Source organism: Pleurodeles waltl, chromosome 9 (assembly GCF_031143425.1).
Source record: "Pleurodeles waltl isolate 20211129_DDA chromosome 9, aPleWal1.hap1.20221129, whole genome shotgun sequence".
Taxonomy (NCBI): domain Eukaryota; kingdom Metazoa; phylum Chordata; class Amphibia; order Caudata; family Salamandridae; genus Pleurodeles; species Pleurodeles waltl.
Genome location: NC_090448.1, coordinates 282,221,182 through 282,365,360, shown reverse-complemented (window position 1 = coordinate 282,365,360; position 144,179 = coordinate 282,221,182).

The following is a 144,179-nucleotide window of genomic DNA, read 5'->3' as shown; positions in this document are numbered from 1 at the left end:
AAATTCAACACAGCATGCACCATCATCAAAGGTCTGCAAGAAAACCAGCCTCAAATGTGCTAAACATATCTGGTTTCAAAAGGTCTGAGGGCTAAAGGCATTTTCCCATTGTAATGAAAAAAATTCCAACATCACTGGACCACCAATCAGGCCTTCTCGGTTGCTGCTCCTACTCTCTGCAACTCTTTACCAGAATACTTGAGATGCAACCTTGAACCGCATTTCTTTAGAATTAAGCTTAAGACTTCCTTGTTTCACCTACACCTGAACTGATCTATAAGAATGAGAAAAGTCTACTGATTATTCAATATTTAACTTCGTACACCTTTCCTCTTTTTGCTACTCCTGTTCTCGCAGTTTTGTTGATCATACCATATTTTCATGTTACCTCCCACCTTCCTCTCTCCTAGTAAGATTACCCTATGTCATTTGCTAACTTTCAACTCACACTTCCTCTTATGCTCCTTTGTTTCTTCAGTCTCTGACCATCTAACAAGTGATATATCTATTAATCTTGATACACTTCTGTGAGAAATTTGGTTGTTGGTAGACTGGGGAGTGAGACTGGTCAAGCAGCAACCCCAATCCTTGTCAGAGTAAGGGACAAGCAAACCCTGAATTAATCTTTGCTCAGCTCTCTGGTAGCAGCACAAAACAGCTAGGCTTAACTTGGAGGCAATGTGTAAAGTATTTTGCAACACTTTAAACAATAATAAAGTGAAAACATCACACAAAAAGGATCCCACAACAAAATAGAAAAATGTAAATTAAAAACAAAGACCAAAAATGACTAAAATAAAATCAGTAGAACAGGAGATATTCAATTTAAAAGATTTTAGTGACCATAGCACCAAAAAGCACAAAGAGCAAACTGCGTATTACTGGTTTCGCTGGACAAAGTCACAAGACCAGACCAACCACACTGGAGTCTGGGACAGCTACAGGGACCCACTTAGGCCTGCTGAACAAAGTACTTAAGTCCTGGTTTGTGGAGTGTTGCAAGTATCCACTTCAAATGTGATGTAGGGGTTGAGATGTGGCGATGATGCAATATGAGGGACTGCATCATCATCATCATCATCAAGGATCTTGTTGATGGAGTAGTCCAGAATCAGGGATGCAGCGTGCAGTAAGGGCAATACTTTAGTTTGGAAGAGCTGCGAAGCTGCAAGGTGAAGTCTGGCATCGAGGCTGGTGTTGACGAAGGATGCCAGGGCCTGCACCAAGGATTTGTTGCAAAAGGGTGGATCAGAAAGCATTGCAACTGTGGAGACAGTGTTGGTATTAGCGATGGGTCCAATCCACAAAGCAGCAGAGATGCGCCATTTCTGCTCAGGGTTGAGCTGCGTAGCAGACGAAATGTGCCCACACAGGCTGGCAAGACCTTAAGTCCACTTTTAAGAGGCCAGACTGGGGTGGCCCCACTTGACAGGATAAACTCACAGATGGCAGAGACCAGGTGCAGATGCAAGATTGCTGGAAGCCTGTTATATACCTGATTGTTCAGATCAGGAGGCCAGTCAATGTGCCCTTGAATTCACTCTGGGTTCTGGGTTCCACAGATGCTCGCTATGGGGTCGCAAAGACCCACCTCATCAATATTCATGAGGTGGGTCGCATTTTGCGACCCCATAGAGATTCCTTGCACTCACAGGGATGGTGGCCTGCTGAAGTCAGCAGACCTCCATGTCTGTGACTGCTTTTTAAATAAAGCAGTTTTTTTTTCATTTTGCAGCCCGTTTTCCTTAAAGGAAAACGAGTTGCAAAATGAAAAAAATACCGAAACCATTTGGTTTCGTTTTTTCAGAGTAGGCAGTGGTCCATTGGACCCCTGCCTGCTCTGAAAAAACATTCTGGGCAACATTCACAAAGGGGAAGGGGTGCCAAGGGGACCCCTTCCCTTTTGCGAATGAGTTACCACCAGTGTGACACTGGTGGTAACTGCGAGTTGCTTTGCGACCGCATTCGCGGTCACAAAGCAATTCTGAATTGCGATGTGAGTCGCAAATAGGAAGGGAACACCCCTTCCTATTTGCGAGTCGCATTCACAAATTGCGAGTCGGTACCGACTCGCAATTTGTGAATGTGCATCGCGTTAGGCCGTTTGCCTAAACTAAAACTGTGATTTTCGCAGTTTGCACCATGCAAACGGCTACCTACATCTGGCCCTTGATTTATAAAATGTAATAAGGTAACTTCAATGTTATCTCATGGGAGAGGTAGGCCTTGCAGTAGTGAAAAACAAATGTAAGTTTTTTTTTCACTACCAGGACATGCAAGGCTTAAAGGCACGTCTTACTTTTTATTTACATAGCACCCTGTCCTCTAAGCTGTTCAAGGCCTACCCTAGGGTAACGTATATGTATTAAAAATGAAGGGTTGAGGCTGGAAAAAGGTTTATTTTGCAAGACCAAAATGTCAGTGTAAAACAGTACCTGCAGGTTCCGCAATGGCAGGCCTGAAACATGTTTAAAGTGCTACTTAAGTGGGTGGCAAATCTATGCTGCAAGCTTAATAGTAGAATTTAACTCAAAGGCCTTGGGCACATGTGGTGCCACTGTACTATGGAATTACAGGTAAATTAAATATGCCAATTAGTTATACACCAATTCTACCATGTTTTGCGAGAGCACAATCACTTTAGCACAGGTTGGCAGTAGTAAAGTGTGCAGTTTCCTAAGGTCAACAAAAACGAATTCAGCCAAATAGGAGGACGGAAGAAAATAATTATGGGATTGGCACTGCAGAAAGAGCCAAGTCCAACATACCCAATTGATATTTTGTTCTTAACTAATGTTAGCATAATGTAGCATTAGAATTGAGTTTCCTGTATCATGCAAGAGTTTCTCTCAATTTGTAGGTTAGATGTACAGCAGACTAGTACCTTTTCAATTCGCTGCTCTATATACACATGTAAACGAATTAAAAAGTGACCATCTCCCTGCTTCAAGAAAACAAGAGATCGTTTTGAGAGAAACCAATCACATTTGAAAACAAGATACCTGCATGGAAATAGATTCATGTACCATTACTATGAGATCTATTGGGAGTGGAAATGAATATCACAGTCCAGTACATCCCACAAGGGATAATCATAAAAGCAAATGTTGCAGAAGAAATGCATTTATGTCAAAATAGTTGTGTGCATGTGAGATTTCTATGTTCTTCAAGTGTCCAGTAATGTAAAATTCCCATATAATGTGCACACCCTCTGTGAAGTAAAGTTCCCTGAATTTTCCCACGGTGCTAATTTAGTTAATTTTATCTCTTGGAAACCAGTTTGCATAAGCACTTTCACAAACATCTATTTTTGCTATGGTTTTCATCACACTTTTAATGAGACGAATAGCAGTTGCTTGATGTCACCAACTTAGAAGTGGACACTTAAAAAGCAAGTGTTTATGCATGCAACACATAGAAAAGCTTGTAGTGTAGTGCACACATAATGCATGCTAGTGATATGCACTTCTGAGCTCTCATGGTACCTTTTGGCCATTCTGGCCTTGAGCACAGCTCTTTTTGTGGCTGCAAGCCAGATTGGTTGCCTTATTTCCACTTATTTTGGACTGATTGGCCAGATCTTTCTTTTCCAATTTTTTCTTTTTTTAATTTTGCATCCATAGCATTCTTAGAGAGTACATGAACATTGCAGATAAAGAGCAGCCAGAAGCAGATTTCATTGCAGACTGGCTATGTGCCATTCTATAAATATGGAGCAGGGAGGAAAGCACATATACGACCTACCCTCTAAAAGGAAGGAAAATCGTATTGGCAGAAATCAACTGAAGAGGAAAAATAGATCTGAGATGAAGTTAACAAGAAAGTAGCTGAATAATGTTTTAAATGGTATTGTGCTTTGGGACCTGTTCCTAGCAATGAAGAAGTCGAAATAAAGAATGGTCATTGGTATTTGTTCAGCACATAGTATCACTGTGTCTAGTTATTTCAAACTAGAGACTTCCCTTCCTCTTCCTCTTCTGGGGAGACAAAAGTCATACAGAAGTGAGCCAGTCTTTCATTACCTTACTGAAAGCTTCCATTATTAATTTATTTGTCAATGTCCGTGTCCCTATTAAACCCAATCACTACTACTCCCTCTTGTTCTCCATGCCCCTTCGAGGTTTTACAATTTCAAAAGAACAAATGAAGTTTGAAAAAAGGTGATACTTTTAACTTCCCTTTCTTGGAAATTCTTGGAAATATTAAGGCAGCAATTGTTTTTTAGACTGATCAATATTAGGTAATGGCAGTCACAGTGAGGTGATTTCTGTGAAAGGGATTTTGTCATAGTTTAAGTTCTATATGTAGATGTCCTCTCTAGGCACTATCTTTCTCAATTCTTAATTATTGGATTATGCTCTAAAGTTATACCTTTTATTTATCCCCTTAGCAAATATTTTATCTTTGCATGTATCAAATTTATTTTATCTTTTCCCAGTGGCTTATTATATATTAATTTACAAAAATACCATTGATTGTTGAGCAAATTAGTTTGCTCGTAGATGAAGTGACTGGCAAGAAGCTTATTCCTGCATGTTGATCATCTTATGATTGAAATGGAAACAACATTTATGGGGCTCTCTAAGATGACTAAAAGCAAACGTCCCTACATTTAATGTATGCTAATTTATGTATCTTAATTCTTTTAGGTTTAGGGCATCCTCAAGGAACAGGAGAGCCGTTATCTCACCAAACTAAGCATGCCATTTCTACACTTCATTTAGAGGTGTGAAAATGGCAGGTTTGTGATAGTGAGTTACAGTGGGCTCCACTATCTCTAAGCTGTGGCTAGTGCTTCATCACCATGGGTCCCCAGAAAAAACGTTGTGGGGGTCTTACCCTATTTAATAGGTGCTGGATATTAATGCATATCTTTAGGGTGTCTGCTATCTGAGGCATGGTAGAGATAGAGAGGATAAATCATGAATACCCCACGGATACAGGGAAAAGCTCTCTGTGCATCCAGACCAAAATTTTGTATTCGAGAAACAATCCTAAAATAGCTAAAAATGCCAACCAGCCAGCTGCCACTGTATTTTGGCCTAAAATTCTCATGCTATATTATCTGGAGCCCTTTAAGCAAAATGATCCCATCAAGCTGATGGAGGTCTCTACTTTTTGTGGGTGTACCCTCCCCTGAAATGGCACAGTTGTAGCCGTAGCTTCACGCCTGACTTGAAGATTTTGAGGGACGTCCACCAAATTATAAGTGCAAAACACTTTATAATTTGAAACACATCATTTAGCATTAGGTGTAGGATGTACCTACACAAGGATGTTCTTATGAATAAATCTACCCCAAAGGACAGGAGTGAGCATTCCATGGCTGGAATGTTCTGTTAGTGGATACCCTCAAAGTTACATGTTTGTGGGAATTCATAAACTCCCCTCTGACTGGTTTCCACCATGGAAGAGGTTGGAAATTTTTGACAAGGGTGGAAGTAAATTCCTTTCCGGGAGGTTGGAACATTCTGACAAATGATGAGGGAGTAAGGATTTCTCCACTGGGAAAGATATTGGTTTGGAGAAATGTATTTATTGTCAATTTTATTTCAAAAATACCATAGCATTTCCACATCAGTTATAATGCACCATATGCTATTTTGGAAACAGAAGTTCCTCCAAATTGTTACAGTTGCTATGAAGCAAATGTTTTCCACAGGTGCTCCTAAAAACCTGCATATGTTGCAATTTGTGAATCGTGAAAAGGATGTGGCAAGAAAACACCTGAGGCCAAACCCAATCCTGAGTGGAAGAATTCGCACAACAATAATCAAAACCTGGCCTTCCAAAACTCCCTTGATGGTAGGGCAACTAGGCAGAAAATTAGAGTAAAATAAATCACAACCACCTATCCCAATCCCCTAAATAAATTTCAGTCCATCAGCAACCAAATGGACCCCTTAGTGTAGATAGGTTGGGATGCTACTGCCCTGTGAACGTAACAACAAAACACAGTGTTATAAAATACCTCAGACTCTGGCCTGCAATACCCATATGTCCAACAGACCCTTCAAAACAATTACTGCCCTGCAGAAGAAGAAACACTGTGCCACCTGGGCCCTATACTAAACTTTTAGCACCAACAGCCAGATGCCCAATCTCTCTGAACTCGAGGTGCAACAGTCACCACCTAAAAATGCTCTTGCAAAAAAACAACATACCCCCAGCCCTCTTTGAGCCCCTCACCTCTGCAGCCCCAACGCATCACCAAAGCCTCCACCAAGTGCAATGCACCTTGGGTGGGGTGAGATACTGCAGAGTTCACAGTGGAGAGTGTCGTACAGGAACCTGGAAAGAAACAAAAAGAGAGACAGATAAAATGTGGCCAGGTTTGTGGGGGCAGCGGAGGTCCCTAAAGGTCACTATCTTGCGGGCAGCAGGCAGAAAAGTAGAGAACCATTTGCCCTCTTCCTACTGCCTTTTATTGGTGAGTCAGCTTCACAGCCACAATGACCCAGGAAGCACTCTAGTGCTTCCGGGGGGGTGTCTGCATGAACCAGTCCCACTGCGTCTTCCCTGTGGGCTACAGCAGATCGCACTATGCCCCGGAGTTGGGCCACGGCTAGCCACCAAATGTTTGTCTCCTCCGACTTGGGGGAGCCTTCACAATTTTTTTATGTTCCAAAACAGACCCCCTCCTTTGTGAATCTATAATTGAAGCAGCATCAAATCTACCATGCTGCCATGGCCTGATGGGCTAATTATCAGATTTTCTATCCACCGAAGCAACTCCTGCACTGGATGTGATAACTACTTTGGTAGGAAATGTTCACTGTTTGTGCAACAAACTTTAAATAACACTAAATGATAAATATTATCATTAAGTCAATAAAACAAAAGCTTTTTCATAATGAACATTAGAGGCTAAAATGGTAGTAAGAGCCAGTGTGTGTTTGGCTAACCTGAAGTAAATATCTTTGTTTTCAACATCACAGAAAACATCCAAGGCCAGACAAATAAAAAGGTAGTAAATATATAGTATTACTTCTAAGAAGAGGTACAGATGTATCACTTTTTAGAATAGACACAATGACAGGTGCACACCTTCAAAGCTATGTCAGTTTTTGATTTCCAATGCACTACAGATAATTTTATGTGACATAGTTGGACATTACTATTTTCACAATACAGAACTACACATACAGTGCAATTCTGCACTGGACAGAGCCAGACCTTCTTTATAATTGCATTTGCTTTCCTCTATGTTTTTCTCAAGAGGGAAAGATCCCTGTGAAGAACCCCTTTCACTTTGTAACCTCTCAAAGTTTGGCAGTGATTTATCCCGCTTCCCAGTATGGAAGGGGAGTTACTCCGACTGTTTCTAGTGTGGGGAACCCTTAGCCTGGAGCTTAGCCAGGATCTTAGAAAAGCTCACAGATTAACATGTTTGTGAGTGTTCTCAAACTATCAAGGCAAAAAACTCCTTGATCTCCACAATTCCCACATCTTGCATTTTGGTGGCCCTCATGGTCTGGCTGGATCAATTCTCTGACCAGTCTGTGGTGTTTTGGTCCAACAACATGTCTCTAGTGGAATGCATCAATCAACAGGCAGCCAGGTGCAAAATGATCCTTCACTTATTGAGACGGTTTGTGTTGCTGTGCTTAAAACTGAATGTCATTTTTAAAGCTAAGCATGTGCCTGGTGTACTGAACAATGCAGCAGATGCTTTGTCTCATTTTAAGATGCAAGCCTTCGGATACCATCACCCATGAGCAGAGGAGTTCCCCACACTATTTCTGGTGAAACTGTGGCCGCTTGGTGTCCAGTTTACCAGAACTCGTGGTTGGCAGTTTAACACCCAGAACAAGGCGTGACTATAAGTGGGCATTCAGGCGTACTGCAAGTTCCTACAAAGTGTGGGAGGAAAGGATTGATTCACTCCCAAGGCAGTCTTAGCATTTCTTGGGTCCCTGAGGAGGGAAGGGCGAGTGGTCTCATATGCTGGACATCACATTGCTAAGATATCCTTCTTCTTGAAGATGCTGTGGCACATTGATGGGACAAAGGCCTTTCTCGTTCAGAGAGCATTGAAGGGCTGGCAACACTTGTAGGGAGCTCAGCCGGACACTAGGCACCCCACTCTGGAGAGAATTTACAGGTCACAAGATGAGGACTGTTCCCTCAGAACTGCCTTTGCCCTGGCATTCTAAGGGATGCTCATAGGCCAAGTAATTCCTTTGCAATAGTAATAGCCAATTCAAAGACTGACAAGACGGGAAGGGGCGAGGACATTCTGCTCCATAAAGCCCTGAGTAACAAATGCTGCCTCCTGGGTAATATGGGGGCTTCCCTGGCTCACTGTATTGGGGGTCCGAAGATCCCCTGTTGGTACATTCAGATGGTACACCACTCAGTAGGTATGAATTTGGTAGGGTGCTGGACAGTGCCCTGAGGGCGGTCGTTTGGATCTTACTGAGTATGGCTCGCACTCCTTTAAAACTGAGGCTGCCACTGCTGCAGCGGGATGGGGTTGGCTGGGCCTGCACTACAAAACATCCACAGGTGGAGGTCGGACTGTTACAAGCGCTATGTAAGATTGAACTTTTTGTAGCTACCTTTCCCTTATACCTTTTTTCTACCCCCCTTTTTACTCTCCTGTTGACGCAGGTGGACAGCGTGAGGAGTCAGGACAGCCACTGGATACCCAGGCATCTCCTGTCCATGTGGGAGTGAATGTAGTCACAGACGTGCTGATTTTGGGACAATCATACTTGAGGTTTGCAAAGGATTTTCTTCTGCAGGTGACTATGTGGACAGAGTGGAGGCAACAGGATTTTGGTTGACTTTCTGCGGACAAGGGGGTTTGTGCCTGGCTAACCAGAAGACTGCATTGGACAAACTCTTACCCCAGGGGTTTACACACCCAGGGATTATTATTGTGCATTTTCTGTTGCAATGATTTGGCTCAGATTGGACGTAAAGACTTGTTTGAGCTGGTTATCTCGGAGATTGGGTAACTGGGGAATAAGTTCCCAAACACTGTACTAGCATGGTTAAACGTTGTTCGCAGGCTGGACTGAGGAGGAGGTAAGTTGGTGAAGACCCTCAAAGACTCTGTGAAGAAGGTGAACAATAAGATTGATAAGTTGTCCAGGTCAGTTAGGTTGTGATCGATAGCTCATGGTTGCATCAGGGGTGAGTGTTTTTTCTTGCAGAATGGTTGCCATTTGTCTAAGGTGGGTAATGAACTGGTTCTTGAGGATTTGTTGGCCTGGTTAGTACATTGCAAGTACCATGGAGAAGTGGGAGGGGGCAGATAGTAAGTGAACTATGATGGATTGTGGAGGGTGAGGTCATGATTATTGGGGCAGTTGCGGTACATGTAAAGCATCCTTTCAGACCAACATGGTAGCAGGGTCACAGGATACTCCAGGGGGTGCTGGCACCAAGTCAAGAGTTTCCAGGGGCACTGGGGGTTGGGGTGGTTGCTGACACCTGATCCTTACTTGCAATCACCCATGCAAGTGCAGGTTGCACGAGCTAGGACAGGACCCTGGGGGGAGGAAGTTGTATGTAAGGGGTGCCCGAAGTAGGTATCCTAGCAGGCGGATGAGATCCCTGCACAGGAACACTCCTTTGGTGGAAGCCGGTGAGTGGGGTCCACCTATAAGGAGGGACCTATCCATGTCTGGATTTACTGGATAAAGGGTTCTAGGAGGAGGGGACTCTGCCACCAGTCATGACATCACTTGTCAAAATATGATTTTGAAGGATGCACAAGAACAATTTTAGCTATGGACAGGAAACTCCTCTTTATTAGTGTCTTTGTTAAGGCGAGGACTTGATCTCTTTAAACAAAGATGTACAACTCTAGGTTACTCTGCATAAAACATATTAGAAGTTGTGTTCTTGTACATATTTGTAAATAAATATGGCTGGGGGTTTTTCGATCCCTAATCTAATTTGTTCAGTTTTTATGTTTTTTACAATATCCTATCAGACCACCCTAACACACCCTATTGTGTGTGTTAGGGTGGTCTGAGGGTATAGTTTCCAAGGGACATTGATGACTGCCTGGCCATATTGCAAAGTCTCCCCAACTCAGGGGAGCTAAACATATAGGGGGTCATTCTGGTGGCCGCCAGGGCCACCGACCACGGGAGCACCGCCAACAGGCTGGCGGTGCTCCCGAGGGCATTCTGACCGCGGCGGTTCAGCCGCGGTCAGAAAGGGTAAACCGGCGGTCTCCCGCCGGTTTACCACTGCCCGTTGGAATCCTCCAAGGCGGCGCAGCTTGCTGCGCCACCGAGGGGATTCTGACACCCCCTACCGCCATCCTGTTCCTGGCGGTTCGCCCGCCAGGAACAGGATGGCGGTAGGGGGTGTCGTGGGGCCCCTGGGGTCCCCTGCAGTGCCCATGCCAATGGCATGGGCACTGCAGGGGCCCCTGTAAGAGGGCCCCGCTTGTATTTCACTGTCTGCTTAGCAGACAGTGAAATATGCGACGGGTGCAGTAGCACCCGTCGCACCTTCCTACTCCGCCGGCTCGATTACGAGCCGGCTTCATCGTGGGAAGGACGTTTTCCCCTGGGCTGGCGGGCGGCCTTTTGGAGGCCGCCCGCCAGCCCAGGGGAAACCTCAAAATACCCACAGCGGTCTTCCGACCGCGGTACGGTATTTTGGCGGCTCCCGCCGGGCGCGTGGTGACCGCGCCCGGCGGGAGTCAGAATGACCCCCATAGTGGCTAGCCATGGCCTGACTCGGAGACATGGCACGAACCACCGCGCCAATCAGGGAAGGCACAGCAGGATTGGGTCATGCAGATGAGCCCTGGAAGCACTAGAGTGCTTCCGGGGTCGTTGTTACCATTTAGAAGACCGCCCAAAAATGGCAGCATGAGACGGTGAGCGAGTCTCCCAAAAAACCCTCCCTGACTATGTTTCCCCACCCACCATCCCCAGAGCAATGGCCACAGGGTGGGGGAGAACTTAGGATGTGTGAGGACTATTTTGTTTTTGGTGATGTGCTGGGATTGTTTTATAACAATAGTAAGTGACTGTTACATAGGAGCTTATCTCGAGTCATTGTAATGATTTGTGCTATGCCTAACCCCCTTTTTTCTTGCAGGTACAGCTGATACAACTTATTTATGGTTTGTGAAGTGGGTGAGGTCATAATTGGTGGGACTTCTCGGGTATATGTAAGGCATCCTTAAAATATTTAAAATTAATCTTGACTTCACATGCAATATTCACGAAAATACCCTTGAATTCCTAGTTTTAAGAATTGTATTCAATAACTCACAGATGGAAAACAAGGTATTCTTAAATGAAACAGCAGGGAATAACATACTACACACTAGGAGCAACTATCCCAAGTATCAAATCTGTAGCATTCCCTGTGGAGTGTTATTAAGAGGTAGGCAGAACTGCTGCAGCAATGCTGCATTTGAACAGGAAACGGAAATCATGATAGAGAGATTCCAAACAAGAGGCTATAACTCAGAAACGCTTAAGGCTGCTTGCAGCAAGGTGGACAAACTTAAAAGAGAAGCCTTATTGACTGCATTGAAGAGAACTTCTAATGAAGTTGAAATTATGAGATTTAATACCACATACAGCAAACACACCAAAAAAGTCTGGAATGTTTAACAGGAACATTGGCATGTTCTTCACACTGATCATATCATTTTCAAATATTTCTCAGTACACACTAAAATCACCTTCAGAAGAAGAAAATTATAGCTAAAACACAAGATGTTGGGGGATGTAAAAGAACTGCTGGCTTTGTGACATGTAAAACAGCAAAGCCTGTAAATTTAGTAAAAATGTGCACTCTTTCAATACAGTGGGTACCAATCATGAATTTAAGATTCTAAAAAGTCTATCTTGTAGCTCTGGCTTTTGTGTCTAAGCTTTGAGATGTTCCCCCAACCTATAACCGCATTGTTATCATTTTACTTTTAGTTTCTCAGCTGCCCCACCTTTTTAGGGTCGAGCATGCAAGCGCTCTGGCCTGTTGTAATCTTTCCCTGGGCTTTTAACCAAGCCCATGTCAAGCCCATCACTTGATTTCATTTGTGGCAGGCATGAATACTTCATGTCTTTTCCGGTGTTTAGCCCTGCTCAAGTGCACCGGCCAGTTACTGGAAACATACGAGTCTCCATGTTTTCTGCATGGTTTCTGGACTGCTTTTTTTTTTTATTTCCTTTGCAGCACAGTCTCGCTGGGAAGTAACCGAGTGCTTTGCATGACTACCAGTTTAATCCTATTGTTTATCCTAGCGCTCCTTGGCAAATTCAAGGTTTTACACAGCGCAATCACACTATTTCTTTTTATAATTCAATTTTTTTAGGCACGGCTAGGTTAAGTGATTTACCCAGAATTACAGAATGTTCCAAAGTCAGCACCACTCGTCGATACTCCACATCCTCTTCTCTAGGTAATAATTATTTCTTACTTCTGAGTAACTGAGTCATCATCATTTTTGGTCTATCTTCTAAAGTCAAATTGCATGCAGGCATTGTTTAAATGACACTAGCCCTTCTCATTTACTTTGCATTTTTTAAATGAGATCAATTAAACATCATAAGGAGTTGAACTTGCCTACTGTTGACATCTCATAAAGCGTATGTTCACTCTTATAATAAATAATTTTAGTCTCACCAAGTAGCAGCAACAAAGTCAGGCAGTTCTGCTCTTTACTGGTGAATCTCCATGTAGTAGTGGTCTACTGGGACCTAACATGCATAAGCGCCAACACCTCATATAAAAGTGTGAACACAGCATAAAATAGGATCTAGATCCAAAGCACATGCATTAGAAGTAAACATCTATACCTCAGTGCATTGCACCCACAAGATGGGGATGCGCTAATGAGCAAATTGGAGGAGAGGGGCTGCTTGACATTTCTCTTGGATAAAAAGTGTTCTTCCGAATAAAGTTGCTACCAATCTTCAGCAGACTGCATGATGCAGAGGCCACAACTCATAACTCCATTTGAGACCACTTTAGGAATGTCTGCTGCCCGATATAATCATCAAACAAACGTTTTCATACATTTTTTTGTATACCCAAATTGTTGGAACAGAGCAATTGTGTTCATCAATGACATTACCTAACGTACATGTGCAGATTATTATCTTCCTTAAATATTTTGTATCAAGGAGTGAACATTGAGTCATGTTCCCTGATCGACCACGTCTGCGACCTGATAATCAGATGCAAACCATGGATAAGGGTCTTTCTTACCTTAGCTGCTCTATCACCCCAACCTTCTTCTCTACGAGCACCACAGCCTCTCGGGCTGAAGCCAGTCTGGCTCTCTACACTCCCAGTGATGGATGCCTGTTCTCAGGTGCAACTCTGATATCACTGGGAATTGTAATGCCTGTAATGTTCTCAGTAATTGTCCTGGGGAATTCTCTGGGAATACTGGCCTTTTTGACTGAAAAGAATTTGAAAACCCATAGCAACTTTCTCCTTTTCAATTTAGCAGTTTGTGCCTTTTTGTCGGTATGTTGGCTTTTATTTTACTGTTTCTCAAAGCTTGGGCTTTGCAATTATTATATTACTTTGATTTGTCATGTATGGGTCTAAGGATCTTTTAATGGAAGTATGGTAAACAAAATGTGTTTCATACGGTTTCACTATGAATTGGACAGATTTGCTAAATGCCTTCCTTCACACAAAGGTCACATATATTACAATTTGAATTTATGTAGTGAATTTTTTAAAACCACCCCATGGAATCTTCAGACCCACAATTTCTAGCCTGTTTAATTCAATAACATATTCACAACCCAGTCCCTATAATTAAAAAAAAATTACAACACAATCTAAATTGAATATAGCTTTCATTTGTTTTATTTGTTCAGTTGCATATAGCCTGACCACAACCCAAAGGCATTGGAGCATTTTGCATGGTCAGTAGATTACATTACACAGGGTCGGGTTCATTTTTTAGGTAAAGCGTGTAAGCGCTCTGGCTTGTTGTAATTTATTTGTGGGATTTTATCCTCAACCACCACACCCCCATCACTATCACTCGTTTATGGGCTTGCCTTTCAAAAATCCTTTGTTTTCATTTGTAAATGCTTAATGTTTGTCCCTCCTTGAGGCGGTTTTGTTACCACCTTGGCCATTGACCCATTTACATGGATAATTGAACTTTTGCCAATAAGCTTGACTGCGTGCAAACTTCTTTTTTCTTTTGTGTCTCTCCTTCGAGCTCTTGCTCACGGCGCCCGTGGCACTTTGAATGGGCTTGCTTATGTCAATTGTGTTACTTTTCATTTTCAATTTATTTAAGAAAAGTCCAGTTATGAATTCTTGAGCTAACGCAAGACCCATTGCATTACAAATGCTTGGTATTAATCAAATTTTTGTGTTTTCACAGGGGTGTTATTGGGAATGACGGAAGAGTTAATAAGTGATTGCTTAAGCTAAACAAGAGCTCTTCTTTTTTATATTCTTCTATTTTAAGTGTTGTACTCCTTTATTTAGGTGGGGTCTTCATTATTCTAGTTATAATTTCAAGCATATAACAATGTGAGATAGCCAAACGTGGTTACTCTAATTAACAACAATTACCAAAAGGGTTATCCCTTTTCTATCAGAATAATAAGACTATGGGGGTCATTCCAACTTTGGCGGGCGGCGGAGGCCGCCCGCCAAAGTTCCCCCTTCGAAAGACCGCGGGGGTCATTTCGACTTTCCCGATGGGCCGGCGGGCGACCGCAAAAAGGGTGCCCGCCGGGCCAGCGGGAAAGACCCTGCAACAAAGAAGCCGGCTCCGAATGGAGCCGGCGGAGTTGCAGGGGTGCGACGGGTGCAGTAGCACCCGTCCCGATTTTCACTGTCTGCAAAGCAGACAGTGAAAATCCTAATGGGGCCCTGTTAGGGGGCCCCTGCACTGCCCATGCCAGTAGCACTGCACTGCCCATGCCAGTAGCATGGGCAGTGCAGGGGCCCCCAGGGGCCCCACGACACCCGTTCCCGCCATCCTGGTTCTGGCGGTGTAAACCGCCAGAAACAGGCTGGCGGGAAGGGGGTCGGAATCCCCATGGCGGCGCTGCCAGCAGCGCCGCCATGGAGGATTCTCTGGGCCAGGGGTAATCCGGCGGGAAATCGCCGGATCCCCTTTTCTGACCGCGGCTTTACCGCCGCGGTCAGAATAGACCTGGAAGCACCGCCAGCCTGTTGGCGGTGCTTCCGTTGCCCTCCGCCCTGGCGGTCATAGACCGCCAGGGTTGGAATGAGGGCCTATGTTTTCAGGGTTTGCTGTTTTTAGTTTCATTTTGTGATACCTCAGTAATCAAACAACCTTGTTTATTGGTTTTTACTTGTGGGAAGGCTTGGAATTCCCACCTTGGGTTTAATGGATTAGCATGATGTGAAAACATCACACACAATTATTATGATGTTTATTAGAATTTCATTTTTTTATATTTAACCAGATGCAGCTTTGATTGACTGATGCTTTTATCTGTAGCATAAGTGAATATATATGAATTTAAACGTAGATATAGATATTCACTGAAAAGACCAAAAGGTAAAGTGACATTATGGGTAGGTGAAAATATCATAGACAACAACGTGATATTTGACCGTTGTGACGGAGTAATCCATCTGCCAAATTCTAAATCAGGCCCTATGTTGTTAATCTTTTGAAGGTCCTGTGCATTCCGATATTTCCTACTGGGTATCTGTAAACCCAAATGACTGAATTGCAAAGGTTTCTGACAATGTCCTTCAAAATCCTGTGTTTTTAAAAAAAATTTATTCACTTGTTTTATTCTAGCTACCATCTCTCCTGTTAGATTATATGGAGGTGTTCTTTGGAACACTACTTTTGGTTTAATTGTGATTCGGACTGGCTCTATACCCTTGGTTAGTCAAATGGCTTTCCCAGAAAAATCCCATATTTCTGTCTTGACTGTCTCTCTCAAATCAGGTGGTAATTCTTCCACTGTTCTCACAGGATAGAATCCTACAGCTGTCTCTTGTCCGGCGATTTTGAACTCAATACCATCAGGTGTGCAATAAATGGTGGAATTTAACTTGCACAACAGTTCCCTTCCGAACAGGTTTGCAGGATGTGAATCACAGATCACAAACTGATGGTCTTCTTCAAATGAACCTATTTTTACAGGCACTTTCCTTGAAACAGGATTTGTAATGTGCTTATTTGTGACATCTACAACTTGGATCCCCTTTCCAGGGACGAGTGGGCCTGGGACTTCCACTGTTCTAGAAGTGGAATGGGACCTTCTGTGTTGAATAAATGATGCTTGATAGCCATTGACCTCTTCTATAAATGACTCACAGAGCAAAGTATGCAATCTTCATCCCCCACTCAGGGACCATCACTGGGAATTGTCAGAATCAAAACTCCTGCTCTTCAACATGGGAAATTGTTGAAATGGGTTCTAATTTTAAAATGGATTTGTGTTTGCTCTCGAGATCTGATTCATAATTAACTTGATATTTTGCATATTCAGAGCTTGTGGGTCGTGCACCATGGGACCTTGTGATTACCATGAAATCTGCATTTTTTGAGCAGGTACTTGAACTGGAACATTGTGCATCTATGACAATTATTTGAACCCTGTTTTTGACCTTCACTACTTTCTCAATTTGGATTCCATCTGCCTCTCTTTCAAAGCCCAAGCCTGTTACAATAATGACAAGGAGTAGTTTTCTTCATTGTAATATCTATTCCTGAATTTGAATCAACAGAAACTCTCCAACCTCTACCCTATGGAACACTAACCCTATCTTGCACCATTTGACTTGCAGTTTGAAAACCAACAGCATATGTTCCACTAACATTTCTACCATGCGTATGGTTCTGAGACCCCTTTTGTGCCAACTTTGTCTGCACGAGCATGAGCTTCTCCTCAAGTCTTTTCTGCTTCATTTCTTGCTCATCATTACAGTGTTTCGTATACCTCAAGATCTACTCTAAAGGTTTTATTTTTCACCAAATCATTGTTTAGTTGTATGTGCTTTCTAATCTCTGGTCACAACCCAAGGACGAACTTTAACACAAATCTCCATATATCTCCATAATCAGGATTTGTTTTGTCTACTGTGTTGTTTAAACACCTGCAACAATCTCTTCTAATACTCATGCACTGATTATTTGGCTTCTTGTGTATTTCTCCTTATCTTTAGTAAATCAGTGCCTCTTGCCAGCACATTTCCTTTCAAAAAAATAATCACCTCATCATATTTGGGCATTATCACAGATGAAGGTGCACAAGCACATGCATCCCTTGAAGTATCAGAACATGGACATTGCACAGCTATCTTGCATTCAGCCCACAAATTGTTCAGTACCACAATATCAAAGAAACTATTCAAGTCTTTCCACAAAACCTTTGAAACTTTCACAAACCTGTCAACTTCTGTATGCCACTGTGCAGGGTTCTCTATCAATTCTGGAAAATTTATTGTAAATGTTGCAAGATCACCTCTACTCCATGGTACATGAAAATACTCTTCACCTGGTATTTCTCTCAGAGGGAAAGCTAAAACATCATTGTTGGAAATGGCCCTTTTTGCAGGGTTAACCCCCAAACCTTTTGCCTCTTTCTCCTATTTTTTCTGATGTGTTTTTGCTGGTGTATTGTCTCTATGCACTTTACCACTGCTGGTCAGTGCTAAAGTGCAAGTGCTCCCTATGTAAATTGTATTGGTGATTGGTTTATGAATGATTGGCATATTAGATTTACTGTTATGTCCCCAGCAAAATGTGCCAGAGGTGCCAAGGGCCTGTAAATCAAATGCAACTAGTGGACCTGCAGCACTGGTTGTGCTACCTACACGAGTAGCCATGTGAACATGTCTCAGACCTGCCACTGCAATGTCTGTGTGTGCAGTTTCAAACTGCCAATTTCACCTGGCAAGTATACCCACTTGCCAGGCCCAAACCTTCCCTTTTACTACATATAAGGCACCCCTAAGGTAGGCCCTAGGTGGCCCCAAGGGCAGGGTCAGTGCATGTTAAAGGTGGGACATGAACTGATTTGTTTTACATGTCCTAGTGAAAAACTGCCAAATTTGGGTTACACTGTAGCAACACCTATCTATCTCACAGGTTAACATGGGGGCTGCCTTTAAATATCCTTAAAGTGCAGTCGCCCTCTGAGAGCAGATAGAAATGTGGAGTTTGGGGTCTCAGAACTCACAATTTAAAAATACATCCGGTAGTGAAGTTGATTTTTAGATTGTTCGTTTGAAAATGCCACTTTTAGAAAGAAGGCATTTTCGTGCTTAAACCATTCTGTGACTCTGCCTGTTTGTGGAATTCTTGTCTAGGTCAGTTTGACAGTTGGGCTGTTTGAACCTCCCCTCTAAACAGTGACACAAAGGGAGCCGGGGTGTAGCCTGTATATCCTAATGAGCCATCTGGGCTTGAGTGGAAGGAGGAGTGGTCACTTACACCTGATTGGGCTGTGCCTGCTCTCACACAATACAGTCTCCAACCCCCTGGTGTGTGTATGGGGCCTGGCCTGGGCAAGACATGATCCTGTAAACAAGAGAGACTTCTCTTTGAAGTTGGGCAATTTCAAAGGCAGAAAGTGGTATAAGTATTGATCCCAAAACCCCCGACATTTAGAATATTTCTGGATCAAGAGGAACCCCTGCAAAGGAGAAGAGTTGGAGGAGGAGTACTGCCCCTTTGCTCTGTTGCTTTGCTGGGTTGGCCTGCAGTTGCTGCTTCAGCCTGAAAACAGAGCAAAAGGTGAACTTTGTGTACCCTGCTTGAGAAAGTTCCCCAAGGGCATGGAGTAGAGCTTGCCACCTGTTGGACGTCTCAGGGATACCAAAGACCTCAGTTTCATCTGCCTGCAGCACTGGGAACTGTGTATTCTGTTCAGTTCAAGAAGTACAACCACTGCGATGCTGCCAATTGGGCCGCTGACCTGCACTGTGACCTGCTGACGCTGCATGGAGCCCCACTGCCTTGCTTCACACCACAACCCTGGTCTCACTGATGCCTCCACCTGATGCCACCACAGAGCCGCTACTTGCACCATTACCTGTGGTACCCGCACTCTGGCATTGCCTTGCTCACACCGCACCCTGGGAATCCCTGATGATGCTGTTCCTGCTGACACTGGCGCTGCTGCCTGCACCGTGGCCTGTGGACACAGCTCGTCAGGTACACGAAGCACTGTCCTGTCCCCCACCGCAGCCCCAGTCCACGGACGCCAGCACCATTGACTCCAGTGTCATCACCAGGTGTCTCTGTCTGCACCATGACCCATGGACGCCGCTCGGAGCCCATCCTGCACTGTCGACTTGGGCCTACCAACAACAGTGCTTCAGGAATGACAACAACGCTGCCTGCACCATGACCCGGTGACACCACACATCGCACCGCCCCCTTTCATACCGCAACCTTGGTCTCACCAATGCCGATGGACACCGTCACGGAGCCACTGCCTGCTCTGTGATCTGTGGGCACTGCAGGTAGCATCGTCCCACTTTGCACTGCAACCCTGATGCCATCTACACCAGCGCTCCTGACTTCATCAGCCCAGAGTTCGATCCGCAATGCATGTGACTTCAAGGGCCCGATGACCCCTGCACCGTCCTCCGGAACTGACACCACAACGCCAGTGATGCTGTTCTCAGGATCTCATTGCGAGGATCACAATGCCTTACAATTCCAAAGGTAGTTTTTGTGGATCTTCCTGACATCATAGCTGGCCCGCGATGCTGTGGCCGGCCTGAACTGTTGGTTTTGTTCTTCACAATGCTGTGATATCCCCTGACGGAGCTATTGACTTCAAGAAACTGTATTTTTATGGAATTCTTGCTACATTCGTTTCTTTATTATTGTATGTTGGATTTTTTTACACAGACAAATATTGGCTATTTTTCTAAAACTGGTGTGGTGTCCTTTTGTAGAGATTTCACTGTATTGCTGTGTGTTATGTGCAAATGCTTTACACATTGCTTCTGAGATAAGCCTGACTGCTCGTGCCAAGCTACCAAGGGGGTGAGCACGGGTTATATGAGCGAGTATCACCCTTATCCTGACTAGATTAAGAGTCCCTACTTGGACAGGATGCAAACTGACTACCAAGTAGAGATCCCATTTCTAACAATAATCTTCATCTGTGGGTGCTGGCGGTTGCTTACCATTCGCTTCTGCAGCATCTGGCTGTTTCAATTTTTTTCCCTGCTTTGCCCATTTGCTCTCTAATCTGTCAGAATCACTCCATTTGCGAATACACTTTAACAATTCTGCAAATGCATAATCTCATCCCTGAAAATCTCAGTGTTACAATAGCTTCATTATCTAATTGTGGCCAAAACATTTCAGTAGAAGAACACACTTTGAAATATCTACCATATTTTCTCACTATTCCAGTTAATTTATGAGGAGGGGCAGCCACACTTGTCATCATTTCTTTACTCAGATATATCATTTAACTCTCCTGGTATTTATACAAATGTGAAATGCACAGGGATCTGTCAAGATCAGGACAGTGCACGCTCTACGGGCGACATAATGCTAAAAGCCAATCCTTATGTAATGTAATAATTCATGCGTGTTAATGCAGTATGTTAACCTTTTGCATTGCAGAGATTCATATTGAAACATCATTAATGCTGTTTGCAATGCATTGCTCATTTTCAAGACTTTGCTGCAGGATTACAGGGTGTGGTTAGGGTGTGGTCCCTATTCTAAGCCTTTCTAGAATCCTTGCCTGCAGCCTGGCTGGGTTTGGCACGTGGGTGGGGCCTGGGTCTATTTAAGGGACCCAGCCCAGCTCCACATGCTCACTATTCAGAGGTCCCGGTGCAGAGCAGCAGCATTTTCCTGAGCTCCTCTTCCGAAGGCCTACCTAGGATTTTCAGGCCCTGTCGTCATTTCCTTGGTGATCTTCAAGCAGGGCAGTAAGGCAGAGGTCGTGTTAGGTCCCCGACTCTGTTTTCAGAAATACTCGAGTTTTGGGCCTTTTGGTTAAATCACGTATGCGATGTTTTTCTTGGCATTTCACTCTTGCAGTTCGGATCGGCAATGTGTGCGATTTGGGCAATCGTATCTTGGCATTTAAACCTTGATGGTTGAATCGGCAACAGTGTGCGCGATTCATTCTTGGCATTTAACTCTTTCAGTTTGGATCAGCAGTGTGCGCAAGCGTATCTTGGCATTTAAACCTTGATGGTTGAATCGGCAACAGAGTGCACGATTAATTCTTGGCATTTAACTCTTGTAGTTCGGATCGGCAGTGTGCGCGATCTTGGTATTTAGACCTTGATGGTTGAATCAGCAGCAGCGTGCACGATTCGTTGTTGGCATTTAACTCTCGCAGTTCGGATCGGCAGTGTGCGCAATCATATACTGGCATTTAAACCTTGATGGTTGAATCGACAGCAGTGTGCGAGATTCATTCTTGGCATTTAACGCTTGTAGTTCAGATTGGCAGTGTGTGCGATCATGTTTTGTCATTTGGACTTTGATGGTCGAATCGGCATCAGTGTGCGTGATTCATTCTTGGCAATTAAAACTTGCAACTCAGATCGGCAGAGTGCGCGATCGTATTTTGACATTTAAATCCTGATGGTTGAATCAATGGCAGAGTGCGTGAGTCATTATTGGCATTTAACCTTTGTGTTTCAGATCGGCAGATAGCGCGATCATTTCTAGACATTGAAATCTTGATGCACAGTTTGATATTTAGAGTGTATAATAATTCCTAAGCAATTGAATCTTGGAAGTCTAGACAGAGTGTGTCCTTGCAGTATCATTCATGAGCTTATCACAGTTTATTCCTGAAAACCAATGTGTTCATTGATTACTGTTATAGTGTGTCCTTGCAGTATCATTCATGAGTCTAACGCAGTTTATTCTTGAAAACTAATGTGTTTATTGATCACTGTTATAAGTAGTTTCTATTCAAAGAAATAACTTGAGTCGGTTCAGAGCATAAGATTGTATTCTACAAAACTCTCATATGAAAGCTTGCATAATCCTTATTTATTTTCCAGGTACTCAGAGCTAATAGGGTCATGATATAGGAAAACTCTTGATCATTCATGTTATCAGTATATAGATGTTATAAACAAAGCTTATGAAAGTCAATGTGAATAATCTGGCTATTGTGTTCTTAACTTTTACTTCCACAGGTCTCCTTCCCCGCTGTTCCCAACCTAAAACTCCATCCCCCACTTGGCCATTCTTTAACTCTGTGCTATAATGGCTAGTAGAGTTTGGAGCTGCCAAGTGGTGGACATATTGGGAACAGGCGCAAACCCCTAGGATCTGTACTCCCTGACAGGATCCTCTAATAATCTCTTTTAATTTCACCTTCAGATTTGGTACATCCAAGGTTCTTGCCTTTTCCCGACAAGCAGATGTTCTCTCTGATTCTCCCATTCTTTTATTGTCTGAAGGTTCTTCAAACCATTGGGAAAAATCCCATCCCCAAATAACCCAATTTTTCTCTGTACCATTGGTGTTGTGGAAACAATTATTCTCCCTTCTATCAGTGATTGAACATTGGGTTCTGGTATCCAAGCAACAAACTTTAAATTCAGTGACGTCAGGATAATCCCTGTCACAGCTACTCTTCCTACAGCACCTCAAACAATCTTGCAAGAACAGTTGGAAGTACTGAAAGTGGTCTTTCAATCTGAATCTTGCTTGGATCAACAAGGACTGTAGCCACCATACTAATGGTTGTCACATCATTTGTATACATTGGAGGGGCCACATATGGAGGTGGACATGAGGATAACAAAGCATATAAAATTTCACCCCCTAAAGCACTATCAGTGTCTGTTTTATTTGCAGCTTCCTCATCATCTTTTTCCTGTTTCTGATTCTATTTAGTCTTTTCTGTAGTTACTGCTGGATACAATTTAGCTCCCTCGATTATACACTTCCTCCACCTCTGTTGTTCTTTATCCCATGGAGCATCTGCATAATTTCCCACTGAGCTTCTTGCTCTGTTCTAATCCCTTTCATATGAGCCACTCTTTCCCAAGCATTAAATACTTTAATATGCTTAGGTCTAGGAGGTGGCTTCATTTCCAATAGCTTTTCTCAGAGGTTCTCAATTTTCCAATTTAAGGTGTCACACTGTGTAAATCTAAATAGACCTTCCTTTTCAGTGATCTTACTCCATTGATGAGGCTACAAACACGTATAGAGCCCTACATTTGTCGCCATATAATGAGCTGGTGTACCTTCCAGTGGTGCCTCTATGTTCTCCCGAAATGAGACTCTTGCTTCTCCCCTCATCAAACACATAGGCATTTTAAAACATTTAATTTTTGCAATAATTGAACCATAAGTGACCAGTCATCAAATTCATAATTTCAATGTTTAGGTTTTGTTTTCAATTCCCCATGTGCCAATCCCTTCCTCCAATCCTATCACAATCTTTCTTTCCCAACTCATCCCAGTCCAATTCTTGATGACTCCTCAACCAATCTCAATGCTGCATTTCACCCCTGCTGTTCTAGCCCAGTGCAGCACTCTATGAAGTAACTCCTCATTCCTTGCAGCAGTTCACCATCCCACAATTTTTTCAAGCTCAAATTCTACAACTCTAAACAAGCACAATAAACAAATAACTTGTATTTGTTCTGGTTAAGAAATTCAAAACAGATCATTCACACACATAGCAATTGCAAGCAAGATCTTAACATCCTCTGACTTCCTCTACTACATGTGAATGAAATCCCGAACAGTGGGAAATCACCCTGACTGAAATAGCTTCCCCTTTGTTCAAAAGGTTCCACTAACACCAATCAATATTAGTACAATCACAACAAATCCTTAAATCCCTATCTCAATTTCATAGTCAATGGTACCTCACAACCCTGCACCACAAATCTTTAGCAGACAAACCACAGTTTCAAATGTTTACCCTAGGATTGTAAACTACTTCAAGTCCTGATAACAACGTCACTTGCTCAACATTGTAAGCAGGCACCACCACTTCACAAAGTGCAAACATATAATCCCAACATAGAAACATAATCACAAAAAGATAATGGTGACACATGACCCTTTTGATACTCTTCTACCACTGCAACCATCTTTGAATCGACAACTCTTGCAGTCTTCAAGTTCAGGCTTTAGGCTTAAGGACATGGGCACTTTTAAATAGTGGTGGCTCTTCTCTCACGTGACGCTAACCACCCTCTCGCTACCATTTGATCAAGTGTGTTTTCGTTACCTTCATTTTTGGACGTAATCATTATATAACCCTGCCACTGTCTGTATGCATCTTTGATGGTCACCAAACAGAAATGAGGAGCAGTCATCTACAATACATCATTAAAGTTTTAAAATTCAGTCAAGGAAGAGAGTTAGGCCCTCATTCTGACCTTGGCGGGCGGCGGAGGCCGCCCGCCAAAGTCCCGCCGTCAGGTTACCGTTCCGCGGTCGAAAGACCGCGGCGGTAATTCTGACTTTCCCGCTGGGCTGGCGGGCGGTCGCCTTCAGGCCGCCCGCCAGCCCAGTGGGAAAGAGGCTTCCACGATGAAGCCGGCTCGGAATCGAGCCGGCGGAGTGGAAGCTGTGCGACGGGTGCAGTTGCACCCGTCGCGTATTTCACTGTCTGCGCAGCAGACAGTGAAATACATTTAGGGGCCCTCTTACGGGGGCCCCTGCAATGCCCATGCCAGTGGCATGGGCACTGCAGGGGCCCCCAGGGGCCCCGCGACCCCCCCTACCGCCATCCGGATCCCGGCGGTCGGACCGCCGGGATCTGGATGGCGGTAGTGGGGGTCGGAATCCCCTCGGCGGCGCAGCAAGCTGCGCCGCCTTGGAGGATTCAATGGGGCGGCGGTACACTGGCGGGAGACCGCCAGTGTTGCCGGTCCGACCGCGGCTTTACCGCCGCGGTCGGAATCCCCATTGGAGCACCGCCGGCCTGTCGGCGGTGCTCCCGCGGTCCTCCGCCCTGGCGGTCTTTGACCGCCAGGGTCAGAATGACCGCCTTAGTGTGGGTTAAAGGGTTCTATTTTTCAAATCTTTCAGGTTTGCATCTTTTTATTTATTAGGCATTTTGGGCTCAATTACTAGTTTAGCAGTGGGACTACCAGACCACCAAGGCGGCGGTTCCAAAAAGGCCACTGCAGTGGCAGTCCCTAGTCCACTGTATTACTATCTAAACAGGCAGAACTGCTGCCCGCCAGGCCGAAGTTCCAACCATCAGTGGCGTGGCGGTCTGTTATCTTGACAGTCTTTACTCCAGTGCCGCCAGCTCCCAGGCAAAATTCTGAGCCTATTACAAACACATTGTCGAAGAGATGGTACCCATGCAGCGATTAGCCAAAGGCGGTCTGCCACCATGGTACGTGTTCAGCAAAGCAACAGACAAATGCCCGTGGATGAATTAAAAAACAATATAGCTGAAAATCATGGGCCTGGTGGACACACCTGTAAATCACACTTTAAAACACAACCCTTCACAGACCATGATCCTTTGCATCTCCACTACAACTGAGTGTATTGCTGACCAGACAGGTTAGGCACCCCTATTTTTTCTCCATCCCTTAAACTCCTTGTACACACTTTTCTCCATTTACTCCCAACATCACTTTACTTTTGTAATTAACTCCCTGTCACCCACTTTCATTTCTACCATGTCATGTCCCAAAAATCCCCATTTTTCCATAGATGAGTTGAGAGCCATGGTGGATGAGATTGTAGAGCTACAATTGTTTGAAGCCCAAGCCCTAGCACACTCCTTTCAGTAGGAAAATGGAACTGTGGCTAAGGAACATTGACAGAGTGAATGCTATAGGCACCAACCTGCGGACAAAGGGTGACATTAGGAATAGGTGGAATGAGGGGCAAGGTGCATTCCCTGGCCTCCAGGCAACAGGTGGGGGCCTACAAGACTAGTGGTAGCCCTCCCAGGGCCCCATTACAACTCTTTCCCTGGGAGGAGAAGGTCTTGGCCATCTTGCATTCTGAGGGCTTGACAGAAATACCCAGGAAGCACAGTCTGGCAAGTCACAACACAAAAACTGATGCAAAAATGCAATGTCCTTCATGGTCACAGCTCAGCTTTTGCCACTGTGTCGTTCATTTACTTAAGCAACATTCAATACCCAGGGTATCTGAGATGTAAGTCTGTCAATGTGTATTGTTAGACATGACATCATAGCTCCCAAGGCCTAACACATGCCATAAGTTGGAATGGTGCCTGTACGAATTTCATTATCTAAAAAGCATCCCAATACTCCTGTTATGTTTCAACATGTAAATGCATGCTCCAAACTGCAACATGCAAATACATGCTCCAAACTAAATGTAATCTGGTTTTAGATAATAATATTCAACATTTGTCACATGTATGAACTAGAGAGAGTGACCTGACTGCAAATCTGTGGAGGCCCTGTTTCTACTAGAACCACCAGCCCAGTGTTCAAAAGCCCAAATACATCAGTTTCTAATCTCACAGATGCTGATTACTCACCTGGGATGAAAATATTTGCTAAGTGTGTAAAGTAGACAGAGTGACCTGACTGCAAATCCCAGGAGGAGCTGTTTCTGTAACTTCAACCACCAGCCCAGTGTTAACTTGCCCAAATACACCTGTTTATAATCTCTCAAATGTGGTTTACTCACCTGGAAGGATACTATTTGTCAAGTGTGTGAAATAAAGAGAGTTACCTGACTGGAAATCCCAGGAGGCCCGGTTTCGTGTAGCTCCCACCAGCAGCCCAGTATTCACTTGCCCAAATACACCTGTTTGTAATCTCTCCAATACTCTTCACTCACCTTGGAGTGTACCGTTTATCAAATGTTCCGAAGTAGAGGGAGTAACCTGACTGAAAAGCCCAATAGGCCCTGTTTCTATAACACCAACCACCAGTCCAATGTTCAATTGCCCAAATACACCTTTCTGTTAACTCTCAAACGTGGTTTACTCACCTGGGAGGATGCTATTTGTCAAGTGTGTGAAGTAGAGAGAGTGTCCTGACTGCAAATCCCAGGAGGCCCTGTTTCTGTAACTCCAACCACCACCCTAATATACACATGCTAAATACACCTGGTTGTTAAAACTCAAATGCTGTTTACTCACCTTTGAGGATACTATTTGTCAAGTGTGTGAAGCAGTGGGAGTGACCTGATTACAAATCCAAGGAGGCCCTGTTTCTGTAACTCCAACCACCAGCCCAGTGTCCACTTGCCCAAATACACCTATTTGGTAACTCTCAAGTGCTGTTCACTCACCTGGGAGAAAGCAATATACAGATGATGCTCAAATCAGAGACTTGCCTGTCTACCTAACTTCATCTTGACCTGGTATCCCAAGATAAAACCATTGAGGACATGAACTACAACTTACCAAGAGTGCACACAAAGTATTTCTAAGGCCTGAAGCTGCATTACCAGATTGGTTGCAGCAGCAAACACAGTGACACAGCACTGCACACATGATGCCTACAGTTATAGATACAACAAACTTGTGTGTTTGCCTATATCTCACTCAACTAGGCGGCCTCCAAATGGTCAAAAGCACATGTTGCCTATCCACTGTGTTGGCTTCATTGTTGGTAAGATGTCTTTTTCATTCCTTCATTCAAAGGTAAACTGATCAGCACATCAAATGAGCTGCTTGAGACTAATAGTACAGGCAAGCTTCACACATGTCATGGTAAATACTCCAATACCGTGGTAACATGGTACAATAGACTAACCTACAACTTAAGAAGGTCCAATGTCTCTTCCTACTGTAACACAATACTTTGGAGGTAGATGTCACATTACAACCAATGATAATGTACTCTCCTTCTCAACACGTTCAGCCACTACAACACCTGGGCAGACCTCATCCACTGACCAGACTCCCACTCCCCACCCCAGGATGAAGCTCTTAGTACCGATGACCCTCCTGGACTTGTGGATGTAGGGGACGGGCCTGGCACACCTGGGCAACCTGGTCAAACGGCAACAGTAAGGCTTACTATGCCCACAGCTAAACCTCCCTGACCTGTTGCAATAACATCACAGGCAAGAAAGCACCCCGCAACCTGTGTACCAAGCACACTTTTTACCGTCCTCAGACCTGGATCCTTAGGTGCAACCCAACACTCCTAACACTAAGGGTCCACAACCTAGTTGGAAAGGGCACCCCATGCCAAGGCACAGGCTCATGGGGCAGAGTGTGTGGGGAGGATGCTGTGGGCCAGTGGAGTGAGGCCACTGTGGCTGTTGTTGACCAGGATACCATCAGCCATGTCAGGAGTCCCAAGGTGTTTTGAACCAGGTGTTAACTGAACACCAGGAAATGAAGCAGCTGCAGAGGGGCATTATTAAAAAATGGATGAACATAATACCAACATGGATACCATAACATGGGGTGCTGAGGGACCTCCACACAACCCTGAGTTGGAGTTTCACACCAACATCCACCCCTTCCTGTGGGCCAGCGACCCAACAGCTGAGTACATTTGGGGCAGCCACAGGAAGGGAGGCCCTGCCAGAGGCACAACCACCCACAGACACCCCTGCCTTTGTAGCAGCTGATCCTCCCCACAAGCGGGTACATCCATGCAAGAATTCAGGAAGTATGGATGGCAAAACACCCAGTACTGCAGGCAAAAGCCCTCTTCCTTAATGTCCTCCTTTGCCTGTCACTCTGTGGACTTATTCTGAATCACTTTCTAGTTCCAATGGGAGGAGTACTTTAGACTTTGGACTTCCAATGGTGTTGCATCTACTCAAATGATTTCATTCAGGATGACAGACCCCTTTACTTTACAATTTTAATTGTTTCATGTCACAAATGTATTTGTTTAGTTATCATTGTAATACATTCACCCATCACTAACGCATTGTCTGCGGTCTTAAATTTCACATTTAGAAATGTAGAAATGTAGGACCATGTGAACCACACAATGAAGATACAAGATACTTGTTCAAGCAGCGATATGTTGCATGTACCCAGTGTCCAGCTCAGGATTACAACCCTCACACACCAACACATACATACAAGTGATTTGTGTCAGAAGATATTTTATTACCTTGTTCAGCACATAAGCTGTCAAGATGTCAGGAACATAGAACATCAGACATGACCATATCAGACTGTGTAGGGCCCAAAATATACTGGTACAGACCCCCACAATATTGTAGGAATGGACATGTCAGATATTGTCCTGTTAATGGGTAAAAATTGATATATTTGATGTCATCAGCTGGAGAAATATAGTCTAGCTCTCACAAGGAACACCCAGAGAGATGGCTGTACAACAGTTCCAGATCACAGTGTCATTACAATTCAGTGCTACTGCAGCGCTACTGCAGCTGATAGTGTGACACAAAATAATTTCAGTGATGTGACACAGGCACATTGACTTACAGTGATGAAACACATTTACAGATACAAAAAGTTCAGACAAAAAGAGTGTTTAGCCAATGGAAGAGGAACTGACGTGAATTTGGTCTACAACAACATTTTACTGACCATATCATGACACACATGATGCATCATGGCAACCACACAACAACAAACATGTCCAATGAAGTGTTCTGCATTTCCATCCTTTCACTGTGCAAGCTGTCTTGACACAGGTCTTCTACACCCAAAGTCTATGAAATACATTCCCAGGAACAATCCATGTCCACTTTGTATGTCTCAACAGCAAGATATAACTGCCAATATTACAACTCTGAAATGGCCAAATGAAGATCTCATGGGGAAGGTACTGAACATAGAACAAACCAAGGAGTATAGTTATGAAACCATACATATAACACGCCACATAGCAAATGTCTGGAGAACAAAGTCCCTTGGAGAAATCTCACACAACCAAAGCAACATCATAAAAATGTGAATGGGTCAAAAGCTAGCTCATCAAACCCCTCTTTAGCAGATTTTGATGAGCATTAGCTCTCTAACTGTTTCCGAAAATACACTCCACATGCTATCGCAACTATAGTTCATTGAACAGTCAAAGTCATGACATTTCGTGACATACTTACACCCAGGAGCAGAAGCTATTGATGAGATCTTGTTGCAAATCAGCTCCTTCCTCTTCATCACTATCATCTTCATTTGGCATTTAAGGATTCTCACCCAGTGGCACCTCAGACTCCCTCTCCTCTGGAATTTAAGGGATATTCCTCAGCAAGGCAATGTTATAAAGGATGCAGCACGCCATGATGATTTGACACACCTTCCCAGGTGAGTAGAGGAGGGCTCCCCTGTCTTGTCCATACAGTGAAATCTGGCCTTCAGGAGTCCAAAACACCCACACCCTGCCTGCTGTGTTTTTCCATGGGCCTCATTGAAGAGGACTTCTCCTAGAGTAGTTGGATTCCTCAGCAGTGTCAACAACCAAAGATGGTTTGGATATGCTGAGTCTCCTGTTTTGGAATGAGAACTAAGTGCCACAATGTGTCACTCACTTCATGATTGTAGCACCTGACATTGAACACATAAAATCAGGACAGATGTGACTTACCAACCAGCCAGGCCCTCTCTGGTTTCAGCTGTGACACCATCTGGAGTATGTTGCTGTTCTGCAGTACAAAGGAATCATGGGTGGAACCAGGAAATCCTGCACAGACAATTGAAATGTAGAGATCTGACAACCAGACAGCTTGCACGTTGATAGAATGGATGTTCTTCTTTTTGCAATAGACTTGTTCACTGGCCTGCGTTGGCACTGAGGCAACATGTGTGCCATCAATGTCTCTCACCACATGTGAGAGGCACCCAAAACCATAGAATTCAACCTTCACACTGGCTAAATCCTCCGTCTGGGGAACATGGTATAGCTATCAATGTGTTTCATCATTGCTGATTGCACATCTCTTAACACACCACTGAACATAGGTTGGGCCATACCACCAGATATAGCCACAGTGTATTGGAAGGACTCAATGGCCAGGAAGTGTAGTACTGCCATGAGTCCCACAAAGGGTGGAATGCTTGTCGGATTTGTGTTTTCAAGCATCATATCAGGCTCCAACTGACAACATAAATCCACAATAGTTAGCCGATTCAAATTGAACTGTTTGATGATGTGACCTTCTTCCACGATTTGCAATGGGTGGTACACTGGAGCTTGTCGCTTCCTCCATCTCATAGGGGAACCTATTTGTGACATTAAATGAGTGGGAGCATTAGTCACGTGCCACACCAATATTCATGATGAATGGGTCCAAAATCATGTGACAAAGCATTACTGACTGGAAAAACATCCTACCCATTATACATCAAAGCTGTCTACGACTCAATGTCCAAATGTGAACCCCATGGTTGTCTACACTCCCCCACTCTCCACCTCCTCCTACCTACCTATCTGTCTATCTATCTATTTCCCTATCTATCGACTTCTCTATCTATTTTCTCTATCTATTTCTCTATCTCTCCCCCCCTCCCGCCACCCCCTCTACTACCTATCTCCCTATCCTCTCACTCTACCTCTCTCCCTCACCCACCTCTACAACCCCCCCTCCCCTATCTTCACAACCCTACTCCTATCTCTCTCCCTAATCTCCAAACCTCCTAACACTCACCCTCCTCCACCCTAAACCCCCTCCCCCAGCTCCTCTCACTCTACCTGTCCCCCCCTCCCTCGCGCTTTCCCGCCGCGACCTCCTGCACGCCCCCGCCCCCCAGCTCCCATTCGCCCCCAGCTGACCCCTCCCCCCCCTCCTACCTCTTATGGCGGCCGCTGCGCGACTGCGCAGCGGGCGCGCGCAGCGGGCACGCCGCTGGCGCGCCAGAGGCAAGCCCGTCTGCGCCCATCCGCGCCTGGTCCGCGCCCAGCGCCACGACCCCTGGTCCCCAGCTCCCCCAAGCCCCGCTGATCCGCTACGACCCCACCACCCTCCACGCCCTCAACCCAGGGCGCTCCAAAACCTGCTTCCTAGCTCACCCCAAACGCACCCATGGACCCTTCGCCTGCAACTCCTGCAAACGCATCTTCCACCACGCAACTACCACGACCACAAGCCCACGCGCCATCAACCACCTCAAGTGCATCCTGATCAACGCTCGTTCCGTCCACAAGCACGTCGTTGAACTTTGGGACCTCCTGGACTCCACAGCCCCGGACGTCGCCTTCATCACGGAGACATGGATGAACGCCTCCTCTGCTCCAGACATCGCTACCCGCCATCCCCGAAGGCTACAAGATCTCCAGAAAAGACCGCACCAACCAGGTAGGAGGAGGTGTCGCCATCATCTTCAAAGACTCCATCAGCGTCACCACCTCCACCGAAGACCCCCCCCTCGCCGCTGAACACCTGCATTTTCAGATTCGCACCGACCCAAGGACCACCCTCAGAGGATCCCTCGTCTACCGTCCTCCCGGACCTCGCGCCTCTTTCAGCGACGCCATCGCCGACTTCATCTCCCCGCACGCCCTCGCCTCACCGGACTACATCCTCCTAGGCGACCTCAACTTCCATCTGGAACAAAACAACGACCCCAACACCACCACCCTGCTCGACAACCTCGCCAACCTCGGCCTCAAACAACTGGTGAACACCGCCACCCACATCGCCGGACACACGCTCGACCCTATCTTCTCCGCCAGCAAACACGTCTTCTTCAGCCACACCTCTGCCCTACACTGGACCGACCACAGCTGCGTCCACTTCACATTCCGACGCGAGACCTCCCACCTCCGCACTCAACCCATCCCTCATCGACAGTGGAACAAGATCCCTGAAGAGCAACTCTTCTCCGCTCTCGCCGCCAACCAACCCACCCTCACCACCGACCCCAACGACGCAGCTCTCAACCTCACAAACTGGATCTCCAACTGCGCTGACAACCTTGCTCCCCTCAAACGCACGCATCGACAGACCAACACCAAAAAACCTCTCTGGTTCTCTGACACCCTCAAAGAATCAAAGAAAACTTGTCGTGCCCTTGAGAAGGCCTGGCGCAAGGACCACACCGCTGACAACATGACCGCCCTCAAGAACGCTACACGCGAACACCACCACCTGATCCGCACTGCCAAAAGGAACTTTTTCACCGACAGACTAGACAAAAACAGCCACAACAGCAGAGAACTTTTCAGCATCGTCAAAGAGTTCTCCAAACCCAGCGCCAGCGCCAACGCCGTCACGCCCTCACAGGATTTGTGCGAATCCCTCGCCACTTTCTTCCATCGCAAGATCAGCGACCTCCACGACAGCTTCGGACACCAGACCCAACCATACACCACTGAACCCGCTTCCCCGGACATCACCCTCAACAACTGGACCCACATCAACACGGAAGAAACCAAATCCATCATGAACTCTATCCACTCTGGCGCCCCTTCGGACCCCTGCCCGCACTTCATCTTTAACAAAGCCGACGACATCATCGCCCCGCACCTCCAGACCGTCATCAACTCTTCTTTTTCTTCTGCTACCTTCCCCGAATGCTGGAAGCACGCTGAAGTCAACGCCCTACTAAAGAAACCTACGGCTGACCCAAGCGACCTGAAAAACTTCCGCCCCATCTCTCTTCTACCTTTCCCAGCCAAGGTAATAGAAAAGACCGTCAACAAACAGCTGACCACCTTCCTGGAAGACAACAACCTGCTCGACCCTTCACAAACCGGATTCCGAACCAACCACAGCACGGAAACCGCCCTCATCTCAGTCACAGACGACATCAGAACCCTGATGGACAACGGTGAAACAGTCGCCCTCATTCTCCTCGACCTCTCGGCTGCCTTTGACACCGTCTGTCACCGCACCCTAATCACCCGCCTACGCTCCACCGGGATCCAAGGCCAGGCCCTGGACTGGATCGCCTCCTTCATCGCTAACCGCTCCCAAAGAGTTTACCTCCCTCCGTTTCGCTCAGAACCCACCAAGATCATCTGCGGCGTACCTCAAGGCTCATCGCTCAGCCCGACACTCTTCAATGTCTACATGAGCCCCCTCGCCGACATCGTACGCAAGCACGACATCATCATCACCTCCTACGCCGACGACACCCAACTTGTACTCTCCCTCACCAAGGACCCCGCCAGCGCCAAGACCAACCTACAAGAGGGTATGAAGGACGTCGCAGATTGGATGAGGCTCAGCCGCCTAAAGCTGAACTCTGAAAAAACGGAAGTCCTCATCCTCGGCAACACCCCGTCCGCCTGGGACGACTCCTGGTGGCCCACGGCCCTCGGCACCGCACCGACCCCCGCAGACCACGCCCGCAACCTCGGCTTCATCTTGGACCCTCTTCTCACCATGACCAAGCAAGTCAACGCCGTGTCCTCCGCCTGCTTCCTCACTCTCCGCATGCTCCGCAAGATCTTCCGCTGGATCCCCGCCGACACCAGAAAAACCGTGACCCACGCCCTTGTCACGAGTCGCCTGGACTACGGCAACACCCTCTACGCCGGGACCACCGCCAAACTCCAAAACCGCCTGCAACGCATCCAAAACGCCTCGGCCCACCTCATCCTCGACGTACCCCGCAACAGCCACATCTCCGCACACCTGAGACACCTGCATTGGCTCCCAGTCAGCAAAAGGATCACCTTCCGTCTTCTCACCCACGCACACAAAGCCCTCCACAACAAGGGACCGGAATACCTCAACAGACGCCTCAGCTTCTACGTCCCCACCCGCCCCCTTCGCTCCGCTGGCCTCGCACTTGCTGCCGTCCCTCGCACCCGCCGCTCCACGGCGGGTGGGAGATCTTTCTCCTTCCTGGCGGCCAAGACCTGGAACTCCCTCCCCACCAGCCTCAGGACCACCCAGGACCACTCCGCTTTCCGGAGACTCCTAAAGACTTGGCTGTTCGAGCAGCGATAACCCCCCCTTTCCCCCCTAGCGCCTTGAGACCCGCACGGGTGAGTAGCGCGCTTTATAAATGTTAATGATTTGATTTGATTACATGTGTCAACAACATGGATTTGGGCATCATCCAACTACCTCCTCCTCAAGTGTCCCTCGTAATTTAACAGTCTGTTCTGACTGCCAAAAATACCATCACCGCCAGTGGACCACCGTGATATGCCATCTGTGACAAGCAACATACTACACTGGTGATTTTGTAGGAGAACATACAGAACAAGGGTTATTTAGATTGTTTGTGATGATCAGACACATATATTGATGCTGGGATGCATTTAATACTGAATTTACAAATGCCAAAAATGGTGGATGCCTGATCTAGTTCACTAGACAATAGGAACCGCCATTGGAAGTCGACTGTGAGGTAGGCAGTTTCATCAGCGGTGGACAAAGCCATAGGCTAACATTGGTGGCTGTGATGGCCATGGGCCAATGGACGTGCCTGTCGGTGGTGAAGACCATGTAAGTGACATACATGTACACTGTGTTTTGCTAAATCAATCACTTGACTCCTGACACTGTTTCCATCAACACGTCCACCATTTCAGCTGCTGGGTGCCACCTCTGGGAGCAATCATGCCAAGTCAACCACATGAAAGGGACCCTGCCTCCTCTCCTGAGGAACTGGAGATGCTCGCTGAGGAGGTCTTTACCCTGTATGGTCAGCTCTTTGGCTCACCAGAGGAGCAGGTAAGAAATTCATAGGCATATTTGACTCTGTTCAACACCATCCTTCCCTTCCTCATAGGTTCCCTTCCTCTGTGTGGCAGTGAGAATTTTCATGTGCCTGTTGTCACATTTTGTGTTCTGTACATGTGATGTACATTTAGCTGGTAATGGAGACAAGTACTCTATGTATTTCACATTACAATTGTGTTGTGTGATAAGCCCTAGATCCTCCCTTTGTTACATTATCCCCAGGCAAGGAGAATTTACAACCATACAATGGCATTTCTTTGTATATGATGTTTGTAAAATCTAATACAACATGTATGTGCATTACAGCATGAACTGTGTATGTATACTATTTGAGTCATTTGAGAATCTCATTAGCAATATGTATAGCCCCACAGATCAATTAGCCCATATTTGGCCTTGCCAAACTGTTATATGACTAGCATGCGAAACTCACTGTGGCCTTCAGAGTGCCACACCACTCTGAACCCCTATAGAAGATTGACACAGGATATACATGCATGGACATGATGGAAATGTGAGTGTTATGTAGGATCTGTATGCTAAGCCTGCAGAGACCAGATCCCGTCAACCCCTGCTGCCCTGAGTGAGGAGGCATTTGACCTCCTGAGGATTATCTCTGTGAGTCAGACTGATATTCTGAATGCCATGCAGGTGCAGGGCAGCTACCTTCAGCAGGTGGTTGCATACCTGTAAGCCATTCATAGTGCCATGTCTTACCTATAGAGATTTTTTCAGGCATTGGCCAACTCACTGACTGCAGCCTTCCTCCCCTCACAAATATTGGTGGTCATTATGAACATGGCGGGTGAAACCGCCAGCCGCCATGGCGGGCCAACCCGCCACATAATGAACACGGCAGCCTGGCAGTGGGTGGAAACATCATCCGTCAGGGCAGCCGTGCTACCCCTCAGATAATGTTTCCGAATCCTCCAGCCTTTCCCTGGCGGGTTTGTGCTCTGTGCGACGGGTACAGCTGCACCAGCTGCACAGAGGCATTGGCGGCGGCTCCACATAATGTCCCGGCCAGGCCTTCCTGTGGGTCGGCAGGCAGAAACGATGTTTCTGCCTGCCGGCCCACAGGAAGGCTCATTATGTGGCCGGCGGGGACCCAGGGACGCTGGCGGTCAATGTTTTGACCGCCAGCATGAACACACCGGTTGCTACCACCGTATTCATTATGAGGGCCATACCCTCCCACCTCTTCCTCATCCAGTTTCCCCATTCCCCTATCTGTCCCAAGCACACACACACATCTGCACGCACCCATGTCAACACACAGAACAAACACACATAAGCACAGGTACCATAAGACACACTGGCATGCAAGCACTCAGGAGTCACTCACATAGACTACCACACCCACCATTCACACAGATAGCACCCCCATGGACCCACACACTACACCCAACATACCCACAGACACCACCCCTACTCCCAAAGACACTGACACCACATACACCATACCCCAGATGCCACCACAACACCCTCAGACACACACACCATACCCCCAGACACCACCCCAACACCCATGGACCCACACACACTGTACCCCCAGACACCACCCCATCATCCACAGACTTGTATGCCACATATACCATGCTCCCAGACACCACCCCAACACCCAGACACAGACACCACTCCAACCTTAGCCATCACCTCCACCTTACAGCACCACAAGAAATGCAAACATCCACACTCACACACGCAACAGATACCACCCAAACTCAAGCATATCTCAGACACACACACCAGCAACAACACCCAGAGCCATGACAAGCTCTTCCTTAACCTCCCAACCCCTAATCTCATCTGAACAACCTACCCATTTTCCCAAAGAAAGTTTCCTATTTGACCATGGCCCTTACCCCTTTGAACCTTCTCACGAAACCCCACCCACATCCCAACCCATCCCTTCCATATTCAAGCCCTCCTCTGTCAAACCTGCCCTACCCACTCTGCAACCAGCCATACCCCTCCCACCCCTAAGAAGGGAGCCCACCCCTCTCAATGTTATACCAACTCCTTCCAAAGTGAAGCCTTCCCCCTCAAAACCAAACCCGCTAATCCTAAATCTGACCCCACCCTACCCAAGAGGAATCATTGAGGTTCCTGGCATGACCACTTGATGCCCCTTCATGTGTAAGTTCCTATGCCAGTGGTTAGTGAGTAAAGCTGTGGTGCACAGTAGAGCACATGAACTTCTGTTTGTGGCCTGGCCATTGACCTTAACACATATTTTAAGCTATTTGTATAACCCAAACTGTTTTTTGGGACACATTTGTCCTACTATTACTTTTCTACATTTTTTCTGTTCCTGAGTAATTTGTGATGTGTGCCTACAGTTCTGTTTGATTCATTCTGATTGATGATCCATTTGCTGTGGTTGTTAAGATCTGAATTTGGGTGCAGTGCTGGTGTCACCCAGGACAAAGGGAGATGTTCAATGGATGGACAAGTGGGAGGTAATCCAACTGGGGTGTCGTTGCATTATGTTTTGTTTGATATGGTAAGTATTTTATCTTGTCTTGGCCAATGTCAACATGTATTGGGTTACATTTGTCCCTCTGATGTTGATCAAACATTTGCTTATTGTGTGCAAGCTAAAGTTTTGTTTAGTTTGTTTATAAACACATGAAGGGGGTTCAATTGTGCTTCCTTCCTATACATTTGAATGGAAATGTGCCCATTTTAATGTGTGTACTCTTCAGCTATTTCAACTACATGTGTGACCTATGCTGTTGCTGTTGTATTTGCTTTCTTGACTTGTACTCACACATCTTCCACATAGACATGTCACTTGGTTATAATATTAGTTGCCCCTGAGATACATGAAGTCCCAGTTCCTGTACAAAGAGTATTTTAGGTACATATGCACAGTGAAATTTGTCCCAGGGCAGCATCCCTCCTGGGGTTCCCTATTCTGTAGGGATACTTTGCACTGTGAGCCTTCAATATTTGTCTCTCAAAATATTGTGCATCCCATTTACTTTCTGTTGTCTTGCAATGTGGGTGATATGCGAGGGTCCATTACTGGGATTTTGCATGGAAAGGTGTGTTTAGGTTAAATGACATATCCATACATATGTGTCTTCAATATCATGACATGCCATGGCATGTTAGCAATATGAGTGTGTCTGTTCAATTAGTAGTTGTGATGTTGATGTGGTGTAGCTGTTGTGTTACACAATGTTAGGCACACTTCATTGTCACTGAATCTGGGAAGTGTTTTTGTGGAGTGTGCCAATGCAGTGTCAGTGACCTGCCCACAGAGGGCGTCATGGGGCTGTAATTGGGTCATATATTGTGTACAGCTCCGACCTGGGACACACAAAATGATAATTGGTCCACGGAATACAGCCCCCATACCTGGTTGAAGGGCAGGGCATCAATTTGTTGTTGTGTTTAGAGACAGGAGTCTGTGTTTTGCTTTACCACCAGTTGCGTCCAGGGCGCCATTGATTTTGTGTTCCATTTATGAGGAGTGGGAAAGGCAGGACATGTATGATCTGCCCCATAGCAGCACAGGTTGTATGACGCTGCATATAGATGAGTTCCTGTCTAACATGCCTCTGTTTCAGCCAGCTGGGATGGGTGGTTAGAGTGCCACAGTCATGTCAGCTGAAAGCAACATCAAAATGTGTCCCACGGAAACACTGGCTCCAACAGCCTCATTGGCCTTTCTCCCTACCACAGTGGACTGGGCTGCCTGGCGGTGCCGGCGGGACCACAGTGGTATTTTGTATATGGAGCTGCATGCATTGTAATACAGTGGTCCGTCCACCAACCAGACATCGGTCAGACCACTGCCGTCACCATAGCAGTCCAGGGACTGCCAAAGTCATAATCAGGCCCTTGGTTTTCAGCTATAGCATCACAAAGTTAGTAGAATCCATCAATCAATATTTGATTATGAAATAAAAAAGTACATTGGTTAAGATTACAGTCTTTATAGTAATAATAGAACAAACATGTTCCATAAACAAACCTCCCTATTGTAAATGCAGTGATATAATGAGAGAAAAAGGTGTTAGTTCATAAACTCAATGAAAAGTTCTGTTGCAAGAGAGATCACTGAACAAACATAAAGCCTTTGCGTTACAGCTGGAAAGTACTCTAAACTCAAAATAACAGCAGAAAATTTAAGGAGTAATCTAAGAAAGCAGCCTCACATGCAGAAACGCAGCAGAAGCACAAAAGGTGAGTCTCCAGTCAAAGAGTAGGTGAAGGAATTCATAAGATCTGTCTTCTCTACTTTAGGAACACACAGAAACACACAAATTCTATGTTGCAACATTCTCTTTCATCTTCTTCGCCCACCAATAGAATATCAGCAACTCCTGGGAACATGTTCACTCCAGAGTTTAAAGGACTTTCAGACATTAGTCCTAGGTATGATTACAATATTAATTTCTTGTGGTCCAGACTTCCTCCCATTAATTATTTTGCCTGCCGTTATCATCTTCTCCTGATGAGAACTTTAATCAGTTGTCTAATATAAAATAAATGTCTATTCACTTGCTATCAGTAGGCCTCTGAAGTTGCAGCATCTGCATCAAAGAGATGAAAACACATCTAGCACAGCTATTCCATGTGAAAAACAAGACATCTCACTATTAATACACTATTTTCCCATTAACATGGTATCTGAAGGTAAGCTAACTTTAGTTCAGCGCTTCACTTATGTGCAGCCCTATAATGCTTAGGAGTGTTTACCTACTATGCATCTTCCATTTTTTAATGTATTATTTTAAACTTAAACATGTTCACATCATTATTATAAGGGTTTTCAGAAGCAGATGTAATTCGCTGCAGCAGAGCTCATACTGAACCATTTGAAGAAAAATAACCACTACCTTTGGAAAACCACAGTGGACATTAGGAAAGCATTCTTGGCCATTAGACCAAGGCAGACAGCCAGAGACATGGATTTTTCTTCTGCAGGTCTATTGAAGTACCATGTGTCTCTCAATAGTTCCACATGTATCTTTGCATTTGACATAGAGTTAAAAATGTTCTTGAATGATCTCAGTGATACTGACATGGATACTTCATTTCTAAGTTTAAATCTTCTCCTGACTAAGACAAATAGGAGATTTGCTATATCCAGTTCTTCCTGCACTTGTTTCTCTTTGTAACATTCTATATGCCCACAAAATACAGATATGTTTCTTAAAAACAGGATCTTTATCAGTTTTAGTATCAGATTGCTTATATTTTTGTACTCCTTCATGATTATTCACTTCTTGTGAAGTCCTAGATTGTTTTCCTGTATGCCTTAAAAAAAACACTTAAAATGATGGTTTAATCAAATTGGTTGTAAATTGTACATTTATCATAGCTACTGCTAGCTTCTACCCACACTCTTAGGTTCGTAATATAATCTGTCTACCCCTTCATAGGTGGAGTGTCTTGTCCTCTTCTTCATGTTGCCAATTTATGTTTCTCAGGTGGACCACGGGGATACGACTGAATTTTGGGTTTGATAACATGTCAGTTTTACTGTTTTGTGTGGAAAATTAATTTCACTTTTGTTAGAACCTCCTGATTCCATTATAGTTAAGTTCTTGGATCGATCTCTGTTCTTTTTTTTCTCTTCCTTTACTGTCTCTTCTTTCTTGGGAAGTTTACTCATGGTACAGAAAACAGACATATTTCTGACCATTCCTGTATCACTCTATTGCTCATCTGGAGATTAAAAGATGAGGTTCTTAATAGCACTGAACATAAAGCTAACATGTGTGCAGTGATAACTCCCCTCTTACTAGGTGGGAAGCTTTAAAAGCTATCAGAGGTACATTTGTTGCCATCAGATCCCTCATGAACATACAAGCTACTGTCTCACTGAATAATTTAGAAAAATAAATTAAATTGTTAGAACTCCTTCATAGACATATCATGTTTAATACACAGCTATTAACCACACTAAAAAAACAAAAAGCATGCATATAATAAATTACTGAATCGTAAGGTTTTTTATGAACTTGAAACTGTTCTCTTAAATCTCAAATTAATGTATTCCTCTTTTTAATGGAACTTTTTATCTATGTAATGTTTTTAATTAGTCACACAATACATTTTTGATTAATTAATTCATTCATTCAATACATTACTGAGTGAAAGTGTGTGTGTCTGGATTCAAAAACATAAATAGTATCTGGATGTGCGAAGCTAATACAGCTGGTAAGATGCTAGCTACGTGTTTGAAATTTAAAGAGAGCAAATCTTTGGTATCAACTTTAAGAGACTTTAGTGGACCAATGCACATCAATCTGGATCGGATGGCTGAACTTTTAAAAAATTTCTATATGGACCCATCTGATAGTAAAAAATACTTTGATTCTGAGTAGTGTACAGAATTCCTTAAAAATGTAAATCTCCCTACCATTATTGTTGAGGAAAGAGCAACTCTTGCCGCACCTTTTTCTGCGGAGGACGTTTGGTCAGTCATAAAACATTGGAAGTCCTCCAATGCCCCTGGTCCCGTTAGATATACTGCATCCTTCTATAACTTTTTTGGTCAGAACTCAATTGCCCTTTATTAGACTTATATTAGTCATTTTCCTCTATATGGGAAAGTAGAAGAACACCGGCTTAAGCAGTTACAATCATTCCTAAAGAAGGTAAAGATCTATCACTTGTAAAAAATTGCATGCTGGTATCACTGATTAATATAGATTAAAAAATCGAATAAACTAATTCCTAAACAAATTCACTCCATCCAAGTTGAATTCATTAAAAATAGACTGTCCAGTGATAATGCAAAATGTTTTTGTCACATTATTGAAAAGGCCTCATTGTCAACTTTCCCTAAAGTTGCAATAGTCCTTGATGATGAAAAGGCATCTGACAAGGTGTTTTGGCCCTTTTTGAAAGCTGAACTTAACAAATTCGACAAAGGAGAATACTTTATTCAACATTTATTACAGGCTATGAGTGGTGACAAAGAAATTGCTGGTGTTAGTCAATTCAAATTTGGCTCCCATCTGGAATAATAATTAATCAAACTTGGTGGCTCAACAGCCAAGTTGGACCATGGCTGGTATATTTACAATGGACCAACTTGATCCTCCTCAATCCCCTAAGACATTTGCAAATTTACAAAATAAATATTGCTTACCCAATATCAAATTCTACTGTCAGCCAGACAGTCAAAAATACTTTCTTCTGTAATTTAAAACCATACAAAGTAAAAAATGTATTAACAATGTATACAGTATTAAAAGAAAAAGAGGAATAAGAACCCCTAAAAGAGATCTTCAGAATTAAAAAATAAGTCAAAAATACAGATTAAAAAAGAGTTAAAAAACAGAGCATCTAGCTGAAATTACACATAAAACCAAATTTACCATCATTCATGTCCAGGGGAGATTAATAACACTATTTGTGATAATACCCTAATAACTAGATAACTTTTTCCTAACTCTAAGTGCTCCCACCAGAAAGCTCGTAACACCAGAACAAACCAGGGGGGACAACAGCATTTTCAAATAGAATAACGCTGCTTTGGCTTGCAAAAAATAGCTTTTCGTCTAACAGAGGGACAATAAAATGCTGCCTCAATGAATGATAGAAATTGCAGAAAAATATTAAGTGCAAGGTGTCTTGCAGAAAGACGTTATCACAAGGACATGGATTCAACTCCTCAAATTTATGGTAGCCTTTTGAAACTGCTAAAGGACAGTGTATTAGATTGATCCTGAATATTGCCAATAAAAAATGATGGTGAGGATTTTTAACTATCACCAGATAATGCTCAACCAATGGACATGTTGTCAGCAAGATATACGATCTCACTGAAGGTTTAGTAAGCTTCCTCCCCTCTCTTTGAGCTGCCATAAATGAAACAAATAGGCTCTTTCTCGCCGACAGATCCCTTTCCTCAGAGCTTTAGGGTTCTCACATACCTCTGACTGTCCCACTTAATCCATTATGTTTTTAATGTAACTGAGCAAGGGGAAACAAAGTGCACTCTCAAGCGACCTACAATCACGATCACTAGCTGATTAAGTGAAAGAGCAGGATTGACCCATATTCTAAGCCATAGCATTACAGGAGCCAGTGCAATAATGTCTGAAAGGTACCCTCTGCCCAATTCTGCCAGAAGACTTCTCAAAAACATATTTTCTATCATTGCCATAGGGATACATTTTTCTTGGTAAACCCTTCCAAAAAGCATGCAACGGCTTAGCTCCTAATCTCTCCGAAAAACCCATAGTTGCAGCCACTGCTCTTGATAAAATGTTCTTTTCCATACTTTTGAGGGGTCAAAGACCCCCCATCATCAAGAATTCATCCAGATAAGGGAAGTTAGCAACTCTAGTCAGTTCAACCCAGTTACCAAATAATTTATTCCTGGCTATCTTCCTTTGACTAATCACCATTGTATACAATTTGGAAAAATCTATTGAACGGTCCAGTGATTCCATAAAACCAATGAAGGCGTCCAGTAAACATTGAAGACCAACTTGTGTCTTTACTATCAAGATCGCATCATCTGCATACAAGAGTACGGGGATGAATGTATGTCCTGCCCTGGGTATATCCTAGCAGATGGCAGTAAGTGAGGCACAAGTTGATTTATATAAAGGGTAAATAATATAGGGTGAGGATACACCCCTGTCTGACACCCCTTTGGACTTCCAGGGAGGCAGACAGCCTGCCATCCTCATGATATCTTACTGAGGCTAAGAGATTCGAGTGGAGACCATGTAAAAAAGCCACTTAACCATGCTCTACACCCAGATTAATAAGTAAAGGCCAGGACCTAAATCTATTTACTCAGTCACAAGCAGAGGTAACATTCATGAAGGTCAAGTAAAGACTCCCCCCTTTGGCTATGGTGCATTTGGCAACAGTAATCTGGATAATATACTGATTTAACATCTCTCTCCCCTGCCTAAAACCATATTGGAGGTCAGAGATTATATGGTTGTGATCTAGCCAGGCTGTCATTCTGGCCAACACAACGCTCCCCATGATTTTTACAGCTGAGTCTAGAAGGGCAATTGGATCGTACCATTGAGGCTCATCCCTTGACCCCTTTTTATTTATAAGAATAATAATTCATTAGGACCAGGATGAAGGAAGACCTTTTTTGCATGCTTTCTTAAAGACCTGTGCCAAAATAATCTTAGCTCAGGTTTGGGAGTTGGTCTTATAAAGATCAGCAGGGACCCAATCCGGGCCCAGGGCTTTTCCCCCAGCAGTGGCTAAAATGGCCCGACATTCCTTCCCCTCACTAAAGGTCAAGGGGAGATAATCTTTATCAGGCTCCCAAGCAGTATCACACACTTCTTCCATCAGTTTGCCATACATCCTCTGGAAATGTGAGACCCATCTGTCTGGGGGAATGGCACAATCCAACCTGGTGTTCCCAACGCCTATAAAAAAGGTCTCTCCACAATTTCCCAGAATTTGGCGCTATTATGGAGGACAGTAGGCTGCAGAAGTTCATGCCAAGCTGGATCTATGATTTCTTGTTTACATGTTGCTATGGCTAGCTATCTGCTTTCCTGCATGCCCGTATTCAATTCTTGTCCTTTGGGGTTTGTTTCAGGGCAGACAAAAGGGTTTCTATATGCTTTTAGCATTTACCATCAAACCACGCAACACCCTCCTCCCCCCACTGATTTGTTGTTCCTTACCCAGGTCGTGAGATTAGATGATATGTGCCCACATAGCCTGTTGAAGGCCATCAGGACTTCGTCCTCCCGCTTGACTCCCTCTAAATATGTGGTGATATCAGGGGCATTCGCAGAGTACAGATTATCTAGGAAAACTACAAGGATCACCCTATCCCATTTTCATCTCCGTGCCTGGTCCCTGTGAATAATATCTAAATTTGAGGAGCCTACTCCTTGGTTTACTTCCAGTTCTAATCCCTAATCCAGATCTAGAATTAGAGGATTATGAGCACTGAAATAATTTCATTCAGCCCTCACGCACTTGACATGAGAGGACAGAGGGGACAAAACAATAATGAATTCTACTGATTCCTTAAATTTAAATCATTAATCTCCAAACTTAAATGTACATTCTCCTCCACCTCTATTCTGGATCTGATAGCCTTGTACAATCATTGTGACCACTTTGATTCTCTAGAGTCTACATCCTCCTTTTCCCCAAATCCTTTAAGTTACTAATATCTACTCAATCAAAATGGGAATGTGAAACCAATATAAACGACTCCCCTTATAATTGGCAAGACATGTGGACCTGTAGTTTTAAATATACATTCATGCCTTCTCTGTCGCAAACCATATTTTTTGTAGAACTTGTTGACTTTGCACTTTATGTATAAAATGAAGTTAAGAAATTACCCGATATGGTGGAATTGTCATGAAGAGAAGACCTTGCTCACATTCATTTTTGCCAACTACTCAGGGAATTTTGGCTTAAACTTTTTAGCTTTATTGAAAATGTTTTGCAAATTAAACCAATAATTAATCATTATTTCCAGTTAAAGGATATGAATGACAGACATTTTCTTAACCGTATCCTCATAAGTGGTTGTAAAAGTCCTTACATTTTCTGCTATTATTTTGAGTTTAGAGTACTTTTCAGCAGGATTTTGTATCACTATTCTGGCCATACTAAATATGACCTTCCTACTCCTTTCAGATCAGTAGCTACAGCTCAAACAAAGTATGATGGCAGCCCCCATGTTAGCTAATGAAGGGAGCAGGCCTCACCGCAGTGTAAAAACAAATTTAGGAGTTTCACACTACCAGGACATGTAAACTGAACAGGTACATGTCCTGCCTTTTGCCTACACAGCACCCTGCCCTATGGGTTACCTAGGGCATAACTTAGGGGTGTGTTATATGTAGAAAAAGATGTTATATATGATGAATTTAGAGCGACCGAAAAAACTTTGCATTCTGGAATAGGAATTTTACCCTCATAAGAAAAATGCATTGGGGCTCTCTATAAAGTGCATCAATCTTGCACAGGTGTTATTGCTGGCAAAATGGTGGTAAATAATTCTCTCCAACATCAGATGTAATTGGCGACCTCATGATATAGTGACTAAGGAGCAAAAGATTTCCATCAGCTTGTTCTTCACTTACATCGCAGCATCTTGCACCTTGACACAATTGTGGAAATATAGGCAAGGCTGGGCACAGGAATCAGACCCATATGTATGGTCAGGTGCAATGCATTATCATGTGGTAGACCGCAACACAAGCCAATTATACATGTTGCTTTCAGGTTGTAAAAGTGTACATGAAAGTGTTCAGGCATCTGAAGCAACACTTCAATAAACCACTTGTTCTCTTAATGATGCCTCATGTTTGCGCATGTGTGCTGTACTATTTTAGGCATGGTACATTTTTTGAACAACTAAAGAAAGTCAGTAGATTTTAAGAAAGAGGACGATTTTATGTTGAAATATTGACAAAGGAAATGTTGTGTGTTACCGAAATATTGTGGCCAACATATTGAGGAGCAAAATATCATGAAGGTAAGTGTATATAGGTAAGCATACATTTACTATTCTAAACTCCACATCTACCCACCTTGAAGATATATATATATGGGGGTGGCCCAGTCGAGGGCTTTTTGCTGAAACGCATAGGCCAGGTTTTCGTTGTGGCACCTTGCACTTTGCACTTTATTGAATGAAATAATAAATACCTTTTGAAAAGCAACTAGTCAAACTGGTTTTTTGCTGTCTCTCAGAACTGCCCGAAGAACAGTGTGCAGATTGGTGCAGGCTTCCTGGAAAAAAACCATTTATATATATATATATACAGTATATATATATATATATAGATATATATATATATCTATATATATATATATATACTTTCCTATAGTTATATACGTACATTTAAAATATGTTAGTCCTTGATATTTTGTCCAAGACGTTCTGAAGTCAATATAAAGGTGTAAAACCAGAAAAGAGGTAAAAATCACTTGAGTGATCACTTTACAGGGAGGCAAGATGGAGCAGCAGGTATAGGCATGAGAGGACGTGATCCTCTCTGAGGCACCACCAGGATTGAAACTGCTCAGGGCCTGATGGAGGCTGTTGGGACTTAGGAATGAGACCTGGAGGCTCTTTGATTCACCCACCACCAGCCCAGGGACAATGGGAAGAAAGAAACAGACTACAAAAGGTCTGTCCTTTATGGCAACCACTAAGGACATTAATGTAGGAGATTATTATACTACAATGGACAGGCTACAGTCTTCTATTGCTGAGTCCGACATTGAACTATTGGATCATCTTCAGGATAAGAAGCTGGGAATTTCAAACTCAGGGGAGGATATTGGAAAGGTTCCCACACCCATATCAACCTCAATGCCACCCCACCAAAGGACTCTAGATCAATACGTCTCACCTACACTTGAAGAAACAGGGTAGAGTTTTAAGTGGCCTCGCTCAGGCAGATGTTGGATTCATTTGGGGTGCTGCAGTACCCTATGGCCGTTACTCACTCTGTGCCGGTAACAGAAGGCTCAGTGGTCTCTGGAGCAAGGAGTTGTAGAAGCATCAATAATGGTACTTGACAATTTGTATCCTCTACGTGTGTCACCCTCGAGTCTGCAGAGGCCTTCTTTTCATTATCGGACTCCACAGTGTGTGGAAATGCAGATAGACAGACACACAGAGTTGGGAATACTGGCACCAGGGAGAGCTCTGAAGCTCAATGGTCACCCAGACTTAGAGGCACACAGGAACAAATTGTGCCAAGTGCTGGAAGCTTGGGGGCGGGCTGTGACTGGTTTTTCCACAAGTGTCAAATAACAAAGTTTGTGATTATGGCTTTTTCTCAAGTGGTTCTGGATCCTGTGACATCGACATCTGCATCAGACAACAAACGTTTGTGTGATCCTGACATCATCAAGCTTACTCCTACAAATCCCACCCCTCTGGTTCCAGAATCAGCTTTCTCTTCAGCTGCCTCGCTGTACTGCACTACCACACAAGATTCTTTGGCCGGGAGCCAGGCTGGACCTCAGTTGAAAGCCAGTGCTGGTTCTAATAAGGCCGGCTCTCTAACATTATCTGTGATTTTTGATCTTTAACAGCAGCACAGGGAGGAATACAACAGGGACTCTCTGTCGCTAAAAGCAGCACATCTAAAGATACAAGTTGTTTTGAGGAAGCTATAAAAAATATGAACAACCTTCACACATGTCTTGGCAAGGTAGAGAAAACCCAGGGGACCTTGCAAGCCGTAGTGGAGGAGGTTAGGTCTTCCTCTTTGCAACATGAATCTAAGCTGGTGACCCTTTCATCTAGGCTTCAGTATCTGGAGAATAGATCTTGGCAGAATTATCTTCGAGTCCTGGGCATCCCCGAAGGAGCAGAAGGGGATAATCCTCTGGGATATATTGTCTGCATCTTCAGGGAAGCCTTCCCATCCTTGCATGACTAAGGCATGGCTAGCGTTATTCAAAGAGCTCATCAGTTTCCCTTCTGCCTCCCCAAGGGAGGCAGAGCAACTCGCTACCCATGAGCTATTCTGATTTATGTTGGTAACTTTATTTTGCAACAATAGATTTTTCATCTGGCTCAATCTCAGTCTCCAGTCATAGGTTATGAAGTGGAGTTCTTTTTCCATGCAGCAGTGGTTTGATGATGACAACTTCGACAACAGGTGCCTGCTTTTTTAAACTGGGGGCTTTCTTTTTGTAATATCTCTAGCAAGATTAGTGCTGGCCCAGCACTGGCTGTTGGAGGAGGCTCCTAATCCTCTGCTTTGGTAAACACTGACTCCCAAGAAATATCCTTAATTGACAATTATGAGAATTGGGTCAGGCTTATGAACATCTGGTACCCAACAAGGGGGATATTTCAGGTGTTTTTGGATTAACCAGGATTGGTCATAACTATCTGTTACCGTCCATATAATTTTGGTTGTTTTTTTTCCCTTAATTTCATTGCAGTACTCAATGATCAGTTGGACCGCACATTGTATTGTCTTTATTTTTTTCGGATTTCATTATATCCCTTGGCTCATTTACCATTCCTTGTTTTTGTTAATGTGTGATGAGACATTCATATATTTTATGTACTCATCATTTGCTCCAATAAAAATAAATTTAAAAAATCACCTGTGTGAAGATAAAATTAGCATGTTTTCCAAATGAACAAATCTATGTGTCACATTAGATACTGAGGCCCTGATTTAAGAGGGCCTAATGCCACTTTAGCGCTGCCTTAGTGTCATTATTTTACGCTAAGGTGGCCTTTCCCCATGCCATACTTACAAAGTGGTGCAACGCATGCATTGCGCCACTTTGTATCCCTTTGCGCAACATTATACATGCGCCATGCATAATGTATGCAAGGGGGCTTTCCCCCTTTAGGGGGGCTGAATAATTTGTCACTAACCCTGAACAGTACATCAATAGCGTAAAATATGTTGACGCTATTACACCCTTCTCTGCGCCATGGTGTTCTGTATCTTAGATACGGCACACACATGGTGGCGGTAGGGGGGCTCTAAGGGGCACAAGCAAAGAGGAGCTGCACTAGGTGCACTGCCACTTTCTTAATTCTGCCCTTGAATTTGATGCTAGCTCCTGTTTGAAAGTGAGTACTACCTGCTTATGTCTCCAATTATTTTATTGGCATTTCAACTTGGCAAGCGGATCATAATACATCTTTTTCAAACAGTGCATATACTTGACATTAATATAATCAATTTCGTTCAGCACTTCATGTAATATACGAGCAGTGTACATCTTTTCATTTGGTTAAGATATGCCATCAAAGAAATACTGGTCAACTTCTCTCTGTTAGAAAGTAGAAACCATAAAAGAAACCAAAGAAACAAGAAACTGGTAACTTGACCGTGGCATGTACATTTGTGCAGGACACTAAGTTGACAGCCCCAAAATTATGTTACATCATTTATGTAGTATTGTTTCAGTGTTCAGTGAGAGTGTTTCCTTGAGGGAGGGTGGGGAAGGTGTCAGTCCGACCATATTCCTATCTCCTCCAAATCTTTAGCTGTTTTAGAAGTACTCTACCATCAGTCCCTCCTATCGAGTTGTCACTGTACTCCCTGTGTCACTCTCAGAACCGGACTCTACTCTCGTACTTGTGTTCTCCCAACTATCGATAACCTCTGTCCACAGCGGGGCTATCGGCCTGCATCCCATCCCTCTACTTTATTCTCTCCTCAGAGCTCTCTCCTCTGCTTTACCGCATCTCGTTACATCCAATGTCCAGACTGGGTTTCTTATTATGTTTCCAAGCCATTGACACTCTACGCTTAGCCAGTACAAGGCCCAGGCCTTCAAATCTGTTACCAATTTTTGGGGGACGTGGTCTGGTAAACAACCCTAACAGGCATGTCTCCATTGTATTCTCTAGCCATCTATTTAGCATGTGGTTCATTTTTTGTACGACCCCCTCCCGGAAATCTTGCAACTGTAGACATCCCCATGCCATATGACCGAATCCTACATCAGGCAAAAGGAAATGTCCTATGTGTATAGTTATACTGTATGTATTTTATGCTGGTGTTGCGGGATACCTGGGGTGCAGACTTTAAAACTCCACTCCAATCTGCCTCAGTGAGGGGCCTGTTTAAGTTTACCTCCCACTTGGTCCGGAGAGTGCTCCATGGCTTATGTACCATTCCCAATAGTGCTTTATATACCCAGGAGACCAAATGAGAACCCTCTCCAATGGACAGCATAGTCTGTAGAACCCCATATGTAGGTGGTTCGCCTTCCACTTCACTGCAGAGGTCCTGAATAGCCTCCACCACTGCCTCATAAGTCAGAAACTGCCCTTGAGGCAGTCTGGTCTGGTCCATGAGGTCTTCAAACAGGATCAGACCTTTCCTGGCAGTACATTGCGCCTAGTGTATGCATTTCTAAGCGGCCCAGCAGTTAAGCTGTCTTTTTGTAAAGTAGGAAGGCGGGTCACCATGAGGGATCCCCACCAGTGGAGTAGCTAGTGCGTAGGATACCTTAGTTTTTGTTTCCCCAAGAACTCTCCGCCAATTGGTCAGGGCTGTTGCTAGTAATATACCCCGCTTGGGGCCCCGCAATTTAGGTGTAAGCATCCGAGCTACAAGTCTACTATGATTGGAGTCTCCTCCATCAGCCGTTTCATGAGTCCCACCCTGCTGAGCTAACGCGTAGGCCACTGTGGCTGAGCCACTAAGAAATAAAGGTCGAAATCAGGGATTCCAAGCACTCCAGTCTCAGGACATAGGAAGAGAGTGGTCAAGGCCACCCCTTGACACCCACCGTCCTACAGCAATTCCCTAAGGAGCACGTATAATGGATGAAACCAAAAGGCTGTGAGTGCAATGGGTAGGTTAGTAAAGTAATAATGCAGCCTGGGAAGCATCACCATTTTAACGAGAGAGACATGCAGAGGATTTGATCGATTCTGGTGTGTAGCAGCCATACCATCTGAGAAAAGTATCAGGGAACATGGTCATCAACTCTCCACAGTTCCCCATACAGCACTCCAATAGTGCGTTGCATACTCCTAAGTGACCACAGGCTAAAACTAGCAATGCAAACAACCCCCAACTCCACATCCCAAGAGTAGACAAGCAACCACTGACTGCCCAAACCATAGAAACCATTATGTAAACATGCAGTATCATCATCCAACTGGATTATCTGGTGGTTGATCTGGGGGCAGACGCCAGGAGCATGAGGGCGAACTGTCCGAGCCCTGGTCAGCCTGCATCAATAGTTTGTTAACTGGTCATAGCTTAAGGAAGGGCCCTGTGGACTCAAACAATGTCATCTGGTGTCAGGGGTGTCACGTGTGGGAGCTTCTGCATTACACTAACCACAAAATCTACATCTGAGGAGTCCCCCCCGTCCAAGAATGCAGGCCCGACCCAAGGTCCCCATCTGTGCTTCTCGCCTCCGTCAGTGAGGCTGCTGCCTGAAGCGCCGCCTTCTTCCCCTGGTGAGCCTCTTGCCGTGTGGGCTTTGTCCCTTGCTGGCCACTCGTGGAATCCCATGTATGTCTTCTCTTGCCACGTCGCCAGGGTTGGTCTGCGTTCCATGTGCTTGGCACCCACTGTACCTGTGCGGTATGTCTCGAGCCACATCCATGCTTCATCGGGTTCCTGAAAAAAGTAGGTGGTGTCATTTAGGATAATATTCAGTCTGGAAGGGAACAGCAGGGAGTACCTGAGCCCTTTCTCCCACAGAGCTCGTTTTACCCCCATGAAGGTGGCTCACCTGGACTGGACTGCCATTGTGAAATCCAGGAATACGGTGGCCCGGCCACCCTCCACTTGGAATGGGCCCACTTTGCGGGCTGTCTGCAGCAGTAGATCTTGGTCCCGGTAGTGTACGAGCTGGGAGTCGATGTACTCTTTCCAATGCAAAGAACGGCGTGAGGGGCCTCTTGCCTATAAGTGTGCACAGCCAAGACTCCAGATAGGTCACCGCATCAGGTCCCTCCACTCCCTCCGGGATCTCAACAATATTGCACCAACTGCGACCCTCTGCACCCTCAGGGTGGCGCTCGAGTCCCTGGATCCTTTCTGAGAGGTAGGTAACTTGGGGCTTAAGGGCCTGATGCACAGGTTGTAGATCCTCTAGGGTCATTTCAGTAACTTTTGTTTGTGATGGTCTGTACACAGGTGGCTCAGTTTAGTGGAAACCTTTCCAATCTCTTGGCTAAGAGTCACTTTGGTATCCTCAATCGCTCCTAGTATCCTGTTCAGTGTATCTTCCTTAGTGTTAGGCATCAGGTTCTCCCCAGAGTCATTGTTTATCAGTTGGCGATCGGGCACCAGAGCCATTGAGGGAGCCCCCTGCGATTTAGGTCTGGGTTTCCCCAGAGTCAGCATATACCAGTAAATAGTGGGAACTCGCAGCTACCGCCCCCACGTCTAGCATCCAAATGCATGGAGTGACCCCCAAGCGCAGGGCTCCAGCAGATACCTGTCCTGCAGGCCTCTGGTGCAGTGACAGAGCTCTCCAATCAGGCACAATGGAAGGGAGTCAGTCCCGTGGTTATGCTAGTCTCCAATCACATGCTGTTGCAATGTCTTGTCCTATGCCCTTTGGGGCCCCATTAGGTCTCTAGCGGTGTTTCACTTCTATAACCACTCCAAGTGCAACCTGCAGGTCAACCACCCCATTCAGGGGTCATAATGGTCCAATGTTCCACTAAGGAGACCAAAATTCGAGGAGGGCCCCCAGTTACACCACTCCCACTTAAGCAGCGTTGGTCTCTAGTTCTACCAACAAGGTCCACCCCTGTCACTGCTCACTGTCCCCAACTATCAGAGCAGGGGGTGATATGAGGGCACACGTAGCGTGGAAATCCAGCCCACTCACCTCCACAATGGCATTCTAATTCCACACCACTGAGGGTGGGGGTACAAGCCACCAGTCATTCCTCCGTGCAGGCCCCCTCACCAGGGCCGTCCGCCTCAGGAGACCCAGGCAAGTCCCCACCCGGTCAGGGTACCCTGCGGTGATCCATGGACGGGCCCGGTCAGCCTCCCAGCGCCTCTCACCTCCTCACTGTGGGCTACTTCAGCAGTCCCCCTGATCCTCTCTCTCAGACCGGGGGAATCACTCCTTGTCTGGGGTTCCCAAGCTTCGCCACTCGGAGCAGCAGACAGGGCCAGGCCTCCGCCCACCGCCGGCTCTCCTCCAGGCCGGGCCATGCTTCTTTCCACAGCGCTTGCCTTCACTCGCTGGTCGCATAAGAGGGCTTAGTACACCCCAGCACTCCTCCAGGGCAATCCACTTTCAGCTGGGCTTCCGATCTTGTGCCCTCGCAACAGGTGCCTCCCGCACTCCAGCTGCTCTCAGCTCCGATGGCCGGTGCAGCAAGCCTCACCTCTTCGGCCAAATCAGCCGACAGCTCAATGAGGCCACCAGCGTTGTCTAGCGCCTCCAGACATCTTCGTCTGCAGGACCCTGTTCGGGCAGGCCCTCGCCTCACTTCTGCACTATTAGGGCCCCCATGGTCAGTTAAAAAAACAGGATTATCAGCGGGCTGGCCCGGAGCTCTGGTATTAAGCAGCCGCTATCTTGGCCGCGTAAACTCCGTCCCCTTTGCCATGCACAATATTAACATATTTGTGAAGTATTCTCTACTGAAACACATTAAGCATTATTAAAACGTTTATTAATAATGATTATCATTAATTATTATTATCAAGCATTATTCTCTACTGAAACTTATTAACCTCCCTTTTCAGAGGCTGCAGGCATTTTACATCATATGACACTAGTGCCTTTATGAAAAAGTGGCATTGCATCAGCATGCAAAGAACAATGCAAGAGGCACAATGAAAATCACGCTATTGGGGGTTACACCCTTCTCCTGGGTACAGTCTTCCTCATTACCTTCTAAAAAGAAAGGCGACGAAGGGGTGTAATTTAGGACTGTAGCGGGTGGCCTTCATGGCATCTGCAATTTTGGTTAATGCACCTTAGATGGAGTGCCAAGAGGTGCAATATTTTATTCTCTCTTACTGCGTTATATTTTGTTTTCCACAAACTAACTTTTCAAGCAGGTGTTTGATAGAGAAATATAAACATACGCAATGGCCCTGATGCAGAGCTAGTTTTCTCCTAGAGTGTGAAGAAAGTTTCCCTTGCCTTTGACTGCCATGCCTCATTTGGGGATTGTGGGCCAGGAAATTCAGTGACTTTGGCCACCTTAAATAGGACAGGGTGATTTTGGAGTTGTGTGACTGGCCGATCATGGGGGAGGGGTTTCCACTTTTGGAGTTGGCAACAGGTCCATCAGTGGAACATCTCTGGTTCCCACACCTCTAAATGGAGCAGAGGAACGATAAAGTTGGTAAATTAGGCATTCATAGTTTTTTAAAGATGCTTACCTCTTCCAACATTTCAATGACCTCCACTAAGCCCCTACATTTCTCCAAGTCCCACTTAAGATGATGATGATATATACTTGGCCGTGAGTTACAAGAGAGGCATAGAGAAATAATGATTGAGAAAAGCCCTATAGCGTGTGCCACAAGTGATGCTAATAGTAATGATGAACCGTTTTATTGTTGGTGAAAGTGCCACTGAGAGAGCAGAAGACATCTTTTAGACAGTCAGACCTACCAATAAATGGGGACCTGGACTCTTTTTCACTTTTCTCAGGGCATGAGTCCTAAGTCCTGCAGCTTCTCAAACCCAATTACATCCTCATTACGTCCTCTGTTTTTAAAAAGCCTTTTGCCAAAAATTGGTAAAATACTCTTCTATACTGCTGATTTCCCTGAGCGGACCGAAGTGCACAAAATGACTTTATGGTCACATAGTTCACAATGTGATGTCTTTAAAAAAATGAGCATGCTACCTCGAATACATAGAGTAATGAATCACACCCTAAGAGGACATGGAGATTCATAAGCAAGCCTATTTCTAATTCCTCTTTTTCTCTTCCCTGCTCTCCCTCTCTCACTCCCTCTCCTCCTCCATTTCTTCAAGTATCTATGACTCTCTATCCCTCTCCCATGTCTTTCTTCCGCTATCTTCCTCTCTCTCTTTTGCTCTCTATCTTTCTCTTGTATAAAAACCACGATGTAGATTGGCTTGGGCATGAAAAGTACATGAGCCCGAGTGTAATGGTGGCCTGGCCTGTGTACTTTGACGAACATCGCTGGGCTATCATGTCCTCGAGCTCAGATTTGGGCTCTCCTAACAGCGTAGCATTCTATGCATCTAACCTGAATTTCTTGCTCCGTAGCGGAGTGGTAACAAACCGATCATCCACATCATCTATGGCGGCTTTCCTGGTGGTGCAACTAGCGGATCTATAAGGTATGTGTTCCTGCACGGACATACAGCTCTACCATAAGACATTCTAACAGGCCTTGAGGAATGTCTGCATAACAGCCCTGCTGCTCCGTACATCACAATGACTGGAGCACTTTAGCGATCTTGGCTGCTCACTATGATTCAACGGGCGGTGGGTGGGGCTTTATTTCAATGACTGGGGATGACACATCACAGGGGGAAAACCCGCACTTCCATAGTCATCACGGTGTCTGCTGGTGCCTGAATTGCCACAACTAATCTTTTGCTGCACATGTAATATAAAACAAGCAAACCAATTATACAGTGCTCCTACCCCTAATGAGACTGCTGATACCCAGTTCACTCATTCTTGAATTAAGCTCGCTCTACATGCCCTGTAATTTGGTTGATCCTGTTATGTTTCTGCCAATGACATCTCAACCATCAGTCTAATTGCAGAATTTGCCCTACTTCCACCATGTGATGTCTTCTATTAGGAGGTAGATAACTGAACATTGTCCCCTTTCGAAACAAATGAATAGCATGCATCTCTGAGAGGTGACCAAAATCTATGATCTGTTAGCTTAAACAGTTTGATCTGTGCCTAATGTTTTGAAGGGACTGCCTTTTTTCACAGATCTGCAAATCTACCCTATCTGTACCAGCATACACATTTCCTTGTGCTCGTAAAGTCAGTGTCCTGATTTGCTCTATCTGCTCACCCCTCTTAGTGCTCAGACATGTTTGCAACACCTTGTTAGCTTGTTGATCATTTAGCCCTTCATTCATACTACACTCTTAATGAGGTATAGTGTCATTCAGCCACCACAGGCCTAGTTAATAATATACTAAGCTACTGAGACTTGATCTTTTGGCTATACTATGTCAGAGCTTGGGGCGTGGCCAACATGGCGACCGGAGCAGCAGCATAAACTGCAGCTGCTCGCCTGGCCTACTATAAACATCCTGAATACGGCGCCTATCAGCTTCCTCACGATAGGCGCCGTCTACCAAAACCACCCAGGACCAGCATCCGGAGCAGCGACCCGAGGCGCTGGATTGCCTCGCACACCGCTGAGGGACTCGCGGCCTGCTAAACCGCTGCCCGCGACCGCAACTGGTGAGCGCGCCGCTCGAGGCCGCGGGCCGGCTCCACCCCCTGGCCCTCTGGCGCTGTGTGCTGGGCTGCAGGGAGCTAAGAGGCGCCGGGGATCGATCGGACCCGCGCCCCGGGAGGCCGCGCTTTGTTGAAGCGCTCAAGTGAGGCCCCCCCGAGACTGTGGCTCCATCGTAGCGCTGAACCCGGCTTGGGGCTCAGCGCCGGGTGTTGCGACAGCCTTCTCCGGCGCTGGGGCCCTTCGGCCCATGTTACTCTCTCTCCGGCTGGGCACCGCCTCCCCCTATTCCCCTTTTTTGGGGGGGGCCGGTAAGCTCCTGTGATGGTGGATGAGGCCCCTGTGGTGCTGGAATATCACGCCTATGCTGAGCTGGGCCGGTACAGGCTGAAGCCAGCCAAGACTCGACAAGTGGCCTGCGCACTGCTGTGATGAGGCCACCAATGCTCCTGCACCGACCGGAGTAACCAAGTTGGAGACCCCCGGCAGGGCCCCAAGTGCCTACACAAGGCTGCAGTGGGCTGCACATCCTTCGGCGACACGGACCGAGTCGCGGTGTGGCGGCAGACTGCTATCCCTCCCCCTTTTGGAGCCTGCCCACGCTTAGTGAACAGCAGTGGAACTGGGGCACGAGAATCGCTATCGCTGGCCCCAATGGTGCATCTTCCTCATTGCTGACCCGCTTCTGACCCGACGACCCACTGTATACACGGCATGCTGAGGCACTGGGTTGGTGCGCCCACTGCCTACACCGAGTACTCCTCACATCCTGGGCACATCGCCGCCCTGGCACTGGGTTCGTCATCACAGTGTGTCATAGCACTGGCACACGATATATCAAGCTTAGATTGGGATCCGTAGATAAGGTGAGAACGCTGTGCAGCACTAAAATACAACGCCAAACACTGGGTCTCAAATAGCATGCCTCACTAGCACTAATTTCTACGCCTCGCACCGGAAAGGTAAGGTGGTAACCCCACCCTCTGCAAGACATTAATCGCCTAATTGTGCTTATACTACTAGTGTCACCCCAGTGCTGTGGACACCAAATGGGTAAACCGAAACCCCACGTGCACCCCCGGGCAATATGGATACCAGCGCCCCTCCCTCCCTCAGAGGCCCAATGTGCTAAACAACTAGCTCTGCAGAAGATGAAGCTAACCTTGCAAACACACAAAACACAGTTCGAAAAGATTTTACAAGCTATCCTTGACACTAAGTCCATCCTGGAAGCCAAAATTGGCTCAGTTGCAGAAGAAGTCAACGTACTGCATGCAGACCAACATGCGTTGGCTGACAGGGTGAAGGAACTGGAAAAAGACAACGTATCCCTCCCTTTGAATGTGAAACACCTTCAAGCACAGGTGACTCATCTAACAACCAAAATCGAAGATTTAAAACGCAGGGCAGAGGACGCAGAGGGAAGATCACGATGTAATAACATCCGACTAGTTGGGTTCCCTGAGCGCGCTGAGGGCCCATGCATGGAACTCTTTGTGGAACAATGGCTCGCGGACACAATTGTCAAAGATAATATCCCGAAGTTCTTCTCAATCGAGCGTGCCCACCGGGTCCCAGGCAGGCCCCCCGCCGGGGGTGCAACCCCGACCGCTGATAGCAAGACTCCTGAACTATCGTGACAGAGACCTTATCCTACAACTATTCCGTAAGTCAGGGCCCAAACGATTTGAAAATGCTGAGATCACAGTTTATCCAGATTACACAGTGGAGGTGTAAAAGAAACGTAGCTCCTTCTACCGGGTTAAGGAACGTCTTTGTGAACATAACATCAAATACGCACTGCTGTTCCCGTCCAGACTACGTGTGCAAGACGACACACATACACTCTTCTTCACTACACCAGAAGACGCTTAGACCTGGCTACACGCTAAAGGCCTGGCTGACCCTGTGGTCACCAATAACCCCATGGAACAATGGTCCTCCCCCAAAACTAGACGTAGGCAAAGTAAAAAACACAGCGGCAAACCGAAACTCAAACAATCTTGCACTGAACGTTCTTTCCTCCTGCAGGCTATGACCCGCTTTGTCAACACTTCATCGATAACCCTATCCACTCAAACCGAAGGGGAACTAGACGGCAAATTAAACATTTGGTAAACAACTAAGAACTAACCCTCCGAGTGCCTGGCGCTGTGCTCACCCCACTATACTACGACCTGCGTGTTTCAGTTGTCTGGGGCCTGTGAGGTGAAGCCTCGAATCCCTTAACATAACATTTTAGTGAATCATGGTCCTGGGTGGCGAATCCCACAGCAAGTGCAACTCGGGCCAGGCAACCCAATGACTTGGAACCAATGTTCGCCTGCGCCCCCCACTCCATATGGACTGTTCCTTCACGTTGGCAACTACCGGAACTTTTTCTAGCCTTGCCACAACCTCAGTTGAAGTTATATATAGTTATTGTTTAATTTTTCATTAATTGGTCTAATCCCACACTGTTCAGCAGGGACCACGTTCATATTAAACTATGTCACACTTGCCATACCAACAAAACCATGCTTACCAATAAAAGAGGCACGACCTGGCTAACCCCAGAGGGCAATGGGCACATCACCACCACAAGAAGGGGGGATGACACACATCACCTTCACCCAGCCAAACCTAAAAAACCTCCATGACCTTACAAACTCAACAATATACCCCAAATTGTAAGATACTTACATGGAATATTAGAGGCATGGCAGCAACGCGTAAGAGGCATCGGATTTACACTTTTCTTAGGAGACATCAGGTACACATAGCCATAATGCAAGAGACACATCTATCTCAATCCACACTAGAAAGTACACAGTCAAAATGGAAAGGGCAACTATATGACACCACCTCGTCAACATTTGCTCGTGGGGTGGCGATTTGGATCACTCCAGGGGTCCCATTCGCCATGTCTCGAACGCAAAGCGACCCAAACAGTAGATACGTGATATTAGAAGGTGACCTAGATGGCTCCCCCCTAGCACTGATAGCGCTATATGCCCCGAATACAAATCAACGTGACTTTCTGAGTACACTTACCACTGGCAACCTTAGTGACCATATGGTGGATTGCATATGGGGAGGGGACTTTAACTGCGTCTTAAACACTCAAATAGACCTCTCATTTCCCCGCTTGACACTGCTCTGTCTACCCGTGCATTTGTGGATCTGTCTAAGTGGGTCTCCAACAATGGCTTGAGAAACGTTTGGAGGTTGGGACACCCCACTAACCGCGAATATTCCTTTTATTCCCCTGTACACAGATTGTATACCAGGATAGACATGCTCTTTACATCCGTATCCGTAACTCCAAAAGTAAACACATCCGAGTACCTAGCCCGCTCTATCTCTGATCATAACCCGCTTTATATAACTTTAGATTGGGGCCGCATCCACACTTGCATACCAACTTGGAGGCTGCAAACAGAAGCCCTCACTGACCCTCCCTTTTATGCGGAATTAGCCAAGTGCTTAGCTGACTATTTCTCCCTGAACAAAAACACAACATCAACTCGTGCTACTGAATGGGATGCCCACAAAGTTGTAATGCGCGGGCACTGCCTTGCAGCCACAGCGGGGTTAGGAAGACACTCACCAGAGAACTGCAGGCACTAGAGACCAAGCTCCGCAAAGCTGAGGTAGAAGCCTCCCGAAATGAATCTACATTAGCTGCACTCAACTCGCTCAGAGCTAACTACAGAGAGGCAGACTCTAGGTTAAGCAAACATGACTATAGACACTACATGACGAAACAACATGCGGAGGGAGACAGGTCAGGCAGACTGTTAGCATGGTTGATTCGCCAACCAACACAATCCTCCCCCATGGGCGCGATATGTTTGAACTCGGGTGTCATCATCAACACATGAAATCGTATAGACCACTTTCCCTATTAAACACAGACTGTAAATTGTTGGGGAAAACATTGGCCAATAGGTTAGGGAAAACATTGGCCAATAGGTTACTTCCCTTCCTACCAAATCTGATACATTCCGACCAGTCGGGATTCATCCCGGGAAGGAGCACTTTTTTAAATATTAGAAGACTAATTCACATTATGAATCACGTTACGGAGGCAGAAGCAGTGGCCCTTTCCCTAGATATAGAAATAGCGTTTGATACGCTGAGCTGGGACTTCCTCATGCGCACGCTTGAAGCAATGGGCTTTGGACACAGCTTCTCCAGCTGGATCAAAACGTTGTACTCCAAACCTAGAGCCTGTGTCAAAACGGGTCAAATTATATCTGAAGCATTTCCTATAGGCAGAGGCACTAGGCAAGGCTGTCCACTATCCCCCTTATTATCCGCAATAGCCATGGAACCATTAGCAATCAAATTACATAGCAACGCACGCATATGGGGCATCTCAGAATTGAACTCATATCACATTATATCCTTATATGCAGACGATGCCCTAATTTACCTGCGCAACCATTCCACTTCCATGGCAGGGGTAATGTCATTACTGGATTCATTCACGCTAACCTCCGGATTGCGCATAAACTGGTCAAAGTCATGCATCTTCCCACTTACTCCCGTGACAAGCAAATCTCACCTAGCATTGCCACAATATCAATTACCACGGTCACACACAACTTTCAAATACCTAGGCATACAAATTTATCACTCCACAGCCGACCTAAAAGAGGGCAATCTCGACAGAGTGCTGAGATCCACCCGTGGTTCGTTGCCATTTTGGTGCTCGCTCCCCTTTTCCCCTATGGGTCGGGTAGCGATAGCCAAGATGCTCATCCTACCCAGATTTCTATACTACTTCACGGCCCTTCCGCTGTCCCTGCCTCGCACGTTCTTCCATAGGCTGCACTCTCTGTTGACGGACCTGCTCTGGGGTAGGGACAGACGCAGAGTGGTGCTATCTATAACACAATACCCACAGGAGGCGGGAGGATTGGGCATGCCGAACTTCGAACTGTACTATGCTGTGGCGCAGTTGTTCTGGCTCACTACATGGCTTAGTGCACATCTATCCCCAGAAAGTGAAGCGCTGTGTGCATACACTGCACCACAAACGATTCTAACTTCATTGTTGGCTGGGCCTCACCGCCCGCCGTTAAAATCCATTCTGCTAGAAGCTGCGAGATTTTGTTGGCGCAGATACGTTCAAGGCAAGTCCCCCTTACCTCCTTACTCCCCTCTATTGCTGCTAACTCAATTACCAGGGGCCCAAGCTCTCTCACTACACCATGATACGCGAGTCATACGTACATTGAACACTGGGATTTCTACTCAAGTTATAAAATGTGCACCGTTGGGGAACTTGTAGCGGCAGGGATCATGCAATCAGGAGCCTTGTTGACATACAATGCCACCAAAAGTCTACTTATTAATTAACCTATGGGGCCCCGGCAATAATGAACCACATGAGTCCCATCTGCTCACAGCAATTCTTTCTACAGGAGAAACAAAAAGCATCATAACCAAATTATATAAAGGACTACTAACAGAGGCCTGCCCGGAAATGATACGTGCAAAAGCCAGTTGGGACGCCGTCCTCTCAACGCCATTATCTCAAAAAACCTGGGACACAAACCTCACACTGGTCAAGACAGTGTCTTGCAACACCAGATTGCGGTACACCCAATTTAATTATGTTCACCACTCATACTTATCTCCGGCTCACATTCAACGGATATATCCGAACACAAATCTAGTGTGCCCTAGATGTGCCACTCCAGCGGCTGATTTTTACCATATGGTCTGGAACAGCCACTCAATTAATACGGCTTGGCAACAAATCACTAACATCACAGCAGATATTGCGAACCATACTCTCACTCCCACACCTGAATCCTGCTTACTCAGCATACGCCACTGAGCCAAGGATAGCAAACACCTACACAGATTTATAGACTTAGCATTCGCAGTTTTAAAAAACGCCTGATTGCCATGCACTGGAAGGCCTTGCACGCCCCCCCACAGTCCGCCTGGCTTCGCGACTTGCTTAGTCGCTCGCAGGCTGAGACGCAGACACAACACCAATTACAACAGAGGGGCCTGATACAGGGTGGTGCCAAAATCTGGGACATCTATGTGGTGAGCATTTGAAGCCAGAGATGATACATACCCTCCCTGAGTTACCCAGCACCCTGGAATTACCTACTTGTTTAATATTTATAGTTGGCATCCCCTCTGCTATCTCTTGATTACTCAAACCTGACACCTTAGTATCCTATCCCAGCACAGCAACGTAAGGCCTAAAGGTGCCTATCCCCTTGTCAACGACCCCACGGAACCGGGATAGTGACTCGCTCACTACGCCTTGGTCGCTGGATGACCCTTCTTTCCCCCAAACCTCATCAGCGGCTCCACAGCTTATTTACACACATAGGTGATGTGCCCTCCCCTTTCCACCCACCCCTCCGATTGACATAGCCCATACCTACTTCCGAAATTGGTACGTGCATGTTGGTATTCAGTCGTGACTCTAACCACCAGTTACACAGTTTTAAGTTTTATTTCAACACAACACAATGCAATAGCAGTATAAAAGTATGTAGACGGATTGTAAAATCTTTAATGCTTTAATAGTGTATTGTGTTGATGTTTATGCACAATGTTTAATAAACAGATTTAAAAAAAAAAATACTATGTCAGAGCTTAGAGGTTGGGAGACACTGGGTGCTAAAGGAAATAAGGAAACAAAATTCTCCTTGAAGGCCACAAAGCTAATCCACCTCTCCCGGATTCGCCAGTTAACTTAAGCCTAAATTGGTCAAGTCTTCATGCATTGATACTAATATTCAGTTCCTGGGTACAACACATTAGCTTGCTCAAGACACTAGGCAAATACAGATGCTATGCACCAAGACCTACAGGCACTTCACTCTGACTTCAGAGGGCTTACCAACTGACTCATAGAAGCAGAATCCAGAATTAGTACCCTTGACTACAGATGGGAATGGACTCATCAACACACAACCTACGAGTTATGGTAAAGGAACTTACAGAACTTGGAGAGCGTAACCGCAGAAAATGCTTATATATATTTAGTCTTTAGGAAAATGCAGAATCTAAAGTCAGCTCCTGTGCTGAATTCCTGGAATATGGGATTCTGTGCTTGTTGGGTCTTTCTGTGAACAGGGAATTTGGCTTTCAAAATGCACACAGGATCCTTACTGGTAAGCCACCTACTGCTCTATCCAACTCATCTGCATGTCTGGAAACAATGATATTGCACTCCCTATGCTACTGTCACACAGAAATGATTCTTGCTTACATGTGGAAGGTACATGAGGTGCAATGGAATGGGGCCAGAATGACAACTGCACAAGATTATTCCATAGATACAGTGACCACAAGGAAAGGTTGTCTCACCCTACGTCAACCAGTATGCAAACATTCTATTCCCTTCTCCTTTGTGAGCCCAGCCACATACTGTATCCTTTTCAAGAGTAAACCCATGGTATGCACCACCCCTGTGGATCTTCATGTCTTCATTGACAATGGTACCCTGACGGACAAGGTTACCTGAGATTATATTAATGGGTTGTGTGCACTTTTTGACTGTTCTTGTTCTAATGTTTGATTGGCGCAAACTGTATGTTTGACCTATTCTCTGTTTGTTATATTGTACTTCACAGGGAGATAATTTTTAGTGCCTACATTTATACACATTCTACTATTTTATTGATGTTCATGTATCACTATTTGACAGGCTCTTTTGTATTATTAGATTATACGTTTCTGACCTGTAGTTTACTGATATCTTCATGTAAAGGGTTATTATCTTCTAGAATATTTTGATGCTCCTGTGATATACCTGTGTTGCAGCTAGGTTAGACTGTATTCTTAGGATACAGGTTAGGCTTTGACATTCCTAGACTTTACATGATGGACCAGGGTTTCACGAGCTGAAAATTTTGCCTGCCATTACCTTTCTCTCCCCAGGTAGGGAGGGGAAATGCATTTTCTTACCATTTCAGGGGTGGCTTGGTGGAAGGGTTTAAGCTTGGGGGTATATTCATGATTATGCTTTTATTGTTATTTCCCATTTTAATTATATTTTTCCCTATCTATGTTTTTCCCCTGCTTTCACTGGCATCTTGTGGCATGCCCACAAATTGACTCCTCGCCATTATAGGAATCTTACTCGATGCACTTCCTCCCAGTCGTATCTTGTGTGGACACACAGACACTTTCATTACGCATTCATCTTTAGACAGGATTTATACAGAGATGCTACATGCTTGATTTATTTAGCCGTTGTTGGAGAGCACAGATAGTTTCACTAGCTAGGTTCACTAGCTATCTTAACTAGCGCGCGTTCTTCTTCAGGTAAACACCACACATTCTCAGTACTAACCTGCTCACTTATTCGGGATTATGACGCTGCCACTCAAAATTTTCTCTTTAAACACTAAGGATAGGAACTACGTGGTGAAATGTCAGAAAATCGCAGATTACAGAAATATGCCAAATTTTACTCCTTCTGGGTGGTAGAGGGGGTAATTTCTTTAGGCATAGACAACACAAAATGTTGTCATTACCCTGCTTTCTACGAAAGCTGATATAACGGTCCTCTCTCACACACATGATTATCAGGGTGATTGGACTATTATGCAAGTTCAAAAGAATGGCAGGAGCTTTGCCATTGTAAATATTTAAGCTGCAATTGACAATTCAGTAGAATTTTGGAAAGAATTAGATAAACAGCTAGCAGAATTTTCTGAAGATTTGTATCTTGCCATAGGGGGAGGGATTTTAACCTCCCGATGGTAGGGAATCTTGATAGAATCTTGTTGCAGAAATACAGCAGTCTGGCAACGACTATTCATTTTACTCATCTCCACACAACACCTTCTGTAGAATAGACTTCATCTTGATCAGTACCCTGCTCCTTCCATTGGCCCAAAAGCCTGCAATAAAACCAATTCTGATCTCTGATCACGCCTGTATGTCTTTAGATAACATCTTGACTGCGCTCCCCCACCCCCTAACCAGTGGTGACTTCACAATGATCTTTGGAAAGATGATAACATCGTCAAAACCATACACAAAGCCATTGCTCAATTTAAGGATGAGAACGACCCGGAAGACATGTCAGCCCATGGATTACATGAGAAATTGACATTGTTTGCAATAAATGAAACTGAATTCTTTAAGGCAAGTGGTGGATTTTTATTTTCAATTAACTTCTATGAAGCAGCAATGGATATAAATAACTGATTGTTAAAAACCGAAGTTAGGACACATTGGACACTATAAATGAGCACATCAGTGCAATGGATTATTGGCACTGTAGTTTTAGAACTGGAGTGTTGTGCGTGAATTTAGTGCAAAGTAATAAAAACATCAAGCCAGTATGTTCATCAGGAACATTGGAATATGAGCAATATGGATGTAATCAAGATAAAAGTATTGTAAACGTGTTATTGGCTTATTTGAAATAATTTGTATTTTACTTTCAGTTATCATCTTTTTGTAGGGGTATTCATGCTTCCATTTGGAGTCTTTTTTCACTGATTATATATATCTTCAAAAAAGTAACTGACCATCCGTGAAGTACGTGATCAAAACTTTGGTGGGTCGAAACACGTTATGATGGATCAGATAACAATGGTGGACCTGCTTTTTAAATTAAATTATCTGGGCCAATTTGCGGGATGGTGTGGCACCTGCTTTATGCTTTCAGATGTGGAAAACGTATTTCTTTTGGACATATTTTGCGTGCCGCACACATGAGCCCCAGCCTGAAAAGAATGGCATTTCAGCATCAAATTGGTGGTGATGACATGTCAGCTTCTAAACACTGGGTAGCCCTGAAAACAACACTTAGAACCACATTAATACAAATCGCAGCCTCAAGAAATAGAACATTGAATAAACAACTGCCGGATGTGGAACTTGAAATCAAACAGTTATCTGAATCTGTTAGACACTCTGCAGGCTCAGTTGCAAAACTATGTAAATTACAATACAATTATAATAAAATTCTGAGCCTGGGAGCTCAAAAATGAATGGAGACCTCCACTGCCAATACTATTATGAACAGAAGAATGCAGGGCAAGGTCTTCTAAATTATCTAAAATATACTAAAAACAAATCAGCTTTCTCAGTGATTAGGGAGTCATCTGGGAATCTTGCATCCTCACCTCAGGATATCCTGAGGGACTGTGGAAGCTTCTGTGCTGACATATAATCCAAATCACATAACCACACCTGAGTTATGCTGTGACTACCTTTACTCTTTTATCCTTCCTTAAGTTTCACAGGAAGATCAAATCTTCCTTAAAACTATGAAGGATAATGATGTGATATGCAAGGCCATTGGTTCTATCAAAGCTGGTAAAGCTCTGGGCTCAGATGGATACACAGTCACATTTTATAAAGACTTCATGGACTCGATAGTGGATCCTCTGGGTTCTACATTCAAACAGTTTGAGTGCTCAGGTAATGCCTCTGGTTGCGACTGAGATCCCAATAATTGTCAACCCAAAAGAGGGGAAAGATCACTTGGACAATAGGAACTACCAGCCTATTTCGTTGATCCATATAGATTGTAAAATATATGCTAAGATCTCTGTGCAGCGATTTGAAAAAGTCATACTAAAATGTATTGCACCTTCCTAGAAGGGCTTTCTGAAGGGTAGACTGCAACACACTTGACAAGGCCAAACAAGCTGATTCCCCAGCAGCAGCATTAGCTCTTCAAGAGGCCTTCAATAGGGCAAGATCTGTGGCAAGATTTAGGGTTAATTGCCATCTCTATTTCATTTTCCTTTAGTGCAGGAGACACAATAGGGATGCCCACTATCTCTATTTTTGTTCCTATTAGTCATTGAACCCCTGCTATCCTCACTTTGTGGTAATGATGATATTAAGGGCATACAGTTCCAATTTGGCAGGCAGATAGCTGGTGCATATGCGCCGATGTATTCATATTCACTGAAAATGAATACATGAAATAGTAAGGTTCCCCCGAATGTCTAGCTACTCACTCCAAAAAAAACGGAGGTCTTCCCTTTAAATGTACAATCGACAGCTGCATTTTAGATGACTCAAGCTTAAAATGACAACCTAAAGCCCTTCAGAACTTAGGCATATGATGTGGCAAGGATCTTCCAACCTCCGTCACTATAAACAAAACAAAAACTCTTACAAAAATTAAAGATTTTCTGTGCATTTGGTCGCCTAAACACGTCTCATGATGGGGCGCACATAAACAATCAAAATGATGTTATCCCCAATGATCCACTATCTGTATAGTCTGCTCCCCATGTCTCTCTCTTTACCTCCTTCTTCAGTGAGTTGGAAAATTAATCTCCAAATTTTTGTCAAAAGGCAAAGGAGCTAGAATCGCTGATAACATCATCAAGTTGAACAAGAAAAGGGTTGACATTAACCTACTTGACTTTCCCACACATCAGTGCTCTTTTCTAGCAGCCCACAGTACATGGTGGTTCCTGGATCTGGATGACCTCTCCCCTCTGTGGTTGTCTATTGAAACATGTCTAATTCTCCCCTTATTGCTGACATTATTATTAAACATCAAATACATCCAAAACTTACCTGTAGCCTATTCATGTCCCATTATGTTATTCAAGATTGCAGTTTATTGCAGGTTGATTAGCTCCTTAGTAATCGTGTGTCAGGCTCTCTACTAATCTCCTTTTGGCACAACCATCAACCTAAACTGGATGGGAAGATGTTGTCCTGACATTTGATTATATTGGGTTTTGGTTTTACATTTGGGCCATGAGAGCTTGGCTAACTCTCAAAATTGTCCCACTTGGAATGGTGAGGGCTGCACTTTATGGACTTTGGGACGCTGCCATGTAGAAAAAGCCACAAGACCTAGACACATCTGAAAACTAAACATCTGGGTGATTCCAGGGTGGTGTGTTTTCACATGCACCCAGCACCATTTTCTTACCCACAATGCTTTGCAAGCCTCCAAGTTTTCTGGAAATCACACATTTTTTTGCAGGAATCCACAAAATTCCTACCACCCAGCATTGTCTCATCTATACTGATAAAAATTATGCTGCACTTGTCAGTCTAAACATGTTTTTTTTCAAACTGCCCTTTTGGACCCGCTTTGGTTCCCCCTCAATTTCAACATGTTTTTGGCTCTTCCCTGTCACAAACACTTGGCCCACCTACACAAATGAGGTATCATTTTACCGGGAGACAGAGGGTAATGTTGGGTGGTATGAAACTTGTCCCAGTGCAGTGATCCCACACAGAAATATGAGAAAAATTTGATTTTTTAACTAAATTTGAGGTTTGCTGAGGATTCTGGGTAAGAAAACATTGGGGGATCCACACAAGTCACACCTCCCTGGACTCCCTCATGTGTCTAGTTTTCAGAAATGTCTGGGTTTGGTAGGTTTCCTTAGATGGATGCTGAGCCCAGGACCAAAAACGCAGGTGCCCCAGGAAAATCAGGTAGTTTTGTATTTGATAATTTGTGGCACCTCTGCGATTCCAGAACTTTCTGTCACCGAAATGAGAGGCAGAAGTGTTTTTTTAGCCAAATTTTGAGGTTTGCAAAGGATTCTGGGTAACAGAACCTGGTCAGAGCTTTTCAAAACTGCGCAGGTTTGCTAGTTTTCCCTAGGTGCTGGTTGAGCTAGAGGCCAAAATCCACAGCTAGGCACTTTGCAAAAAACAGCTCTGTGTTTTGGGGCATTTCCTGTCGCGGGCGCTAGGCCTACCCCCACAAGTTCGGTACCATTTCTATCGGGAGACTTGGAGGAACGCTGGGTAGAAGGAAATTTGTGGGTCCTCTCTGATTCCAGAACATTCTGTCACCGAAATGAGAGGAAAAAGTGTTTTTTTGGCCAAATTTTGAGGTTTGCAAAGGATTCTGGGTAACAGAACCTGGTGAGAGCCCCACAAGTCACCCCATCTTGGATTCCCCTAGGTGTCTAGTTTTAAAAAATGCACAGGTTTGCTAGGTTTCCCTAGGTGCCTGCTGAGCTAGAGGCCTAAATCCACAGCTAGGCACTTTGCAAAAAACAGCTCTGTTTTCGTTGTGTGAAAATGTGATGTGTCCACATTGTGTTTTGGGGCTCCTCTCTGATTCCAGAACTTTCTGTCACCGAAATTAGAGAAAAAGTGTTTTTTTGGCCAGATTATGAGGTTTGCAGGGGATTCTGGGTGACAGAATCTGGTCAGAGCCCCACAAGTCACCCAATCTTGGATTCCCCTAGGTGTCTGCTTTTCAAAACCTTGCAGGTTTGCTAGGTTTCCCTAGGTGCCTGCTGAGCTACAGGCCAAAATCCACAGCTACGAACTTTGCAAAAAACAGCTCTGTTTTCTTTGTGAAAATGTGATGTGTCCACGTTCTGTTTTGGGGCATTTCCTGTTGTGTGCGCTAGACCTACCCCCACAAGTGAGGTACCATTTGTATCGGGAGACTTGGGGGAACGCTGGGTGGGAGGAAATTTGTGGGTCCTCCCTGATTCCAGAACTTTCTCTCACCGAAATCTGAGGAAAGAGTGTTTTTTTGGCCAAATGTTGAGGTTGCAAAGAATTCTGGGTAACAGAACCTAGTGAGAGCCCCACAAGTCACCCCATCTTCGATTCCCCTAGGTGTCTAGTTTTAAAAAATGCACAGGTTTTCTAGATTTCCCTACGTGCTGGCTGAGCTAGAGACCAAAATCCACAGCTAGGCAATTTGAAAAAAACAGCTGTTTTCTTTGTGAAAATGTGATGTGTCCACGTTGTGTTTTGGGGTATTTCCTGTCGTGGGTGCTAGGCCTACCCACGCAAGTGAGGTACCATTTTTCTCGGGAGACTTGGAACACAGAATAGCAAAACAAGTGTTATTGCCCCTTGTCTTTCTCCACATTTTTTCCTTCCAAATGTAAAACAGTGTGTAAAAAAGACTTCTATTTGAGAAATGCCAAGTAATTCACATGCTAGTATGGGCACCCCGGAATTCAGAGATGTGCAAATAACCACTGCTTCTCAACACGTTATGTTGTGGCCATTTTGGAAATACAAAGGTTTTCTTGATACCTATTTTCACTTTTTATATTTCAGCAAATGAATTGCTGTATTCCCGGTATAGAATGAAAACCAATTGCAAGGTGCAGCTCATTTATTGGCTCTGGGTACCTAGGGTTCTTGATGAACTCACCAGCCCTATATATCCCCGCAACCAGAAAAGTCCAGCTGACGTAACGTTATATTGCTTTAAAAAATCTGACATCGCAGGAAAATGTTACAGAGTAAAACCTGGAGAAAAATGGCTGTTTTTTTTCACCTCAATTTCAATATTCTTTTATTTCAGCTGGTATGTTCTGTAGGAAGCACTTGTAGGATCTACACAAATGACCCCTTGCTAAATTCAGAATTGTGTCTACTGTTCAGAAATGTTTAGCTTTCTGGCATCCAGCATTGGTTTCTAACCAATTTCTGTCACTAACTGGAAGGAGGCTGAAAGCACAAACAATTGTAGAAATGGGATATGTCCCAGCAAAATGTCAAAATTGTGTTGGAAAATGGGGTGTTCTAATTCGAGTCTGCCTGTTCCTGAAAGCTGGGAAGATGGTAATTATACCACTGCAAACCCTTTGTTGATACCATTTTCAGCGAAAAAACCACAAGCCTTCATCTGCAGCACTTTTTTCCCTTTTTTAAAAAAAAACGAAATTTTCGCTATATTTTGGCTAATTTCTTGGTCTCCTTCAGGGGAACGCACAAAGTCCGGGTACCTCTAGAATGCCTAGGATGTTGGAAAAAAAGGACGCAAATTTGGCATGGGTAGCTTATGTGGAGAAAAAGTTATGAGGGTCTAAGCGGGAACTGCTCGAAATAGACAAAAAAAGGCTCGGCACAGGAGGTGAAAAGCCCTGGCAAGGAAGGGTTTAATTTAATAAATATGGACACTACATTTTTCAAAGAGCTATTTTCTCGATGCTAATATTTTTCAGATCTGCTCTCAAGACCTCTCATGTAATTTCACTCAGATATTTCTGTTCCATGCTACACGATCTACAGATGACTGTTGTCTTTTCATGATTTTCATAGTTCCTTCAGTTTTTGGAATTTACTGTCTAATTCTCCAGAAATGACACTGTGTATCACTTATTTTCTTAAGCAAACATGCTTCAGGGGTTCCAAAAGTTATGTTGTAGGGTTCGTTTTGTTTGAGGAAAGATGTAAGAACATATCACACAGGGAGCGCTCCATTTTGTTTGGTTTACTGTCATTTGACCTGCATCCACTGAGTAGTTTAATACATGAATCCTTTTGCTCTACAAATACAAACTTGGTATTTTTAATGACTGTGACATGTTCCCCTTTCATACATGCACATACTTTACCAAAGCCTAGAAATCTCATGTCTTCCACACACACAAAGATAAAACCCCTATTCAACCAATTAGCTTGAGACAATGGGGGTGAACTTCTTGGACACATTGGGCTGCACAGTGGTGGAAGTGGGTCGCAGGCTTTAAGAAAATGTTGGTGCACTAGTACTAGTTTTTAATTCATTGTATTTTATTTTATAAATTAAGCACCAGTTGTGCCCGCACAAAAATTACAATAGGAATCAAAGTTTCTAGATTTGATACCTCAAGAAAGACCACATCCCTGGGTTGGGATTTATTTTACATTAACAAATCAATCTAAACACTGTACACCTTTGTCCATCCTAAAGTGAACTGGGGAAGCAGAGCAAACATTTTGGAAGTAGGGACCAATTGACGCAATGGGAAGATAGGCTCCATGCATATGGATATGGGCTAAAATGGAAAGTTTTAGGTAGGCCTGGGTGATATTCATGTACTTTCCTTTGCATGAAATTACGCTTTATTACACAAAGGGTTTGCACTTTTTTTTGTGTAAAGTATGGTCTCGCAAATAATATAGCACAAAATCATGAGAGGTAAATTACAGTTGCTTGAGTACAGGTCATTTGTGTAGTTCTCGTGCTCTAGTGAGATGATTTTATCAAAACAAAGTCTCAATTATGCAACGTGGCACAATGGGATAGTTCCAGACATTTCCTGTAAAAATTTGAACACAAAATGCCAGAAATTATATGAGATTATGCCGGCATAAATTCAATTTCTCTGCGGCTTAGTTTAAGGCGCTAGGATGAGTAACTAACTATATGTAGAAAATTCAAACATTTTAGTTTAACACACAAACACGTTCAAGACTTCACACATTTTATGTATCTTCTTTGACAGATGATGGGGCACATGGGGGTTTTAACCTGCCTCAACCTTTTCCGCGATTCCTTTTTCCAATCCAGTCAAGATGTTTCCCCTAATCACTACCCCAAGATGTGTGATTTATTGTACTGTAATCAATTTCCACCACCCACGCGTCATGCTTGGTGTGCCAGATGGAGTTTTAGTAGTAGTAAATCTGACAATGAGTATATGGATATGTAGAATGTGGAATTTTCAAGACCTTGGACTTGCAAACCTGAAAATGTTTTTTTAAAAGAACTTGCAAATAATGCATTTAAAAAAAATAAAGTGCAGCTTTGGCTGCATTTAGCAGAAGTCAGGAACTATTCATGCTTCTGTAACATTCTTTACAGGGCAGTGTGAAGATTGGCACTGCTTGACCGCTCTCTTAATGCCTGTGGCAAAGGATCTTAAATAGGGGTTTTGATTTGGGAGGGGAACCCCTACTAACATAATTCCTCCACTGAGGTTAGGTCAAAACCCAACTCTGAGTGAATCTCTGTTAGACCATGGTAGCCATGGCACAAGCAGCAGACAATCCCCAGAGAAGTGAATAGTAAGTGCAGGGAGTGCCAACAATTTTAAATAAAGAATAAAACAATACAATTCATAAACGAATTAAACAAAATAGAGGAAACGTTAATGAGCAAAGAGACACCAAGCTCCTTAAAATAGGTTATGACTACCCAATATGTGAACTATGGCATTTTTAAGACAAAAAGTGCCATGAAAAAGCAGAGCACCACTCAAAAATCACTGTTCAAGGTTGCTGGGATCTAGCCATGATTTCAGGCCATCCATAAGGGCGTAAAGATACATTACACCAATTGGGTCGTCCCAGTCAATGTTTTTGCTTTCAGATTTAATCTTTGAAATGGAAGTCATCATCTTCCAGGGTTATGGCCAGCAAGGGTCCTTCAAAGTCAGGTATGTCCTTGTCGAGCTTCACTGAAACTGTTGGCTTTCAAGAATACAGTACAAGGATAAAATGCTTTAATTAATCTCAGCCACTGGCAATTCCTGGCAATTCCTTACAGCCGCAGCCCAGTTCATCCTTTTTTTATTCAACATGGCACCTCAGATTGGAACCAGCCATATACTAATGACCCTTGGTCCTGAAGGAATGGGCGCAGTGCAGCCTGAACTGCCAAGCCAGGTTGCCTTGAACTGGAATACAAACAGCACAAGACCATTTGGTTGGGTCTATCCAGTAGGGTGCAATCTGGTTCCAGTGGCACAGTGAGAATGAGACCCATGTCTGGGCATGCCCATAGCACTTAGGGTGATGGTATGACCAAGCTAGACTGCTCACACTGGAGCAGAACTAATGCTGATTTGCATCCAGCTGAGTCTGATAACAGGTGTCAGTGTGAAGAAACAAATGAACTAGAATGCAGACAGAGGATTTTTAAATATGTGAGTACTGGATGTGTGCATCTTGAATTCAGATATTTAAAAGTGCTCTAGACTCTTAAATACTTTTAACACACAGATGCGTTTCACTTTCGTACATCAGTTTATATCACTATATTGAGAGGCATTTCTTCACAGATTTAATAAATGCCTCTCTATATTGTGATATAAACTAAAGTAAAACTCTCCTGCTCATTTAAAGCATACAAGAGAGCACTTTTATTTTATATTTTATTTTAAATATATGAGTACAGGATGTGTGCAACCTGAAATGACATAGTTAAAAGTGCTTTAATCTCTCGTATGCTTTTAAAATGCAGGAGTCTTTCATCTGATTCATTTCTCATCTAGTTCAGTTCAGGGGAAAGACTAGAAAGATCTTGACAATGAAATAGCTTTTGGGTTTTATTTCACAGTGAGAGCATCTATGAAGAATGCACAATTGTTATATATTAGCACCCAGCCCTATCGGCTTACGAGGCTCTTTTCAGGGATGGCATATGAATATTTAAAAAATATAAATTTCCTAGAATATTCCCTGCCAGGGAATCCCCCCAGTGCTTTTAATCTGCAAATCAGCCAGAGCACAGTGGTGCTTCTGATTAAAAATATATATTATAGTCATATGTGTGGTGCAAATACTTACTGCCATCTACATATGACATTTAATTTTAATGTCATAGGTGCATTTCCTGTGCCATCCACAATGGCCTTAAAGGACGGTTAAATAGACAAACTAGGTTAAATCAATTTTATCACTACCATTTTAGGGCTAGAACATACACTCTTTGACACTGGGTAGCAGTATAACAGGGCACAGAGTCATAATCTCAGCAAAAATAGGGTCCAGAAAAAGGTGGCAATGTGTGGTGAAAATGCAGAAAAGATTAATTTACTGCACAGTATTCCACAGTTAGATCTAAAGTACCCTTCTGATTCAATGATAGCTGGTCTGCTTACCCCCTGCAGCACATCCCAGACACTCCTATCAGGAAACTGCTAAAGGGTGATAATGTCCACTCACTATCCAAGCGCGCCCACTTCACAGAACGCCTCAACAACAACGCCCACGACTGCAAAGAACTCTTCCGCATCGTGAAGGAACTCTCCAACCCTAACGCCAACGTCGACGACGTCCCTCCCTCCCAGAAACTCTGCGACGATCTCTCCACCTTCTTCCACCAGAAAATCGCAGCCATCCACGACAGCTTCAACCCCGCACCTCCGCCAGACCCCACCCCGATGACTCCTCCCACGCCTGCCGCCTCACCACCTGGACCCAAGTAGACGACGCCGAAACCCTAACAACCATGAATTCCATCCACTCAGGCTCTCCCACGGACCCGTGCCCACATCACGTATTCAACAAAGCCGACGCCACCATCGCCCCCAAACTCTGCAAGATCATCAACCTCTCCTTCAACACCGCCACCTTCCCGGACAGCTGAAAGCACGCAGAAATCCAACCCCTCCTCAAGAAACCCAAGGCTGACCCCAACGATCTCAAAAACTTCCGACCGATCTCTCTCCTCCCTTTTCCAGCAAAAGTCATCGAGAAGATCGTCAACGCACAGCTCGCCCACTTCCTAGAAGACAACTCCATCCTAGACCCCTCACAATCTGGATTCAGATGAAACCACAGCACTGAGACCGCACTCCTCGCCGCCACAGATGACATCAGACAACAAATGGACAACGGCGAAACCTCAGCCCTCATCCTCCTCGACCTATCAGCCGCTTTCGACACAGTCTGCCACCGCACCCTGCTAACCCGTCTCCCCGAAGCCGGCATCCAAGACAAAGCCCTCAACTGGATCTCATCCTTCCTCTCCGACAGAACCCAGAGAGTCCGACTCTCACCCTTCCGCTCCAAAGCCACCAACCTCATCTGCGGCGTCCCCCAAGGCTCCTCTCTTAGCCCAACGTTGTTCAACGTCTACATGGCCCCCCTCGCACAACTGGCCCGTCAACACAACCTTAGCATTATCTCCTACGCCGACGACACCCAGCTCGTCCTCTCCCTGACCAAAGATCCGCTCACCGCCAAAACCAACCTCCACGAGGGACTAAAATCCATCGCCGAGTGGATGAGCAACAGCCGCCTGAAGCTCAACTCCGACAAGACTGAAGTCCTCATCCTCGGACGCACCCCCTCGGCCTGGAACGACTCCTGGTGGCCCACCGCCCTCGGACCCCCACCCACCCCAGCCAGCCACGCACAAAACCTCGGCTTTGTCCTCGACTCTGCTCTCACCATGTCCAAACAGATCAACGCCGTCTCCTCTTCTTGTTTCAACACCCTCCGCATGCTCCGCAGGATCGTCAAGTGGATTCCAACAGGAACCAGGAAGACGGTGACTCAAGCCCTCGTCAGTAGCAGACTTGACTACGGCAACGCACTCTACACAGGCATCCCAACGAAAGACATCAAACGACTCCAACGCATCCAGAACGCATCCGCCCGCCTGATCCTCGACATACCCCGCCGATGTCACATCTCCCCCCACCTGAAGGACCTCCACTGGCTCCCCGTGGAAAAAAGGATCACCTTCAAACTCCTCACCCACGCACACAAGGCACTACACAACACCGGACCCACCTACCTGAACACCAGACTCAACTTCTACGTCCCCACATGTCAACTCCGCTCTGCCAACCTCGCCCTCGCCATCGTCCCCCGAATCCAGCGCAAGACCTCTGTCGGCAGATCCTTCTCCTTCCTCGCCGCCAAGACCTGGAACTCTCTCCCCACCTCACTACGCCAGACCCAGGACCTCCTCACCTTCAGGAGACTCCTCAAGACATGGCTCTTCGAATGCTAGCAGCACCCCCCCCCTCCCCAGCGCCTCGAAACCCTGTCGGGTACATAGCGCGCTTTATAAATTCACTGATTGATTGATTGATTGATTATCTATCCTGATATTTCAAATAGATTCTAGAGGTACTTTTTACTTCAGCTTCTAGCAAATCTGGTGGAGTCGATAAACTTCAGGCATCTTCACGAAGACCAATATTTGCTGGCTTCATCAGCATACTAAGTGGCTCATTTCCAAGAAACTGAAGCATCGTGATTGATGCACCAGTCCTCTTGCGCCACCCTGCTCCCCTAATAACGCCAGGGGAGTGCTGTATTTACAATACAGTGCTCCATGGTGCAAAGTATCCACAACAGAGTCAGAAATGTAATTGTGATGCTAAACCTTTACATTGCTGGACTAGCGTCAACATTTTGACACTAGTCCAGCAATGTTAAGGGTGACCCATAGCCAGCAGCACAGCATCATCTTTATGGTTGCCCTGAGCAGGCGTTAAAAAAATGACGCTATGCTGGCACAGTGTGGCGCAGTGGAATCTTGTAGATTTCCCTGTCCCATTTGTGTGGGGATTCTAACGGGGGAACGTCTACTTTCCATACATTATACCTTGAGCAGGTATAATGTGCAGCAAAGCTTTACAAACTGGCTCAATGATGACATTGCACCAGTTTTTAAATATGGTGTGGTGTTTTGTGCCACCTTAGCGTAAAAAAACAAATGACGCTAAGGCGGTGCTAAATGCTTGCAAATGAGGCAGCTATGAATATTTTGCACACCTCTAGGTTACTTCAAAAATGATTTTAAGAATTCAGTGGATTCCAACTGTATCAGAAGCCCTGGAAATCATGCAAGGTATAGTGGGACATGGTGGTAGATTCTGCCATTTCATCCTCCTCATTCGCTCCATGTACCTGCATGTTTTGCTGCTGGATTTGCTGAATAATGGGTCCAGCCACCAGCCCCCATTGTGTGCTGCAACACTGCAGGAGGTGCTGCTGTATCAGTGGCTGGGTCCACACCTTCGTGCCCATCGTTGGCAATTGGCTATGGTCCCAAAAAAGAAAACTATAGTAATTAGCACCCATCATGGTAAGAATAGAACTGCATGCTTAATAAAGTTACCCATCGTATATCCTTGCCCTCTAATTTACCATTCTTTAAATACATTTCTTTACACTTTGTTCTTGTCGTACAAATATATTATTTGTCTTTCTCCACCTCACAGTTTTTCCTCTTTGACACTAAGGCTTGTGATATGTCATTTGCTTGGAAAAATCGCAATGGTTGACCAAATGTGAAGATTGGTGACTGTTTCTGATTATGACCAAGACACAATTTTGCATACATTACCTGAACTCTTTTGTCCTCCGGTGGGGCGTGACTCTGATGAGAGTTATTTTTTCCATTATTACACAAGGCTGCCTTTACTCCTCTCAGTGAGAGCTGTATAAATAAATTGTCACCCCAAAACTACAACAGGCTATCTAATTCCCATCCTCATACACACAGAAATCCTGCCATGAAAGTTCTGGTAGAAGGAAATGGGTATGTAGCATATCAAGTCCCTCAGGGTGATGATGGACATTGACTGCTGAGTAGCATGCTTGTGGCCCTGAGTGCCAGCAGGACAACTGACACATTCATGCAGACCCCCTTTTCATTGCCACCTTTCTACTTTTTGTAAAAAAAAAGAAGTCTGCTGCCCTCCACCCTGCCACCTCCAAAACCTATTGAAAACTTGAATGAGAGTACCTTTTACCCTGAAAGCTTTCTTGGCCTGTCAGACATTGAAACCTCTTCCCCAACAGTAGATCGAAAGGTAAGCTACCTTTACTACCATATATTCCTGTTTTTTTTATTTTTTTAAATCATTTCTTTAAAGAACATGATCCTGAACAATCCATACTTTTATATTACTGATGCATTGTGGGAGCTGTAGTCTCTATTCCAAAACCAAACAGGCCTGAGACAGGCCTATAACCAGAGCCAAACAAATGTGTCAGTTCCTTCTTCAATGTTGACATAATGTAAGCAGAGGTAAGGTTTTCATGTTCATAGCGCATGGGAAGAAGGTGATACTACTGCTCTTTTTGGTGGTTTGGAGGCTTCAATTCTAGATGTGAAGACAGTTTGTGTTCATGAATAAAAACATTCTTCAAATTAAAGATGGCTTAGAAAAGCTAAACAACACCTTTGGGAGGTCAAAAAGTTTTGTTCAGGTAATTTCATACAACTGCTATAACTAAGCTATGCACAGTAATGGAGAAGCATAACATCACTCATAGAAGCTGCCATCATCAGCTTATGTGCAATTCTCATGTTGCATGGTGAACATGCAGGTGGTGATGAGTGCCGATGGATCAGTACACTAGCAACGGAACAAGTGCCCTAGAACAAGTCACAAGTGCATTAGAAAACATTTAAACATCAAACATCTCTGCAGCTGATATATTTGGTGGAGGGGAAAGTAAGGAATTGTGAAGCCCCAGTAGTATTTCACCCCTCAGAAACAATGAGCCTGTGTTGTACTCAAAGGCAGAATGTAGCTACAGATGTCTTACAACCTCAAAATATTGAGCACACAGTAAGGGTGAATGGAATAAAAGGCAGGAAGAAAAAGTAGCAACATTTAGTTTAAATTTCAGTTGATATTATTTACATTTCGTGAACATTTGTGTAGTCAAAATTTACAGTTCTGATTTAGCCCTTTATGTGTATTTAAATGTTGTTTGATTTACAACTTGAAAAATGCCATAAGCAACTGTAACAAAATACTATGGTTCATCCAGCATTGCTGCCATTTGTACTTCATTTTGGATGTGGCACTTCCTTTAAAATCATTTCTGGTAATCTCAGACCCTTGACCTCTTGCCTTCTCTTGCTCTTGATCCATCTGGAGGGTTGTGGTATTGGCAGTTCTTCTTCATCAGAGTCAGGATCAGAGACGATGATGTGTATGATTTGGCAAAGTTGTGCAATATAGCACATGCTGGTACTATTGTGCAGCCGCTGTCTGGTCTATATTGGAGTGGCCCACCTCACTTATAAGGACTCCAAATGTATTTTCATGTACATGTCTTGTTGATTTATGTGCAGCATTATAGCTGAGTTCACTTGCTGAAGCAGGGTTCACATGAGGAGTTAAAACCCAGAAGCACAAAGCATGCACAGTGTTTCTTGCAATGTAAAAGTACAAATGAAATAAGCGGCAAAATGGAGGTACATCTCCACTATGTACTCAGGCAAATATAAAAAAAAATGACCAAGTAAATATCCTTCACCAAATTCTCCTCTAAGAAGGCTAAGAAGACATGTGTAGTTCCCACTATGGAGAAATATGTAGAAATCATATGTGCTTCTTGAGAATTTGGCCACTATATCAGTAATTATACCTAAAGCATCGCAAATAACTTGAATATTTTATGAATATTTTATGAATGAGTACATATACAATTTCTAAATATAAACTCATTCTCAGTTGGAGGACATATTTGAACACTGGTACCATATGTGCAGCCTATGACATCCGTGAATTGAGCTATTTGATAAAAAATCAATTTAGTTAGCTGTTATTACTTATAGTCGGAAATTTCAAGTAATCATTGATTTTCCCTAGCATTGCATCCAGAAATGCTTGGAAAAGGCATGCAAAAACAACCTGCTGCAGCTATCACATTCTGGTAGCTCCCAGAGGCTAAGAGGTGCAGTGAACATATTACCTGCACATCGGTGGGGATTGAACTGTTCCTGTGAGTCTTTTGCTCTAGCTGAGGTTCAATTTTAGCTATAAAAATCTATATATTGTGAATGCACAGTACATTGAAATAGCGATTTGGCAATAGTAAATTGCAAAACGTGATTCCCAATTTGGAGGCACAATTTTAAGAAATCAGTAAAACTGCCAAGAGAATGCCTTTAGTACATAACAAATACCTTTTTGTGTTTAGCGATGTGGAATATTTGCAAATGCAAAATATCTTTGTACATCTGGCCCTAAGAATCTGATTTGAAGTATGGTGGTATGTACTCTGTCCATCAGGATGGTAGAGGACATTGCGTTTACAACCTTGATGGACAGAAGACTGCTATATTTAGATAGCAGTATTGGCCCAGAATGAGCTCTGTATCTTCAGAAGAACTGCTGTCACAGTGGTTCCTCTGTACATAGCAAAAGTTTGGTTGCTGGAGTCCATCTGTTTAGACCGTTTTCCACCAAAGTTTTTGTTTTTCAAACTCACAAAGTGGTATTTTGTTTTTGAAAAGCAAATTACTAATGACTCCCCACACAGGGAGTTTTATCTATGGGTGTAGGTGTTATTGACTATATTTTTCAGTTCTGACAGAAAAAAGGAGATCAGATTCTCAACCGTAAATAGGGAAGACAGTGTGTGATACCCTTATTGTGATGCTGAGCATTCCATCACGCCATCAAAATAACATTTCTGTTGATGGATCCATTCAGAACACCTCTGGCAGAAAGCTTATGGTCAGCCTGACTCTAATAGGGCTGGTGCACTCGAGTTTTGCAGACAAGGTACTCTGTTAATTTGTACCCTATCCGAGAAACTTTAAATTTGGCCTGATTTGCATAGAACTTTGCAGCCTACACATATTTTCTGTAGTTTTGGCAGCAATTCCATAGAGTGTATGGGTAACAAACATGTGGAACTTTGCAGATCACTACATTTACCACTATGGTTTTATATGTTTGCTAGTTTGACTCCACTTTAATAAAATTGTAACTGTGACAATTGTGTAGTGTTGTATCCAGACTCTCCCCACACCACCTCTTAGGAGCGATGGCTTTTCAGCTCATTCATGGTTAGGCACTTAGAGACAGATATACTAATAATGGAACCAGTAAAATTGGTGTTAAATTGTGCACTGAATTTTACCAAACCACTTCTGATTTTATGAACCGACCTATATATTTACAGATCCTTTCGCAAAAAACAGAACTGTAGTGGGTCACAATTTGAATATTAATGAAGTAGATCCCAAATAATGTGTCCTTACAATTTGCTGCCATCACAGTGATGGTGACCTACTGGGTTAAGTAGACCACCTTGCCTGTGACTGGTGTTAAATGAAGCAATCTTTTTTTTAATGGAGCCTGTTTTCATTAAAGGTAAATGGGATGTGTTTAAAAAAACAAAAGAAAAGTTTAATTTACATCTTTTATGAGTAGGAACTGGTCCACAGGACCATGACTTACTCTTAAAAAATGTTTTGGACAACATTCGCAAAGAGGAAAGGGGTCCCCTGAGGATCTCTTTCCATTTGCGAATGCCTTACCACTTTTAGTAGTTGAAGAAACATTAATACATCCAACTGTGAATCGGTATTCGGTAGGGACACCCTGAACATGCCCCTTTTAAATGCAGAATTAGTATGTAGTCACAAACCTAGTTTGCGATGCTTTAATGTGTTACAAATTGCAAATTGGGATTGTTAGATACAAAAAGGTCTTTTTGCAGCCTCAATTTCCCCGATTCGGCGAATGATACTTTTTTTGAAAACACACAAAAGCTTCATATATTTAGCCTTTTGTTAAAAAGGCTTAGTGAAATCAACTTTCCATTGCAGGCGCACTTCCTGAAGTACAGGATGTTATGGACCACCTGTATTCTCCCTGTTTTAGTGTTTGTTACGCACTGCAACTGTGGCTCCTGGAGAAATAGTTTAACAAAATGTTTAGGCTCAGCTTTTCAAAGACGTCTTTCATCATTCTTATAAATGACATTTGTAATTTCAATTACACGTCTTGAAGAAATTGCTATACTATTTACAGCCTATTTAGCAGTTGTGGAAAAGTTTAGAACTCCTAAATTACATCCCGTCTTTTCTACATGTTATAGCTTAAGGTGCATACTATTCTAGATGGGCTACACAGCCACACGAAAGAGATAAATTTACAGTTAGATGTGTTTTTACTGCTATCCATACCATTTAACTACGAAACTTTCAGACACAGCTATATTTTGATTATTGTGTTCCTTTTACGTACTATGTTTAATGGTGGTAACGAGTTAGGCCAATTAATCTTTTGACCCAGTGGTGAGACACAGTAGGACGAGATAACTAATCAATATGTCAAGCAATATGTCAATAATTTCATCAATACTTATCACCACAATATACTTTACTTTGAATAAAGACATTGATCAAATCGTCGGCGCAACCATGACCTTTCAGTCATGAATAACCACACCCTTTTATAGAATTTTATGAGTTTTATTCCCTATTGGTTACAATCTACTAGTAGAAGCGTCAATCTCAAAGTCAAACATAAGAACATAACCACACTTATTGCAATTATAATAAGATTTCATTAATGCAAGAATCACGATCATTAGAGCATAACATATCGTCAACATAAATTGGAACACAGAGAATATGATGCAAATCTTAGTTCAGCATAGTGCAACATCCATTTCGTCTTAAGTGTCAGTCAGGTGATTTCCTAGTCTAACCACTAATTAACATCAGCATGTTGGACTTCGTGCAAAATAATTTGGAACACCAATTTAGAAAAACATCTAACTATGATCTCTATTCAAAAATACAGCAGTTGGTACCTAGAAAGGAAAAGCAAACAGACAAATTACAATACATTGTCATAATTACCCTCCAGTGATAGGTCAGCACACAGGATCAGTCTTTGTCTTCAGGACATCAGTCGAAACACCATCAGTCTAACTTCGTCTAGAGGACAAGAGACACTTCCCTCATAAGGAGGAGAAGCATAAAGGCAGTCTATGGGTGAGGATAGTTTATTAATTCTCAAAGTCACCAAACAGAGTGACAGAGTTTCTGGATGAATTCAATAGCATTCCCTACCTAGTTCCCCGTCCCTTCTGTGACATGAGTTTTTATCCCTTTTTGTAACCCCTTCCCCCAAAATTCTATTGGATATTTGCTATACCCCTTTATCTTTGACCTATCAAATTATACATTAGGTAATCCAAATTGTCACCTCAGGATAATTCACAACACTTTGATTGGTCTTCATAATTGACGTCTTCGGAGGTGGCACATCCGGAGTTTGTTCATCATCTTGACACGTTTCTCGGGTCACAAGTTCTCCAGCCCGTAGTTAAATGTCCTTGAATATTTCTTTTAGTCTATTTTGTTGCAAATAGTATAATAAACCATACAGAAGCAGCTAGCATACGGATGGGAACAAACCTTTATAGTTACATGGAACAAAGAAAAGAACAAATGCAGGGTCATGGCCCTTTGTGAGTCAGCACACTGGAAAACAGAAAAATGCTTTAATATGAGAGCTAGTCAGCTAATCCACAGCTCACGCTAACTTAAGGCCTACGGGTTTAATGCAATATTGTAAACGCCAATATGAGCTTGATTAATCATAATGCAAACAATCATTTTCCCATAACTAACATTAATTTGTACACACACAATGATATTTCTATGTTTCATTGACATAATTCGAATGCACATTAAGCAAATTACTATTCATTGTAATTTTCTATGCAGCATTTGTTAGTCATTTATATAAGCATTACTTCTAATAATTAACATATTCAAACTACGCTCTCTCAATGGCAATGCCTCTTGGAATGCCAACAAGAGCATTGCTGTGGCAAATGTTTTGGCGGAAGCCTGAAACATATTTATTATAAAAAAAATAACTATGCTATCAAATAAATGTCCTTAAAATTACACTTTATTAGGAAAACATTATTTTGTTGAGAAGGCCAGATGCCCTACCCGAAATGTGTGAAGCATTTATCAAATAAATTCTTGCAGTGCTATCTCTTTTATGATTCTTTACACAGCATGCCATTGAAATCGGTTTGCAGATTTAGTAATAAAGTACCAAGTAATGCAAACAAAATTGCCCTATTCATATAAAACTCTCCTCAAACCGTAAAACATATGCTTTCATTGTTATGCAAAAGCAGCATGGCCACTAAAGAATCAGCTTTCTGATGAAAACACTCATGCAAGCGCAGGACTTTGTAAAAGAACAAAAAATAATAGAAATAAAATTGAAAATACATCTTCTGTCAAATAGAGCACAAAGACCACCCCTCACATGCAAGACAATCATTTTCAAACATGACAGATTAACTTAGTGGTACTGAACCAGTTCAATACAACCTTTGCTCTCCATGATACCTTTTTCTTTCCGAAGTTGCCATCACTGTTTCTATCTTTAATCAATTCTCATACCCAGAAATCTGACTGCAGCCCTATCAAAAGCCGGACAATAGGAGAGCAGAGGGCTGCCTGAAACAGGAATTAAACTTACCAATGATGTCCATGACTGTTAACCGATATGTGCCACATGTGTCACCTGGTAAAGCAGTATTCATCAAAACATAGATAAATACTAAAATCCATAGATAAACTCTGACAGAAATCCACAATTTTAATGAAAGGCACTGAGGTGTAAAGTTTGCGTCCAGGGAGAGTAGAAAATATCAAAGGGACCAATGCAAAAAAGCTAGTTTGTGGCTGCAAATTCACGTGTATTACATCTGTAAAATAGGGTGTCACAGTTTATAGAAGTGGCACTGCGAGTTGGTAAACTATTTCTTGCTTGTATTGTTCACTTTGCAATCCAATTTTAAAGAAATGTGGCATTTGTAGTGTCTTCCCCGAGACCTGGAGCATACACATGAACGGCTCTGCTCAGGAGTGCATTCAAACGTTACTTTATCCATCATTTGCATACTACCTGTTCTGAGTCTGCCCAGAACAATGAGGGCTCAAGCGTGCATACCTTCACGATGCTAGATCTCCCTCTTTGTTAAATTAAAAGTGGTAAACATCACCAAAATCAAATTTCCTCCATTAATCGGTGAGGCGCTCTCACTTGTCTGCCAGCTTGGGTCATTTGAGATGATTAATGTTCACCCTGATCGAGCGACAGCACCATAGTCTCAGGCTCTTGAGAAAGGTAATTTCAGGTACAGTTTCAGGACTCAATGCCTCAGTAGGTGTTTTAAAAAACGTTAAGTGTCCTGAGGGTTAGATTGCCCAGTATGATATGCTGTCACTATATGTTCATTTCATACAACACCTTGTAAAGGATCAACTGGGAAAGGAGTTTCCCATTTCCGTCTTACTTAACTACTACCCAGTCTCCTTTGTCAAAAACTGTCTCTTGGGCATGGTGACGCTGATCTGTGTATGTTTTCATTTTCCACTTCTGAGTATTTATTGATCAATTCCGAATCAATTGTGGTAGTTTCATTCTGATAACTCCCCAAATAGCAAGGTGGCTGGACTTTCACCAGCTATGGAGTGAGGAGTTGGTTGATAGGCTGGAGAGCCTGACACATGGCTTGGTTCAATTTGATTCCCTCGATGGAGGCCCATTAAATGACTTTCTTTAGGGTGCCTATGAATCGTTTGACCATGCCATTGGCTTGGGGCCAGAGAAGCGTAATCTTTTGGTGTTTGATGTTAAGACATATAAGGAATTCTTTAAACTCTCTGCTGTTAAAGGGTGTGCCACTATCAGATTTGAGAATTTCAAGGAGGCCCCACATTGCAAAAATGTCATCAAGCCATTCTGTGACTTTGTCATGGGGTGTTGAGGATAGGTCTTCCACTAAAGGGAAATGTAAATACTTGTCTATGACTACCATGAGATTATGCTATTTTCCTAAAGGCCCAAAGACATGAACTGCAACTATCTCCCAAGCCTCGGTAGAAAGATTAGACATTCTTACTGGATGTTATGTCACTCTGAGTGATAGACAATTGAAAATGTGGCATGCCTTCAGCTCTTTCTCAACTTTCGCATTTAACCGAGAGAACCATACTCAATCTCTTAATGCTGTTTTAGTAGCCACAACACAATTGGGTCCTTCATGGGCCAGCATAATGACCCAGTGTCTGAAGCTTCAAGCCTCCTAGTATCACGCCTTCTTGGGTGACTGCCAACTCATTCTGTAAATTCTTGAACTTTTGGAATTCAACATCATCAGCCAGGGTCGTGTCTTTCTCCTCCATGATTGTGAAGTAATCAGTTCTTTGATTATGTCCATGTCTTTGTCTGCATTGATTGCAGCAATAATCTGTTCAACAGATACTTCTGCTGGTGTGTTTGAGTGCCCAATAAAGTTGAGATATGCCTCATCTGTCCTGAATGTCCAACTGTGATGATGCAGCGGTACTCATGAAAAAAATGCTGGGTTTTGATCCTTCCCCAGTTTGTGTACAATTTCATAGTCATATTCTTGAAGTCTTAACCCCCACCTCTCGTTGCAAGGGGGCTTCTTATCCTTTGGGTTCCCAAAAATTGTAAGCAATGCCTGGTGGTGCGCAATGATGGTGAATCGTTTTCCTTAGAGGAATACATGGAAGTGTTTGCAGGCCCACACCACAGCCAAACTCTCCTTCCCTGGCTGAGAGTAAGCATATTCGGTGTTAGACAATGTTTGATGGGCATAGGCTACAGTTCATTGCAAAACATTTGGATAACCGACTGTGTTGAGCAAGGATTGCCTGTAAACCTAACCAGCTCGCATCAACTGTTATTTCAGTATGTAACTTGGGATCAAAGTAGGCAACTGCCATTGCATTCTCAATTGTGTTCCATTCTTGAGACCACTGGAATGGTACATTTCGCATTGCCTGGTGTCTCAATCGGGCACTCACTGTAGTAATGTTGTGGATATATCTTGAGCAAATACCGGACATGCCTTAAAAGGATCTCAGCATGGTGACATCTTGGGGGGGGGGGAACAAGTGGATGAGAGTGTTCAAACCTTATCTGGATCTGGAGTCATCCCCTCTCAGAAAATATGTGTCCAAAGAATTTGAGTTTGATCTTGTGAATCTCACTCTTTGTGGCATTCAGAGTGAAGCCTGCATAAGTGAATAGCTAGCACACTTGGGTCGGGGCTTTATCATGTTCTTTTTGTGCTTGCTCAAAAAACACTATTTCATTGCAGTAATTGAAAATATGAGACACAGGCTGAATTACTCAGCAAATAACATTTTGAAATATTTCAGCAGCCAAAAACACCACAAAACTTAGATGCACATTTTGACTTTGGCGATCTTTTACCAAGACTGCTGTCGAAGAGGGCGTCAAAAGACCGCCAGTGTTGGGGGTCTGAAGACTGCCGTATTACAATGCACCAATGGAGTTCCGCCCATACACAGACAGAAATCCGACACTGTCGGCCTGACCAATGGCGGGTGAGCAATGGTTGCCCCCCCAGCACTGCCACGCTGCAAGGACTCCACCCGCCATATTACGAGAAGTAATTTGGCACGGTGGTGTGGCATTGGCAGTGGAACCACCGACATCCACCCCCTCCCGGATGACTACCTTGATGTGGGCTGCTGTGCGGCCCAGTCAGGTAGGTGGAATGACCCCGTGTGTGGTAGCTACATTTGTGTGGTGGGCATATGTATGTGTGCGAGTATGTGTGTTTTTGTCAGAATTTATGTGCATGCGTGTGTGTATGCATGCGTGGGGGTGTGCATATACGTGTGTGTGTGTTTGTGTATGAATGCAGAGGGGGTGCATGTCTGGATGTGTGTGGTTGGGTTGGGTATGAATCTGGATGTGTGCAGTTGGGTGGGGGTGTTTGCATGTATGCATGCGTTGGATGGGGGTGTGTGTCTGGATGCGTGGGTTCAAGCAGGGGTGTTTGCTTGTATGCATGCAGTCAGGTGGTTTTTTTTGCATGCATGCGTGTGGTTGGGTGGGGATGTTTGTATGTATTAATGTGGTCTGGTGAGGGTGTGTGTCAGGAAGTGCGTGGGTGAGTGTCAGGAAGTGTGTGGGTGAGTGGGGGGGGGTGTCTGCAAGTGTGTGGGGGTGCGTGTACCGGTGACTGAATGGGGATTCCTGTCACCGGGTGTGTTACCACCAAGGTTTTCATGGCGGGGTGACTGCTGAGAAAAGCCTGGCGGTTTGCTACCTCGTAATACGGCCAGCTGCCTTTGGTATGCCACTGGCCTGGAGGTGCTCACCGCCAGGTGCGGCGGTCTGACCGCAGTGGCGGAAGTGGTGGAGTTGTGGCAGTTTGGCTTCGGTCAAACCACCAAACTTGTAATGCGGTGGTGTTGGAAAATGGGTTATTGATAGGGCAGGTAGGTACCTACACCTAGCAACAAGCCACAAACCTCCACAAAAGTACAGTTAGGTCTCAGTAAATTAATCCCAGCTCTACCCTTGGTAGCTTAGCATCGAGCGTCAAGGCTTAACTTAGGAGACAAAGTGTAAAGCATTCAAATATCACACAACAGTAATTAAATAAAACACAGGAAACAGTTTAAAAATCCAAAACCAATTTATAAAAATAGCTTATATTTTTATCTTTAAAATGACACAAAAACGATTAAAATCGGTTCAGGGGAACCGGAGATATGAATTTTTAAAGTATTATTATTTTCTAGCGCTCAGAAACGAAAAGCGCCAATCGGGTCATCTGGTTGCACCAGGACCGGGGCAAAGTCAAACTTTCAGGCCGACCGCGATGGAGCCCTGCTCGGCTACAAGTCGCGGGAGGCCTCGGTCAAAAAGTTACCTTCTGACTTAGTCTCTTTTTCGATGTTTTTCTTCCCCGGGACGAACCTGCCAGTTGGATCCGACCTCCTGGAGCCCTTGTCCGGATACGCGAAGTCGGTTTCCTCGGTGGTGATTTTTACCTTCGGACTTAGTCGTTTTTTCGAGACGAAAATCCTTCGACCGGGGTAAACCTGGATCTTGATCCGACGTCCGTGGAGCCCTTCTCGGATACGATGGCTGGAAGGTCCCGGTCAACTTTTTACGTTCGGACTTAGTCTTTTTTTCGGATGTTTTTCTTGACCGGGACGAACCACGAAGTCAGGCCGGGTCGCGGTTGAGGCAAGCCGGCTAGAATTTCCGCGTCGAGTCGGTCACTTTATGGAGCTTTTTTCTAAAATTTCTCCAATCTTTTCCAAACTTCTGGGGCTTCACCCAGATGTTCTTTTAAGGTTCTTTTGGGGTCCACAGCTCACCCCAAGGGTCCAGAAGTTCTGTGATGGTCCTTGGGAAGTGCGGACTTCAACTCCCAGAGTGCACCTGGCGCAGACTCCTTTTTGGCCACTGGACAGTGGTCAGCTGGTCACTTTTTCAGGAGTTGGTGCAGGGGACTCTGGTTAGCAATTTTTCACCTGTAGCAAACAGGGAGTCCCTCCTTGAACCAGTGGAAGCCAGGCAAAGTCCTTCTTGTGGTGAAGCCCAAGTGTGCAGCTGGTGCAGTCTTTCTGAGTGCAGGGTCCAGGTGCAGGCCAGGGGTCCAGCAGGGCAGTCCTTCTTCTCCTTGTAGTTCTTTCTTCTTGAAATTTGGTGGGGATCTGAGGCGTGGGTGCAGGTCTGCCAGTTTTATCCTTGCTCCTGGGTGAAAAGCAGGGGGGCCCTGGTCCTCCAATCAGGGACAGGGTCGTCCCCCTGTGATGACCACTTCCTGGGAAGTGTGGCAAAAATCCATCCCAGAAGGCAATAGTCTCTAAAAATCCAAAATGGATGAATCTGATTTTTAGAGGAGAGATCTGGCTGAGCCCACCCACTGGTGTGGCTAAAAATCATAAACACACCCCTCTCCTGCCCTCTCCTAATCTAATCAAGGGGGCACCTAGCTGTCTGGGGTTGCAGGATCTGGGGGTGTTGCTGGGTGCTCCAGATGTCCTTCTCTGCCTTTGAAGACCAGTTTGGCAGCCCTCCCCCTTCCTGCTTCCCCATCTGCTGAGGGGAGATTCTCTCCCCCAAGCACATTCCTTTGTGTAAAGCCAGGCCACTTCACACCTCATAAAAGTGGCCTGGCAGAAGCTGCTGCAGGCTGGCCAATCAGAGCACAGCAGCAAAAACAATGCAGAGCTGAAATTGGCAACTTTTTAGGTAAAGTCTAAACTTTTTACCTGCACTAGTTATATTAAATCCAACAACTGGAAGTTGTGGGATTTATTATAACAATCAATTTGATACCAAATTCTTGGTATGTAACATTTAAGGAGACTTTAAAATTAAAAATAAAGTCTGCCCATTTTAGCCTATAAAGGCCATTTACTTCAATGAGGGAAAAACGAATTTGGCTGTTTTTACCTCACCAGGGCTTATAAATCTATTTTTATAAAGTCCCTGCTTATAGTTACATGGCACCCAGCCCTAGGGGCACATAGGGCACTCCTTAGGGGTGACTTATATGTAAAAATAAGGTAGTTTAAAACTTTGGAAGTAACTTTAATTCCAAAGTCGAATTTGCATATAACTTTAATTTAAAAGCAGCCAGCAAGGCAGGCTTGCTTTTAAAATGACACTGGGCACCTCAGCAATGCACCTAGGTGTGCACCACCTATGCTGTGGTCCCTAAACCTACATGCCCTACCATATACTAGGGACTTATAGGTAGGTTAACTTAGCCAATTATAATTAGCCTAATTTGCATATCCATTTTACACAGAGCACTGGCCCTGGGACTGGTAAGCAGTACCCAGGGCACAGCCAAGAGTCAGTAACCACCAGTACCTATCCAGAAAGAGTGGGGGTGATCAGGCAAAAAAAAAGGACTTTCCTACACTGCCCCCCCCCAGATGAAAGGTGATGGGTACTAACCTACACCCTGGTAGTCCTCATCAGCTAAGTGGAAAAACCTGGAAAGGCCATCTGCATTGGCATGAGCAGTCCCAGGTCTGTGCTCCACTGTGAAGTCCATCCCCTGTAGGGAAATGGACCACCTTAACAGTTTTGGGTTCTCCCCCCTCATCTGCATCAACCATCTGAGAGGTCTGTGGTCAGTTTGTACACGGAAGTGAGTGCCAAACAAGTAAGGCCTCAACTTCTTCAGGGACCAAACCACAGCAAAGGCCTCCCTCTCAATGGCACTCCATTTCTTCTCTCTGGGGAGTAGTCGCCTGCTGATGAAGGCAACTGGGTGATCATGGCCCTCTTCATTAACTTGTGCTAACACTGCCCCAATCCCTTCCTCTGAAGCATCTGTTTGCACTACAAACTCCTTGCTATAGTCAGGGGCCAGTAACACTGGTGCTGAACACATAGCCTGTTTTAGGGTGTCAAAAGCTTTTTGACACTCTGGGGTCCAAATGACCTTCTTGGGTTGTTTCTTGGAGGTAAGCTCAGTCAGAGGGGCCACTATGGTCCCAAAATTCTGAACAAACCTCCTGTAATACCCAGTCAGGCCAAGAAAGGCCCTGACCTGAGTCTGGGTTTTTGGAGCCTCCCAATCCAGGATAGTCTGGATCTTGGGCTGGAGAGGTTGTACATGGCCTCCACCAACAAGGTGGCCCAGGTACACAACAGAACTTTGCCCTATCTGGCACTTGCTTGCCTTGATAGTCAGGCCTGCTTGAAGCAGGGCCTGAAGCACTTCCTTCAGGTGGACCAGGTGGTCCCTCCAGGTGGAACTAAATACAGCTATATCATCTAGATAAGCTGCACTAAAAGATTCCAACCCAGATAGGACTCTATTCACCAACCGTTGGAAGGTGGCAGGAGCATTTTTCATCCCAAAGGGCATCACCTTGAACTGAAAGTGGCCCTCTGGTGTGGAAAATGCTGACCTCTCCTTGGCTCTTGGACTTAAGGCAATCTGCCAATATCCTGAGGTCAGATCAAATGTGCTCAGGAATTTGGCAGCCCCCAACCTGTCAATGAGCTCATCAGCTCTAGGTATGGGGTGAGCATCAGTCCTAGTGACTGCATTTAGACCTCTGTAGTCCACACAGAATCTTAATTCTTTCTTCCCACCTTGGGGACTAGCTTTGGGCACCAGTACCACTGGACTGGACCAAGGACTATCAGAGTGCTCAATTACCTTCAGATCCAACATCTTAGCCACTTCAGCTTTGATGTTGGCCTTGACCTGGTCAGACAGCCTGTATAGCTTGTTCTTGACAGGCAAGCTGTCACCAGTGTCAACATCATGGACACACCAATTGGTGAGTCCAGGGGTCAGGGAGAACAGACTAGCAAACTGTCCCAAGACTTGCTTACAGTCTTGTTGTTGCTGATCTGTCAGTTTGGGAGAGAGTACCACTCCCTCCACTGACCCATCTTTTTCCTTTGAGGACAGGAGGTCTGGCAGAGGTTCACCCTCCTCCTCCTTCCCTTCATCAGTGACCATCAGCATGGTCATGTCTGCCCTGTCCTGGTGGGGTTTCATCCTATTAACATGCAGGATCCTGTGAGGATTCCTGGGGGTGCCAAGGTCCACCAAGTAGGTGACCTCACCTTTTTTTTCTAGGATTGGATAGGGCCCAGTCCATTTGGCCTGTAGTGCCCTAGGAGCCATGGGCTCCAAAACCCACACCAGCTGTCCTGGGTGATACTCAGGCATGGTAGCCTTTTGATCATGCCAGAGCTTCATGAGCTCCTGACTGGCCTCCAGGTTCCTGCTTGCCTTCTTCATATACTCAGCCATGCGAGACCGCAGGCCTAGTACATAATCCAGCACATTCTCCTTGGCTTCCTTGAGAGGCTTTTCCCAAGACTCTCTCACCAAGCACAATGGGCCTCTTACAGGGTGCCCAAACAGTAACTCAAAGGGGCTGAATCCAACCCCCTTCTGTGGCACCTCCCTGTAGGCAAACAGCAGGCATGGGAGGAGGACATCCCATCTCCTCCTGAGTTTGTCAGACAAACCCATGATCATGCCCTTCAGGGTCTTATTGAATCTTTCCACTAGACCATTGGTCTGTGGATGGTAGGGTGTGCTGAACTTATAAGTAACACCACACTCCTCCCACATGGCTTTCAGATAGGCTGACATAAAGTTTGTGCCCCTATCTGAGACCACCTCCTTTGGGAATCCCACTCTGGTGAACACACCAAGTAGGGCCCTAGCCACTGTGGGTGCAGTGATTGTCCGGAGGGGTATTGCCTCAGGGTACCTGGTGGCATGGTCCACTACCACCACAATGTACCTGTTACCTGAAGCAGTTGGTGGGTCTAGGGGACCAACAATGTCAATCCCCACCCTCTCAAAGGGAGTCCCAACCACTGGCAGTGGAATTAAGGGAGCCTTTGGCTTGCCCCCTGTCTTGCCACTGGCTTGACAGGTGACACAGGAGCTGCAAAACTCCCTGACTTTTTCTGACATTTCTGGCCAAAAAAAATGGTTGACCAGCCTGTTCCAGGTCTTGGTCTGTCCCAAATGACCAGCTAAGGGGATATCATGGCTTAAGGTAAGGAGGAATTCTCTATACTTTTGGGGGACCACTACTCTCCTAGTAGCCCCTTCTTTGAGGGTCCTAGCCTCAGTGTAGAGAACTCCATCCTCCCAGTAAACCTTGTGGGTACCACTGGTATCCCCTTGTTCTTGCCTGGCAGCAGTCTGCCTCAGGCCCTCAAGAGTGGGACACTCTCTTTGTCCCTGGCACAAATCTTCTCTGGTGGGCCCACCTGCCCCTTGCAGTTCTGCCAAGTCAGGCAGAGTTTGCAGGGAAGGTGTCCCTCCTTCAGAGTTCAGATCCTCCCCCTCAGGGTTGGATTCTTCCTGACCCTCTGTACTTGTTGGGGCTGGCAAGCCAGACCCAGTGCCCTTTCTCTTCTTCTTGGAGGCTTGGCCCATTGTTCCAGGGTCCAAGTGTCCAGCATTTCCCTGTTGTGCTGCCTGTGACCTGGTCACAGCACACACCCATTCAGGGAGATCCAGCATCTTTGCATGGACCCTTCTCTCCACTTCTGACCATTCAGATGCTTCGAGATCATTTCCCAGCAGACACTCTACTGGGAGGGCAGGAGCTACAGCTACTTTTTTAGGGCCAGTCACACCTCCCCATTCCAGACTCACCATAGCCATGGGATGGAGTTTGGTTCTGCTATCTGCATAAGTCACCTGGTGGAAGACACCAGGTAAGACCTGCTCTGGAGAAACCAGCTTTTCTGTGACCATTGTCACACTGGCTCCTGTATCTCTCAGAGCTTCCACTTCAGTCCCATTGACTTTAGGCCTCTGCCTATACCTCTGCATGATGGGAGGTAAGGTGGCCATAGTTGCAATGTCCACCCCACCCACGGATACTAAGGTGACTTCAGTGTACCCTGATTCCACCCCTGGGCCAACTTCCACCCCCAACCCTACACTAGCAATCCCCTGGGATTGCCCACCAGTGGGGGGCTTCTTGGTGCAGATAGCATCTCCTCTTTTATGTCCTGGCTGATAACAGTCAAAACACTTGCCGGCCTTAGCAAGCTCCTGAAACCTTCCTGCTTTAGCAGGATCAAAATTCTTTCCCTGATACCCTTTCCCTTTAGAAGTGAATTGGCTCGGGGCTCCCCCTCCCTGAGAAGTTTTTGGGGACTCTTGTGAGGACTCTTTGGGTTTTTTGTCATCTTTCCCCTGGTTCTTCCCCTGAGAAGAACCATGTCCTCCCTTTTTCTGATCACCCCCTGGGGGTCTCTGGTTAACTCTAGTTCTTAACCAGTCATCTGCTGCCTCCCCCAGCTCTCTGGGGTTGGTCAACCTAGAGTCTACTAGATACTGGCGGAGCCTCTCTTGGACACAATTAGTTAGAAGGTGCTCCCTCATAATCAAATTGTACAGCCCCTCAAAGGTACTTACCCTGTTGCCCTGTATCCAGCCCTCCAGTGCTTTCACTGAAATGTCCACAAAGTCCACCCAGGACTGGGTGCTTGTCTTTTGGGTGTCCCTAAACTTAAGCCTATACTGCTCTGGGGTTAGACCAAACTTTTTAGTCAAGCATCTCTTCATACTGGGGTATGAGTCTGCATCCTCCCCACTCATGGTTAGGAGCCTATCCCTCCCAGAGTTGGGAACTAACTCCCAAAGGAGTGAACCCCAGTACTGAGGCTTGACTTTCCTCATCTGGAGGGCCATCTCAAAGGCCCCCAGCCACTTATCGATGTCATCCCCCTCTACATAGGCAGGAACCACCCCTTTGGGTAATCTGGGGGCAAAACCCCCACCCAGGGACACCTCAGTTTCTTTCTCGCTGCTTCCATCTTTTTTTTCTTTGCTTGCCCACTTCTTTTTTTCTAGGGCAAGCTTATCTGCCTCCAAAGCTATGTAGGCTAGCTGGGCTTCCAGCTCTCTCTCCCTGATGGATGGGTTCTCTCCTCCTGAAAGGACCCTCTTCCTACCACTAGCTTTGGGTCTGCCCCTAGTGACTGTGTCCAGTGAGGACCGTTCCTCCTCTTCCTCACTTGGGGTCTGATGCCTTTCCTCCCCTGAGTGGTTAGAGTTAGCATCATCTTCTTTTGGTTCCTCCTCTGGAGCTTCCTCTGTCTCTACCTCTTGGGCCTCAGCCCATGCTGTCAGGGATTTAATCAGGATTTCCTTCCTGAGATTAGTGGTTGCAGGCAACCCCCTCTCAATACACAACCCCCTAAGCTGGACTACTGTCAGTGTGGGTAGGCTAGCCAGATCAAGCTCCATGGTTCCCTAGTTTTGTGTCAACAAAAGCTTTTTGCAAAAATTGGAAACAAGAATTTAGAAAAATTACAAAAATTCAATAATTGAAATTAATCCAAATTAATTTAAAAAAAAATTAAAATTAAAAATTAAAAACAATTTTTGCACTAGGACAATTTAAAGGATTTTTAATTTGTTTTATCTAAAACTGTAACGTGATATTGAACACAAGTACAGGATCCCGTCGCTGCTTCCAATTATGTTGGAAAATGGGTTATTGATAGGGCAGGTAGGTACCTACACCTAGCAACAAGCCACAAACCTCCACAAAAGTACAGTTAGGTCTCAGTAAATTAATCCCAGCTCTACCCTTGGTAGCTTAGCATCGAGCGTCAAGGCTTAACTTAGGAGACAAAGTGTAAAGCATTCAAATATCACACAACAGTAATTAAATAAAACACAGGAAACAGTTTAAAAATCCAAAACCAATTTATAAAAATAGCTTATATTTTTATCTTTAAAATGACACAAAAACGATTAAAATCGGTTCAGGGGAACCGGAGATATGAATTTTTAAAGTATTATTATTTTCTAGCGCTCAGAAACGAAAAGCGCCAATCGGGTCATCTGGTTGCACCAGGACCGGGGCAAAGTCAAACTTTCAGGCCGACCGCGATGGAGCCCTGCTCGGCTACAAGTCGCGGGAGGCCTCGGTCAAAAAGTTACCTTCTGACTTAGTCTCTTTTTCGATGTTTTTCTTCCCCGGGACGAACCTGCCAGTTGGATCCGACCTCCTGGAGCCCTTGTCCGGATACGCGAAGTCGGTTTCCTCGGTGGTGATTTTTACCTTCGGACTTAGTCGTTTTTTCGAGACGAAAATCCTTCGACCGGGGTAAACCTGGATCTTGATCCGACGTCCGTGGAGCCCTTCTCGGATACGATGGCTGGAAGGTCCCGGTCAACTTTTTACGTTCGGACTTAGTCTTTTTTTCGGATGTTTTTCTTGACCGGGACGAACCACGAAGTCAGGCCGGGTCGCGGTTGAGGCAAGCCGGCTAGAATTTCCGCGTCGAGTCGGTCACTTTATGGAGCTTTTTTCTAAAATTTCTCCAATCTTTTCCAAACTTCTGGGGCTTCACCCAGATGTTCTTTTAAGGTTCTTTTGGGGTCCACAGCTCACCCCAAGGGTCCAGAAGTTCTGTGATGGTCCTTGGGAAGTGCGGACTTCAACTCCCAGAGTGCACCTGGCGCAGACTCCTTTTTGGCCACTGGACAGTGGTCAGCTGGTCACTTTTTCAGGAGTTGGTGCAGGGGACTCTGGTTAGCAATTTTTCACCTGTAGCAAACAGGGAGTCCCTCCTTGAACCAGTGGAAGCCAGGCAAAGTCCTTCTTGTGGTGAAGCCCAAGTGTGCAGCTGGTGCAGTCTTTCTGAGTGCAGGGTCCAGGTGCAGGCCAGGGGTCCAGCAGGGCAGTCCTTCTTCTCCTTGTAGTTCTTTCTTCTTGAAATTTGGTGGGGATCTGAGGCGTGGGTGCAGGTCTGCCAGTTTTATCCTTGCTCCTGGGTGAAAAGCAGGGGGGCCCTGGTCCTCCAATCAGGGACAGGGTCGTCCCCCTGTGATGACCACTTCCTGGGAAGTGTGGCAAAAATCCATCCCAGAAGGCAATAGTCTCTAAAAATCCAAAATGGATGAATCTGATTTTTAGAGGAGAGATCTGGCTGAGCCCACCCACTGGTGTGGCTAAAAATCATAAACACACCCCTCTCCTGCCCTCTCCTAATCTAATCAAGGGGGCACCTAGCTGTCTGGGGTTGCAGGATGTGGGGGTGTTGCTGGGTGCTCCAGATGTCCTTCTCTGCCTTTGAAGACCAGTTTGGCAGCCCTCCCCCTTCCTGCTTCCACATCTGCTGAGGGGAGATTCTCTCCCCCAAGCACATTCCTTTGTGTAAAGCCAGGCCACTTCACACCTCATAAAAGTGGCCTGGCAGAAGCTGCTGCAGGCTGGCCAATCAGAGCACAGCAGCAAAAACAATGCAGAGCTGAAATTGGCAACTTTTTAGGTAAAGTCTAAACTTTTTACCTGCACTAGTTATATTAAATCCAACAACTGGAAGTTGTGGGATTTATTATAACAATCAATTTGATACCAAATTCTTGGTATGTAACATTTAAGGAGACTTTAAAATTAAAAATAAAGTCTGCCCATTTTAGCCTATGAAGGCCATTTACTTCAATGAGGGAAAAACGAATTTGGCTGTTTTTACCTCACCAGGGCTTATAAATCTATTTTTATAAAGTCCCTGCTTATAGTTACATGGCACCCAGCCCTAGGGGCACATAGGGCACTCCTTAGGGGTGACTTATATGTAAAAATAAGGTAGTTTAAAACTTTGGAAGTAACTTTAATTCCAAAGTCGAATTTGCATATAACTTTAATTTAAAAGCAGCCAGCAAGGCAGGCTTGCTTTTAAAATGACACTGGGCACCTCAGCAATGCACCTAGGTGTGCACCACCTATGCTGTGGTCCCTAAACCTACATGCCCTACCATATACTAGGGACTTATAGGTAGGTTAACTTAGCCAATTATAATTAGCCTAATTTGAATATCCATTTTACACAGAGCACTGGCCCTGGGACTGGTAAGCAGTACCCAGGGCACAGCCAAGAGTCAGTAACCACCAGTACCTATCCAGAAAGAGTGGGGGTGATCAGGCAAAAAAAAAGGACTTTCCTACAGGTGGTCTTTACCCCCGTGTACATGGGGTAAGACTGCCACTGCGAGTGTGGCGGTCTTAGGACCACCACCCTCGTAATAAGGGTCTCAGACTGTTAAACCTCAACAAACCAACATGAGTTGAAAAAATAGTAATGTACTTGCAGTTCTCCTTCAACTCAAGTTGGTAGTACTCTTTTTTCAGGTCAAGGCGGGAAAACACTTTGACTCTGTTTAATTGCATGATCATGTCTGCTATGTGTGGCCTAGGATGCCTCTACCTCTCAATGGCTTTATTTGCCTGGTGCATATCAACACAAAAACGCACCTCTCTGCTACTGTCCTATTTTTTTGGTACTACTACTGCTATGAGTGAAACCCATGGTGTAAGGCCCGTGGAGTTTTCAATAATGTCATGTTTTAAGAGGGCTTTAAGATGGTTTCCAGCTCCTTCTCTAATGATTCTTGTAGATGGAAAGCAACTCTGCAGTGTTGGTAAGCAACAGGGTAGATGTCTTCATTGTTATAAAGCTTTACTTCCATTTTCCCAGGTCATGGCTCATGATTTCTGATTGGACACAGATGTTGTAATTGAGGCATATCAGTCCCATGCCAGCAGTGGTGGCAAAGCTAAGTAAACAGGCTCCTGATAAAGTTCCTTATAGAACGTGACTGGTAACTTGCACTAATGTCTTTTGTATTGCATTGTCACTAAGAACAATTTTTGGCTTTGAGTGGTTCAGAGGCAGCCAAGTACATAAGTTCATGCCTGATGGAGTGAAGCGAGGCACAGGGGATAAGCAGGTAAACTTTTCTATTGCCATGGTGTTAATCGACTCACCACTGTCAATGATGAAGGTTATTGTGTGATAGTTTACCTTCAAATTGATTTTGGGACAGTGTCCAGATGACATTTTTCAGTCTGTTTGGAGAACTTTAAATTATCATCTTATTTACAGGTAGCTAACCCCACACATTCACGCCGTATTTTGGTGGATATCATTAGTGCCCATTCATCTTCTTCTCAGGTGCATGATAGTGACATTGATGGACAGCTCAGTGACGATTGATTTTGCCTAATTTCTATTTGTCATAGCTGATGTTGCTTTTCGATTCTATGGGGGAACAAGATTGCTTCGGAAACATTCTTGCAGCCATTTCCTCTTGCTGTTGCGATGCACTAGAGTTCTCATTGACCCAGCACACAGTTATAAAGTGGTCTTTGCAAATGTATCCCATGGTAGGACATTTACCTTCTTAGGAAACTGAAAATTCACATTGGAAGCCTCATTTTGTTTTCTTTGACGACGTCAACCTGCATGTGTCCTGTTTATGCATGTGCTTGCTTTTCACTGTCAACGCCAATTCAAAGTGTGCTGTTCCTGCTTCCATGTCAGCAGCTTGTTGAGCTGTTTGTTCTGCTCTCGCAGTCATCAGCATTTTCTCTAGACTGTGTGTTTCTTTTAACATGCATCTTTTAAATGTGTCCAAAAGTCAGTTGTCAACGATTCTGAGGAGCATGGCTTCTTCATCAGTGAAGTTGCAGAACTTGCACTGTTTAATGAGGACATCAAGTTTTTCAACAAACTCATCCATTGTTTCACCAACCTTGAGTTGTGCTTGATTGAAATATACCTTTCATAGTCGACATAGGGCATTGAGATTTTCCGCAGCCCTTCTTACACTCCATCACCTGTTTTTTTGAATATTTGATAATCCTCTTGTCATCTTCTTGTTCTAGTGCAATTATAAAGTTGTTCAATGTTTCAGTCGATGGAGCCCACCAGGCAACAATGGTTTGCTTCTTAGATGCTTTGAAAGGCAGTGGTTGCATTAGGAAAACAGCAGTTTTATATTTTGTGCTCCCTTCTGCCGTCACTAAAGGCACTTGCTATTCAGACAGTTTGCACCACACAGAGTGGCACTGATAACTTCTGTAAGCTGAGGTCACGGGGGAAGCATGTGTCACTGTGTGCTTTAATCACCCTTGACAGTAAATATTCTGTCTTTCATACTTTGTTGATGCAATTGTTATTTCTTGCTTTGTCTGAATGTATTTGATGCACAGTGCAGTGTCTCTATCAACTACCTTCTCAACAGTTTTGGGGAGAGTTTTTGAAATGTGCTCCTTTGCAGGGTCTTCTACTTCTTCCACTGCAGCATATGGGCTAAAGCAGAGCTTTGACTCCACATGTGCCAATCATAAACCACTTCATATCGATTTCAGGTACAAGTGGCATTCACAAGCAGTTAGCCGTATTGTACTAAACTCTCAGAGAGAGAAGTTTTGTATTCTCGGGTGCATATCATTACACGTTGCCATGTGTAGCACCTTCCAGAGCCCTGGAGCATACCCATGAATTACACCACACAGGAGCTGCATCTAAAGGTTACTTCATTTGTCAGCATACACAAACGTACTGTGCATTACATCATGTATTCTCATAACCACAACATAACACGCCCCATCCATTGTGAACATCCATGTTCAGTGTCCGCCCAGAACCATGAGAACTCTAGGGCACGTACATTCTGGATGCTACAGCATGTAAAGGGTGTCAATTGTTTGTGGCAATAATTTGGAGTCACACTTGTCCAGTGTCAGAAGGGAATTCCTTGATTTATTCCAGACGTCCAGGTCCTCAAATCAAAGCTAGCAATAATCTAGGAAGGGTCTAAAAGAATAATTTAGTAATTGGACAGATTTAGAGTAATCCCCAGAGAACTACAAGATAATAATTGATTGAATGCATTTAACCTATAATTGGTGAAGAGAGCTATTAGCTGAACATCATAATTTTCTCTTTCTGTCTTGCTCTTTATCTCTCTCTTTGTTTCTCATTTGGTCTTCTTATCAAACCTATGTTCAGAACCCCTTTCGGGCAGAACCGTGGTCCAGATCAGCATGGGACTGAGACAGCAAATTCCCATGTAATGGGTCAGTCCAAAGTATTAACATACCACAATATACCAACAGAATGTACCACACATCAGGGAAAGCCAGTTTCCTCTTAGGGAATACAAACAATGGTTCAGGAGACAATGGTAAAATTAGAATAAATGAAGCCAACATGCTATCAGCCCTTGACCATAGACCCAACACACTAGCAACAATATAGTTGATGTCTTTTTATAGATGTCATATAGCTCTCTTTGAATATATTTGCAGATTGGGTCATGCTGCTGGTGCTGGAAATGGCCCTTTCTGAAGGGTCATCCCCAGACATTTTGCCTTCCTCCTCCTCATTTTGCTGAATTAGTTCTTATTGCCTTTAGGACTTTGGGCACTTTACCACTCCTAAGCAGGGCTAAAATGCATGTGCTCTCTCCGGTTGAATTGACATATACTAACTGGCTTATTTAATTTATTTAAAATGTCCCCAGTAACGTGGACTACATGTGCCCAGGGATTGTAAATGAAATGCTACTAGTGGGCCTGCAGCCCTGATTGTGCCACCCACTTAGGTTGCTCTTTAAACCTGCCTCAGGCATGCCACTGCAGAGCCTGTGTGTGCAGTTTTGAATTGCCATGTCGACCAGACAAAGTAAACCTTTTGCCAGGCCTACACCTTCCATTTTAATACATATATCACCCCTAAAGTAGGTCCTAGATAACCCCAAGGGCAGGGTGCAGTGCATTTTAAAAGTTGGATAAGTACTTTAAAGTCTTGGTAGTGAAAAACTTTCAAATAAATTTTTTCGCTACTGCAATGCCCATCCCTCCCATAGGTTAACATTAGGATTATCTTATTACATCTTATACATGTAATTTACAATCTAGAAGAGATAGACTGTGTCACTGGAATCACAATTTAAAATCACAACTTATGGTAAGTTTTGATTTTTAAATTGCAATTCTAAAAATGCCACTTTTAGAATGTTGGCATTTTCTTCCTTTAGCAATTGTTGCCTACTGCTTGTCTCTGATCACATCTCTGGGGTGGGGTATCAGCTGGGCTTTGTGTATTCTCCCTAGTCAACCACACAAAATGGCAGCTTAGGTGTGACCTGAGTGCCTTGATGGGCTATCCTGGGCAGGATGGGAGGGAGGAGTTGTACACAACCTCATTTACACTTGAATAGATGAATAGGCTCTGTCCTGTCCACAGAAAGGGCTGCATAATCCCCGGTAGTGAGTCTGAAGTTAGGGCAGGGGCTCTGTGCCCTTAAATGGCATGTCTTTGAAGTTTCCCCCTCTCCAAAGGCCCAGCTCAGTATAAGTACCGTACCTCTGACATCACTACTTCAGTACACTTCTGGACTTGTAGATGTTCTGATAAAAAAATAGATTTCTGTGTTGCTGAAGGCCTGCCCCTCTGCTGGACTGTTGTTTGCTGGACTGCTGCTCCACTGTGCTGACCTCTGCGTGCTGTAATCTTGCTTGGGAGTGAGATGGTTTTGAACCTAAATCTCTCCAACCCAAAGCCCACAGTGACTAAAGGCCAGTCAGCTGGCTTCCTGATCTGAAGTCTCCAGGACATAGCTGACTTCCAACCACCCTGCTTCTTCACCTGGACTCTGTCATTTGTGAGTCTTTCCTTCCAAGTGGTGTCACTGTGGTTCTGGGCCCTTGGAAGTGGATTTAAGGTGTTTGCTCCAGTGGAAGGGACACATCCACTGCTGCTGTTGCCTGGGTGTGTCGCCTTGGGAACTAACACTGCAGTGCATTTTTTGGTGCAAGGTTCCAACATCCCCATTAATGACAGCCTCAACAATTATGCCGACACTCTGCATTGCAGCCTCTGCACCCATCGGAATCAATGCATTGTCTCTATAAGGACAGAAATAGATCCTGCACCCGAACTCTGCTGCATCTTGGCACCGATGCATTGCCATTGCTGCATGAGGAAGTTCAGCACTTCTCCACAACTGCGTAGGGGAAAATCGATGCATATTCTCGACAGCATGGCTCGGAATCAGTGCAAAGCTCCACAACTAGGATTTAAGGTACTGTGGTTCAGTAGGCCCTGGAAGGTACCTGTAGCTGACCTGTGCTCCATTGTTGTCGGCCTGAACTTTTGACCTTGCGCGATCCAGATATTGCTGGCTGGTGTTTTTGGCTTCTAAGTGCTATTTTACAGCGTATTCTTCAAATATTCATAATTCAAGTTCTACTTATTAGATTGTGTAATTTTTTTGTTCTATTTTGTTCTATTTTTTAAATTAAGTTCTATTTTTGTAACATGGCGGGGGATCCATTTTGTGTAGTGTTTTCACTGTCTTGATGTCTTACTATTTTAAGTACTGCATACATTTATTTTTGCCTCCAAGTTAAGCCTGACTGCTCTTTGCCAAGCTACCAGAGTGTGAGCACGGGTTAATTTAGGGTTTGCCTCTACCTTACCCTGACAAGAATTATGGTTGCTTATTGATGAGGGTTCACGCCACAGTCAACCAACAACCCAGATTTCTCATAGCTAGAATGAGAGGAGAGAGTAGAGAAAAATAAAATCTTTAATAAAGAAAGAGAGGTAGTTGTAAACTCTTGAGATCTAAAAGGAATGTCTTTCCAACATGGATGTTTCTGCAACGAGCTTTTGGTGTGAACTGAAGGTAAACTCATATTAAACTGTAGAGAGTCAACTCAGTATTAAATGAGGAGGGTACATTTAGGATTTAGCTACAAAGAAGCTGGAAAGTAAGGCAAAGTAGTGTTATGTAATGTTTTGTGCTAATTTGTGTCAAAGGGGCCTTCCACGGGTGATACATGGACATACCTATGCAACCACCCATGGGTTGTTGCGCAAATCTCTATCAACTAAAATTGGTAGGCAAAGATTGCCGTATCTACTAACATAGGTAGGCAGGGATTTGCATCACCAATTATGCTTCCTGGAGAGAGGGATAATGCTGGAGAACCCTTTTCTTTTCTCCAAAAGTTTCAAACTTTGCCCAAACTTGGAAGTTCTGAAAACAAAACTTTGTCTAAGCATACTACTTTGTACTCTAAGGGGTACGTTTCCAGTACCAAAACCCATGCAAGACTTCACACATACTCCTTTGCACTATGGTGCTAGGGTGTGTGCATGGTGCACAGCAGCCAAATTGTGTCAGCACGTTGGGAAGATAGGGTCAAGCTCTTTCCCTTTGGCACAATGGAGTGTAGCATTGCAACAAATCTTAGTAAATGTGCCCCTGAGCAGAAAAAGCTTCTTCCTATCTACTGCATAGCTAATTATTTTTTGTGACAGATTTATGTATATTCTTAAGGATAAGCCCAGTGGCTGTCACTTGATTAACAGCCCAGTGTTTGCTAATGGTGTTTTTCATACAGCAAAACATTTTTTATGGTTTGTTCAAATGTGCAAACTTCGACCTTAACCCTGTCCTTCCAATGTTTTGATTTGTTTGGCAAAGTCCAGACAAGTCATTAATTAAAATTGTATTCCAGGACCTATTGTGAAATATTCTTCAATTAGAACTTTGGACTGTTGGGTAGTCCATTGAAAACAATGGAGTGCTCACCGATTCTAATGGCTAGTAGAGGCCTGGAGCACCAACATTTCAATGTTTTGCTCACATCTGTTGGTGTGAACAAAAGCCTTGTGGATCCCAAGAGGATTTCAACCCCTTTGGGCTCCTGGGCCTTTGTTTTATTTATTAGAATATTCTGCCCTCTAGTGGCATAATGTTCTAATAGTCTAATAGCCCTTCATAGCTGGGCTATACCTGCATTAAAATCTCACTCCCTTGTTAAAGGCCCTTGCCTTCGGCTCTGGCCTGTAACTCTGTAGCGGGCCTTTAATGGCCGGTATAGCCCACTATGGTGGGCTATAATAGTATTAGGTGAAAGCATATTTAAGGGGGACTAGAACATTGGAATGTTGGGAGTTTTGTTCACAGCTACTGCTGTGAACAAAGGCTTCACTGAGCCTGAGGAAATTTCAATCCCCTCGGGCACCTTGAGCCCTATGTTTTATTTATAGAACATTCTGCCCTTTAGTGGCACAATGTTCTAATAGCCTTATAGCCCTTTGTAGTTGGGCTATACTGGTCATTAAAGTCCTGCTCTCTTCAATACTGGAGCGGGCCTTTAATGGCCAGTAAAGCCCGCTATGCTGGGCTATAAGACTGTAATAGTAGTGTCGCGTCGGCTCTCATTATCCTAAATGAGACTACTGGATTTCGAGGCAGCAGGATCGATAACGGTGTGGGGGACTGAGTCTGACCCACGTGTAAGGAACTCTGTCACCCTATATCCGGTTTTTGCTCCGGCTAACTAGCAGTGCCTCATTTCTCCCAAGGGGAAGAGATGATTGGGCAGCCGAGCGCATGACATCTTTGGAACTTCTCAGGGAAGTCGTGGTCACTCAGATCCAAACCAGCTCTCTCATTTACAATATGATCTCATATACAAATGACAAAGGCAGTTTAAGTTTTATATAATGTTTTAATAAAACGACTGCATTTTAGATATTAAGGCGTGAGCCCCAATAACCAGAACCATACAACACAGTAGGATTGAAATAGTCACGAGGAGAGTGAAACATAAGAATAACGCTATCATGGTGTTGACAATTTCTACTCTCTCTCAGCTGGTTCTATTTCGAGCACAGCATGTTAAGCTTTTAACTTGCATTTCAGATTCCCTGGGGAGACATCAACCCTCAAACCTGAGCAAAGGCCTGTGATCTGGTTCAGCATCTGCAACGAGGCAGTCAGAGTCTAGTTGTGGTTCCCTGGTCGGAATCTCCCTCTCGCGTGTATTGGGACAAGGAAGTGTTTTTATAACTAACATGTCAGCGTGATCACAAAATGTCCCTACGCAGGAATGCCAAAGACTAAACTCCTACCACATCTATCGGCAATGTACCAGACTGTATCCTTGACTGAAGCACAGAGTGAACAAGAATGTGTTATGGAGAACTCCAGTGCTGAAGTAGGCTAAACAGTGTGATATGAAATATAAAACAAGACCGTAGAACTGGCTATTTAAAAAATAACACTACGAAGCCGAATAAAAAGCATTTAGAGCAAAGTGCACAGAGGCTCTAAGCTGCGAGCAAATGAATAAAATACATCCACGGCAAAGTGCACAAAGGCCTAAAGCCTGAAGCTAATGCGCAGAGGATACGTAAAACTGACCACACTACAGTAGTGTGTCAGTGACTCTGTAGTACACTAGACATTAGTACTCAGTAATTTCTGGAATACTGTCAACATTATGTGAAATAGTATTATTTTTTATCATGACGACTTGAGGAACAGCTGTTTATCACACTTGCAGCTATTCAACAGCTATTTTAATGAAGTTATTCCAAACGCCAGCCAAATAGTTGTTTATCTTATGCTGGATACAACAATAGAATCTGAATATACTAGTTCAGTTTATAAATAACAGTATTAAAGCTTTAAAGCCGACCATGTAAACTAATTCACTATAACACTGCACAAACTAAATTTAATATTCTAGGGCAAATCGCTTCTTCGGTCTCCATTGTGCTGCACCACCCTTAGTAAATCTAGCACATGGTAAAAAATATGCAATGCAAGGCCTTCATAATTTTCATTAAAACATGATAGGCAAGTGAGGCTCTATCTTATTTGCACAGTGGGGCTATTTCGGCTGTTTTAAGGGAGACATTGCCATCTGCCTATTATTTCTAAAATTGGTATGAGAATCAAACGCATATAAATAGCATTAAAAAATTGCAAGACGTTGAAAGTAGAAAATAGTCGTACATAACAAGTAAATGACTCTCACTACATAGTACACAATATGAGTTAATCACTCTTAATTCGAGAATATATATACCCATTCTTCACAAAATGTCTGATTGTATATTTGAGAGTTGCTCTTTGAAAATTCCTTAAATATCCATCATGTGTTGGAAGAGACTCCAGAGGTGAGTGAAACAATGTAAAATACAAGATGATAACCTACATCTCAGAATCTAGTGGAATCAACGTTAGTTCTAGATGTATTGGCTCTGTGGTGTTTCCTGTGGCAACCTAACATTCACAGCCAAGCGAGAAGTTCTGTTTCTTTTCTATCAGCCTTCCAAGTGTTGACAACTATAGATCACTTTTGCTAAATTCTTCCTTATTAATGGCATCCATGACCCTTCTCTGGAGTTTTTTCTGAATCTTTAAAGGTCTTTTTTCCAAAGTGCTGATTGCTGTGACTTCAAGTTTGAAAAAACGAGTCCATGCTATATGCGTATAATGAACAAAATGCCTAACAGGGTAGAAAAGATCTTTGGGTATCCAAGCAGTGTCCGAAGGGCTGGTCTGACAGGACAGTGTGGGTCCGTTTTCTGGCTGTGTGTGGCTGGTTTTATGGTCTGGTGGAGTGGTTTTTAATGTTGATTTTGTGATATTACCTCAGACATAGCCTGTAGTAAGCACAAATGCATACATTCTCCCTTGCCTTGTACAACACCTATACAGCATGTATTTGCAAGTTCGAAAGTCCCCAGAATTGTAAATATGGCCCATTTTTTTTGCTAACAAATTCATTAATGGAGGCCACTTTTAATGTGGTTCCTGGGACTATTTTCTGTCCTAGTCTGACCCAAAATGGAGAAAGCAAGCATCCCATTCATTACTTCGTACACTACAAACTACAAACAGGTTAAATGCACACAATCGAGCACAGAGCTTGTATCTAACACAGCAGTGGACCTGGCAGTCAAACTACAAGCGAACTACAGCAGTGAGGTGCTGAAGTGGGAACTACAAGCCACCAGGTTGCCGCATGTCCACAGAGTCGCATTATGAGACGCAAAAAGGAAAATTAAATCCACCAAAAGGCACCTCCGTGGCAGGCCGGGTAATCCAAACCTGCTCGAAGCCCTAAGGCCTCAAAAACAGTCACTAAAAAGCTGAAGCAGGCAATCAATAGGACTCACAGTTAAGACCTATGAGGCCAAGCTATACTCAGACGCAAAGAATAAAGCAGCGCACGCTTCTGGCATGCAATATGCAATCTTACATGCCCCTCACACGGTGGTATTACATCACACATACAAGAAGCTGTCTGGGCACAACTTCTCGGAGTCCACTTCAGCTGCCAATTCTCAACCCAGGAACCACTCAGCATCCCTAGACAAAGCCCGTTAATTGTAGGAAATCCCCTTCTAATCTAGTCTTCTAAGAAGATTCCATTTTCAATATTTACTGAATCTGTCACGGTAAATGATCTGATAGCCAAGGGTAAGAAAGAAGGTGCCCAGGTCCCAATGGACTCCCCCCCACAGTCTTCAAGCACAATAGGTCCTTGTGGGGAACGATCTTAGAAGGGACTTTCTAGTAAATCAAATATGCCAATCATGGATAAACCAATCAACAGTACAATTTGCACAGGGAGCATGTGCACTTTTAGCACTGGATAGCAGTGGCAGAGTGCCAAGAGTCCTAAAGCCAACAAAAACGGGTGAGAAAAAATAGGGGGAAGGATCCAAAAAGATTGGGGATGACTGTGCAAAAAGGGCCAAGTCCAACAAAGCATTTCTCAAAAGGGTTGAAATATTTTAGGAGGATATAACTGCCACTTTTCTTGATCACTGCTTCTATGTAGTCATTGTAAAAAGAGGGTGAACCACATTCAGGGGACTGGTCATGAGAAACCAAATGCATCAACCTTTTTCCTCCTCTTTGTTAGCCAGTGGGCATAGCGCAAAAGAGGGATGTTGCCAAGACTGTGAAGGTGTCTACAAAGTCACCCAGTTTGCACTTACAGGCATATAGCTCTGCTGGTAGTACTTAGTACAAGGATTTTACCAGATGCAGTGATGCAGAAAAAAATGAAGAGTAAAATAGCTGCTATCACCCTTCCAATCTTGTACACAGATGCTACCACTGAAATGACCTTGCTTTGTTGTTTTGGGGGTAAAGGCCCTGAGCGCTCTTGCCTTACCTGTTTGAACTCTTTACCTTGAAAATGTTTTTCAGAAAGCCTTCATAAGCACTAAAAATATATGTACATCCTGCTGAATCTAATCTTGCTTTTCGCAGTGCCTCATGAAGATCTGCTGATGACTCTACCATGACCTGACAAAGGTACTCATGTTGCGGAAAGTCTATGGCCATGTTGCCATTATCACACTCAAAAAATGTAGGTATTATTGAGCACCATGCTTCTTGAGTGCTTTCTTGAGGGTAAGCTTGAATTTATGCAAGGGTTTGTAACACTTAAAGAGAGAAGTGAATTACATGATTGCTGTAAATAAAAGAAACACAGTAAACAGATAGTTTTAGCCAACATTAATAAGAAATGGAATGTGGAAACATCTATGAAGAGAATGACAGTAACAGGGAGTGTTCACAAATTGGAACAGCTTTCTGAGTAATCATGTTTTAAGCACAGCAACACATTTAGCAGCTAGGTTAATACTTTCTTAGAAAGTAAAACACCCAAGTCTTTCTCTTCAGCTGCTTATAAGAGCTACTAAGTAAGTAGCAGAACTCTAATACTGTGATTATCCTATAAATATCAGGCGAAACTGTGTGTGGGTAACAAGGGACCAAGTACGTAGGCAGGTTGTCTGAGTGGCCATGTTCTGAACTCTCAAAAACTTGTGATTGCAAAGGTTTCGTCCTTTCAATTTTTTCATGGGACTCTTTAACAATAAAAGTATTGTAATGACAAGTTTACACTTGTATATGGTATGCATCCTATTCACACAGCAGTTTGTACGTATACATATTAGAGGATGGTTGTAACCATTCTCAGCTATTTTCTCAAGGTTCCTGTCTTACACAAAAATGCAGGCATGCTTCCCAAGTTCCTAATGTGGCTAACTGATGCATGATGAGGACAATAACCGAGCCTAGCTAAGTTGAAATAGATAGCGATGTAACTCTGTATTCTCAATGTACACTTTCTGCAGTGATGAGACTCCACAGATACATAAGCTTGGTCTTTATTCATTGCAGCATAAGAGAACTTGGGAAACCACTGGTGCATTAATTAGAGTGTGCATGTGTGTTTGCAAACCTGTATGAATGATTTGGCATCCACATGTCCATGTCGTCAGCAACATATGTTACCAAAAGAGACAGCATTAATGCTTATTACCACTAGCTGTTTGCAAAAACAGCAGCTGGTTCTCTACTGTTTCTTTTCAGTTACACTTGGATATATTCAAGCCAGTCTGAAATCAATGTGGTGGCTTGACAGGTGAATCCAAGTGCGTGTGTGAATTAGTGGGACCCTACTGTTTGGAAATGAATAGTAACTCAATTGTCGACATGCCTTCCAGTAGGTGTGTGTGAGAGACAAAGAATGATCATTCTTCACATGCATTTTAGGAAAATGTAGATTTTTTTAGCCTAACTCTCTTTAGTAACACTTCACAGCAGCTCATTTTAAGACCATAGAGACAACTTGAATAATGTCTTATCAATATAAATCCCTACAACATTCTAGGAATTTCCTCTTCAATGCTCCAAAGACAACATTAATTGTAAACTAATTGTCCATGAAGCTTCCAATGAAAAACACACAGCAGCTCTCAATGTCACATCCTGTACTCAACTTTAATAATGCATTGACTCTCTTAAATAAAATTAAAACTATACCAAATTAAAACACCTTTAAAAAAATATCATACGTACACATAACTAAGAAACACTTATCTGCTAGTGTCCAACATTTATCATATACAAACTAAATTCCCTATTTTCTGTTCCTGCACTAAAAAGAAAACAAACAATACATTTCTGAACACGTTTTCTGTAACTTTTAACCATTCATTCCCTTCCAAAGAATGTGCATCCCTAAAAAGGCATGATCAGAAGGGATAATTTTAGCCTTTGTGTTTTTACTAAAATCCAGATTCTCCTTAGATACATTTGTGTCGAGACCAGAGGCTAGTATTATAAATGTTCAAAGCGTCTTTAAACTCAAAGAAGGAACAAAATCAATCGGCTTTGGATAATTAGAAGTAAAAACACAAGTATTAAACTAATCAGCAGCTTTCAAAATCTCCTCCAGTCTTCCACGAGAAAGAAACACTTTACTCACCACTGCACGCCTATTCAAGAATGCTGCAAAACAGAGATGGCCTCGTAGCCTCACTCATAATCAGCCTAACCCACCTAGCAAAGGTAGCAGATAAGATAGCCTGAAAACCACTCACTCAAAATTCATACGGTTTCCAATAGTGCATCACACTAAGGCTCATTACTCGATAAAGGGGATAAAACACAGAAGCTGACATAGTTTGTGCTTTTTGTCAAAACAAACCTTGCATCATCCACAGCATACAAGCAATAAATTAGCTTTAACAGTCTTACATCCAAAACAATTCTAAATAAATTTAAACACAATAAAGTTGCAAACTGCATTGAAAGCTGATTCAAATTCAAAAACCTATTTGTGGGCTAACTCTCAAACAATCAGCTATGCTGTTGACCCACATGTTATATTTTAGCCTCCTTCATAGCACTGTAAGAAATCTCGTACAAGAGCTAGATCATAAATCAAACAATGACCTGTAGAAACCGCCAATCAGTACCAATTTCTAGTCATATGTATCAGACACTTGCTAAAAAGATAAGTCAAAAATGTTTTAGCATTACTGGTGAAGCTTCCACAGGATCCATAGCTCTTTCCATTTACCAACATACCAAACGGGTTCATGCTCTAACATATCCCTTCCTACCTGGTACGTATCATTAGTCACTTGAGAAACCTTTAAGCCTCTTGTGAATGCTCTATGAAAACTGAAACCCCCTGACATTCTCAAGACAAGACATCTTGAATTCTAACCTGATGCTTTATTCCTCTGGCCCAGAAGATACTAGATTCTGAGATGTATCACTTGAACTAAACAGTACGAAACCATATTCACTACATCTGCAAAATCCTTTAAACTTCAACTCCTGGTTGATTTTATGTACTTCCTTACTGACACATTGTCCATTTATAACAAAATTGAACACTTTTCCTCAGTGGAAGGAAACTTTTCAAAGCAAATCAAAGGACTCTGCTATCAGCTCCAAAAAAACGAATATCCAAAGCCTTTCCCACTGAGGTCCACTGTTCCACTGTCTGATGATCTCCAATGTCAGCACCCCACACTAAAATGCTCACATGTATTTCATAACCTTACTGCTTGCCTATAATTGCACACCTTATCAAGGCTTTGAAATTTCCAATCCATCAAGCAAGCTTGCTTCATCTAAGAAAACGATTTCATCCCACTACCAAAATCACATGCATAAACCCTTTGATTCCAAATGCTTAAAGCACCAAAAAATGCAAAGGACCAGGAAACTCAGCGAGAATAGAATCAGAGAGATGTCCAATTCTGTGGGCCATTGCCCACAGACTGAACAAAGTCACATTCAATAACTGAGAAATCTCTACTTTTTATCTTTTTCAAAATGTTTAGTGGGAAACTCCAACAAAGACCTGATTGTGTCCACCTTGAAGCCCAGAAATTCTTAACTACTAACAGGGTTCTCTTTGTTTATCTCAAAGTCCAAACAGTCTAACAACTGGTCCACTAGCTCTGTCTCCTCAACTCTAGAAAAACCTGAAGACATCAGATAAATATTGTTCAAATGTTAAATTAATTTCTCGCCCCCTGAAATATACCACCACAGGTCACAAAACATTGCTTACACACAAACATGCTATAGAAAGCTTGAAAATAAAACTCTGGAACTGAAATAACTTGCCTTCATATTTGAACTTCCGAGAACATTATGAATCATTTGCTGTTAGAATGGGGAAACATTACATTTATCACAGGTCTCAAATCTTTGTTCTTTTTTCTACCAAATATCTCATACTTACAAAATACACTCTGCTCCTAAACTTCGACAATGACACCCTTCTGAAGCATCTCCTTTCTCTACCATGGACTTCATCATCCTCACTGGGTACATTTGAGAGCTCTTTATTGAGACTGAAAACAGTGCAAGTTTCTAACAGTATCTGTCAGTGGGTCATAAAGGTGTACATACTACACAACACTCAATTCTTGGCGTCTCTGCAGAACACATCGAGTGATACTTACACATGTACCAATTGTAAGTGCCACTTGGAAAGTGATGCGAAGAGGAGAACAAGGGTGATTGAGAATCTCTAAATACTACTCTCTCTTCCACAAACCTTTCAATTGTTTAACAGTTTCATATTTTAAGAATTAAAGCAATTTCAAACCTAACTATTCACATAATCATTGTTGCTAATCATTTATCTGATACTGCTGCCAACCACTAACAAGGCCAATAGGTCATTCTTGTTTTAAGTGTATGTCGAGTGTAATACTTCTAGTGACATTAACAGAGAGGTCACAAAGTAGCACCCAAACACTGGTCAGGAATTGGGTGCATCATGTGATGCATAGGATGCTAGAGTACATGTTGTGAGACACACCCTTATGTAAATAGGTCACTCTTCTTGAAAATGACTTCTAATTACACTTATTTTACCCTTATTTGGCAATGCCCAATTTAGAGACCACACCTTTTCATACTAATTAAAGCACTAATTCTGTGAGAGCTAATGTATGAACTAGAAGTCACTAACGTATGTGCATGAACATGTGGGTTCAGAAACAGTAAATTAAAATGAGGGAATGTTTACAAGAGACAATAATATCCCTTTGTGTGTGCCCACATTAATGTGTATGACTAGACAGAAATCTGCTTGTGTGTTTGCAGCGGTGTACATATGTTCTTTTGTGGAAATGAGACTATTCCACAGTAGTGTGTGCAAATCATTATCAACTGTTTGGGTCGGTCAAGCACTGTACATCACCAAGTGAAAATGTCCTTGTGTAGGCAAAGCAATATATATGATCTGTGAGGTTGAGTGAATCTAGTGAAATATGGTTCATATTTTTATTGATTACCAACTATTTTATTGCCAATCTGTGTAGAAACAGCTGTCTTAAGTATACCATGCCCCAAAGATAAAAACAACTTCTCTTCCTCTCTCTCTCACTCCACTACAGTAAACACATCTACAGCATTGCATATACCTGTATTTTTGGGTTGCGTATCATAGTCATGTTTTGATGTCCCAGAGAAAAGAGTGACTTGGGAACTAATAACCAAAATTTTAGACTAGCTCTGACAGTTAAGAGTTTAAATCTAGTTACCTCAATGGGCATATGTCTGCAAAGAGATAAAGGCCATCATTATGAGATTGGCGGCAAATGCCAACTACAGCCAAGGTGAGGGCCGCCAACATACCGTCGTCATGGCTACCGACCGTCCATGCCATTATGATCGTAGCCGGAATTCTGCCACGGTCATTGCGGTAATGTGGCGCTGCTGCCAGAAACAGCGGCATGCCAGCAAAACACCGCCTATGATACGGCCTGGTGGTGTTTTGCTGGGAGACGCGGCTGCTGGCAGCAGCGCCGTGCCCCAGCTCCTGACACAGGACCCCCTGCAAGCAGGTGAGTCGGGTTCTCCGACAGGAGAGTTGGTGGGGGTGTTGTGTGCGTGTGTGGGGGTGTGTGTGACTGCGTTTGAAGGTGTGCATGCGAGTGTAATGTGTGTGTACATGAGCGTTTGTGTGTACGTGCATGTTGTGTCGTGTGCTTGCGTGTGTGCCTGGGTGTATGTTTGTGAGTTTTGCAGTGAGAGTGTATGTATGTATGCATGCGTGGGTGAATGTGTGAATGCGTGTGTGTATGGGTGTGTATGTATGCGCATATATGTGTGTATATGTGGGAGGGCGGGGGAGGACTCTGGGGAAGAGGAGGGGCACGGGAGAGACCCCTATCAGTGCAGGGAAGAATTCCCTGACACTGATAGTGCCTACCATAATGGTTTCTGTGGTGGTACAGAAACCACAGAAACCATGGCGGTGGGCGGGCTCAAAATGCCATGGGCAAAGTCTCCAGCCCGGCGGTCGTTACCGATGTGGTGGTCGGTGTGTTCACATGGTGCTTTGGCTTTGGCCAAACTGCCAATGTCATAATAGTGGAGGTAGGTACTGCCAGCCTGTTGGTGGTAATACTGTTGTGTATCCATTTTAGTTATAGCTCCATGCACGTTATTTTAACACACTAGGCCACTGTGCACTTTAACCTAGATATATTTTATTCAGCTTCACATTGTTATTATTACAATAACCATTTTTACAGTCTTGTTTTATTTTCATCTATCTAACTGTTTTTGCCTAGCCCGGCACTCTGTTCCCAAACAAGACGTTCTTGATCACTCTGTGCTTCATCCAAGGCTACAGTTTGGTACATTGCCAGTGAACGTGGTAGAAGTTTAGTCTCCAACATTCATAGAAAATACACATCCTTACGTAGGGACATTTTCTCAGAGCATCAGTTGTGTTGTTATATAAACACTTCCTTGTCCCTTACACGTTAGAGGGAGATTCCAGCCAGGAAACCACAACTGTATGCTGACTGCTGAATGTTTCGCTATAGATGCTAACGCAGACCACTGGCCTTTGCTCAGGTATGGGGGTTGATGTCAGCCTAGAGGAACAGGAAAGGCAGAATTAGAGCTTACCATGCTGTGCTCAAATTACAACCTAGATAGGAAATAGTCCATCGTTCCTAGTGACAAAATGATAGCATTGTTTTTATGCTTCATTCTTCTCGTCACAATTTTAATACTGTCAAGTTGTGTCGTCCTGGTTATTGCAGCTCACGCTTTGCTATCTAAGATGCGGTCGTTTTATTAAACTCATTATCAAAACATATACTGCCTCTGCCTGTCGTTTTATATATGAGACTGAATTGTAAATGAGAGAACTGGATGCGACCTGAGTGACCACGACTTCCCTGAGAAGCCTAGTATGTGATGCGCTCGGCTGCCCAATCATCACTATCCTTGATAGAGTTGAGGCACTGCTAGTTAGCCGGAGCAAAACCCGGATTTAGAGTGACAGGTATCACCCGCAGTGGGTTAGACTCAGTCTCCCACACCGTGCACGATCCTTCTGCTCCAAATCCAGTAATCTCATTAGAATAATGAGAGCCTACGCGACAATACCTCCACTGTAGCACCAACCGCTGGGGTTGTAAATACCCCCAAAGTGATTTGTTTTTATTTTTATGGATAGCCAATTTTTTTAATGGTGCTTTTTCTGGAAATATTTGTTTTTAAGTATGCCATGCCTCAAAGTAAAAAAACAATTCTTTCTATCTCTCCTTCTTCCATGCCATTAACAAATTATGTAGCTGTCACCATACCGTCACCATTAGCATCACATTGAATAGTATTTGTGGTTAAAATGTCAAAGTGATGTTTTGATGGAAAATATCAACCCGGTGATTGCGGGCATTGGCCACTGGCCGATGCCCACACTACCTTTCTGGTGCCGGTCACGACCAGTGTCCGACACCAGGGAGGGGGTTAAAAAATCCTCTGGTGCATCGCACCCAAGCATTTTTTCTTTTAAAACCCCCAGGAGACAAAGAAGATCTTCCTTGTCTCCCCCCGATTCCCCACCCGCCCCTTTGTGATGTCAGCGCACGAGAGGCGCGCTGACATCACTGTTTTGTTTTCCCTACCGGATTAGGATGTGGCAGCTTCCTGCTCCGATGGGGAAAACTGCCCCAAACAGCCTTCCCAACGCTCGGGAAGGCCTTGTTTGAAAGGGGAGACTCTCCCCTTTCAAACGAGTCCTTCATGAACACCTTTCCTGGTCCCCGATCGCAGCATAACTGCAATCGAGGGCCAGGAAACCCCACTAGACACCAGGGATTTCACTTGGAGGGGTCGGCCCCCTCAGCAAATGGGGGCCATATTTTTTTATTAAAGGTAGGTGTCCCCTGGGGGGGGGGGCGTGATTGTGACAGATCGCGTCCCCGCCAGGAGCTAAATTTCAAATAAAAATAAAAAGAAATTGACAGGGGGTCAACCGTGGGCAGGGCGACCCCCTGTGAGTGCAATAATTTTTTTAGTAGTTGTATGGTTTCCCTGGGAGCCATTATGGCCCCCAAAGAAACCATACAACTACTTAAAACATATATAGATCTATCTATCTATCTATCTATCTATCTATATATATATATATCTTTTTAATTGTTACCTAAAACTAAAGTTGGAACGCGTCAGTTGAAGTATGTGCATTGCTTTGAAGATGCAAGCTGCAACTGCAAGACAACTGGTGGCAAAAAAGTAATAATATATCTATATATCTGTATATATATGCTGGGATCTACAAAATTCCTACCACCCAGTGATTCCTCACCTGTCCTGATAAAAACACTACCCAACTTGAGTGCCTGCGTCAGGAATGGATCACCCGAGTGTCAACAGTTGCCTCATGCAAGGATCAACATTGACCGTTGTGTGATCTATTCCTGTCACGGGCACTAGGCCTACCCACACAAGTGAGGTACCATTTTTATCGGGTGACTTGGGGGAATGCTGGATAGAAGGACATTTGTGGCTCCTCTCAGATTCCAGAACTTTCTATCACCGAAATATGAGGGAAAAGTGTTTTTTTGCCACATTTTGAGGTTTGCAAAGGATTCTGGGTAACAGAACCTGGTGAGCGCCCGATAAATTACCCCATCTTGGATTTCCCTAGGTGTCTAGTTTTAAAAAATGCATAGGTTTGGTCGGTTTTCCTATGTGCCGGCAAAGCTAGAGTCCAAAATCCACAACTAGGCACTTTGCAAAAAACAGCTCTGTTTACTTTGGGAGAATGTGATGTGTCCATGTTGTGTTTTGGGGTATTTTCTGTCGCAGGCGTGAGGCCTACCCACACAAGTGAGGTACCATTTTTATCTGGAGACTTGGGGTAACGCTGGTTGGACGGAAATTTGTGGCTCCTCTCAGATTCCAGAACTTTCTGTCACCGAAATATGAGGAAAAAGGGTTTTTTTGACCAAATTTTGAGTTTTGCAAAGGATTCTGGGTAACAGAACATGGTGTGAGCCCCACAAGTCACCCCATCTTGGATTCCCCTAGGTGTCTAGTTTTAAAAACTGTGAAGGTTTGGTAGGTTTCCCTAGGTGCCAGCTGAGCTAGAGGCCAAAATCTACAGCTAGGCACTTTGCAAAAAACACGTCAGATTTAGCAACAGGCCACTAAGGTCCAGTTAGGTCTCAATAAATTAAACCCAGCTCAAACCTTGGTAGCTTGGCAACAAGCAACAAGGCTTAACTTAGGAGACATATGTGTAAAGCATTTAAAAATCACTAAACAGTAATTAGGTTAAACACAAAACACAATAAAAATCCAACACCAATTTATAAGAATAGATTATATTTTTATCTTTAAAATTACACCAAAACGATTAGAATCGGATAAGGGGAACCGGAGATATGAATTTGTAAAGAATTAATGCTTTTTAGCGCTTAGAAACGAATAGTGGCAATCTGTATATCTGGTTGCACCTAAACCAGGGCAAAGTCAAAGTTTGAGGCCAACCGCGATGGAGCCCTGCTCGGCTACAGCTCGCAGGAGGCCTCAGTCATAAGCTTGCCTTCAGACTTCGTTGCATTTCTGGAGATTTTCTTCAACAGGACCAAGTCCTCAGTCCAATCCGACCTCCTGGAACTCTTCCTCGGATACCCATCGTGGTAGCCCTCCGTGGAGATTTTTACCTTCAGACTTAGGCGGTCATTCTGACCCTGGCGGCAGAGTGCTGCGGAAGCACCGCCAACAGGCTGGTGGTGCTTAATGGGCAATTCTAACCGCGGCGGTAAAGCCGCGGTCAGAAAAGGGCAACCGGCGGTTTCCCGCCGGTTTACCCCTGCCCCAAAGAATCCTCCATGGCGGCGCTGCTCGCAGCACCGCCATGGGGATTCCGACCCCCTTCCCGCCATCCTGGTCCTGGCGGTAAAAACCGCCAGGAACAGGATGGCGGGAACGGGTGTCGTGGGGCCCCCTAACAGGGCCCCATAATGATTTTCAGTGTCTGCCTAGCAGACACTGAAAATCGCGACAGGTGCCACTGCACCCGTCGCACACCAGCAACTCCGCCGGCTCCATTCGGAGCCGGCATCATCGTTGCTGGGGCTTTCCCGCTGGGCGGGTGGGCGGCCTTTTGGCAGTCGCCCGCCCGCCCAGCGGGAAAGTCAGTATGACCGCTGCGGTCATTTGACCGCGGTGCGGTCTTCTGGCGGTCTCCGCCCGGCGGGCGGTGCCCGCCGCCCGCCGGGGTCAGAATGACCCCCTTAGTCATTTTTTCAAGATGAAAAACCTTTGACCGGGGCAAAGCTGAATATTGAGCCCTCTTCGGATACACTGCCTAGGAGGTCCAGGTCAACTTCCTATGTTCAGACTTAATAACTTTCTGAGATTTTCTTCACTGGGAAGAACCTGCAAGTCAGACTGGGTCGCGGTTGAGGCAAGCCAGCTAGAGTTGCCCCCGGCAGGTCAGTCCCTTTATGGGGCTTTTTTCCAAAAGTTCTCCAAACTTCTGGATCTTCCTCCAGATGTTCATGTGAGGTTCTTTTGAGGTCCATAGCTCACACCAAGGTTCCAGAAGCACTGAGATGCTCCTTGAGGGTGCGGACTACAACTCCCAGAATGCACCTGGCACAAACTCCTTTTTGGCCACTGTACAATGGTCAGCTGGTTGGTTCCTTCAGGAGTGGGTGCAGGGGACTCTGGTTAGCAAGTTTTCACCTGTAGCAAACAGGGAGTCCCTCCTTGAACCAATTGACACCAGGGAAAAGTCCTTCTTGTCGTGGAGCACAAGTGTGCAGCTGGTGCAGTCCTCCAAAGTGCATTGCCCTGGTGCAGGTCAGGGGTCCAGCAGGGCAGTCCTTCTTCTTCTGTAGTTCTTCCTTGTTGGAATCTGGTAGTGATCTGAGGTGTGGGTGCAAGTCTGCAGTTTTATCCTTGCTCCTGGGTGAAAAACGGGGGGACCTGGTTCTCCAATCAGGTGCAGGGTCCTTGCCCCTATGATGACCACTTCCTGGGAAGTGTGTCAAAAATCAATCTCAGGGAGCAACATTCCTCAAAAATCCATCATGGCTGAAAGTGATTTTTGGAGGTTACATCTGGCTGAGCCCACCCACTGGAGTGGCTAACAATATTAAACACACCCTTCTCCTGCCCTCTCCTACTATAATCAGGGGGGGCACCTAAGTGTCTGGGTTTGCAGGATGCGAGGGAGGTGCTGAGTTGCTCCAAATGTCCTTCCCTGCCTTCAAGACCAGTTTGGCAGCCCTCCCCCTTCCCGCCTCTCCATCTGCTGAGGGAAGATCTCCTTCCCCAGGCACAATCAGAGCAAAGCAGCAAAAACACTGCAGGGCTGAGGTTGGCAAATTTTCAGGTAAAGTTTAAAACTCTTTACCTGAACAAATTATATGAAATCTAACAACTAGAAGCTGAGAGATTTATTATAACAATTAATGTGATACCAGACTTGAGGTATCTGTTACTTAAGGGGACTTTTAAAATTAAAATAAAGTCTTCCCATTCTAGCCTATAGGGGCCATTCACTACAATGAGGGGAAAACGAATCTGGCTGTTTTACCTCACCAGGGCTTATAAAACTACATTTATAAGGTCCCTGCTTATAGTTACATGGCACCCAGCCCTAGGGGCTCATAGGGCACACCTTAGGGGTGACTTATATGTACAAATATTTATTATAACAATTAATGTGATACCAGACTTGAGGTATCTGTTACTTAAGGGGACTTTTAAAATTAAAATAAAGTCTTCCCATTCTAGCCTATAGGGGCCATTCACTACAATGAGGGGAAAACGAATCTGGCTGTTTTACCTCACCAGGGCTTATAAAACTACATTTATAAGGTCCCTGCTTATAGTTACATGGCACCCAGCCCTAGGGGCTCATAGGGCACACCTTAGGGGTGACTTATATGTACAAATAAGGTAGTTTAAGACTTTGGAACTACTTTGAATTCCAAAGTCAAATTTACATGTAACTTTAATTTAAAAGCAGCCAGCAAGGCAGGCCTGCCTTTAAAATCACACTGAGCACTTCATCAGTGCAGCTATGGGTGCACCACCTATGCTTAGGTGTCCTAAACCTACATGCCCCACCATATATTAGGGACTTATAGGTCCATTTACTTAGCCAATTATAGTTAGCCTAATTTGCATACTCATTTTATACAGAGCACAGGCCCAGGGACTGGTTAGCAGTAACCAGGGCACCATCAGAGTCAGGAAAACACCAGCAAAAAAGTGAAAAATGGTGGCAAAAAGTCAGGGTGTTGTAATTTAATAGCGATTAGATTAAGCATTAGCAGAAGACATCTTGTATTTAGCAACTATTGTGACCATTTCGCGGAATCCATTTTGTATTCATGGCAGCCATTTTCTCTGCCATGTGCTCGCCATGTGCTCTGTCCTACCTTTCTGTTAACTACTCTTGAAAATCTGTCTAGTGACAAGTTATATTTAGCATCTCCCACTTTCGCACATGCCCAGAAAGATCTGCAGCTGTTAGTAATCAGTAACAGACAGTAATGTGTCAACTAGTCCTTGAAACTGTTAGCCCCTCCTACCTGTCGATTTCTATATGACCTTATATGTATGTAGGTCTTGTTTCTATAATTGTACCACCTTCTTTTAGCCCCTGCGTGGGTATAAAAGGACCATGCTCCCTTAGTTCAGTGTGCTACTTCAAACATTACCGAAGGGTGCTGTTTGAACTGTAGTACCACCTCATGAGGTTTAATAAACTTTGTCTTTTATTTCAGTTTCTGTGCCAACTTCTTCCTATATGGTCTGAGGACTTTGTGCAGAGAAGGGCGAACCCCTTTCACTAGTGGGCCTTGCTGAGGCTTACTTCGACAAGGGGACCTCTCCAATCATCCCTGTTTTCTCACACACATTAAGCATTTTTGGGAAGAATAAGTTATTTGATAAAACATGATAAAGTGTCACTCGTGACATAATGGCAAACATCATAGACTCTCATTCCTAAAATCAAGGGTTCAAGTGTAAGTTTTTGGTCGTCATGTGTCTCCCCAAAAATATGGTCAATTACAAAGAGATTCAGTAAAATATGATTTTCATTTTTATGCATGGCAAGTATTTGTATTTGCACTCTCTAGAAGCATTTGCTTTTACGTTTGCCATGCCCTGAAGGTTAAAACAACTAAGCTCTCTTTTCATCTCCTTCCATCCCATTCTGTGAATGATGTAGCTGTCACAGAGCACTCACCTATAGCATCACATTGACTAGAGTTATTGGGTTGAATGTCATAGGATTGTCATAGGATTGTTTAGAAAACCCATAGTAAAACGTTATTTGTGGCCAAATGGTTAAAGTCTTAGACTCGCACTTTAAAGTTAAGGTTTTTACATCCATGGTCATCAGCGTGGTCAAATACAAAGATATTAATTGAAGTATGATTTTCATTTTTGTTGAAGGACAGCTATTTTTTATGGGCACTTATCTGGAAAAATGTGTCTTTAAGTACATCATGAGCAAAGTTAAAAAGAACTTCTCTTTTTATTTCCCCTCTCTGCCCTCCTTCCATCCCATTCTGTAAACTGTGTCGCTGTCGCTGTCACTGTACACTGATGTAGAATCATATTCACTAGTTGTAAGAAGTTGGATTATTTGTTGAAGAGGGCAAGCCTCACTTCAAATAATATTAAAAATCCTTGTCAGGGTTAGCCACCAAAGTCCATAAATAAACCAATTCTTAACCCTCAGGCAGCTTGGCACAAATCAATCATGCTTATCAAACACTCAAACAGTAATTAAGAGAAAACTGAACACAAGAAAAAGCAAAAAACTTTTAATAAATAAGATGAAGCAAAAAGACAAAACTCCAGTACATAGAACCAGAGATGTGAGTTTTTAAATTCAAGCTAAGAGGCATGAAGTGCCAACTCTGGGTACTCAGCAAAAGTCACATGCTCAGGATCACTGTGATGGAATGCAGGCCAGATACAAGATGAGATTCACCCTGCTGGGTGTTTTCCCTTCTGACTTCTATGTGAGAACTGAGCTGAGCAGCTCTTTGGGGCTTTGTGTTGCTGAGCGTCTTCTCCGATGAGGCCTTCTGTTAGGAGCAGCACAGATATGCAGGGTTCTGCATTGGATTCAGTGAAGCTTTCGGTCTTTCCACAGCTCTGCATCACTTTTCATTGGACCCTCTGAAGTTTTTGGATGGAGTGGCATGACTCTGTGAGGCTCTGCATTACTCAAGGTGGAATCAAGTGAAACCTTCAGTTTGGTAGGGAGAAGTTCACTCTGAGTCCAGCCAAGGTCATCCAGGACCTTGAGGACAGAACTTGGAAGTAAGGACTCACTCTCACAGAGTCCAGCAGAGGAGATCAGGTCAGATCCAGTTGGGCCTGTCCAGCTGGAAAGCTGGAAAGGCCTCTGGAAACATCTTGTGTCCCTGTAGCCACATAGGAGGGAAGCAAACCAACCCTTAGAGTCACTTCTGTGGTCCTGGATTCAAGTCAAGGAAGCCCAGTCTTCTTTCAGGCTTCAGACAGCAGAGCAGTTCTTCTTCTTCTGAATCTTCTCAGATCCAGGAGTATCCAAAGAGAGGATCGGGGGTTGCCAGTCTTACACCCAGTGCCAGCCTGTGGTGGAGGCTAAACCCTGTGTCTATCCAGTACTGCAGTTCTGATCAGTTCGTTGCCCCAACCCTCTGCCTTTGTCTAGAGAGACAAAGGACAGGCAGACTCAGATGTAAATTAATTCTGCCAGTGACAGGCTAGGCACTCTTATGTCAGAAAGGTGCTGACAATGTATGACGGCTGTTGGGCAGCAGTACACATAGCAGAAGGCAGAATGGGGTACACAGATCTGAAAAAAGGAAATCCAAAGGGAACAGTCAGTGTCCATAGACAGAGGTTAAGAGGCTGCCATGTACAATGGCCTAAAGTATACTGAAATGTGAAGAGGAGTTACAGTCTCTCACCTGTGTGTCACTGGAAGTACTGCATGATGATGTTCGTTCTGTTGTCAATATCTACTTCCTCTTCCTCCTCTTCCTCACTGTCCACAGGCTCCACCGCTGCCACAAGATCATCACCAGGCTCATCCTCCAGCAGAAAAGGCACCTGGCATCTCAATGCCAGGTTGTGCAACATACAGCATGCCACGATGATCTGGCACACCTTCTTCAGGGAGTAGTAAAGGGAGCCACCTGTTAGATGGAGGCACTGGAATCTGGCCTTCAGGAGGCTGAAAGTCCTCTCAATAATACACCTAGTTCGCCAATGTGCCTCATTGTAGCGTTCCTCTGACCTTGTCCTGGCATTCCTCATTGGGGTCAGTAGCCATGAGAGGTTGGGGTAACCAGAGTCACCTGCAAATTTCGAGGGATACCTGTTAGACACACACTAACCCTTAGGGACTACCCCATACCCAGACACCTACTCATACTGTGTGGGGACCTTGGGCTCACCTTTTAGCCACACCCGGTGCCTCTGGAGTTGGCCCATCACATAGGTAATATTGCTATTCCGCAAGATATAGGTGTCATGCACAGAGCCAGGGCATTTGGCATTCACATGGGAGATGTACTGGTCCGCCAAACACACCATTTGCACATTCATTGAATGATAGCTTCTTCTATTTGTGTATACTTGTTCATTTCTGCGGGGGGACAAATGCCACATGTGTACCATCAATGGCAGCAATGATGTTGGGGATATGTCCCAGGGCATAGAAGTCACCTTTCACAGTGGCCAAATCATCCACCTGGGGGGACACGAAGTAGCCGCACATGTGTTTCGGCAGGGCAGACAACACCCTGCTCAACACGTAAGAAAACATTGGCTGAGACATCCCAGATGCCATGGCCACTGTAGTTTGGAAGGAGCCACTTGCCAGGAAATGGAGCACTGACAGGAGCTGCACTAGAGGGGGTTGGCTGATAGCTGACATCAGGTCTGGCTCCAATTGGGCACACAGTTCTTTGATTGTGGCATGATCAAGTCTGTATGTGATTATGATGTGTCTGTCTTCCATTGTCGACAGGTCCACCAGGGGTCTGTACACCGGAGGATGCCGCCATCTCATCATCTGCCCCAGCGGTTGTAGCCTATGGAGGAGAACGGTGAGCAGAATCCGTTTGTGAAATCGTGAGTCCCTATAAGTGCCAATATGTGCTGTGACGCAGTTAGGTGCCATGCCATGTGCACCACTGAAATGGCGGCTGCCTGACTTGTGAGGAGGGACAAGGGGAAATTAGGTAACTGTGCTGGCGTTGTGCAGCATTGCGGTAGGCGGTCGAAGACCTCCGTGCAACTTGCAATTGGTTATCAATGGGCACTATGGGTTCCAGGAGCCAATGGTGATGTACTCCGGCGATGATGGTACGCACTGCCGCTGATGGGACCACCATTTTCTATCTGTTCACTCACTTGATACCTGACCATCAACAGGAGAGGACCTACACTGCAAGTGCTGCTGTGACCTGAGTCTGGAAGCGACAATGGCTAGTGTCTGAGGAAAGGGCCCCTGCCTTCACTGCGAAGGAGTTGGACAAACTGGTGAATGGGGTCCTCCCCCAGTACACAATACTCTATGGTCCTCCAGACAAACAGGTGAGTACACTGTGAGCATGATGCGTAGGCAATGCCTGTTTGGAGCGGTGTGGATGTAAGGCACATGTTGGGGGGTGGGCTGAGTGCTGCATGTGAGGATGGTCAGTGTATGTGCGTCAGGGCATGGGTGGGAACTGGTGGGCAATGGGTAAGACAGTCCGGACCGGTGACTAGTTTCCTTTCCTCCTGTACCTTCCCTCTAGGTCAGCGCCCACCAGAAGAAGGGTATTTGGCGTGCCATCACCAAAGAAGTGCGGACCCTGGGGGTCTATCACAGACGGAGCACCCACTGCTGCAGCAGTTGGGAGGACCTGCGCCGCTGGAGCAAGAAGACGGCCGAGGCCCAGCTGGGGCTTGCCTCCCAATGTGGAAGGGGTTCCTGTCGCACCATGACCCCCCTAATGATCCGCATCCTGGCGGTGGCCTATCCGGAGTTTGATGGGTGCTTGAAGGCATCACAGCAGCCACGAGGGGGTGAGTACAGAATCTGAAAGCTGACTTTGCGTGCGTTAGGAGGTACCTGTGTGCGGGATGTGGGCTGTGGGTGCCCTAGGCCAGGGCGAACATGGCAGGGTAGTTCCGTTGTTGGGCAGGCTCTGAAGCACTTCAACCCCAATAGTGGTGGTGGGCATCTACTACTGGGCAGGGTCCTGTGGGTTTGAGGTGTGCAGCTAATGGCGTTAGGCATTGTACCCCTGGGGTTGTGACTATCTTAGCAACTGGTAGTGCATGGCCTAGTGCATAGGGCTGCTCCCTGTGTGTTGTGTACGCCAACGGTAGTGGTGTTGCTGGCATTGACCAAGTGTATCCTCTGTCTTTCCCCCCCTTTTTGTTTTGTCACCCTGTCCTTGTGTGCATTAGCATCATCTGGCGGAGGAGCAGAGGCACCGGCAACGGAGGGAGCTGTATCCCACTTGGCCCATGAGGGTGACTCCACGGAGGGTGAAGGGACCAGTGGGACGGAGGACGAGGGGAACTCTACGACAGGGACAGGAGGGGATACCAGCGACAGCGACTCCTCCTCTGATGGAAGCTCCCTGGCACCGCCCTCCCAGCAGCCCCTCAGCGTGTTTCCCGTGCCTGCTCACCCAGGAGGGTGGGCATCTCCTTCGCCCCAGGCACCTCAGGCCCTGCCCCAGTCAGCCCTGCTGCCCTCAGTGAGGAGGCTATTGACCTCCTGAAATCCCTCACTGTTGGGCAGTCAACCATTCTGAATGCCATCCAGGGTGTCGAGAGGCATTTGCAGCAAACAAATGCATACTTGGAGGGGATTCATTCTGGCGTGGCGGCCCAACAGAGAGCATTTCAGGCTCTGGCCTCAGCACTGGTGGCAGCCATTGTCCCTGTGTCCAGCATCCCCACTCCAACTTCCACTACCTCGACCCAATCTCCTCTACCTCATCCTATCCCAAGCACACCTTCAGACCAGCATGCACACACACACAGGAGTGGCTCTGGCAAGCATTAGCACCACAGATCACACAGGAACTCACACAAGCACCATACCCATGCACACAAGCCATCATCCACTTCCTCCACTGTATCCTCCTCCTCCACATCCTTCACCTCCCTCCCAGTCTCGTCTCCACTCACACCTGCATGCACTACATCATCAGCCACTGCCTCCATCACCAGCACGCCCATCACAACACACCGCTCACGTACAATCACAACCCCCTCTACCATTCACACGTCCCCCGTGTCCTCTCCCAGTGTGTCTGTGAGCCCTCCTCCCAAAGTACACAAACGCAGGCACACACCCACTCAACAGCCATCCACCTCACAACAGCTCCAGCCCATTCACCTTCACCCAAACTCAGCAGACATACACCTCCTTCAATCACTACCTCTTCCTCCAGTCCCACACCCCCTCCATCTTCCCGTCCCAGTGTGTCAAAAAAACATTTCCTAGCTAACTTTAACCTCTTCCCTACACCTCCCCCCACCCGTCCCCTAGGGCCAGGATGTCGAGATCCCAGCCCAGCACCTCAGCCACCACATCTGTGTCTGCTGTGATCCGTGCAAGTCCGGGTGGATCGAAAGGGGCACCCGTCAGAGCTGCCAGTGCGCCACCTACAGTTGTGAATGAGCACCCGATTCCGCCACCTGCCAAGATAAAAAAGGGGCCGGCTTCCAGCAGGGGAAAGTCGCACCACCCACCGAGCAAGGCCGCAGCAAAACACAGAGAGGACAGTGCCAAGGTGCCAGCAGCGACTGCCAAGGTGGGGAAGAGACACAAGACAAAGGGCAAGTCACCTAAGGGCACGATGCCTCCTGGTGAGGGGCTGGTGACCACCATTTCCTTAGGAGTGCCAGCGACCTGTACAACAATCACCACCGCCGCAACAACTGCCACCAGCACCGCCACCTGCACCGCCGCTGCCACAACGTCAGTCTGCAGCATCCTCCCCAAGGATCAGCCACCCGAGGCTGCCGGAGATGGTATGGTGTCTCCCTCCACCACAACAGACACCTGCCCCACGGTCAGCACCGGCAGCATCTCCGCCGCACCCACCAGCAGCATCTCCGCCGCACCCACCGCCACAGCCACTGCTGCAGCCACCGCCACCAGCACCACCATCCGCACCGCCACGGGCCCAGCCGATACCACTCTATCGGACGTCAGCAGCATCACCAGTGGGCAGCCGTCCAAGGGTGCAGGTGGCGTCCTGGACCCTGGACACGCCACTTGAGGCACCAGCACTGGCACGAGCAGAAGTTGGCAGCCTAAGTCACCGGAGGATGGAATGTTGCTCTGCCTCCATGGAGTATCATGCTACCTGTTCCATGTACATCTTGTGGCTCAGACACCCAGGTGACAGGAGGGTGACTGCCACACCCCAGGTGCAGCATCACTGGTCACAATGCCCCCTCCAGAACCAGTAGATAGATGCATCCACTCACCTCCTCCTTGGCAGGATCAAGCACTCTGGGCACAAAGCCCCCTCCAGAACCAGTGGATAGATACATCCACTCACCCCTCCTTGGCAGAATCAAGCACTCTGGGCACAAACCCCCCTCCAGAACCAGTGGATAGATGCATCCACTCACCCCCTCCTTGGCAGGATCAAGCACTCTGGGCACAAAGCCTCCTCCTGGAAGAAGGCATCCAGTTGAGAGACTGTGGCTTTGCACTCCCCAGGACCAAGCAGTGGGCAAACCACCCACTAGAGAGACTGTGGCCTTGCACTCCCCAGGACCAAGCAGTGGGCAAACCACCTACTAGAGAGACTGTGGCTTTGCACTCACCAGGACCAAGCAGTGAGCAAAGACACCACTTGAGAGACTGTGGCTTTGCACTCCTCAGGACCAAGCAGTGGGCAAACCACCCACCAAAGAGACTGTGCCTTGTACTCCCCAGGACCAAGCAGTGGGCAAACCACCCACTAGAGAGACTGTGGCCTTGCACTCCCCAGGACCAAGCAATGGGCATGGAGGCCCCTCGAGGGGCAGTGGCGTCATACCATCTTCCGGCTGAAGTGCCCCCCTCCCCTTCCCCCTGAGGTTGCTGTGTTTTTTTCCGACCTGATGCCCCTGCAGTGTTCCCTCTATTTTGAGGCAGGTGTCATGTGTGGGCTTTGCCCATGCTTTTTTAGACCACTGGTCCACAGACATTTACAAGGGACAGTGTACGGCCATGTGTTTATAATGTAAAATTTTTATATACTGTTTATTTAATTCTATTGCTATATCTGAATGTTCTAATATAACACTGGTTAGACTCATTTCCTTTTGTCCTTGCGATCTTCCACGGGGTGACGGGGTGTATCAGTATTGTTGTTGGGTGTGTTTGTGGGTATGTTGTTGTGGGTGAGGTGTGTGTCACTCTCTTTTCCCTCATCCCCTCCCCTGTGTGCAAGGTGCAGTACTCACCGTTGTCGCCGCCGCCACCTTCTGTCTACTTTGTGGTGTATGAGAAGATACACCAACATGGGGAGGATCTGCAATTCGGGCTCCATGGCGTCCTGGTTCTTTGTGAAGTGTCGAAAGGTGAGTGGTTTCCCTTTAGATGGCGTTGATACCGCCCCGGAAAAGCTGGCGGATTGGCCTCTAATTATAGGGTGGGCAGTACATTGGGGGTGATTCTAACCCTGGTGGTCGGTGTTAAAGCGGCGGCCAACCCGCCAACAGGCTGGCGGTAAAAAATATGGGATTCTGACCCTGGCGGGAACCGCCAACACAGACAGCCACTTTAACACTCCGACCGCCACGGCGGTACAAACAAACAGCGCGGCGGTCACCGCTAACAGCCAGGCGGCAGCCAATGTACCGCCCACACTATTCCAACTCACCAATCCGCCACCTTTTACGGGGCGGGAGCACCGCCGATAAAAACACGGCGGAAACAGACTACGGACGGGAAAACGCTCACCACTACGCACTCCAGGAGGAAGGAGGACAGCATGGAACCCGAATTAAACATCCTACCTGCTCTCGTCTACCTTCTCATCTACCACGAGTACGAAGTCCGGCGCAGACGACAACGGTGAGTACTGCACCTACGACACACGGGAGGGGGAGGACGAAAGGTTACGGGCACACACATATGCGACCCCCCCCCCCCCAACTATGTACACACCAATGCAGAGCAACAAGTCACAGTGACACCACCCAAACACCCCTGAAAAATGCTAGGACATAATCAAATTTGGAATAAATATTTATGTACCAAAAAGCTCCAGAAAATTATCGTACAACCATGAAAGATATTCACAACAAAACTAATGACATACACATCAGTGTATAACTGAAGTACCAAGTCCTGCACATCCTACGAATTCATCATGTCCGTGGGCCAAAGTCTTGAGAAATAAGGGCAAAGTCCACACAGGAGACCTGAGTCCTTTGGAGAGAACACTGCAGGGGCATCAGATGTAAAAACTACAGGCACCTCAGGGGGAAGGGAAGGGGGGGGCACCACAGCCACATGAGTCCACGACGCCAGATCCACGAGGAGCCACCATGCCCACTGTACCATCCTGGGGAGTGCAAAGCCACAGTCTCTCAATGTCTCTACAGTGGGTGGGCTGCCCACTGTACCATCCTGGGGAGTGCAAAGCCACAGTCTCTCAATGTCTCTACAGTGGGTGGGCTGCCCACTGTACCATCCTGGGGAGTGCAAAGCCACAGTCTCTCAATGTCTCTACAGTGGGTGGGCTGCCCACTGGACCATCCTGGGGAGTGCAAAGCCACAGTCCATCAGGTGGATGACAGTCTCCACTGGTCAAGGAGGAGGCATGGTGGGCACAGTGAACCATAAACAGTGATTGAGACAGCGGTGCCCAGCGGAGCGGTGCTTGAGAAGAAGGGCCCAGCGGAGCGGTGCTTGAGACGGCGGTGCCCAGCGGAGCGGTGCATGACAGGAAGGGCCCAGCGGAGCGGTGCTTGAGAAGAAGGGCCCAGCGGAGCGGTGCATGACAGGAAGGGCCCAGCGGAGCGGTACTTGAGATGAAGGGCCCAGCGGAGCGGTGCTTGAGATGAAGGGCCCAGCGGAGCGGTGCTTGAGACGGCGGTGCCCAGCGGAGCGGTGCATGACAGGAAGGGCCCAGCGGAGCAGTGCTTGAGATGAAGGGCCCAGCGGAGCGGTGCTTGAGACGGCGGTGCCCAGCGGAGCGGTGCATGACAGGAAGGGCCCAGCGGAGCGGTGCTTGAGATGAAGGGCCCAGCGGAGCGGTGCTTGAGAAGAAGGGCCCAGTGGAGCGGTGCTTGAGACGGCGGGGCCCAGCGGAGCGGTGCTTGAGAAGAAGGGCCCAGCAGAGAGGTGGAGAGACAGCGGTGCCCAGCGGAGCGGTGCTTGAGAAGAAGGGCCCAGCGGAGCGGTGCTTGAGACGGCGGTGCCCAGCGGAGCGGTGCTTGAGACGGCGGTGCCCAGCGGAGCGGTGCTTGAGACGGCGGTGCCCAGCGGAGCGGTGCTTGAGACGGCGGTGCCCAGCGGAGCGGTGCTTGAGATGAAGGGCCCAGCGGAGCGGTGCTTGAGAAGAAGGGCCCAGCGGAGCGGTGCTTGAGACGGCGGTGCCCAGCGGAGCGGTGCTTGGGACGGCGGTGCCCAGCGGAGCGGTGCTTGAAACGGCGGTGCCCAGCGGAGCGGTGCTTGAGATGAAGGGCCCAGCGGAGCGGTGCTTGAGAAGAAGGGCCCAGCGGAGCGGTGCTTGAGACGGCGGTGCCCAGCGGAGCGGTGCATGACAGGAAGGGCCCAGCGGAGCAGTGCTTGAGAAGAAGGGCCCAGCGGAGCGGTGCTTGAGACGGCGGTGCCCAGCGGAGCGTTGCATGACAGGAAGGGCCCAGCGGAGCGGTGCTTGAGATGAAGGGCCCAGCGGAGCGGTGCTTGAGAAGAAGGGCCCAGCGGAGCGGTGCTTGAGACGGCGGGGCCCTGTTCAGCGGTGCTCTTCTGCACCGCGGGCCCTGTTCAGCGGTGCCTATCTCCACGGCGGGGCCCTGTTCAGCGGTGCTCTTCTGCACCGCGGGCCCTGTTCAGCGGTGCCTATCTCCACGGCGGGGCCCTGTTCAGCGGTGCTCTTCTGCACCGCGGGCCCTGTTCAGCGGTGCCTATCTCCACGGCGGGGCCCTGTTCAGCGGTGCTCTTCTGCCCCGCGGGCCCTGTTCAGCGGTGCTCTTCTGCACCGCGGGCCCTGTTCAGCGGTGCCTATCTCCACGGCGGGGCCCTGTTCAGCGGTGCTCTTCTGCCCCGCGGGCCCTGTTCAGTGGTGCTCTTCTGCACCGCGGGCCCTGTTCAGCGGTGCTCTTCTGCCCCGCGGGCCCTGTTCAGCGGTGCTCTTCTGCACCGCGGGCCCTGTTCAGCGGTGCCTATCTCCACGGCGGGGCCCTGTTCAGCGGTGCTCTTCTGCACCGCGGGCCCTGTTCAGCGGTGCCTATCTCCACGGCGGGGCCCTGTTCAGCGGTGCTCTTCTGCCCCGCGGGCCCTGTCAGCGGTGCTCTTCTGCACCGCGGGCCCTGTTCAGCGGTGCCTATCTCCACGGCGGGGCCCTGTTCAGCGGTGCTCTTCTGCCCCGCGGGCCCTGTTCAGCGGTGCTCTTCTGCACCGCGGGCCCTGTTCAGCGGTGCCTATCTCCACGGCGGGGCCCTGTTCAGCGGTGCTCTTCTGCACCGCGGGCCCTGTTCAGCGGTGCCTATCTCCACGGCGGGGCCCTGTTCAGCGGTGCTCTTCTGCCCCGCGGGCCCTGTTCAGCGGTGCTCTTCTGCACCACGGGCCCTGTTCAGCGGTGCCTATCTCCACGGCGGGGCCCTGTTCAGCGGTGCTCTTCTGCCCCGCGGGCCCGGTTCAGCGGTGCTCTTCTGTCCCGCGGGCCCGGTTCAGCGGTGCTCATCCAGCAGGTCAAGGGAGCCAGACCTGGCCTGGACTCCCGGCTCAGTCGCCCTCGGACCGTGACGTTTCTGGACCCTTCGGGGACGGACTCCTGGCCTCCTTAGTGTCCTCCTTCCCAGCTGGGATGTGGCATGTGGGGTCCACCTTCTCCGCGCTCCTGCTGCCCTTCCGCTCCTTTGATGGGGCTCTCGGGCCCTTGCCTCCCCTAGATGGTGTGGGTGGTGAAGTGGCCGCACATTGCTCCGTGGGGGCAGCCCTGTCGGTCCTTGCACGGCGGCCCTTGTTTTTGCGGGTCCTCTTGCCGGAGGGGGGGCTGGACGTGTCCTTGCTGCTGATGGATGTGTCACTGCTGGCAAAGGGTGGGCTCCAGAGCCCATGCACAACAGTGACACCCGAAGCTGGGCTGGTGGTGGCTGCGGTGCTCTTGGGACTCTTTGAAGATGGATGGGGGAGCTCATCGGGGGGAAGAGGTCAAGGTTAGCCAGGAAAAGTTTTTTAGGGCCAAGGTAAAAGGTAGGAGAAGTGGAGATGGAAGTGGAGGTAGAGGAGGTGGTTGTAGGAGAGTCAGGTGTGCTGTCATTGGGTGAAGGTGCTGGTGCTGTAGGCTGTCGTGAGGTGGATGGCTGTTGGGTGGGTGGCTGCCTGCGTTTGTGTGTCTTGGAAGAGGGGGTGACAGACACAGTGGGAGAGGACACAGGGGACGTGTAAATGGCAGTGGGGGTGGTGACTGCACGAGTGTGGACTGTACTGGAGGGTGAGGTGGTGATGGAAGCACTGGCTGATGTTGGGGTGCATGCAGGTGTGAGTGTAGACGTCACAGGGAGGGAGGAGGGAGACGAGGAGGAGGGGGACACAGGGGTGGCAGTGGCTGTTGGCATGTCTGCATCTGGGTGTTGCTTGGGTGAGTGTTTGTGGGATCTGTGGTGCTTGTGTTTGGATGAGCTGCTCTTGGGTGTTGAGGTGTGTGCAGGCTGGTCTGATGGTGTGGATGGGATAGGCTGAGGGACAGGAGACAGAGAAAGGCTGGGGGAGGCTGGAAACAGGGACAATGGCTGCCGTCAGTGCTGAGGCCAGAGCAGTGAACGCTCGTTGATGGGCAGCCTGACCCGAATAAATGCCCTCCAGGTACGCATTGCTCTGTTGCACCTCCCTTTGCACACCCTGGATGGCATTCAAAAGGGTCGTCTGCCCAACAATGAGCGTCCTTACCAGGTCAATGAGCTCTGCACTGAGGGCAGCAGGGGCAACAGGGGCAGGGGCTGAGGTGCCTGGGGCGAAGGAGACGCGCGCCTTCCTGGGCGAACCGGCACGGAGCGAAGACTGAGGGGCTGCTGGGAGGGCGGGGCTGGTGCGCTGGGTGGCGGTCGTACCTGTAGAGGCGGGGGGCACGGATGTTGCCGCCACTGCTAGGGAGCTCCCGTCCGAGGACGTGTCGCTTTCGCTGCTCTCACCAGCGGTCCCCGTCGTGGTGCTCCCCTCGCCCTCCGGATCACTGGTGCCCTTGGTGTCTGTTCCTGGGCCCACCGGGGCCTTGTGTCCTGCAGCTCCCTCGTGCTCCGATGCCAAATCTCCTCCGCCTGATGATGCTAATGCACACATGCACAAGAAGATGAAGAGAAAGGGTGGGGGGAGAAAAAAGAAGACCAGGTTGAGTGCATGCAATGTCAACACCGTTGGCGGAGAGGACAGACACAGGAGCCTAATGCACTAAGCCGCGCATTCGGGGTACACTACTCAGTACTACTGACTAGGACAACAGGCCAAGAGACGTCAAACGCGCACATGGGAGATGCTGGACCTTCAATGGCTGTACTTGTCACCCTACCGAGGTGGGGGCCGGGGGCACAGGGCCATGCCTAAGGGAGAGGACTACACTACAGAAAGCGCCCTGGCCTAATGTCACCCACAGCCCTCCTCCCCCACCCAGACGCCTCCACTGCGCAGAAAGATAGGAGAATGTGCTGATACTCACCCCCTTGTGTCTGCTGTGATGTATTAAAGCGCCCATCCAATTCTGGGTAAGCCACCGCCAGGATCCGGGACATCAGGGGGGTCATGGTGCGACTGGCACCCCTCCTAGGTTGGGAGGCCATCCCCAGCAGTGTTTCTGCGGTCTTCCTTGTTCCGCGGCGGATGTCCTCCCACCTCTTGCAGCAGTGGGTGCCCCGTCTGTTGTGGACCCCCAAGTTCCGGACTTCCTTGGCGATGGCACGCCAAATCTCGATCTTCTGATGGGCGCTGACCTATTTGACATGTACAGGGTGGAAAGGAGGAATTCATCAATGACCTGCATGTTAGATGTGATTGGCCCCCCCCACCAACTTTGCCATATGGCACATGCTCTCATGTGTCGGGCGTTGCACTCCTCATTCGCCCCCCACCCCACCAACTTACATCCACCCCAATCCACACAGGCATAGCCCATTCCATGTGCACCCGGTGTACTCACTTGTTGGTCTGGAGGACCGTAGAGTACCGCATACTGGGGGAGGACCCCATCCACGAGCTTCTCCAACTCTTCAGACGTGAAGGCAGGGGCCCTTTCCCCAGTCGCAGCAGCCATTGTATCTTCCAGACCGAGGTCACAGCAGCACTTGCAGTATAGGTCCTCTCCTGTGGATGATCAGGTCTCGAGTGATTAAGCAGATAGAAAATGGCGGTCACGCCCGCGGCGGTGCGTACCGCGGCGGTGCGTACCGCGACCGCCGGCGCACTTCGTCATTGGCTCCTGCAACCCATAGGCTTCAATGTTAACCAATGCGGCTTTGCGCCGCGGTCTTCGACCGCCTAACGCCACGGTGTGCCCCGCCAGGGCATTGACCTCACATCCCATTGTCCCACTTCACAGGTCAGGCAGCCGCCATTTCAAGGGCCTACATGGCTTAATTTTGAATGCGACACACAGGCCTAGGCCTTGCATTGCCACACATACACGCCTTTCAACCCATTGCCATTCTTTAACTGTGCAAGCTGTCTGTACGTACCTGTGGTTTGGCTGACTCTGTGCTCCATGTTGTCCTTCCTAGGCACCGTCCGCTGGGACTTGCGATGAGAAGGAGGAATCCTCGCGTGTACCGACCGCTGGTGGACCTGTCGACAATGGAAGAACGCCACATCATACTACGATACCGACTTGACCGAGCCACTATCCATGAACTGTGTGCCCAGCTGGAGCCAGCCCTGATGTCCCCCATCCGCCAACCCACAGGGATTCCCCCTCTGGTGCAGGTTTTGTCAGTCCTCCATTTTTTGGCAAGTGGGTCATTCCAGACCACAGTGGCCATGTCATCTGGAATGTCTCAGCCTATGTTTTCAAAGATTTTGAGTAGAGTGTCTGCCCTGATGAAACTCATGCGGAGCTACATCATTTTCCCAGAGGAGGGTGACTTGCCTACAGTGAAGGGTGATTTCTATGCCCTTGGACATATCCCCAACATCATTGGTGCCATTGATGGGACCCATGTGGCTTTGGTACCCCCAAAAGACGATGAGCAGGTGTACCGAAACAGAAAAAGTTATCATTCAATGAATGTCCAGGTGGTCTGTTTGGCTGACCAGTACATCTCCCATGTAAATGCCAAGTTCCCAGGGTCAGTGCATGACGCGTATGTGATGCGAAATAGCAGCATCCCCTATGTGATGGAGCAGCTACAGAGACAACGTGTGTGGCTAATAGGTGACTCTGGTTACCCCAACCTGCCTTGGCTACTGACCCCAGTAAGGAATCCCCGGACCAGGGCAGAGGAACGGTACAATGAGGCCCATGGGCGAACTAGGAGGATCATCGAAAGGACCTTTGGCCTCCTGAAGGCCAGGTTTAGGTGCCTGCATATGACTGGGGGATCCCTGATGTACTCACCAAAGAAGGTGTGCCACATCATCGTGGCCTGCTGTATGCTTCACAATCTGGCATTGCGACGTCAGGTCCCTTTCCTGCAGGAGGATGGTGCAGATGGTGGTGTTGAAGTAGATATGGAGCCTGCGGAGAGTGAAGAGGAGGAAAACTCAGAGGACGACACAGACAACAGGGACAGAGTAATAGCACAGTATTTCCAGTAGCACACAGGTAATGATCACCCATGCCATTTTACATTTCCTGAAAGCCTCCTGCATCTCAACTTTGTCGGTTTCCCCCCAGACCTATGGACATGATGTTTGAATTTCCCTTCCCTTTTCTGTGCTGTATGAGCCACTGCGTGACCTCGGCTTGGTTGGCCCATGGACTAATGCTAAGTTACCTCGGTATGTGTAATTCACAATGTTCACAATACGTAATTGATATGTAATGTGTCATACATTTGTAAATAAGACAGCCTGAGTCCTGATTGATTTCAGTGCAATGTGTGAGTTATTATTAGTGCATAGATATTGGTACATGATGGTGAAACAGTGATGGGTGGGGGTGGAGTAATGTCCATGGCGGGGTCCAGTTCTCAGTCTCACAGGTGCATTGTCCATACGCCTGTGGCAGGATGGAGCAGGGGCAGTTCAAGGTTTGACAGGGTGGCCATGTGGGACAGTGGGAGGACTTCAGGGGGTATGTGATGCTGGCGGGGGACTTGACATCCTACTCTGTCGGTTTTTTTGATCTCAGGCTCCTTTTGCGGGGCGGTTGTTGTTCAGCAGGAGGTGGGGTTCTGGGGGGCTGTCGTTGTGGTGGGGCCTCTTGTCCACTAGCGCCGGCGGAGGTGGTAGGCTGTTCCTGTTCCTGGCTAGTGACAGGGGCCCTGTGTGATGCCACATGGTCCCGAAACGTGTCCTCTATGCGGTTCAGGGCCTGGACTATGCTCCCCATAGCGGTTGAGATGTTGGTTAGTTGGTCGCTGAACCCCATGTAGCGTTGCTCCTGCTGTGCCTGGATCTCCTGGAACCTGGCCAGTACCGTCGCCATCGTCTCTTGTGAGTGGTGGTAGGCAGCCATGATGGTGGTGAGGGCCTCTTGGAGAGTGAATTCCCTGGGCCTCTCCTCCCCCCCCTGTCGCACAGCAGCCCTCCGAGTTGCCCTGTTTCCCTGGGCCTCTGTCCCCTGGACGGTGTGCCCACTCCCACTGCCCCCAGGTCCCTGTTGTTGTTGGGTTGGTGGGTTACCCTGGGGGCCCTGTAGTGGTAGACACACCGCTGCTTGACCTGTCCTTGAGACAGAGGCATGGGCCCGCTGGGTGGGAGCTGTGCGGTTGTTCCCAGAGGGGGTTGGGTCTGCAGTGGCCTGTGTCTGGGTGAGGGGAACCGACTGCCCAGAGGTCCCCGATGGTCCGGGCTGGTCGTCAGGTTCCAGGTCGACAGAGCTGCTGTCATCACTAGTGGCCTGTTCCGGGGGTGGGATGGACATTTCTGGTCCCTCCTGACCGGTGTGTTGTCGTTCGGGTCCTGCATGGGGTAAGAGGGTATGGTTATTGTTTCTGTGTGTGCATTAGCTTGCGTTTTATAGGTGCCCTTGTCCCCCAGTGCTGGCATTCCCTTGGGGGAGGTGTTGTGAGGGTGTTTTGTGGGGTGGGGGGTGATGGGTATGTGCAGTGGTCATGCTTAGGTGATGGGTGTCCATAGTTTGGGGGTGGCATGCAGGGGTTGGTGTTGGGTGGGTTGTGCTGGGGAGACATTCTCAGGGAGGATGTGTGCTTGGGGGTTGAGGGTGAGGGTGGGGGTTAGCATGCTGGGGGTGGGGTGAAGTGGTTGGCCTTGTACTTACCAGAGTCCATTCCTCCGTGTACTCCAGCGAGGCCATCAGGATGCAGGATGTTGAGTACCTCCTGCTCCCATGTTGTGAATTCGGGTGGAGTGGGTGGGGGTCCCCCGCCAGTCTTCTGCACTGCGATGTTGTGTCGCGAGACCATCGAGCGCACCTTCCCCCGTAGGTTGTTCCATCGTTTGCGGATGTCCTCTCTATTTCTGGGATGCTGTCCCACCGCGTTGACCCTGTCCACGATCCGCTGCCAGAGCTCCGCCTTCCTCGCTATGGTGGTGTGCTGGACCTGTGAGCCGAAGAGCTGGGATTCCACTCTTATGATCTCCTCCACCATGACCCGGAGTTCTTGGTCCGAAAAGCGTGGGTGCCTTTGTGGTGCCATGGGGTGGGGTGTATGAGGTGTGGGGTGGTGTATGTGATAATGTGTGTGTTGGTGTGTGGTGCTTTGTGCTTCTATGTGGTGTGTGTGATGTTGCGGTGTGCCTCTGTGTGTCTGGCTATCTATTCTCTGATGTGTGTCTCTCTCTCCTTCGTCTCTGGTTTTTGTTGGTAGGGGTTTGTGGGTGATGTGGGTGTGTGTTTTATATGGTATTGGATGTGTGGGAGTGGTGTGTGTATGGGTTTCAGGTGTGTGCCTTTCAAATTGTCCAATGTGGTAGGGGTTTGTAAAGGTGTGTGTATTTTGACCGCGGCGGGGTCTACCGCCAATGGAATACCGCGGTTGAATGACCGCCGCGTCGATTTGCGGGTCATAATGGGATGGGCGTATTTCTGTTGCCGTGGCGGTGGAGGTTTGGTCTTCTCCAGTTTACCGCTGGCCGCTGATGTGGCGGACTGCAGTGGAGGGCGGATTTTCGGAGGTTTTGCAGTTGTGGGTCAGAATGTCCGTGGCGGCTGACCGCGGCCGCGGCGGTATTGTGGCGGCCTTCTGACCGGCGGTAAGCGGCTTTTACCGCTGAGGTCAGAATGACCCCCATTGTCTTCTGCCTGTCTGCTGGTGGTGACCGCCGCGGTGTTTGTTGCTACCGCCATGGCGGTCGGAGTGTTAAAGTGGCTATCTATGTTGGCGGTTTCCGCCGTGGTCGTGATCTCATTTTTATTTACCGCCGGCCTGTTGGCGTTGTTACTGCCACTTTAACACCGACCGCCAGGGTTGTAATGAGGGCCTTAGTGCTTGGCACACACTAGGTTCAAAAAGTGAATCAAAGGTCTGTTATTTTCATGTTCAATTGTCACTGTGATGTAACAGTCATGACACCAATTACATATGAAAGTGAGCTTTGGTATATTAACCCTATGATATCAGTGTGGTTAAAACACTGAACTGTGTTCTCCCCCGATACTAACACACTGCACTGATTACTACCTGCATATTTGAGAAATTGAAATACTGAGGAATTGTTTTTCATTCTTTATTGCCTGTTGTATGTCTATGACTGTGAGTGTGACTGGATTTTAGAAAGTCTCATCAAGACCCAACGAGCAAGTCATACCTGGAATTTCTGGAACACTTTAGGTTGGTCTTCCAGTGGGGCCACATTGACTTGAGAACAAGGTGGAAATACAAATAGATAGTATAGAAGGCTGAACATTGTATCTGTTTGCAGTTTCCATACTGTTTTTTGAAGATCCCTAAAGACAGTGGAGAGCCATCAAAAGCGGGAAAGGGGACCCTGACAAATACATCCTAGTTTCCCCATGAACTTTCCCATGCCAATCACATACAAATAAGTGGGAGGCACGCAATGTCTAGGTGGATTTGGTAACAAGCAACTTGGGGCAGCACTATGGGGTCATTCCGGCCCTGGCGGTCCATGACCGCCAGGGCCGGGGACCACGGAAGCACCGCCAACAGGCTGGCGGTGCTTCCAGGGCCATTCTGACTGCGGCAGTAAAGCCGCCGTCAGAAAAGGGGAACCAGCGGTTTCCCGGCGGTTTTCCCCTGGCCCAGGGAATCCTCCATGGCGGCGCTGCTTGCAGCGCCGCCATGGGGATTCCGACCCCCTTCCCGCCACCCTGTTTCTGGCGGTTTTCACCGCCAGAAACAGGATGGCGGGAACGGGTGTCGTGGGGCCCCTGGGGGCCCCTGCACTGCCCATGCCACTGGCATGGGCAGTGCAGGGGCCCCCTAACAGGGCCCCATTAAGATTTTCACTGTCTGCTTTGCAGACAGTGAAAATTGCGACGGGTGCCACTGCACCCGTCGCACCCTTGCAACTCCGCCGGCTCCATTCGGAGCCGGCTTCCTTGTTGCAGGGTCTTTCCCGCTGGGCCGGCGGGTGCCCTTTTGGCAGTCGCCCGCCGGCCCAGCGGGAAAGTCGGAATGTCCCTTGCGGTCTTTTGACCGCGGAGCGGTCTTCCGACGGGGTTACTGTGGCAGGTGGCCTCCGCCGCCCGCCAAAGTCGGAATGACCCCCTATGTCTCCGCAGGATAAACTAGTTAGTGCTTGACATTCATGGGCCCAACCAATCAATATTTATAAAGCGCACTACTCACCTGTCACATTGGCTAAATCCTCACATTGGTGGAACCTGATATAGCTTTCAATGCTGAGAGAAAATCCTTCAACACCAGACTGAACATAGGTTGGGACATACCAGCAGATAGGACAACTGTATGTTGGAAGGACCGTGTGGCTAGGAATGTGCAATACTGATATGACTTTTACGGTGGGTGGTATGCTGGTTGTATAGCTAATAGCTGGCATCAGATCTGAGTCTAACTGACAGCCTAAGTCCACTATTGTTTGCTATTCAGACGGTACAGCTGTATGGCATGGAGTTCTTCCATGGTCTGAAGTTCTGCCAGTGGACGGTAGACAGGAGGTTGCCACATCCTCCCTCTCCCAAGGTACCTATGTGTAACAAGACATGATTTGCAACATTGGTCAGTGTGTCCACAGCAACACACATGATGCATGCCATCAATATCATGTGACAAAGCATTTCTGACTGAATAGACATGACATCCAGTACACATCACAGATGGCAACTACACAAGGGTCACATGGTTTTCAACACATTGCTTTGTGTGATTATAAATTATGCGTGACTTCTAAAAAAAACATTAAGGCTCCCTGTGGAGTACAAGAGCAGTAGTAAAACATATGCCCATTGTTAATATCATTTTCATACCTAAGGACCTAGGAGGATTGAGTATGTTTACTACTTGGCAGAAAACTAGCCTAATTACAGAACTTGCAATACGTTTTTATTTTTGAAGATCCCTAAAGACAGTGGAGAGCCATCAAAAGCGGGAAAGGGGACCCTGACAAATACATCCTAGTTTCCCCAGGAACTTTCCCATGCCAATCACATACAAATAAGTGGGAGGCACGCAATGTCTAGGTGGATTTGGGAACAAGCAACTTGGGGCAGCACTATGGGGTCATTCCGGCCCTGGCGGTCCATTACCGCCAGGGCCGGGGACCACGGAAGCACCGCCAACAGGCTGGCGGTGCTTCCAGGGCCATTCTGACCGCGGCAGTAAAGCCGCGGTCAGAAAAGGGGAACCGGCGGTTTCCCTGCGGTTTTCCCCTGGCCCAGGGAATCCTCCATGGCGGCGCTGCTTGCAGCGCCGCCATGGGGATTCCGACCCCCTTCCCGCCACCCTGTTTCTGGCGGTTTTCACCGTCAGAAACAGGATGGTGGGAACGGGTGCCGTGGGGCCCCTGGGGGCCCCTGCACTGCCCATGCCACTGGCATGGGCAGTGCAGGGGCCCCCTAACAGGGCCCATTAAGATTTTCACTGTCTGCTTTGCAGACAGTGAAAATCGCGACGGGTGCCACTGCACCCGTCGCACCCTTGCAACTCCGCCGGCTCCATTCGGAGCTGGCTTCCTTGTTGCAGGGTCTTTCCCGCTGGGCCGGCGGGTGCCCTTTTGGCAGTCGCCCGCCAGCCCAGCGGGAAAGTCGGAATGTCCCTTGCGGTCTTTTGACCGCGGAGCGGTCTTCCGACGGGGTTACTGTGGCAGGTGGCCTCCGCCGCCCGCCAAAGTCGGAATGACCCCCTATGTCTCT